At 43.1% G+C, this 144179-nt stretch overlaps 5 protein-coding genes and 1 long non-coding RNA gene across 7 annotated transcripts; 2 read left to right on the forward strand and 4 right to left on the reverse strand.

Annotated features, from left to right (window-relative positions):
* Positions 1-6163: 6163 nt before the first annotated feature.
* Positions 6164-13451, reverse strand: LOC106589440 (peripherin-2). The gene is made up of 3 exons (XM_014179429.3): positions 11990-13451; positions 9106-9352; positions 6164-7746 (listed from the first exon to the last, which is right to left on the reverse strand). Exons 1-3 carry the CDS (start codon positions 12568-12570, stop codon positions 7540-7542), a joined length of 1035 nt encoding a protein of 344 aa, XP_014034904.1. The 5' UTR covers positions 12571-13451; the 3' UTR covers positions 6164-7539.
* A 438-nt stretch (positions 13452-13889) lies between these two features.
* LOC106589439 (tubulin-specific chaperone C) lies at positions 13890-15613 on the reverse strand. Its single transcript, XM_014179428.3, has 2 exons — positions 14995-15613; positions 13890-14863 (listed from the first exon to the last, which is right to left on the reverse strand). Exons 1-2 carry the CDS (start codon positions 15559-15561, stop codon positions 14396-14398), a joined length of 1035 nt encoding a protein of 344 aa, XP_014034903.3. The 5' UTR covers positions 15562-15613; the 3' UTR covers positions 13890-14395.
* A 1386-nt stretch (positions 15614-16999) lies between these two features.
* bicral (BICRA like chromatin remodeling complex associated protein) lies at positions 17000-40658 on the forward strand. 2 transcript variants are annotated; one of them, XM_014179431.3, is made up of 13 exons: positions 17000-17287; positions 19639-19690; positions 20221-20266; positions 20464-20512; positions 20623-20688; positions 20780-21973; positions 22070-22115; positions 22199-22248; positions 24088-24137; positions 24914-25059; positions 36780-36874; positions 36953-37055; positions 37148-40658. In XM_014179431.3, the coding sequence occupies exons 2-13, from the start codon at positions 19663-19665 to the stop codon at positions 37633-37635; spliced, it is 2361 nt and encodes a 786-aa protein (XP_014034906.2). In that variant the 5' UTR covers positions 17000-17287; positions 19639-19662; the 3' UTR covers positions 37636-40658. The 2 variants fall into 2 exon arrangements, with proteins under 2 accessions (XP_014034906.2, XP_014034907.2); XM_014179432.3 differs by lacking the exon at positions 17000-17287 and adding an exon at positions 17352-17541.
* LOC106589444 (uncharacterized) lies at positions 40509-43538 on the reverse strand. Its single transcript, XR_001324846.3, has 3 exons — positions 43447-43538; positions 43249-43369; positions 40509-43142 (listed from the first exon to the last, which is right to left on the reverse strand). It is a non-coding gene; the product is annotated as an uncharacterized LOC106589444 (long non-coding RNA).
* A 4140-nt stretch (positions 43539-47678) lies between these two features.
* LOC106589443 (guanine nucleotide-binding protein subunit alpha-13) lies at positions 47679-60288 on the reverse strand. Its single transcript, XM_014179439.3, has 6 exons — positions 59831-60288; positions 58989-59215; positions 50666-50716; positions 50361-50561; positions 50034-50168; positions 47679-49801 (listed from the first exon to the last, which is right to left on the reverse strand). Exons 1-6 carry the CDS (start codon positions 60111-60113, stop codon positions 49565-49567), a joined length of 1134 nt encoding a protein of 377 aa, XP_014034914.1. The 5' UTR covers positions 60114-60288; the 3' UTR covers positions 47679-49564.
* A 224-nt stretch (positions 60289-60512) lies between these two features.
* On the forward strand, positions 60513-80126 carry LOC106589442 (regulator of G protein signaling 9). Its single transcript, XM_014179434.3, has 17 exons — positions 60513-61316; positions 66289-66385; positions 67798-67848; positions 68069-68175; positions 68268-68319; positions 68444-68502; positions 68591-68667; positions 68760-68841; positions 69999-70061; positions 70556-70585; positions 70712-70773; positions 70967-71080; positions 71194-71309; positions 71625-71712; positions 72586-72724; positions 72956-73038; positions 73874-80126. The coding sequence occupies exons 1-17, from the start codon at positions 61251-61253 to the stop codon at positions 74049-74051; spliced, it is 1464 nt and encodes a 487-aa protein (XP_014034909.1). The 5' UTR covers positions 60513-61250; the 3' UTR covers positions 74052-80126.
* The last annotated feature ends 64053 nt before the right edge of the window (positions 80127-144179 follow it).

Below are 144179 nucleotides of genomic sequence, written 5' to 3' on the forward strand. Positions count from 1 at the left end.
CCGTGACAAGAGGGTCCAGATTGTCTAGCCCAGTAGGTCCTATGATTGAGTGTAGTCTGGCCCAGGAGTGTGAAGGTGAACAGAAAGGTACTGGAGCAACGAACCGCCCTTCATGTCTCTGCCTGGCCGGTTCCCCTCTCTCCACAGGGATTCTCTGCCTCTAACTCTATTACAGGAGCTGAGTCACTGGCTTACTAGTGCTCTTCCATGTCGTCCCTAGGAGGGCTGCGTCACTTGAGTGGGTTGAGTCACTGACGTGGTCTTCCTATCTGGGTTGGCGCCCCCCTTGGGTTGTGCCGTGGTGGAGATCTTTGTGGGCTATACTCGGCCTTGTCTCAGGATGGTAAGTTGGTGGTTGAATATATCTGTCTAGTGGTGTGGGGGCTGTGCTTTGGCAAAGTGGGTGGGGTTATATCCTGTCTGTTTGGCCCTGTCTGGGGGTATCATCGGATGGGGCCACAGTGTCTCCTGACCCCTCCTGTCTCAGCCTCCAGTATTTATGCTGCAGTAGTTTATGTGTCGGGGGGCTAGGGTCAGTCTGTTATATCTATAGTATTTCTCCTGTCTTGTCCTGTGTGAATTTAAATATGCTCTCTCTAATTCTCTCTTTCTCTCTCTCGGAGGACTTAAGCCCAAGGACCATGCCCCAGGACTACCTGGCATGATGACTCCTTGCTGTCCCCAGTCCACCTGGCTGTGCTGATGCTCCAGTTTAAACTGTTCTGCCTGCGGCTATGGAACCCTGGCCTGTTCACCGGACGTGCTACCTGTCCCAGACCTGCTGTTTTCAACTCTCTAGAGACAGCAGGAGCTGTAGAGATACTCTCAATGATCGGCTATGAAAAGCCAACTGACATTTACTCCTGTGATGCTGACCTGTTGCACCCTCGACAACTACTGTGATAATTATTATTTGACCATGCTGGTCATTTATGAACATTTGAACATTTTGGCCATGTTCTGTTATAATCCCCACCCGGCACAGCCAGAAGAGGACTGGCCACCCCTCCTAGCCTGGTTCCTCTCTAAGTTTTGGCCTTTCTAGGGAGTTTTTCCTAGCCACTGTGCTTCTACACCTGCATTGCTTGCTGTTTGGGGTTTTAGGCTGGGTTTCTGTACGGCACTTTGAGATATCAGCTGATGTAAGAAGGGCTATATAAATTTAATTTGATTTGTAGGAATCCAGATTTGTTAGCACTTTCAGAACATCAGCTGTCTGGATGTGGGTGAAGGAGAAGCGGGGGGGGGGGGGGGTTATTATAGGAGTCAAATACTTATTTCCCTCATTAAAATGCAAATCATTTTATAACATTTTTGACATGTGTTTTTCTGGATTTTTTTGTTGTTTTTCTGTCTCTCACTGTTCAAATAAACCTACTATTAAAATTATAGACTGATCATTTCTTTGTAAGTGGGCAAACGTACAAAATCAGCAGGGGATCAATTACTTTTTTCCCCCACTGTATATAACCCTGTCAATTCCAGCATCTCCATGTTGCTTGCCCAGTTATGTCAGAAGCTCCCCACTTCATCCCACCTACTGTAGAGTTCTCCCTATGAAGGTTTAACCCCTTAGAGATAGCTGACTTTTTGTCTTCTTTTTATAATAATAAATAAATAAATGATTAACCCATCCACCACCCTTCTTCGGATGACAAATATCTTTTTAGTTTTTTTTTTACAGCTTTTTGCTACATGTACATACATTTTGCATATACATTTTACATACATGTTAGTTTTATATAAAGCAGTCACGAAAAATAATACATTACCAAACATAAGCTCTTTAATCCCAACTCTCAGCCACTCTCATCCCATCCCACCTATCACCGTATACCACCTTTGGTTGATTTCAATGACCCATATATTTTTCAATTGTGCTGTGATGTTTTACAAAACTTTTTTAACCTTTCTAACAGTGGTGGTTCTAGACCATTTCAACTGGGGGGGGGGGGTTAAGCTGGGGCCAGTTGTACTGTTAGAGGGGCCAGTTACATTAGACGTTATTGTTGTCATATCGTTTTCTTCACTGCATTGCAGGCATTAGCAGGCAGAAGACCATGTTCATAATGCAGATGCATGTGGTACGATACTATTGTGTTCCACCTAAAGCCGTCCCTCTAGAAGATGTGTGGGTTAAATTAGTGTTCCGCGTTGCCACTGTCTAATAACGGATGTAAAAAAAGAACGATAGCAAAAATGAGTTATGTAAAAATTATTTCACACTCCACATGTAGGGGGGCCACAAGGGGGTCCAAAATTGTTGTCACAGGTGCACTGTGTTGAATCAAGTGTTTTTTTTTTGTACCTGTTCATAAACCATGGAATCGAAAATCTCTTCCATTTATTTCGCAACCTGTATGACGCAGCTGTCAACATTTTTGTCCTCAAATGAAACTGGTATATTTTTCTAGTTATGCCAATTCCTTTCAGCCAATTTGTATCTTTAATATATAGCAGGCAAACAAGTTCCCTACCTTCTCACTTTTTTACTTGCCTCCTCCATTTTGGTGGTAATGCTTAATCACTTGGTTGTAAATTTGGCATAAACACAACCAGTCATGTGATTGTCAAACAATTTCTTCAAAGGGCTCATGTAGGCTACCTGTGCAAGTTACTCAGGGATGGCGGAAGGACAAGAGGTGCATGATAATTTTTTTAAATCCTCATTTAGATATTTTTCTGTTTATAATTTCCGATATTTTATAGACAATTTTTTTGTAATCTTGTCTATATTTAGATACATGCAGCTTCTCTTCTGTCATTACTTGATGCTCGCCTAGAATACTAAATAAATGTCATAAATCAATAGGATGATAAATGCATTATCGACAATCTAGTTGACTCTTTCATTTCTGCTTATCTCAGGGAGCAAGACTGTTTAGGGACCAGGGAGATTTCCAAATGACATCAGTTTGACCGGTTTTAAGGAAATGAATAGCTGTGAAAACAATCCAACATGTTTCTGATAGTATTTCAGTTTGTCTTGGAAGCATATTCTATGTGGTTGAAAATGAAGTAACGTCAAGCTTTTATGTCACTGAAAGAATTTGCACGTTTAGGCAACACAACACGTCCATAAGCGTGCATTCGCATTCTCTCAAGATCCATAAATAAATAAATAATATTTCTCCACTCCTGTTCCCGAGATGGAAATTTTTATTTGGTCTATCATTTTATTACGAGGGACACTTAATTCTGCAGAAGTTAATATTATAATTGGCTACATGTGAGGCCTATAGTCAATGTCCATACTTAAGTTACTATTCCAACTACACTGAACAAAAATATAAAAGCAACATGTAAAGTGTTGGTCCCATGTTTCATGAGCTGAAATAAAAGATCCCAGAAATATTCCATACACACAAAAAGCTTATTTCTCTCAAATCTGAACAAATATGTTTACATCCCTGTTAGTGAGCATTTCTCATTTGCCAAGATAATCCATCCACCTGACAGGTGTGGCATATCAATAAACTGATTAAACAGTATGATCATTACACAGGTGCACCTTATGCTGGGGACAATAAAAGGCCACTCTAAAATGTGCACTTTTGTCACACAACACAATGCCACAGATGTCTCAAGTTTTGAGGAAGCATGCAATTGGCATGCTGACTACAGAAATGTCCAACAGAGCTGTTGCCAGAGAATTGAATGTTCATTTCTCTACCATAAGCCGCCTCCAACATCGTTTTACAGAATTTGGCAGTACATCCAACCGGCCTCACAACCACAGACCACATGTAACCATGCCAGCCCTGGACCTCCACATCTGTCTTCTTCACCTGCGGGAGTATTTTTGTCTGTAATAAAGCCCTTTCGTGGGGAAAAACTCATTCTGATTGACTGGGCCTGGCTCCCCAGTGGATGGACCTGGCTCCCAAGTTGGTGGGCCTATGCCCTCCCAGGACTACCCATTGCTGAGCATTTGCCCAGTCATGTGAAATCCATAGATTAGGGCCTAATGAATATATTTAAATTGACTGATTTCCTTCTATAAACTGTAACTTAGTAAAATCTTTGAAATTGTTGCATGTTGCGTTTATATTTTTGTTCCGTATGTTAGGCTACTCCACTCTAAAATAATTCCCGCATCCATACAGTGCCTTTTGATAAATGCAAAGAGACATCACTTACAAAACACCAAAAGTGTCATGAATGACATTCGGTTATTCGGTTATTGTCAGTCATTAGGCCTAGTCAAGTCTTGTAAGCTGAATTGTAAACAATACCTGCCTGCGTTCATCTCGTTCTCGGACACTCATCTCAGTATGCATTGGCAAAAATGTCATTGTCAATGCACATAGCATTTTGGAGAGTATTCAACAAGTTTTCAAGTCTATTCACTAATTTTTCATGTGACTGACATGTGGTAATGATAAATAGTGTAGCAGCCTACAGTTTTATTGGAATCTGTTTTAATTATTGTGAAGAGGCTCATGTTTTACCGGTATGGTGTACCCCCAATATTTATTTTGCCAGTACCGGACAGTTTTGGCTTACTTTTAGCCCTGCCTACTACACACCTTTCACCTACCCTTTCACTAACCATAAACCCACCTGATCCATCTAGCACTAACCCTCTTTCCCACCCTAACCCACTTTACCCACCCTAACCCACTTTACCCACCCTAACCCACCCTAACCCACATTACCCACCCTAACCCACCCTAACCCACTTTACCCACCCTAAGACGCTTTACCCACCATAACCCTGAAACACCTATATAGCCTGCAACTTGATCTCAAAGTTTTACTTCGGAATTTGACGTAATTGAATGAACATACTTTTTTTTTATCCATTAATTACGTGTGGTTACAGGGTTCATTCCACTTGGTTACAGGGTTAAAACAGAAACAACTCAAAGGGTTAAGTTTAGGTGTTAATTCAGAGTGGTTAAGGTTGGAGCTATGGTTTGGGGAAAGCATAAAACTAAAGGATATAAAAAAAGTGCTGTTTCCATTTAGTATCATCAAGTACACTCCCTGCTTGCTAGACAATTGTGAACTGCCGTGGCGCAGTGGTTTAAGCAGCGTGCTCTGGCTCTGAGCATAGTGAGAACCTCTCTCTCTCTACCTCACACTCTCCAGCCTCACCCCATCGCCCTCTCTATCTCCCTCCACACCTCCTCCATCACCCTCCCTCCCTTAGTGATGCATGTCCAGGGCCGTTCAGCTGTTCTCCAGGCTGATGTCTAATAATATTAATCTAAAGCTTCTTTAGGCCTCTTATCTGCTCAGAGCTGCTGATTAACCACAACACCACCTACTGTTGGCCTCTTTACCGGTGCCTGCAACTACCCCACACACCCACTAACTACCTCTCAGGACCCCACTCACTAGCTAACTACTCCATTATACGTGGTACAGCACAATACCAAAATAACAAGTACTGTTGTCCTGCCATCCATATAGCCCTCTACAGGTCTACCCTCTGACTTAACGTGGAATCAGAACCTTGATTGGTGGTACAAATCAAGGTTCTCACTTTGAAACACAATACAATTTGGAAAAAGACATGGGATGTGAATACTTTTGGAAGGCACTGGTATATGCCGATTTATAAATATACAGCAAAGTAAAACAGAATTTGTCCCCATGGCGCTGGTTGGAAACTTACTTGACAAAATATGTGATGATCGCCCATAGGTGAATAAGGTTGTATCTCTGTTGGTCAATGAATGCTTAGAAGAATGACTGGGCTCTGGCGTTGTCGAGTTAGTTTATAGATTTATGAGACTTACTTCTTACAGCGCGACACAGACAATCACATAATGTCATGGACAATTTGAAAATTAGACAATTCAATAAGTCAGATCAAGTCTTACAAAGGTGCTTGAATAATGACATTGGAATTTGTAATGTAGTTAATGGTGGATCCGTTGTTTGCCTAACTAATAGAAACACATAGAAAGTAATAGATCAAATCTAAAATCACAGAACACACAGTCACAGAACACACAGTCACAGAGCACATACACACCTTCGTCCTTCAACCTCCATGTGCAGGGTTGTCCTGTGTCCATGTGATCGCTATAATCTGATGATTACCCTGATCCAATTGGCTAAATCAGGTGCCCCGCTGAGTCCCCAGAAGGCATTGCTGTTTGATCTCTGATCAGTCTTAAGTAGAAACAACAGAACACTCTACTTCACGGGGGCTAACTTCCTTTATTCAAATTTACACAATGGTCTTATCATCTTTCTACACAACATACAGAAAGAAAACCAGATTGATTTCCCATGGCAAAACACATTTTCTTTAAAGTAAATAAAATAATTTATATTAATTACATTGTTTAGAAAAAGTTATGTATCAATACTAGACTATTTACAAAGATAACAGTAGCACGGGCGTTGGCCTATGAGTGAGGTATGTACAGGAACTCAGTGAGCGTGATATATACAGTAACTCTCAACGGTCCAATAAGAGAAATGCTGATTGGACCTGCTGAGTGATGTCACAGAGCAGGGGCTGGGGTCAGAGTTCAGGGGTTGGAGCTCAGGGGTTTAGCTGCCAATCTCAAATGTCCTCCTCAAGTTTTGGGGTCACCCCTGGTTCACCTCTGCCACTTTCACCCGCGCCTCGTCTCCTATAGCCCCTCCAATCCTCCAGCAGTGCACCCCAAACTTCAACACCATCAGGAAATGTTTCCATCTCCCCTACCCCACGAGTTTACAGCCCCCCTCCATCCCTCAAGGTAATGGTAGGAGAGGAAGGACTTTAAAGAGGTGATGTCTGAGGTGTTTCAGTCCATTTCTTTGGAATTTGCTAATAAAAAAAGTGTTCTACAGGTGGGTCAAAATGTTTTAAGATAAAACTCTCTGGTCCTTGGGTGATGAATTAACCTTTCCACTTTAACCTCCTTTCTGGGATGGAGGGTCGCGTAGCAACCACCAGCCCCACACCATCCTTAAAACGCAACATACCTGCTTTCCTGACCTTGCTTTCCTGACCTTATATATATATATATTCTCAATACAATGCAAACATCTGACGTTATGCATTTTCATGACAGTGGATAGTGTTTTGATGTTTTTCCTCTCGTTTTGTAAAAAAAGGGGTACAAATAAAGTTGTAAAATATGAACATGAAATAGAGCAGAATTATACAGAATGTTAGAAAACACACAGAGAGCATCCCATCAAATGGAAACTGCTTCGCAGATTAATAAAGCTGGGGTTGGAAGGAGTGTGTGTTGAAAAATCATGAGGTTTAGAAAAAGTGTATTGTGAGTGTGTGAGTGTGTGTGTGTATTGGGGTGGAGGAGGGCATATTGGAAAGTCAATTTATCAATTGGTTATAATATAACTTACACATACTTTCATGCATTCGTACATTCAAAATATCCTATGTGCTGGCATGTACTCAGGATCTGTCCACTTGTGTCCATTTTAGTTTTCCCTTCAGATGGCCAGAATCGTGTGTGTTGTGCACATATGTGTGTATTTTGTGTAATAAATGCAAAGGAGGTGGTCAATCTCCCTCGCTTCCCTTTGGTGGGAGTGGTCTCAGTTTGTGTGGGCATATCTTGATCAGCTCACCGTGGCAACACCATCCACTCTGCCCTCCTCCACTGCGTTACCCTTGCTCATGGCTTTCATCTTGTCCATGATGTCAGTAAACGTCTCCTTCACCGTCTTCTCCAGGATCCAGCCTTCGCTTTCACTCTCTGGGTCTTCTGGGTTGGCCAGGTTGCACTGGGACGTGTTCACGTACTGGAGGCCGATCATCACAATAACCTACAGAGGGTAAAGAGAGACATATTAGTTACAGCTAGACTGGACTAGGACTACAGCTAGTGTGTGTGAAGAGCTACACCTGGCCTGAAGTAAGAGCTAGCTGTACTGTGCTGAAAAACCACCATAACTAAATCTAACCCTACATTAACCAACCTACAGGGGTAGACCCAGAGAGTGATAGACACTTCAGACTGCACTAACAGCTGTAGTTAATGGATCACACCAATCAGCATTTAACAACTGAATATGTTCCACATAAACACATCAAACCAGTCTGAAGCAAGGAGTTAAAAACAGAGAATCACACTAACAGGGAAAGCAACAACAAGCAAAAGCAATCATAAGTTTGCTAATGTAGTAGCATAGCGTACAGAAGCAAATATATGCATTTTTTTTTACCTCTACACTATCTGTGTTTCTGATTGGTCATTTTATAACCCCCAGTATTTGATCAGGAGTCTGATTTCCATAATTGGTCCCTCCCCCAAATTAAGACATCACTCCACCTCTCCCAAGGCTATCGGTAAGGTAATACCATGGAGACAGTTGCGTAACCATGGCTATTCCAGGTAAGAGATAGCCATGGTTGTTTCTGTCCCTGATAAGCTTCAGCAGATTGAGTCCAGGTTTTCAGTACACATTAAGTACTGTAAGATTTCTAGAACAGAGATTTGCTGTCCTTAGTAATATATGTTTTACAAATACCAAAACAGCTAAAAATGTATAGTAACACTTCTCTCATACTTCATCATATAATTTATTATGAAAAGAGCGAGTTGCACCAAGAGACAAACAGCACTTGTTCAAGGGCAGCCATTTTGCTTTTTTGTCTGCGTAGGCCGATGGGGGTTATAGACTTTTGCGCCAACCAAAATCAGTAACACACCTGATTCAACTAACCAACCAAGAATCTTCTTCAATATGGACATAATTAGTCTTAATTGGTCTGCTTTGGTTGTTGTGAAAGCCTGCATCCACACGGGCCCACAGGATTACCAGTACAGCAGTCTAGTTACCAGCCCTGTGTACTACTGTTGTAAGCCTTACAGGTGAAGCTGCCTCTACGCGTGTGCCTGTGTGTACCGCTGTAAGCCTAGCAGGTGATGCAGCCTCTACAGAAGAGAGCAGCAGGTGTAGCAGCAGACCGCACATGACCTGGAAACATGACTAAGGCAGGAGAGATGGAGGGGTGGAGGAGGTGTGGAAATGTACATTGAGAGTAAAGGAGGACAACATGCAAGGAACTCTGGATCTAGCCAGGCATCTGGGGCAACTTTGTCATCTCTCAGTGATGAACGCCATCACAAAATAATCACCCCACGCCTTTGAAAAGCGAGTAAGAGGGAGTATTTTCCTTACCTCCAGAATAGCAACCAGTAGCACCAGGGCTGCTATGGTGTTCATCATGCCTCCGTAGTAGGATATCAGTGCGTCACTGCAGCCCCGTTTCCAGATGTTCAGGTCCTCAGTGTGGTGGTCGTAGGAGTAGTGGGCCGTGTTGTTGGTCACCTGGTACTGGATGCAGGGCCGAGGGGAGCTGGGGTTACAGCAGCTGAATGGAACAGCATCCATCAGGTACTTCCCATCCACGTTGCTGCCGATACGACTGGGGGGTGAAAAGGCAAAGGACAGAGGTTAGGGTATTATGGGTTAGGGTCAGTGCATTGTGTGTTAGGTTCAAGGTCTTATGGGGTTAGGGGAGTGAAAAGGTAGACATCCATTGGGTACTTCGCATCCACATTACTGCTGAAGCGAATTGGGGTCAGAGGGCAACGGTCAGAGGGCAGAGGTTAGGGTCAGGGTAATATATGAAAGTGCTACCCAATCCATCTATCATCATGTACTGTAAGTGTGAGGAAGTGCTAGTGAACTACCAGCATTTAGAAAGGTAGGTTTAGGCTGAAAGAACATCTACAACAAAGTCACTCATACCTTGACACAACCTAACACTGATTTTTCATTAAGTATACATGATAGAGGGTTTACAGTGCTTGCATTGTTTCTGACTCAGAGCTGAAATCAGTTCACAGTGTACCTGGTAAAGAGAGAATCATGAAGGTCTATCAGTCTCTCACATGCTGTTTGAATGGGATTAACCCCATTAGCTCCTCCCTACTGTGAACACGGTGTCTTCACACTGGCTTTGGGAAGAAACAGTGCAAAGGAAAACTAATACTGTCACTTGCTTTCCAACAAAGGTGCATGAGCCAAGAACTCTGCTCACATTGGGAAGGAACAATAATACTTCCACTATACCTCGCTTTCCAACATAAACAGATATGCACACTGAAGATGAGAAAAACATTCAGCAACTCTTGGAGGACACATCTCCCTTGGAAAGATGCACATACTGTATATCTGCCAAATACTCCGAAATTACAGCAAAATGATATGGAAAATCATGCTGCACACCACTTACGAATGATCTCTCCGAGAGTTACTTTCCTCTCCTACACTGAGAGGGCATTTCACAGGATGTATTGAAATTGTATTCATAAATCGATGATTGATCCATTACTTTGAATGAGGATGAATTGCCTAAATGGAATTAGTCTAGCTAATAGATGGCTGGATATACAGTAGTAGTAAACCTCGTTGTGGCTTGTCAACAGAGTTGTAGTTGACGGGTAATCAATCATGCAGTTTGTAGATCGTCTGAGTAGATGAGGATTATCCTAACAAAGTGAGACTGAATGGACTGACTGTGACAGCAGTAATCTCTGATTCTGTAGGAGGAAGTGTGCATTTGGCCTTTGGGTGGTCTGGGGGTGGGGTTTCAATTGTGATTGACAGGTGTAGGGCAGTTCTAAATTAGCATTATGGAAAGGGTGGTGTGATAGCCCAGCAGGTAGCTAAGTGGTTAGTGTTGGGCCAGTAACTGAAAGGTTGCTAGAACGAATCCCCAAGCTGACAAGGTAAAAATCTGTTGTTCTACCCCTGAACGAGGAAGTTAACCTACTGTTCCTAGATCGTCATTGTAAATAAGAATTTGTTCTTAACTGACTTGCCTAGTTAAATAAAGGTTAAAGAAAAATGTGACAGGGACACAGATCATTCCCAGTCATTCCCAACAATATGGACATGGAATTACATTCTGTTGGGAGTACTGACACTGTAGGTTAACGCTGACACAGATCAGGGGTGGGAAACACTTAGCAGGACCTTGATTTGCCGAATCAGGTGTATTACAGTAGGGCTAGAGCCAAAACGTGCATAGATCTCCAGGAAGAGGGTTTGCAGGCCCTGCTTTAGATAATTTGTTTCCTGAAAGATAAGCAATTTAGGCAGGACTAAGATGTGGTCCTTTAACAGCCCATAGCCCATCATCGTCATCATCAACCCTGAATCAAAAGAGAATGCAGCTAATATCTCATTGAGGTCCTATTGGTTAATCACTGTGTCTAGCTAAGCCCTTATTGGTCAATAATTGTCGTAAGTGAATGGTTGGCCAATCACTGTCTCTACGCAAGGCCTTGTTGGCTAACTCTGTCTCTCTCTCTAGACAGGTCTACTCCCAGACCATCACCAGGCCGCATGCTGATTGGTTAGCACATAAGCCTGAAGGATGAGGAAATGTGGTCCAAGAAGATTGGCCACTAAGAACTCACAGGCTCACACACACATTCGCACACACGGTGAATGCACACCTGAGAACACTTACAATGAAAACTGTCCCTTTTTACAACCACACACTTGATATCACTTACACTGAAAACCAACACTTGAAACACCTGCACCCAAACACACCTTACACCCATACACTGTAAAACAAACCCTTGCATCATTCCCCTTCAACTCTCACAGAAAGCTCACCTCCCTCCCCACCAACCACTTTCGTTATTACTCCACACTAATGACTGAATCCCCCTCACCTCCCGTAAATCGAAAACCAACCCACACGTATGCACTGCCCCATCACCACCTCTAACACTAAAACCTCAAATCCACTGGCCCTGTAATCCCTCCTTTACCTTATAATCGAACGTGACCCTTTTACATTGCTTACGGCCCCCCTCCTTGCTCCTGCAATCCATTTATACTGAACACCCATTAAGAACAGTGAACTCACCATAACCTAACCCTACAATCTCCATTCATGCCATTTGTTGGTGTGGGCCTAATATATAGGCCTCTTACTTAAAAAAAACTTACATCACTACATTATAACCACCTAATAGTTAGGGATAGGGTTGGGATAAGCTTTAGAACTGATCCTAGAGCTGTCGCTAATATCATGACTCACTCTTTTACTTCCTTGGCGCTGAAGTCCAGGTAGCGGTTGCTGACCCACTGGATCTCGAACCAGTCCCTGAAGTTGTTGTTGCCGCAGCAACGGAACTCAATCTGCATCTGGTCCAAAGTCCTCTTCATGTAGCAGCGTCCCGGTGTATCTGTGTCCTTGTAGAACTTCAGGGCATTCTTCAGGCCCTCGGCCAGCGTGAACTGGAGAGGAATCCTCATCAGGATGCAGAGCAGAGCCGTCAGCACCAGGAGACAATTGAAAGCCACACAGGAGAGTAGGAAGGGTTTGAGCATAGGCTTCCACCTGGAGAACTTGATAGGGTCCAAGGAGTCGTAGCAGATCTTGCCACCCATGGCGTTGATCCCACAAGCCAGCAGCCCCACGACAATTAGTAAGTTAGGAACGAAGTGGCTCTCGTTGTTGTCCATCATCTCCGAGCGCTTACGCAGCTCGATCTTAAAGAACAGCCCCATGCTGAAGACGAGCACGCCTGCCATCACTGAGAACCAGTACATCAGCCATAGGAACTGGGCTAGCTTCACCCGCTTCTTCAGGTCAAACTTGACCACCATTAGTGCCATGGTGGCAACCTAGGGATATTCCTTACCTATACACAATGAAAAGACACTACTGAGATGAGATATAGCTCTAAGGTCTGGTCCTTCTTCTGGATGTCCCAGCCAGCGGAGTTTCAGCTGTTCTCGTTAAGCGGTTTGAACCGTTGATTCCCTGTAAGGTGGTTTCAGCCGTTCTCTTCGTCTCTCAGTCTCTCCTGCAGCTCATCCAGCAGTGCAGGACTGTCAGCTCAGGCAAGGATCTGTAATCCATCCCAGAGAGAAGGAGCAGAGGTAAAGAAAGAGGAGTGCGGTTATTCCTTCAGGGCCCTCTCCTCTCCCATAGTGGCCGGACCCTACAAAGAATACTCACCCAGACGGATGACAGAACACAGGGTCACACTTGCCCCCTTGCCTTGGTTCTAAACTTTCCCTCCAAAAACGTTGAAATCAACAGGTGAGGCTAATCGTGATGTTCCTTTCACTGGTTGGAAGAGGATTGAGGAAGATCCTCCAGATTCCAGGCGGAGGGGAGGTGCGTCATGATAATCCCCTGTACGTAGCCTGATCCCATTTACAGAAATCCCTCTCCAGAAGATGAGCCTGGCTGTAAGCTGTTGCCAGGAGACATAATTGGTTTGAATGCTCACATGGTCATTGTCACCCTGATCGAATGCACAGTTAACGGACAGTTAACGGTTGACGGAGAGGAGACGTGGAACTACGCCGTGCTGCACTTTTGGAAGGTGTCCCTGGGTTCAAACGAGGAAGAATGTTTACAGTGTAGTCACCCAAGATGTTTCAGTAAACCACCCAAAAACCATGTAAGCCCCTCAGACTCCCCATGTCCCACTTAACTCCACCTACACTGAGCAGTCAATAACAACAACCTTCCCATCTCTCACCTGTAGTAAGGAAGCAAGCAGATTAAGCCATAGGTGTTTGTGTCTACACTAACAGAACTATGACGCACAACAGGCCAGCAGACTTGATGACACCTTCAGTAGTTGGCAGAACTTGTGACAGAGCAAGAGATCAGAGAAACCAGAAGAGCATACTGGTGTTAGTGTACCTGAGGGCAGAGATCAGCACTGTCACTACAGCAGTATGATATTGACCTCGAATGAGTGAGCTATTTCATGGGAAGAGTGGGGACAGGATGTGGAAAGGGGAAGAAACCATTAGGGGCATGCACAGATTAAGACTAGTTCTGGACTAAACAGCATTTTCAATAGAGATTCCTAGGAATTTGAGGACTAGGCTTAAATCTGTGTACGGGAAACCACCCCTAACTGTTTCAGTAAATTATTTCATGCACAATTAAAGACAAGTGTAAGAAAGACAGATTGGTGTCAGCCAAACCCTTTATTCACATCTCTAGTATTTACTCAAGATCACTTAGTCAGAAGAACAGATACAGTGAGGTATTTAGTGCTCTATAGATGGGAGAATAATGACAGAACAAGTGCTGTTTGTAAACATAAGATGGCATTTAAGGACTAAGATGGTCCTTCCTGACTAAATGAACATGTAATAAGCTGTGTTACAGTACATTACCTGTTAACATTCTGTTTATTGCTCAGAGTATGGTTGTGAGAAAGCAGTAATGCAGCAACTTTTTCCTCCTTGTGAGGAAATATTCAAGATTTCAGGCAGCACACTACTGTGAATATTACCCAATATTTATTTTTAATGGTTAACCCTGTCAGGACATCTATGGAACTACTGAGTACTATGGAACAACTCATCAGCATGAAAAGCAAAGTCACATAAGGCCTTGTCACATCAGGTCTGAATGAAAATAAGAAAACTTCATTTGTTTGATTGACAGGCTCTTTGTATACTAATGTCTCTAGGAGTCCCACTCGGTTCTTCTCTCAGTTTCTGGAATGACAGACCAGTTAGGAGATTGGGTACCTAAGGCCAGCCAGTTAAAATCATCCACCTCGTTCCAGTTGTTCCTCTCCCGGTCCAGACCAGACACCTTGAAGTCCTGGTCCAGACCCAGGTAGGACCAGGCAAAGGGGGCAAAGCGCACCCCTTGGCAATCCTCTATGATGGCGCGGCTGGTGACATGCAGATAGACCTGTGTGTCGGTGGTGTGGTGAGTCCGTAGCTGTTGGCATGGGAAGGAGAGGGTGCTGCCGGTGCAGTGGTCCACGAACACAGAGCTGGACACTGGCCCAGAGAAGATTTCACAGTTCTGGACGTGTTTGATGTGGACGGTGCTGGGGGAGCCCAGGAGTCTGACCTTACAGTTGGTCAGGTGGGTCAGTAGAACATCCTGTTGTTTAATCTCATCCCCTGACTTGGTCAGCACCTGCCAAAAATAAAGTGGTCATCAGACATTTAAGATACATACCTGCAAATAGTAGAATCTAAACCACAATTGACTAGAGACAAACATTCTCAGAAGAAATTATTGAGTCTTGTTATGTTAGGGACTGTTACCTGGGCCTCAAAGTGGGAGAAGCCACACTGCTCTGGGTGGCTTATGGCTCCGTCCACTTTAGTTCGGCCAGAATCCTTGGGTTTTACAGGTGGAGCTGGTGGGTCTACTTTGGGTGCATTTGCTGCGCGCGACCTAAAGGCGAATTTCTTCTTGGGGAGAATCTCGTCTCTCTTCTCGGCCAGAGAGTTCTGTAGTTTCTGGAGCGCCGCCTGGGCCTGTCTCAGCTCGTACTGCGGTAAAAACACCATGCTATCGTTTAGAAACTTCTGGAGGAGCTGTGTTTTAGTAGTCACTTCCTCCAAGGTTTGAGTGGCCAGGGCGCGGTCAGTAGCCCCCGAACAGCCCTCCAGTAACTCCTCGATAGTCGCCCTTTCACTACTGAACGTCGTGGTGAAGAACCCACTCTTCTCCTCCGTGACAGACTGGCTATTTTTCGCTTCTTTCTTTCTCTCCACGCCCTCAAGCCTATCTTGTTCTCGTTTCAGCATCCTGTCCGGGATCTTAATGCCGGACTCACTGGGACCAGAATCCTCGTTTCCCTGACAAATACCACTCTCCACGTCCATGTTTTCACTGATGTTGTTTGTATCAGCAAAGATTCGGATGCGGTTGCTTCGTAACAAACGGTCTTCTTATTGGATAAATCTCTCCTCTCTTGTGACTATACTGTCATTCCATTGGTGGATTAGGGAGCGTTGTTCGCTACGTTATCCCACTCCCACCCAAGTTCATGCATAATTGTTTAAACCCATAACAAATATCCAGTGGTGGAAAAAGTACCCAATGTTCATACTTGAGTAAAAGTAAAGTTACGTTAATAGAAAATGACTAAAGTAAAAGTCACCCAGTAAAATACTACTTGAGTAAAAGTTTAAAAATATTTGGTTTTAAATATACGTAAGTATCAAAAGTAAATCAAAAGTTCATGTTTTTCTAAAATATACTTAAGTATCAAAAGTAAAAGTATCAATTATTTCAATTTTCTTATATTAAGCAAACCAGACAGCATGATTTAAAAAAAATGTTATAATAATTTACGGAGCGCTAGTGTCACACTCCAACACTTAGACATCATTTACTAATGAAGCATTTGTGTTTGGTGAGTCTGCCAGATTAGATGCAGTAGGGATGACCAGGGATTTTCTCTTGATAAGTGTGTGAATTGGACCCGTTTCCTGTCCTGCTAAGCATTCAAAATGTAACAAGTACTTTTGGGTGTGTATGGAGTAAAAAGTCATTACTTTCTTTAGGAATGTAGTGGAGTAAAAGTTGTCCAAAATATAAATAGTAAAGTAGAGATACCCCCCAAAACGACTAAAGTAGTACATTAAAGTATTTTTACTTAGGTACTTTACACCACTGCAAATATCCATATATAATGACGTTCATGTTTTATTGTGCCCCATTGCGAAAGCAAGTGGAAGGATGACAGTGCACATATTAAGCAAAACCTGAGCTTTAATCTAGGAGAATAGAATACAAATTTCAGAATAGTAAAGTAGTATATCAGTAGCCACCTTCACAGTAGGTGTAGAAAAGGTTATTATGCATTTCTCAATGTCACACACACTTCACTTTCACGTACAGTACCTGTTAATTCTTCTGCAGGAAGAAATAACTGCACTCTTCCAGCGTAGACTGCTGATGCAAGTATGCAAGTATAAGTATAAGAAATGGGTCTGTAGTATATGGAACACAACAGGCCTATATGAAATCACAAAATGTACACCAGAATAGACTGAATTACATACAGCGTGTGTAGTTGACCCCCATCTCTGATTGAAACATGGTGTGCATAGCATCACTGTGAATATGATTAATTGTGTTACATTTGCGATGACTTATAAAAGCTGTTTCGCCCCTCCCATATCTCTTTGGAGGGTATGTGAGTGGAATAACGCCCTCGTTTTGCTGATCTCTCTGTAGTCACAAAGTACAATTTCCTCAATTACTTTATCAGCCACATCAAGGTGTGGCATCTGCTAGTGGCCCGCCCCCTACCGTTCATAATGGCCAAGTCTACTGTAAAACAATTTCCTATTCATAGGGGAGAAGAATTATGAAATATCTGTCATGAAAGTAAAAAAAAAAAAAAAAACTTGAATGAATGGTAGAACATAGTTTTTCAGTATTTAGAGTTTAGTGACTATTTGTCCGTTCTATGTTACTTCGATGGAATATTGCATCGCTATCTGTAGAATGCTCTGATGTTACTGCCTTCTGCTGGAGCGGCACTACCCGTGCTGTGATGGCGAGGAAACCCCGTTGACAAGGCACTGCTTTTTCATGACGGTGAGTTTCCCTTTGAGTGTATTATAATTTTGTGATAAAATTTCTAGGAAAAAACACACACAACCTCCTTCCTCCCTTCCTTCGGGGAGGGAAGAGAGTGAGAGTGGAGAGAAATCTATCTGAGACAGAACAGGGACAGTGAGAAAAATATGAGTGGGAGAGGGAGAAGAAGGAGGAGGAGGAGGAGAAGGAGGGGGGAGCAAATTAAAAGTTGCCAAATGGAGATATTGGGTTTCAAGAGGAGTGAGACAGGAGTAAGGGTTTGCCTTCTTTCAGTCGTCTTTATGTTATGCTAATCGAAAAAAACACCTAGGTGTCGACACTGTTTAGCCGTGTCAACGAATTCTATCCGACGATTCTAAATAGGCGACAACGGCTAACCTTGAACAGGCCGATGTTTACAAGTAGAAATCCGCGGTCAAATAGCTAGCCCAGCGAGCTGTTGCCGAAGACTCCGCGCGGTCGTAAATTCCACGATTGAAATATGTCTGTTCAGCCAATCGAGAGAAATCTGACGTTTTGCATTGCATGCTGGCAGATGAACTAAATAGAAGACAAATGGTAACCTCTGAAGTCTACCACAGCAGAGAAAGAGAGCACGTCAGCGACCAGCTAGAGGCTGGGAGGACAGGCTTTTTGTGCTCGAATGCGATTATCATTGTCTGTCGATTCAGTCTATTTTTGGACATAAATCGCAAGCTGTACATCAGCTGGTGGTCTAAACGATGTTTCCAAAGCTTAAACCCGTGGCACGACTGTCGTTGCTAGCTGTTTGTCTGATGGCACACTGATGCTACAATTTGGGAGGGTGTTATTACGATTTCAAAATTCAATTGGAGCTAAATGTGTCTACTATTCTTTGGATAAACTGGTTTATAAATTACTCCGACCCCGGCTAGCCATATCGTCTTGTACGCCTACTCCGACCACTAATTTGGTGACTAAGCTAGGTGTAGGGGAGAGGAAACATATTTTCTGAATATTTTCAATAGCTTGGGCAACTGGCAAGCTAACAACGTTTTAGCTAGCTGCTGCTTGTTTTTCGCATTCTCAAAATTCTGTGAAATTTGGAAAATTGAACTAGCTAAATATTCCAGGCTTTGAGAGTGTATTTTGCCAGTTATTTGACACGTGTAGACATATCCCCCCATTTAGTGGTGCTAGCTAATCCTGCCCCTATGACAAAATAACCCCAATGTTGAAAAGGGACCTCATTAGAGGTTAGCTAGCCGATTAGCCAACGTTAACCTGGAGATGGTGTCGTAGTTGTCAGGAAATATCTTAAAACGGACACACTTAAAGAGATCCTTCAAAGAGCACGTGTATCGGTTTAACTTGTGAAATAAAATATAGTTTTACTGTTGTATTCCTTTTTTGTTGGTGGGAAGCTGAATATAAAGTGGCAGTCTTATCTGCGTATGCTAGCAGCTAGCTAGATATCTGGGCTGCTAGCAAAAAAACAGGCTAGCAGCCTACATTTTGAAAATACAGCTAGTTGTTAATTAAACAATTCCAAAACGACCAGTTTTATTAAGTATCTATCGTGCAATTCCCTACATTGAGCTACTCAATTATAGCTGAGACATTTTATGACGCAATGCTTTTTTTTAGCCTTATTAGGCTTGGTTCTTTCTCAACCAAAGATGGTGGCCGAGTCGCCATTTTGTTTTAACGACTGGTTAAATGTGTTCAAGAGCACAATGTTACATCACTGACTTGACACAATGTATCACATTTGTAATTCGACATGACGTCGAATGAAAGATGCAAAGAAGTAAAAAATTAAAATGTTGCTACAGTTGGACACATCACAGGCCCCCTACAGTGGCATGCCATTTTTCAAACCGCCACCTTGTGTTAACCCAGGCATTGCAGCTCTGAATTAACAAAATACACAGCTTCACCTTGAGAATATTCTAAGGCTACATTTACTGATTTGCTCCTCATTGCTATTCACCACATTAGCTGTTTTATGTCCCCTTTCACCACGATACAAGGCCAGCATCATTGGAGTTAGTTCTGTGGAATGTTGTTGGCTGTAAAACAAAGCAAATGCTTGTAAACCTTCAACTCCCAAACAACATTTTAAAGGGAACAGGGTGGAGTTATTTACACTTTGATGACCATCTTCATTTAATGGGAGGTGACAGGAGAGTAGACCAATGTGCAGGAGAAGAGAGAAGGGTAGGGCGCGGGAGCTTCGCTCTCATTCAATAGGAATATGTAGGTGGAGGGATGGGGGCAATACTGTACTTTTAATACTGTTGTTCTTAACTTCTCTCTTTCTGTGCCTCCCCCATCTCTCTTTTTCTCCCCTCTTGTCTCTCACTCTGCCCACTACTCCATCACAGGAAATAAAAGGTGGTGGTTAATGAATGATTCCATGCTCGCTGTCAGAAAGCTGTGAGTGTTTTATTGCATCGCCTACTGTTACCACACCAGAGATAAGCATGCAGATACAGTCTGACACACATACACACACACACAGGAGGCTGCTGAAGAGAGGACGGCTCATAATAATTGCTGGAATGGAATTATATTAAAAAACCATGTTTTTGATACCATTCCATTTTACTCCATTCCAATCATTACTATGAGCCCGTCCTCCCCAGGTGCCACCGCCGCCTGTGACACACCCACCCACCCAGCACGTCCTCTGTGTTGTCTCACTGCCTATGTCTGCATTACTTTCCGTAACTCTTTTGTGCTCACAAGCATTCATAAGAATTGTTGCAGCAATGTAGTATAGTCAAGAGGGTTTCGAATAAGAACTCTTATATTGCATTTATGAGCTTTTTCGCATAGTTACAGAGTGTATACAGTTAAAATAGGATATCTCCCCCTTCCTCTTATCCTTTCCTCCATTACACCTCTTTCTACTCACTTCACCCCCCCTGTCACTTCATCCCTCTCTCTGCTCTCTCCTCTCCCAGGTGTCATGGATGATGAGGACGATCGCCGTCTTCTGGATATTATAGGGTAAATCTATATAACACATAAATCACAAACACTATCTATAACACATCTACAAACATCTAACACTAAGGCATTAGTAATGGCAAGTTGGAACAGATAAATCTGGTTCCCAGGGGTTACGAATGCTAAATAAATTGCATAAAACAAAAAAAATGTGGATGGTCTCTGACTCAAGCTCTCTCCCCCCTTCTGTCCTCCAGGGATGTGCAGGCGTTGAATGACTACCTCCACGGCTCCACCAACAAGTCTGTTAGTGTCTCCCCCTCTGGACTACTAGTTCATCCATGCCCATTTCAAGTCATAGAATATTAGCACGCTGCTTTTTATATAGGTGAAGTGACGTGTATTTTCTCCCTCAGATTGAGGAGGATGACGTAACGAACGCAGCTTACGGCTCTGCCGGAACCTTCTTTACCAGTAACACTGTGAGTAGAAATACATTTGCACTTACCTGCTGGTAATGGGTTTCTAAACTGATGGAGCCTGCATAGTTATAAAGTGTTCTCTTTCTCTCAGGCTGGCTCTAACTCCGGCCTCAAAGATGAAGAGTTTGAGGATTCAGCGGGGGTGGGCCTCCAGCTTTCCAGTAGCCTATCGTTCATTGAGGATGAGCTGGGGGGAGAAGCTTCTCCAGGAGGAATGGATCTTGGCGGAGGAGAGGACCAGCCCTTTGACATCCTGCAGAAGTCTCTCATGGAGGCAGACATCACTGAACAGACTCTGGAACAGGAGGCCATGCTAGACTCCCAACCACCTCCCCCTCCTCTCCCCTCGGCCCCCTCCCCATTCCCCCCCCAGCTGGTCTCGGGGGGGTACGGCAGCGGGGTCACCACATCGACAGCAGCGTTTCCCAGTGGTCAGTTCCTCCAGGGCGTGTCCCAGCTGCCTAACGGCCAGGCAGGGGGGCACATCCAGGTGTTGGGGTCCTTTGGCGGGGGAGGGGTCCAACAGATCCTCCTCCGGCAGGGTGGTGGGGTAGGGGGGGCGGTGGGGGGAGTAGCAGCAGGGGGGCAGGTGTTTGCTACCCCCTCCCCAGTGGGCCAGGTGAACCAGGTGGGCTTGCCCTTTAAGAACATCCCCCTGCAGAATATCATCATCCAGAGAGGACCTGGGGGCGCCCAGGCCCTGGTCAGACCTATCCAGCCCAAACCCCTTCAAGCTGGGGCTCAGACAGTCTATAGCCTGGGACTCCAGACCACAACCACCACCATGGTTAACACCGCGGCCCAGGGACACTACACAGCTAACGGCTCCATCCTGGTCCACTCTCCCTTGGGGCAGCAGAACCAGGGACAGCAAGGCCAGGCCAACCTGCCCCCAGGGCAGTACCTGGTCCACCACAATGGCCCCTCAGACCCATCCCAATCAACCCTGCTAGCCAATCAGAACACAGTACAGCTCGTCGCCGGGCAGAACTTCACGGCGACGGCGGGAAGTCAGCTAATCCAGGTGGGAGGCAGCCAGGTGGGAGTAGGAGGAGCCATGACCCAAACATGGCAGAGCTTTCCTGGTACTAACCCTGCCCCCGTCCAGGCGGCATCAAACCAGGGGCGTCTGACGCTGGTTGGAACGGCGACTGGGGTACGAGGGCAGGTGTCGGGCAGCCCAGTGCAGCGCCTCGTACTGTCTCAGACTCAGAACAGCAGCTCCCTCTCCCCCCTGTCTCTCTCTGGTACTGGTCCTGCCACACAGGAACAGGACTACACACAGGTATTAACTACAACTCTCTTTCTCACTTAATTATTACCCTCTTTGTATGCGTTTCTATAATATGTTTTTGTATTGTTTTGTTCTCCAATTCCTCAGGAAAAGCAGGCTCAGACACAGCTCGTCAACCTCCTTGGAAACAAAGGTTTGTGTTTGTGATTTTGTGTGTTGTTGTTATAGATGTATATAAACCCCTCTCCTGACTTCTGTTTCTCATTTGTCTCCTAGCTGTGAAAACAATGACCTACATCAGCCAAGACGCCCCGCTAAACACACAGGTATTCTACATGTTATACACTGTGTGTGTGTGGTCATGAAATGCTGTCAGCTGGTGATTGTCATGCAACTAACTGCCGGTCTCACAATAATTGATTGACCGTTAAGTAGCATAAACATGTTTAACATATCCAGCTTCCGTGCTTTGCTTACAAGCCACTAATGCGGACCTTTGGAACATCTGAATTTTAAAAAGTCTAATAAATACATTTAATATAACCTACACCATCACAATAAATCCATTATTTATTTTAGGCAGGTCTAAATAAACATAATGATATGAAGAAAATGTAGCCTATTACAGAAGAACAGAATAGCATATTCTGAGTCGTCCTTATGTTATGCCGTATGGCTGTGGGCTACGCTAGATCATTTAGCAGGCAAGATTTGCTTATAATTTCTGTGGCAGTATTTTATAGTAAGAACAATACAATTGAACATAGCTGAATAAAATAGAAAGGATATTTTTCTCAGGGAGTGCGCACATGCAGCTATTCTGTGTTGAGCGGTTAACAAAGAAACAGGTCCTCCTATATGCTTATTTTAGAGTTATTTATGCAACTTTACTTGTGATACAAACGTTGGGCTATAAGTTTCGATTTCTAATACAGTCTAAGGCTGCATGATGTTACTCTAATGATTTGAAAAAAGTCACATGAAAGGCAAGCGCAGGCTTTCTTGCGCAGGCTGCACACACTTCATCAGTCTCTCATTCACAATTTGACAAGCACTGATAATATTCTCACCCATAAGATTATTCTTAATACATTTTTTTTTAGAATGGCCAGGAAAAAACTAAAACATGTCATCCGTAGCCTGCACTCGAATAGTGAATGGAGGTTACTTGCAGTTACGTTTTTAACATGCCAGGTAGGCTACACTGTTTGTAAAGTGTATTAATGTGCTTAATTTTTAAGAATTTAGCAATAAATATAGCAGCACGAGAAAGCTGGCATCCTCTTTTAAGTAGTGTCCAGTCAAAACTCTGTTTTCACACGTGATTGAACAATGACTGGGCTTATAAGAACACATGTTTCACTAGGCTCTGTAGGCTATGGGCTCTCCAACTGTGTTTCAGGGGTCTTGGGACTATAGGCTACGTTTGAGGTTATTTGGCCACTTTAGTTGTGAAACCAACCTTATAAAAACATATAAGCCTATGGGCTAAGATACGTGATGCATGAGATGATTTGAAAAAGTCGTGCTGTTTCTGGCCTTAGACTGCACACGCTTGGCATCATTCACAAGTGATAATATTCTCATCCATCAGACTATTTTCAATTTAATCTTGTCTTGACATATGTTATTTAGTATATGTGTGAAATTAGATTTAGAATGGGCCATTTTCATTCACGGAACAGGGGCAGGGTCAAAAAATCCATGTCATCTGTATTTAAATGTAACCTTTATTTAACTAGGCAAGCCAGTTAAGAATAAATTCTTATATACAATGACGGCCTACCGGGGATCAGTGGGTTAACTGCCTTGTCCAGTGGCAGAATGACAGATTTTTACCTTGTCAGCTCGGGGATTCGATCCAGCAACCTTTCGGTTACTTGCCTTACGCTCTAACCACTAGGCTACCCGTATGCACTTGAATAGCCCGTGGTTCATTTTCATGCTAGTCAGGTAGGCTGCTCCGATTTATAAAGCGAAGCAATGTGCTTGATATTAGGAAAGTTGAGAAATAAATATAGTAGGCCTAGCCTATAGAAAGCGGATGGGATCCTCTTCTTTTTAATAGTGGCCTATAGAAATGTTACGCAACATGGGTTTACAGCCCAGTGTGTGGTGGTGGTGGTGGTGATGATGATGATGATATTGAAATGTGTCTCTTGTAGGTCAGCGCTCAGAAGAGGCCGGCCTCTCAGCAGCTCACCAGAGGAGGAATGTAAGTAGTGTGTGTGTGTGTATGTATGTGTATAGATGCCGTATGTGTGTGTGTGTATGCAGTGCTCTTGTGAAAGTCTACACACCCTTTGCACAGTTTTCAAATTTTGCTGCCTTACAGGTCCAATGCATCCGTTTTTATCTCAATATCAAATCATTTCTGGGTAACAATTAAGTACCTTACTGTGATTGTTTTCAATTAAAATGGTCAAAAAGAAACAAAATAGCAAGAATGGCTTTCTAAGAGGTGTTGAGTGTTCCTGTATTGTCCAGTCTCCATCCTGACTTAAATCTTCTTAAAATAATCTGAGGCAAGGTTTGAATATTGAATATTGCTGTCCATCAATGATTCCCTAACAAATTTACTGAGCCTGAGCAATTTTGACAAAAACAATGGATCTATGTTGCCGTAAGAGTTGAGCAAGGTTGGTAGAATCTTATTCAAAATGATTCACAGCTGTAATGGCTGTAAAGATGCTTCCACTAAGCATTAACTCTGGGGTGTGACGACATATGCAATCAATACATCCTCATTTTGCGTTTCATAGTCATTTGTAGAATTTTCTATAATTGTTCTTTCACTTTGGATTGGTTTTCATTTAATCCTTTTTAGATAGAATTTTAAGGCAGTAAAATGTGAAGACTGCAAGGGGTCTGTAGACTTTCACTAGCGACTGGATATTCGTGTGTCAGTGGCGTACCACAGTTTTTCTGGGCACCCCCTTGGGGGGCTGCGGGAGTGTGTGTGGGATAAGTGTACTATGTGTGTCTCTCCAGGATGCTACAGCAGTTGAGGATGGATCATTCGGGGGTTCTGTCACCTGACATCGCCCGCTTCACCTCATTGGATGACGCACTTAACAGACTCCTCCCCTACCACGTGTTCCATGGAGCTCCGCCCAACAGGGAAGAGTTTTCCCAAGGTCAGCTGTTTGTTCACCCGCCCGGAGGTGCATATGCGACAGCCCAAAGTCAGACACTAACACGGAACCCAAACCGGCTGTGCGCGTGCGCCATCATGCATACATTTATTTTGTCCCCTTCACACCAAACGCGATCACGACACGCAGGTTAAAATATCAAAACAAACTCTGAACCAATTACATTAATTTGGGGACAGGTCGAAAAGCATTAAACATTTATGGCAATTTAGCTAGCTAGCTTGCATTTGGCTTGCTGTTGCTAGCTAATTTGTCCTGGGATATGAACATTGAGTTGTTATTTTACCTGAAATGCACAAGGTCCTCTACTCCGACAATTAATACACATAAAATGGTCAACCGAATCGTTTCTAGTCATCTCTCCTCCTTCCAGGCTTTTCTTCTTTGAACTTATATGGTGATTGGCATCTAAACTTTCATAGTATTACCACGACGACCTACAACACAGTTCGTCTTTCAATCACCCACGTGGGTATAACCAATGAGGAGATGGCACGTGGGTATCTGCTTCTATAAACCAATGAGGAGATGGGAGAGGCAGGACTTTCACTGCGATCTGCGTCACAAATAGAACTGACATCTATTTTAGCCCTTGGCAACGCAGACCGCGAGCAGTGTGGGTGCAATAATTGAATAATATAGATTTCTAAATTTATTTTGCAACGCTTGCGCACGTGTCGTGAGCGGTGTTGTCAGGGTATAATGTGGTTTTCCAACAGCAAGGCTCAAATCAACATGGCAGTGTTGCCATTTTTTATGAAAAGTTTTTGTTATAATGTTGAAATAATCATCTAACCCCCATATCACACACTCACAAACTGAAATCATAATATAATATTGTGTTTCCACTTTGTATAATCGATTAGTGAGAGAGAGCCTCAAATATCACATTTATTTGAATATATCCGCTGTACACATAAATTCCGGCAAATTGGTTCCTGTTTCAGTCATGTATTTGGTCACGTTTGCGTGGGTAAAACATAAACACCCTAATGATTGGTTGACAATAGAGCCTCCCACAATGCAGGCGATGGCTGCATGGCACAGTTGGGGAAAAGCAACTGAAGAAACGGCATTAACTTTGATCACATGATTTTTGTAAAGTTAATGGAGTTGACATGTAGGTGTGACAGGTGTTACGCTGCTTGCTTAGTGAGTACTACTTCCTCCTGATTCGGCTCACACTGAGGCTTGAACCCTGGACCTGTGACTTGCTAGCACACGTGACCGCTCTCCTGAAGTGTCTTACCAGTCGGCCCCACTCAAATAGCTAGCTATTCGCTGGCGTAAGTAGGGAAACTTCAGGCTGAGGAGTACATTTTATACATCCCATGTGCTACGTAGGCGCCAATCGGACAATTCTTATCCCCAGAATGCAACACTTTGAATGGCGGTGACCAACGATGCTCATCGACTTGACAAAAGGGTTCTGCTCGAGCGCGCCCATTGAGATGGGCATGATGCAATGCTTTGCTCTCACACAGTCATACAGAGTATCTGCGCTTATGCACGGGTGCGCTTCACGCTGCTACAATGTGGTAGTTACAGGACCAAAACAGCTGAGGGTTTAGCCTTGCGCTTCAACGCTCCAGGTTGTTGCGGAAATTGACCCACTACTACTGTTTAGTTCGTGCAGCTACGTCATCTCGCGTCATCTCCCTAAATATACCTTTAAACTTGACCTGACCTTATGTATTACTGCCCCACAGTGGCAAGAAGTGACCTCCCAAAAAACACAAAAACTATACAACACATACAGTTGAAGTTGGAAGTTTACATACACTTAGGTTGGAGTCATTAAAACTCGTTTTTCAACCACTCCACAAATTTCTTGCTAACAAACTATAGTTTTGGCAAGTCGGTTAGGACATCTACTTCGTGCATGACACAAGTAATTTTTCCAACAAATGTTTACAGACAGATTATTTCACTTATCATTTAAGGTATCAATTCCAGTGGGTCAGAAGTTTACATACACTAAATTGGCTGTGCCTTTAAACAGCTTGGAAAATTCCAGAAGATTATGTCATGGCTTTAGAAGCTTCTGATAGGCTAATTGACATCATTTGTGTCAATTGGAGGTGTACCTGTGGATGTATTTCAAGGCCTACCTTCAAACTCAGTGCCTCTTTGCTTGACATCATGGGAAAATCAAAAGAAATCAGCCAAGACCTCAGAAAAGAAATTGTAGACCTCCACAAGTCTGGTTCATCCTTGGGAGCAATTTCCAAACGCCTGAAGCTACCACGTTCATCTGTACAAACAATAGTACGCAAGTATAAACACCAAGGGACCACGCAGCCGTCATACCGCTCAGGAAGGAGACGCGTTCTGTCTCCTAGGGATGAATGTACTTTGGTGAGAAAATTGCAAATCAATCCCAGAACAACAGCAAAGGACCTTGTGAAGATGCTGGAGGAAACAGGTACAAAAGTATCTATATCCACAGTAAAATGAGTCCTTTATCGACATAACCTGAAAGGCCGCTCAGCAAGGAAGAAGCCACTCCTCCAAAACCGCCATAAAAAAGCCAGACTACGGTTTGCAACTGCACATGGGAACAAAGATCGTACTTTTTGGAGAAATGTCCTCTGGTCTGATGAAACAAAAATAGAACTGTTTGGCTATAACGACCATCGTTATGTTTGGAGGAAAAAGGGGGAGGCTTGAAAGCCGAAGAACACCATCCCAACCATGAAGCACGAGGGTGGCAGCATCATGTTGTGGGGGTGCTTTGCTGCATGAAGGACTGGTGCACTTCACAAAATAGATGGCATCATAAGGAAAGAAAATTATGTGGATATATTGAAGCAACATCTCAAGACATCAGTCAGGAAGTTAAAGCTTGGTCGCAAATGGGTCTTCCAAATGGACAATGACCCCAAGCATTCTTCCAAAGTTGTGGCAAAATGGCTTAAGGACAAAAAGTCAAGGTATTGGAATGGCCATCACAAATCCCTGACCTCAATCCTAATGAACATTTGTGGGCAGAACTGAAAAAGTCGGTGCGAGCAAGAAGGCCTACAAACCTGACTCAGTTACTCCAGCTCTGTCATGAGGAATGGGCCAAAATACACCCAACTTATTGTGGGAAGCTTGTGGAAGGCCACCCAAAACGCTTGACTCAAGTTAAACAATTTAAAGGCAATGCTACCAAATACTAATTGAGTGTATGTAAACTTCTGACCCACTGGGAGTGTGATGAAAGAAATAAAAGCTGAAATAAATCATTCTCTCTACTAATAATCTGACATTTCACATTCTTAAAATAAAGTGGTGATCCTAACAGACCTAAGACAGGGAACTTTTACTAGGATTAAATGTCAGGAATTGTGAAACTGAGTTTAAATGTATTTGGCTATGTAAACTTACGACTTCAACCGTGCGTGGCTCCTAGCCTCCCCTGCATACAGTAGATAGGCTACTTAATTTACTAACACTAAAACACAAACTGAAACTAAATAAAATGGAACTGTTTTTATAGAACTTAAGCTAAAGAAAAACTGGTAAAGTGGATCTGAAAAGTAACTGAAACTAAACCGAATTTCAAATAAAAAATGGCAAACTAAAAGAAATAAAAACCAATTTTAAAAACGCAAAACTATAATAACCTTGATTCATAATGTGATGTTTGGATTTGATAATCATAATTTAGGCCAAAAATATAACTCAATCACTGTTTGCAAAAATGCATGAGCGTGTAGTGATGTAGAGTAGGCCTAGCCTATAAATAAAATGTTATTTGTCACATGCTTCAGAAACAACAGGTGTAGACTAACAGTGAAATGCTAACTTATGGGCCCTTTTCCAACAATGCAGAGTTAAAGATTTAAAAAAATCCAATAATGACCAAAAAGTAACATGTCATTAAAAATACAGGGAGTACCAGTACTAGAGGTCGACCAATTAATTAGGGCCGATTTCAAGTTTTCATAACAATCGGTAATTGTATTTTTGGACACTGATTTGCCGTTTAAATATATTTTTTTACACCTTTATTTAACTAGGCAAGTCAGTTAAGAACACATTCTTATTTTCAATGACGGCCTAGGAACGGTGGGTTAACTGCCTTGTTCAGGGGCAGAACGACTGATTTTTACCTTGTCAGCTCGGGGATTCAATCTTGCAACCTTACGGTTAACTAGTCCAACACTCTAACCACCTGCTTTACATTGCACTCCACGAGGAGCCTGCCTGTTACGCAAATGCAGTAAGAAGCCAAGGTAAGTTGCTAGCTAGCATTAAACTTATCTTATAAAAAAACAATCAATCAATCATAATCACTAGTTAACTACACATGGTTGATGATATTACTAGTTTATCTAGCCTGTCCTGCGTTGCATATAATCGATGCGGTGCGCATTCACGAAAAAGGACTGTCATTGAACCAACTTGTACCTAACAATATATATTAATGTCTTTCTTAAAATCAATACACAAGTATATATTTTTAAACCTGCATATTTTGTTAATATTGCCTACTAACATGAATTTATTTTAACTAGGGAAAATGTGTCACCTCTTGCAACAGAGTCAGGGTATATGCAGCAGTTTGGGCCACCTGGCTCGTTGCGAACTGTGTGAAGACTATTTCTTCCTAACAAAGACAGGCAACTTCGCCAAACGGGGGATGATTTAACAAAAGCACATTTGCGAAAAAAGACTGTACCTAACCATAAACATCAATGCCTTTCTTAAAATCAATACACAGAAGTATATATTTTTAAACCTGCATATTTAGCTAAAAGAAATCCAGGTTAGCAGGCAATATTAACCAGGTGAAATTGTGTCACTTCTCTTTCGTTCATTGCACGCAGAGTCAGGGTATATGCAGCAGTTTGGGCTGCCTGGCTGTTGCGAACTAATTTGCCAGAATTTTACGTAATTATGACATAACATTGAAGGTTGTGCAATGTAACAGGAATATTTAGACTTAGGGATGCCACCCCTTAGATAAAATACAGAACGGTTCCGTATTTCACTGAAAGAAAAAAACATTTTGTTTTCGAGATGATAGTTTCCAGATTCGACCATATTAATGACCAAGGCTCGTATTTCTGTGTGTTTATTATACACTGCTCAAAAAAATAAAGGGAACACTTAAACAACACAATGTAACTCCAAGTTAATCACACTTCTGTGAAATCAAACTGTCCACTTAGGAAGCAACACTGATTGACAATAAATTTCACGTTGTTGTGCAAATGGAATAGACAACAGGTGGAAATGATAGGAAATTAGCAAGACACCCCCAATAAAGGAGTGGTTCTGCAGGTGGGGACCACATACCACTTCTCAGTTCCTATGCTTCCTGGCTGATGTTTTGGTCACTTTTGAATGCTGGCGGTGCTTTCACTCTAGTGGTAACATGAGACGGAGTCTACAACCCACACAAGTGGCTCAGGTAGTGCAGCTCATCCAGGATGGCACATCAATGCGATCTGTGGCAAGAAGGTTTGCTGTGTCTGTCAGCGTATTGTCCAGAGCATGGAGGCGCTACCAGGAGACAGGCCAGTACATCAGGAGACGTGGAGGAGGCCGTAGGAGGGCAACAACCCAGCAGCAGGACCGCTACCTCCGCCTTTGTGCAAGGTGGAGCAGGAGAAGCACACCAGAGCCCTGCAAAATGACCTCCAGCAGGACACAAATGTGCATGTGTCTGCTCAAACGGTCAGAAACAGACTCCATGAGGGTGGTATGAGGGCCCGACGTCCACAGGTGGGGGTTGTGCTTACAGCCCAACACCGTGCAGGACGTTTGGCATTTGCCAGAGAACACCAAGATTGGCAAATTCGCTACTGGCGCCCTGTGCTCTTCACAGATGAAAGCAGGTTCACACTGAGCATGTGACAGACGTGACAGAGTCTGGAGACGCCGTGGAGAACGTTCTGCTGCCTGCAACATCCTCCAGCATGACCGGTTTGGTGGTGGGTCAGTCATGGTGTGGGGTGGCATTTCTTTGGGGGGCCGCACAGCCTTCCATGTGCTCGCCAGAGGTAGCCTGACTGCCATTAGGTACCGAGATGAGATCCTCAGACCCCTTGTGAGACCATATGCTGGTGCGATTGGCCCTGGGTTCCTCCTAATGCAAGACAATGCTAGACCTCATGTGGCTGGAGTGTGTCAGCAGTTCCTGCAAGAGGAAGGCATTGATGCTATGGACTGGCCCGCCCGTTCCCCAGACCTGAATCCAATTGAGCACATCTGGGACATCATGTCTCACTCCATCCACCAATGCCACGTTGCACCACAGACTGTCCAGGAGTTGGCGGATGCTTTAGTCCAGGTCTGGGAGGAGATCCCTCAGGAGACCATCCGCCACCTCATCAGGAGCATGCCCAGGCGTTGTAGGGAGGTCATACAGGCACGTGGAGGCCACACACACTACTGAGCCTCATTTTGACTTGTTTTAAGGACATTACATCAAAGTTGGATCAGCCTGTAGTGTGGTTTTCCACTTTAATTTTGAGTGTGACTCCAAGTCCAGACCTCCATGGGTTGATAAATTGGATTTCCATTGATTATTTTTGTGTGATTTTGTTGTCAACACATTCAACTATGTAAAAAAAAAGTCTTTAATAAGATTATTTCTTTCATTCAGATCTAGGATGTGTTGTTTAAGTGTTCCCTTTATTTTTTTGAGCAGTATATTATAATTAAGTCTATGATTTGATAGAGCAGTCTGACTGAGCGGTGGTAGGCACCAGCAGGCTCGTAAGCATTCATTCAAACAGCACTTTTGTGCATTTTGCCAGCAGCTCTTCGCAATGCTTCAAGCATTGTGCTGTTTATGACAAGCCTATCAACTCCCAAGATTAGGCTGGTGTAACCGATGTGAAATGGCTAGCTAGTTAGCGGGGTGCGCGCTAATAGCGTTTCAAACGTCACTCGCTCTGAGACTTGGAGTAGTTGTTCCCCTTGCCCTGCATGGGTAACGCTTCTTCGAGGGTGGCTGTTGTCGATGTGTTCCTGGTTCAAGCCCAGGTAGGAGCGAGGAGAGGGACGGAAGCTATACTGTTACACTGGCAATACTAAAGTGCCTATAAGAACATCCAATAGACAAAGGTATATGATATACAAATCGTATAGAGAGAAATAGTCCTATAATTCCTATAATAACTACAACCTAAAACTTCTTACCTGGGAATATTGAAGACTCATGTTAAAAGGAACCACCAGCTTTCATATGTTCTCATGTTCTGAGCAAGGAACTTAAACGCTAGCTTTCTTACATGCCACATATTGCACTTTTACTTTCTTCTCCAACACTTTGTTTTTGCATTATTTAAACCAAATTGAACATGTTTCATTATTTATTTGAGGCTAAATTGATTTTATTGATGTATTATATTAAGTTAAAATAAGTGTTCATTCAGTATTGTTGTAATTGTCATTATTACAAAAAAAATTAAAAATCGGCCGATTAATTGGTATCGGCTTTTTTTGGTCCTCCAATAATCGGTATCGGCATTTAAAAATCATAGTCGGTCGACCTCTAACCAGTACTGAGTCGATGTGCAGGAGTACGAGGTAATTGAGGTAGCTATGTACATATAGGTAGTGGTAAAATGACTAGGCAAGTAGTAGACAGTAGTAGCAGCATATGTGGTGAGTGTGTGGCGTCAGTATGCATGTGTGCGTGTGTTATGTGTGTGTGGGCGTATGTATGTGTTGGGGTGTCAGTGTAATGTTTATCAATCTAATGATCTAATACACTCGTTGATATTGAACAATAGAATATTTGTTTCTATGTTAAAAATTCAAATTTTGGGTCCATTTGTTGAAATTGAGTAAAAGAAAAATGGTTGAAATTGTTTACATTTCTTATTTTTCTACCTTGTAAAATGTTCTAATTGACCTTTTTTTGACCTGAAAGTTGAAATATTGGTGTGGCTGGAAAATTGGGGTTCATCACTGTGGTTCAAGTGGATGCTACCATTTCAGTGCGGGGGAGATTAGCCTTGTCTACACTGTAAAGTGGTAAATTAATGTGGTCCTTGGAGTCTCTCACACACACAGTGATTATTTATTTATATATAGCCTATGATCATTGATCATCGTTAATCTAATAAGCCTATTTAGATCAATTATTATTTCAATATATTCAAACAGCGCTTAAAATTAGCTCTTTTGCCTCTCCTCCCACAGACACGTTTGCGTGAAATCCCTGCTTCACTCCTCCCACATCTGTTGGATATAATGCAGATATGCTATAGTCTAATTAACTTTCACTTTCCCACTGTAATATACTATTAGCCTACAGGTTAGGATAATGCGGTGCAAAATAGCAGTGTTGTAGTGAATTTGGAGGGCAGCTCAACATGGGACACATACACACGATCCCAATATACAGTAATTTATTTCATTGGGTGTGCTCGTGTAGCCTACTAGCCTCCAGTCGTTAGAAGGATAGTTGCCATAAAGGGGTAATACTACTGTTAAAGCTGTAATATGTAACTTTTTGGGCAACCTGACCAAATTGACATAGAAATGTGAGTTATAGATCTGTCATTTTCATTGAAAGCAAGTTTAAGAAGCAGTAGATTGGTTCTATGTGCGCTATTTCTATGCTTCCAGTTAAGTTTTGCTTTTGTGCATTTGACTTTCGGTTTTGTAGACCAGCTTAAAAAATCTGAAAATACAATATTTTGGGTTATTTGGACATTTCACAGTGGTTTAGATCGTACAATGATTATTTACACTATACATTGCTTAGTTTGCCTAAATTCAGTTTGTGACAAAACATCTTCGCAGTCAGTTTTTTGGTTGTCCGAGAATGCCAAGGGTGTGCAAAGCTGTCATCAAGGTAAAGTGTGGCTATTTGAAGAATCTCAAATATAAAATATATTTTGATTTGTTTAACACTTTTTTTTGGTTATTACATGATTCCATATGTGGTATTTCATAGTTTTGATGTCTTCATTATTATTCTACAATGCAGGAAATAGTAAAAATAAAGAAAAACCCTTGAATGAGTAGGTGTTCTTAAACTTTTGACCGGTAGTATATATATTTGTATTGACTGTAAAAACAAGCAAATTAGCTTCAAGTGATTTTAATTTCAGAAATCTGTTTCAAAGTATTCCCACACATAGTAGAGAGAGAGAAACTCAGTGGACAGTTTTTTTTAAATACACAACCCTGTTCACGAAAATGGATAGCTCCTACAGAGTGAGTCACGTAGGTGTGGCTTGCTATATAGAGCATTCAGTTGCTATTCGATTGAACGTTAGAATGGGCAAAACGAGTGACCTAAGCGTGGTATGATCATTGGTGCCAGGCACGCCGGTTCCAGTATTTCAGAAACTGCCGGCCTCCTGGGCTTTTCACATACGATAGTGTCTAGGGTCTACCGAGAATGGAGCAACAAAAAACATTCAGTCAGCGGCAGTCCTGTGGGCAAAAACAGCTCGTTGATGAGAGGTCGAAGGAGAATGGCAAGAATTGTGCAAGCTAACAGGCGGGCCACAAACGGCGCAGCACAACTGTGGTGTTCAGAACAGCGTCTCAGAACACACAACTCGTCGGTCCTTGTCACGGATGGGCTGTTATAGCAGACGACCACACCGAGTTCCACTCCTATTAACTAAAAACAAGAAGAAGCACGTGATCACCAAAACTGGATAATTGAGGAGTGGAAAAATATCTACTGGTCCGACAAATCCCAGTTCCTGTTGCGTAATGCGGTTGGCAGAGTCAGTATTTGGCGTAAGCAGCATTAGTCCATGGCCCCATCCTGCTGGGTGTCAATGGTACAGGCTGGTGGCGGTGGTGTAATGGTATGGGGAATGTTTTCTTGGCGCATGTTAGGTCCCTTGATACTCGTTGAGCAATGTTTCCATTCCCCGAAGAATTTGGGCCGTTCTGGAAACAAAGGTGGTTCCGACCCGGTACTAGATGGGTTTACCTAATAAACTGGCCACTGAGTGTATGTGATCTTATTCAAATATGTAAGCAAGGTTTTAAATGATTATGTTTTAGTCAAATATTATATCTGTTTGGGCTTCTTGCGGTCAATTTGCACTCTACAAGAAAAAATTATCCCACGGCTGAATCTAGTTGATAATCCCTGAGAAAGGCTATATTGTTCATTAAATTAAGTTGCGAATTTTGATAACTAAAAGACAGATTAGAGTCTTTTCATTGTCTTCTCTTTACAGCAGCGTTTCCGAAACTTGGTCCTGGGAACCCCAAGGGGTGCATGTTTAGTTTTTTGCCCTAGCACTACACAGCTGATTCAAATAATCAAAGCTTGATGATTAGTGGATAATTTGAATCAGCTGTGTAGTGTTAGGGGGGGGGGGTGTACCCATTGGGGTCCCGAGGACCGAGTTTGGGAAACACTGCTTTACAGCAATAGTTTGGAAATAAAATAGCTATGTTTTCCCGTAATTGTATTTTGAAATATTGCAATAGGCCTGGCTGGGCCTCTCTACTTTTCACAGACAGTCGCAACTCAATAATCATTTATTTGGTATTTGCCGTGTGCGCTGCCCAAATTGTGGGCCCTTCCGCTGATGGCAATGTGATTTTAAAACAATCCACAGCTTATTTTTTTTTCAAAGAAGCTAATAATCCTCTGTGGCCAAATCATGCATTCTGGTGTCGTAGCCTATTTTTATGTTTTAATTTATTTATGTAATAGACTCATTAGGCTTTATAATTTTGGCAATTGAATTCAATATACTTTAGGGGAAGCTTAGCCATATGCCTTTGTTGCCCGAGAATACTAAATAAACCCTTGCTCACCAGAATAGTGTCTTTAATGATAGAATGAATGCTTCAATCTAGTTCACATTGTTAAAGTTTTTCATCTCTCATTCTCTCAAGCAACTAAGATGTTTAAGGACCGGGGACAAAATTCTATGTTAAAAAAAAAAAAACTAAATTAACAAATGACATCAGTTTAACCGGTTTTAAGGAAATTAAAAGCTGTGAAAACAACCAAACATGTTTCTGATAAGATTTCAGTTCATCTTGTATGCATATTTTATGTGGTAGAAATACTATCGGCTTTTATGATGCTGATAAAGATGGTACCTTTACAGACGGTCCCTATCGCGCATTCACATTCTCTCAAGAGGCTGAATGAAATAAATCATATTTCTCCACTCCTGTTCCTGAGTCAAAATGTAGATTTTGTAAATTAATTGGTATAGTGTCTCACAATCATTACACATAATGTAGCTGCCACTGCAATCATCCTCTTTTACCACTTCACCAAATCTTCCCCGTACATTAGGCTACCTACTGTTCTGACCCTCCTATTTATTTTCAGCTCTCCGTTCCGCAGCTTTTCTCTTATTGAATTCAACTCAGACTTTTTGCCTCAGTGGATCGACGTTAACTTTTTCTGCCCAAGTTCCCAATACATTTGGCAATTGGTGTGTATTTGGTAAACTTACAGTGAGTCCCTAAGGCTACTCACTAACGCCAGATAAAAATAATGAAATAAAAACCTCAATGTAGCCTATAGATATGAACTGCACAAGAATGATACATTTATGACATTTTAATGTATTATTTTCTCTTTATTCAACCCGCCTGCCCGCCACCCACCTGCCCTTCATCCACGCCATTTTTCATGACCCTAAACCCGCCCGCCCTGCGGACATAACCGCTGGGACTGCAGGTTATGTGTCAACCCATGCACCACTAGTGTGTGTGTGTCTGTGTAACCACTGTGTTCTGTCTCTTAACAGTGGATGATGAGTTTGAGTCAATGGCGACTCAGGTATTGAAGAGGACCCAGGTCATGATCAACAAATACAGACGACTGCTGATGGTGGAGGCTGAGGTGAGTACGCACACACACAATTATTTTGAATCTTTGAAAAGTGTTGTGCTAACAGGAAGTCCCTTCCTCTCCCTGCAGCGCTCTAGTCCCTCCTCAGAGATGGTGATGATTGACAGGACCTTCAACCAAGAGGAGCGCCAGAACCTGACACAAGACAAACGTATGATACTGGTGGACCCAGGTGAGGAGGCGGGATCTGGCAGGGGTGTCGACCATTGAAAAAGTGTGGACCATTATTTTTTCTCATCATCATCTCTCTCTCTCCCTCCATAGATGGCTTCTTGGAAGATTTCTGTTGTGCGGTGAAGCCGTCTCCCCTCTCTCTCCCCTGCCTCCCCTTGGACCCTCTCTCCTCCCCCTCGTCCAGCCACAGCGGTAGACAGACAGGGAGGGGGGCGACCACAGACCCCCCTTACAGGACAGACCCCCAGTCGGGCTATGGAGACCCGGGGGGAGGTGGGGGAGGAGGGAGAGGAGTAATAGACTCTTTTAAGAGTATCATGGACCTGAGGAGGACTCAACATAGCAACTATGGAAACAAAGCTGCCTCTAGCAACAACAGCAACTATCACCACGGCAATGTGGTTACTACTGCCACAGCGGCGATGTCAACAGAGCCGGTACAGACTCAGTACCTGTCTCACCTGTCCTCCTCTCACCCCCAGGCCCCCCTGCCCCTCCCTCCCCACCCTGCCCGACACAGACTCGGTTCTAGAGGCAGCTGTGAACAGCATTCTAGAATGTTAGACAGACAGATTTGACAGATGGACGTGCCACCATTCTATCTCCATCTCTCTCATCCTCCCATCCTTTGCCCCGCCGGGTCATTCTTGGGGCTACACGTTTGTTATTGTTTATTTTCTTATTTTGCTCTCCCATTGTCAGTCCTTTTCAACCAGCTCTGAGTTAGTCATAGAAATATAATCTAGATTATTTTTCTATGGTTACAGTACTATGGTTAATGTAGGACAGCCAGGGGTCATGACCTCTGTTACATCATGTCCTGTTGGGTGTGAGCCGGAAGAAGATATCAACCCCCTGAACCCCAACTTTAGCCACGTGCAATTATGCTGAAAGTTTAGGGAGGAGGCAGATGATGATGATGATGATGATGATGATTCTGTGCCTGAGAAATTCTATGTTGTCCTTCAAATGTTTACATGAAGAAGCCTTGTAAGAAATGTCCTTTAATTTTTGCACCTGACATTACACACCTTCACACACTGAGTATACCAAACATTAGGAACACCCTCCTTTTTCTCATGATAACAGCCTCAATTCGTCGGGGAATGACTCTATAAGGTGTTGAAAGCGTTCCACAGGGATGCTGGCCCATGTTGACTCTAATGCTTCCTTTTCCCACAGTTGTGTCAAGTTGACTGGATGTCCTTTGGGTGGTGGAACATTGTTGATACACACGGGAAACTGTTGAGCGTGAAAAATCCAGTAGCATTGCAGTTGTTGGACAGAAATCGGTGTGCCTGGCACCTACTACCATACCTCATTCAAAGGCACTTACATTTTTGGTCTTGCCCATTTTACTTCTGAATGGCAAACATACACAATTCATGTCTCAATTGTCTCAAGGCTTAAAAATACTTCTCCTCCCCTTCATCTACACTGATTTGAAGTGGATTTAACAAGTAACATAATTAAGGGATCATAGCTTTCACCTGGTCAGTCTTATGTAATGGAAAGAGCAGGTGTTCTTAATGTTTTGTATACTCAGTGTATAATACCATAGTCATTTGATGGATTTGACAACTAGAAGAAATATATTGTTATTTTTCTGTTCTATACTTCAGTTTTCATAGTCAAGCCAGAGAGACTCACTCACACTCTGAGTGTCTAACTACTAAAGCAGCTTTTGGTTTTCTGTCAGTTTTTGAAATGTATCTTATTTGACATTTTTCTTATGTACCTTAAAGGTATGTGATGCCCCTCTGCGCGCACACACACACACACACACACACACACACACGTTTTGTTCTTCTATCCTCGTGGGGACCTAAAATTAATTTCCATTCAAAATCCTATTTTACCTAACCTTAACCCCTAAACACTTGTTGTGTTCGGTTCAGCACTTATGACAAATAAAGTTTGATTTCAACTAATAACCCCTAAACCTAATTCTAACCATAATTGTAACCATAACCCTAAACCTAACCCCTAAGCTTAAAATAGCCTTTGTCCTCATGTACCCACTAGGGAGAATTTTTCCTTTTTTTTTACCATCCTTGTGGGGACTTTTGGGGATTTTAGGTCCCCACAAGGATAGAAAAACCAACCCACACATCAAGCACACACATTTTGTTCTATCTTCATGGGGACCTAAAATTAATTTCCATTCCAAATCTTATTTTTCCTGACCTTAACCTGTAACCCAAACCCTAAAACTAACCCCGTACCCTAACCCTAATTGTAAGCATAACCCTAAACCTAACCTCTAAGCTTAAAATAGCATTTGTTCTCATGGGGATGTGGGAAATGTCCCCACGAGGGAGAATTTTCCTTGTTTTACTATCCTTGTCCCCACAAGTATAGAAGAACCAAGCCACACACACACACACACACACACACACAAGTGTATTGGTGTTGGGGGGAGCTAACTCCTCAGATTGAGGGAGAAATGTTACGACATGTTCATCTTTTTTTATTTAGATTAGATTTAGTTAATTTTTAGAAATGAAACATCACTATTATTTGTGTTGTTAGTGATGTGTGTCCCAGCGACGTCAACACGCAACCATGGCAATGTCTTACTGTCATGTGATACAATGACCCTGGAAGGTCATGGATTGTATATGTATGTCCACTCTCTGTCTACGTGTGCCGGTGTGTTCGTATGTTTGTTGTGTGTGTGCGTGTGTTCACTCACCCCGGATGAATGTTACTCGTTCCCTAGCACACTTAGTCTCCCCTCCTCCACTCTATCCTTCTCTCCCTCCCCACAGCTAAGAGATGAGAGACAAGTGTATGTAAACTATGCTTTTAAACTGACTGAAGGAACAGACTGAAGGCCTTAGAAAGAAGGAGAACACGTCTCTGCTTGTTTGTCAGTTTGTCTTGTGTCTGAGTGAGTAAGGGATTGAATGGTCGTGTTCTCCTGCTCAAACGTTGCATACAACAACCAATGGTTGTGTGCCACGTCATTGACTGTGCCGTGACGTCGGGCACCAGATTGCTAGAACATATGTGGCACGCCTATCCAGGCATTGTAAGGTTTTCATGTGCCAGCAGTGTCTGAGCAGAGGAACACAAACCACTGGGTGTGGCCTTCTCAGCCCTGGTCCTGAGGACCCCTGTGTCTGCTGGTCGACACTCAAATGACACACTATTCCCCATATATTTTTACCCAGAGCCTATGTGACTCAAAAGTAGTGGACTATATGGGAAACGGGAAGTAATTTCACACAGGAGTGTCTTGAGGGGTTGAGATACTAGGCTATGCCCTTTCCGCCAAGGAGAGCAATACATTTCTACTTTCTTGACCCGTTTTCACTGTTGACTTTCTTTTGGTCTGTCTCACTATCTACATGATTTGTATAGGGGTTTTTTGGTATAAAAAATGAAAACGTGAAACACAAAATATTTATAATTTTTTGTAAGGAACACCCCAGAGGAAAAACACGAGAAAAATGAAGTTCTTTTTTATTCTGTTGGCTTTGAAGTGTTACAAGAGAAATTGTTACAAAATACTGTCAGTTGTTCATTTCTAGTTTGTGTGTTTACTACAACAGCAAAAATAGGTCAATAATAAATTCATTTTGAATACAATCATAAACTGGCTCGGCCTGATTAATTTAATACATTCTCCAACAAATGTATTATTGGTGGTAGTTTAGACATTGTTTGTTCTGGGGTCCGGTTTGAAACTCATACTGCTGGTCATTATTTCACATTCAATTCATTCAAAGCACCACAGACTTACAACGTAGCATGTTGCTGGTATAGCAACATCATGAGCCATATACAAAAACAGTCCAAGAGTGACAGACAGCAGGTGGACAGGCTTGGGAGCCCTTCACAGGTTCTGGTTTCACTTCGTTGCTGTTCACACAACAAATAATCTTAACTAGTCCTAGAAATACAAGTGCTGTTAAAGTATCCGTCCCTTTCAACACAACAGAAAAGAAAAGGAAAAAAAAATGCCACACATAAATTCTTCAGATATATACTGATACACAACATGACCAAAAGAATGTGGAAACCTGCTAGTCGAATATCTCATTCCAAAATCAGGGGCGTTATTATGAAGTTGGTCCCCCCCTTTGCTGTTATAACAGCCTCCACTCTTCTGGGAAGGCTTTCCACTCGATGTTGGAACATTGCTGCGGGGACTAGCTTCCATTCAGCCACAACAGCATTAGTGAGGTTGGGCACTGATGTTGAGCGATTAGGCCTGGCTCGCAGTCGTCATTCCAATTCATCCCAAAGGTGTTCGATGGGGTTGAGGTCAGGGCTCTGTGCAGGCCAGTCAAGTTCTTCCACACCGATCTCGAGAAACCCTTTCTGTATGGACCTCGCTTTGTACACGGGCATTGTCATGCTGAACCAGGAAAGGGCCCAAACTGTTGCCACAAAGTTGTAAGCACAGAATTATCTAGAATGTCATTGTATGATGTAGCGTTAAGATTTTCCTTCACTGGAACTAAGGGGCCATGCCGAACCATGAAAACAGCCCCAGACCATTATTCCCCCTCCACCAAACTTTACAGTTGGCACTATGGTAGCACATTGAGGTAGTCTCCTCATACAAGTACTTGGGAGTATGGCTAGACGGTACACTGTCCTCTCAGTACATATCAAAGCTGCAGGCTAAGGTTAAGTCTAGGCCTGGTTTCCTCTATCGTAATCGCTCCTCTTTCACCCTAGCTGCCAAACTAACCCTGATTCAGATGACCATCCTACCCATGCTAGATTACGGAGATGTAATTTATAGATCGGCAGGTAAGGGTGCTCCACCAATGCTCCTTATAGGACACATCACTGCACTCTATACTCCTCTGTAAACTGGTCATCTCTGTATACCTGTTGGAAGACCCACTGGTTGATGCTTATTATAAAACCCTCTTAGGCCTCACTCCCCCTTATCTGAGATATCTACTGCAGCCCTCATCCTCCACATACAACACCCGTTCTGCCACTCACATTCTGTTATAGGTCCCCAAAGCACACACATCCCTGGGTCGCTTGTCTTTTCAGTTTGCTGCAGCTAACGACTGGAACGAGCTGCAACAAACACTCAAACTGGACAGTTTTATCTCAATCTTTTCATTCAAAGACTCAATTACGGACACTCTTACTGACAGTTGTGGCTGCTTTGCATCATGTATTGTTGTCTCTACTTTATTGTCCTTTGTGCTGTTGTCTGTGCCCAATAATGTTTGTACCATGTTTTGTGCTGCTGCCATATTGTGTTGCTAACATGCTGTGTTGTCATGTGTTGCTGCCTTGCTATGTTGTTGTCTTAGGTCCCTCTTTATGTAGTGTTGTGTTGTCTCTCTTGTCGTGATGTGTGTTTTGTCCTATCTTTTTTTATTTTTTATTCCAGCCCCTGACCCGGCAGACGTTTTTTACGCGCTACGCACTTCAGCACTCGGCGGTCCCGTTCTGTGAGCTTGTGTTTCCTACCACTTCGCGGCAGAGCCGTTGTTGCCCCTAGACGTTTCCACTTCACTATAACAGCACTTACAGGGCAGAAATTTGACAAACTGACAAACTGGGAGCATCCTATGATGGTGCCACGTTGACAGTCACTGAGCTCTTCAGTAAGGCCATTCTACTACCAATGTTTATCTATGGAGATTGCATGGCTGTGTGCTCAATTTTATACACCTGTCAGCAACGGGTGTGGCTGAAATAGCCGAATCCATAAATTTGAAGGGGTGTCCACATACTTTTGTATATATAGTGTATATATAAGGTCTAGACTAGAAGACATGAAACTTAAAACTGAAATGAGACTTTTTCGCTCAGCACCTTAGTGTTGCCTCTGTTCACATTCACAGATGATTCTATGTAGAGAACTCGCCATAGCTTTAGCTCTTCTAGCCTTTATTTGGTACTTCCTCCAGCGATCCCTCTATCGAGGGAAAACGCAGTCATTAAAGAAAGATTTTCTTTAAAGAGTTTGAATTGACAAACACATGCACACACTTAATGATTTGTGGGTAGCTGCAGGTGTAGCTGAGGATGCAGTATCCTGCGAGCAGCATGGCCACTCCTCACGTCTATATACAGTACCTCCCGTAGTACCACTGCTATCCTAGAGAGAGATAGAAAATGAGAGTTGGAAGTGAGAGATATCTTGGGATAATCGAAAAGACACTGTGTGAGTGAGTGTGTGTGTGTGTGTGTGCGGGGTGTCCTACCTCTGTGCAGGGCCAGTATTCCCTGTATGAGGTTGACGGGAGCTCGGTTAGCAATCAAGCCAGGCAGTTCCTTCAGCCTCACCTCCCCTAGAGACAGTGCATCTGCAACTCCTCATCTCTTCTACAGGGAGTAGGGGTGTCAAAGGTTAACGGTGTTAGCCAGTCTAAATAAAGTAGGACTAGACAAACACTACTGACCCATTATCCTCTGCACAGTGCCGTACTTCCTGGTGTTGAGTGGCGCTCTCTCCCTCGTCACGCTCTGATTGGCTGTTGCTGTCTTCGCAACGATGAGAGGGAGAGAGAAGGTGAAAGAAAGAAAAGAGGAGGGGCAGAAAGAGTGGGAGGGTGAGAGGGAGGAGGAGGGGAGAATGGGAAACAGGGAGTGAACCAAGTAGATGCATAAAGCATCAGCCCTTCCAGTATTGGGCCAGTAAGAGAGCAGGGTGATGATGTTATCTTGAGTCCTATCCTCTGATAGGGCAGGAGCATCTCAAGCGTTGCGTCCATACCTATTACACCCCACTGGGGGGGTGTAAGGGGTATTGAGTGAGGAGAGAGGGGTAGGATCAGAGTACAGGGATGGAGAGACAGAGGGAGGGAGAGAAATTAAAAGGCTGGGGTGGGGTGACCCCCTATTCAGGCCAAGGTGGGGTAATCCTGAAGAGATGAGGGAAGGGGCAGAGGGAACAGAGGTGATGGCTGAAAGGGAGGGGGTAAGGCTGGGTTGTATGTTGCTGTTGAGATCTCTTATCTTCTCGGTTAGTGTTGGCTTTTGCTTGTGACTAGTCCAGTTAGTGAAGTCTGAGGGTGGGCGACTGGACTGAGTTAGCTTCGGGCGCTAACATGCCAACAGTTTCACGGTTACCACTGAGGGCAGGGTTTGTGGTTGAGGTTTGGACAAGGTCAACCGTGAAAAGTCATCTGGTCTTGTTGTATAGATGGTCTTTGTTATGATCAGTGTTCGTGGTCTGAACATGATCCAGCACTGTTGAAACGTGGTTGACCGTGAGTGGTCCCTGTCGCTTGTCTTGCTGCGTAGACTGTCTTTATTGAGGTCAGAAGTTATGGTTGGGTTATGGTCCAATACGGTTGTCTTGCTGTACTGACGGTCAGGTTAGAGGTCAGCTGTGCTGGTGGTCTGGGCTGACCACTCCTCTCTACTGCTCCCAAACTCCACCTACTGCCAGAAGCGTCTTGCTTCACACTTTGCCCCTGGTAAAAGATCCTTGGATAGTGTGGTAGCAGCTCTGGCTGTCTGAGCGGATAGCTCAATTAGCTCTTTCAGTGAAACCTTCTTCTTAGAAGCAGCTTTGGCTTCAGTGCTGGCTGTGACTGTTGCAGTGGCTGGGGCTGCTTTGAGCTTGGCTGAAGTGGATTTGGGTTTAGTCTTGGTTGTGACTGTGACTGTAGCAGGGTCTGGGGCTGGGTCTGCGTTGAGCTTGGTTGTGGTTGTTGTAGCTTTGAGATTCGTGGGGGTCTGGGCTGGATATTTAACCAAACTCTCCTTGGAGACTATCAAAGTCTCAAGGAGCTTCTGTTTTTTCATACTCTTAGTTGATGTTGTTGACGGTGTGGAAGATGAAGATGGCAGTGTCTACTTACTCTTCTTAGTAGTTTGCGATGATGATGATGTTGTTTTCTTAGTCTTAGTTGTCTTTGCCGATGGTGCTGATGAAGGTGGTGAAAATGATGAAGATGATGTCTTCTTACTCTTACTAGAAATTCTTGAAGGTCTTACCTGTGGCTCAGTTGGTAGAGCATGGTGTGTGCAACGCCAGGATTGTGGGTTTGATTCCCACGGGGGGCCAGTACAAAAAAACAACAACACAAAATTGTATGAAATGTATGCATTCACTACTGTAAGTTGCTCTGGATAAGAGCGTCTGCTAAATGACTAAAATGTAAAGTGGTGATGATGATGTCTTTTTGCTCTTCTTACATGTGATTAGGTTAAGTAGGCAAGGGGGGGGGGGGGGTGTCTTTGTGTTGTCATGGTGACTGGAGCCATCTTGCATTTGGGAAGGTGGCTGTTTAAGTCTCTCGAAGGTTTTCCCACAGAATGGACACGCCTCTACTGAGGAAGACATGACTGCAGGAACACAGAGAGCAGAACAATAAAAATTATGAAAATATACTGAACAAAAATATAAACGCAACATGCAACAATTTCAACGATTCTACTGAGTTATAGTTCATATAAGGAAATCAGTCAATACATGAATTAATTAGGCCCTAATCTATGGAGCCAGGCCCAAAATCAGAATGAGGTTTTCTCCACAAAAGGGCATTATTACAGACAGAAATACTCAGTTTCATCTGCTGTCCAGGTTGCTGGTGTCAGACGATCCCGCGGGTGTAGAAGCTGGATGTGGAGGACTTGGGCTGGCTTGGTCACACGTGGTATGTGGTTGTGAGGCCAGTTGGACATACTGCCAAATTCTCTAAAATGACGTTGGAGGTGGCTTATGGTAGAGAAATGAATATTATATTATCTGGCAGCAGCTCTGGTGGACATTCTTACAGTCAGCATGTCAATTGCATGCTCCCTCAAAACTTTAGACATCTGTGGCATTGTTTTGAGTGACAAAACGGCACATTTTAGAGAGGCCTTTTATTTCCCCCAGCACAAGATCCACCTATGTAACGATCATGCTGTTTAATCAGCTTCTTGATATGATACACCTGTCAGGTGGATGGATTATCTTGGCAGACATGCTCACTAACATGGATGTAACAAATGTGTACACAAAATGAGAGAAATATTTTTTTTGTGCATATTAAAAAAATCTGGGATCTTTTATTTCAGCTCATGAAACATGGGACCAACAATTTACATGTTGCGTTTATATTTTTGTTCAGTATAGATTATATTAATTATGTTTTATTTTTAGATGTTTTATTTTTTACCTCTAATGACAGACTTTGTCAGAATCAAAAACTATACATGATCTATACATTATGTAAAGCAATAAGGCTCCTCGGGGGTTTGTGATACATGGCCAATATACCACGGCTGTATTTATCACAACACAACGCAGGGTGCCTGGACACAGCCATTAGCCGTGGTATATTGGCCATATATCACAAACGCCAGAGGAGCCTTATTGCTATTATAAACTGGTTACCAAATGTCTGACATTACTTCTGCTAAACTTGTATTTCACTCGTTACCAATACAGCAATTTGTTACAGTTGTAAAGATAAAGACAACAGATATGTATCTAGTAGTCAAGGCAGTGATTTTTTTTTAAATAGACCTTTGCTGCCCCCTAGTGGCAACTGCAGCTCCACTACAGTGCCTAGTGAGTCTACACACCCTTTGGCCAGTTATCACATTTAGCGGTGCGTGGGTAAGATCACTGGGGAAGGCACCAGGGAAAATAATGCATTTACACCTGTGTTGTGAAAATGGCATTGTTTGCTCTATAACCTGTTAGTTCATATGCCTTGACACTACAGGAGGTTGGTGGCACCTTAATTGGGGAGGCCGGGCTCGTGGTAACGGCTGGAACGGAGTTAGTGGAATGGTATCAAATACATCAAACATATGGTTTCCATGTGTTTGATGTCATTCCATTAGCTCCGTTCCAGCCATTATTATGAGCCGTCCTCCCCTCAGTAGCCTTGACACTGATATGCAATGCATTCGGAAAGTATTCAGACCCTTTGACTTTTTCTTACGTTACATCCGTATACTAAAACGGATTAAAAAAAAAAACATTTTCCCCATCAATCTACACACCATATCCCATAATGACAAAGCGAAAACAGATTTTTAGAAATTTTTGCAAAAACAGAAACACCGTATTTACATAAATATTCAAACCCTTTGCTATGAGACGGAATTGAGCACAGATGCATCCGGCTTCCATTGATCATCCTTGAGATGTTTGTACAACTTGATTGGAGTCCACCTGTGGTAAAATCAATTAATTGGACATGATTTGGAAAGGCACACACACCTGTCTATATAAGGTCCCACTGTTGACAGTGCATGTCAGAGCAAAACCCAAGCCATGAGGTGGAATGGAATTGTCCATAGATCTCCAACATTTTTTTTTACATTTTTACATTTTAGTCATTTAGCAGACGCTCTTATCCAGAGCGACTTACAGTAGTGAATGCATACATTTCATTTCATGCATTTTTTTTGTACTGGCCCCTCGTGGGAATCAAACCCACAACCCTGGCGTTGCACACACCATGCTGGCGTTGCGAACACCATGCTCTACCAACTGAGCCACAGGGAAGACAGACTTGTTTCGAGGCACAGATCTGGGCAAAGTTACCCAAATACATTCTGCAGCATCGATGATCCCCAAACACACAGTGCTTTGAAGCATCCACACTGCGGAGGCTTCTGGTCCAGAACAAGAGAACCCCTACTTTATAGTCTATGGCGTGAATGAACGACAAGTCACACTTCGTTAAAGAAATAGGTTTTATTTTAACGGTTAGAGTGGCATTATTAAACAAGGAAGAACGCTGATTGTTAGAAAAAGGAAACATGTCCATAGTCTGTTCAATGACAAGGCAAAGTGTGAAACAGCAAATCAGCAAATAATCATCTGCCCATTTTTTAAACAACCATTTACACATGAAAGTAAACCAAGTGTTTTATATTACAACTAAGGCATCAGTATGTACAAGGCCAGAGCCAGAGAGGGACAGTGGAAAGACAGATGCGCCATCTCCGTAGCCGGAGGGAGACTATGGCAGTTGATCCTTATACACTTACGGTGAAGGCACAGTGTGATTTAGCAGAAGAGAAACGTTCAAACGCTGATCTGGAGTTAGTCTCAAGCTGTCATTCAGCACTATAAAGGTGGCAGATTTTACAGTGTCAGCATACCTATACACATTAGGACAGTACACACACTATGGTCATCAACAACACAGGTTACAGTATAGACAGGAAAGAAACAAAAACATTTCAACTAGAATAGAAATTGGAGTCAATCTGTACAACTATAAACATCAAACAGATGACCAGAGCATGATGGTCTAACGCAATGCATGTCCCTTTACAAGGGCACCAATGGGAGGAGTTATAGAACGTTCATATAGGAATTAACATGCATGTATGGATCTACCTGAAGGTTATATAACATTTGCTCCCCAAATGAATGCAGCCCAGGGTCTGAGATACGCCCCTCTGCTCTTCTGGGTTGTATTCATTAAGGCACACCGTAGCAAAATGTTTCAAAACATTGTGCAATGAAAAAAAAAAGAAAACAGGCGTTTCTTATTGGACAAGTACAGATAGTACCTCCCCGTTGTAGCCCGTTTCTTCCAATTCGTGCCTAGTGAATACGTCCAAGAACAGGTTCTCACAGAAGACATTTAACGAAGAATCTAAAGCTTTAACCTGGAGTATCCAATATAGACAAGGGGTATTCAGATATTACCCTACGAGGTATGGAGTACTGCTGGTTCTGTTCTACCTGATAATTAAATTGCACCCACCTGATGTCCCAGGTCTAAACCAGTCCCTGATTAGAGGGGGAAAATTGAAAAAAAGCAATGAAGGTCCAGATTTGAATTTGAGGGGACTAGACAATAGACTACAGACACAATAATGACATTTATACAATGGTCTCCATACAACCCTGAGATAACAATATTAGCTAACCGGCACGCCTGCCTGCTGCAAGTGTGTCCTTACAGCAGAATTACAAGATAACTACCAGGGAATAGGAAGGCAGACATTTAACTGTATACACACACACACACACACACACACACACACACATTGGAATGTAGGTGATCAAGGACATGATTGATTAAATGATAGTTTACGCAAATACCTAAGGCTAAACAGGTATACAAAGATAGCTCAGTACAGATGAACACATGCGCGCACGTGCACACACACAGTGATTAAGGGTTATTAAGATGTTGTATGAAGGCATTATGGTTTCTCCATCAGTTGGTCACACAGATCAGTGGACAGGAGAGGGGCTATGACAGCACGGTAGGCATCAGGGTAGACATCAAACTGACCCAGGGACAGAGCTTATTATCCAGCATTCAATCATGTCCCTAGCCAAACTGACTTCAGAGCAGTCTATAGACCATCCACTCACCACAGGGAAGTAAAAACCAAATAAAAACATCTAAACAGAAGTGGAACGTCAAGGTCCTCCCCAAGGCATGGGTGTCCTCGACCAGGTCCTCTTAAAGGCTGGTTTATTGCAGGTCCTCTTTTAAAGGTGAGAGGTCCTCAATCAGGTCCTCATTTAGGCAGGAGAATAAGTTCTCTCTGGGGTCCTCTCAGGCTAGTTTTGCTCAGGTCCTCTCTGGAGGTCATAGTTCACTGGAGCATCAGCTGTTTGAGGTTGTCATGGAGGATAGTATCCTTGACATCTCGGAACACCAGGCGGATGTTCTCTGTGTTGATGGCTGTGGTGAAGTGGTGGTAGAGGGGCTTCTGTGTCAAGTCTCTTCTCTTCTCCCGGAAACAGTCCACTAGGAACTTCTGGACGTCCGGCAGGCTGTGGTCCGGCCCCGTGTACTCTGGGAAGTATTTACTTAGCGAAACATTCAAGACCTGCCGAGAACAAGGATCAGACGAACATAACATGGAACGTCAGTACAATCAGAAGGTTGGTTTGGCCTCAAATTACAATACTTGACATCAATATATTTCTATCTGAAAAGCTAAGAGCCCATTTTCTTCAGTGAGGACTCATGCGAGCAGGGTCCAATCTACTCAAGGCATCTCTAAGCACACTGTCTTAGGTAAACGTGTTTGTGATTACGGGGAATGTGACTGTACGGACCTTCTCCTCCAGCAGGTCAGTCTTGTTGAGGAAGAGGATGATGGAGACTGAGAGGAAGACTCGGTTGTTGACAATCGTCTCAAAGATGTTCAACGACTCTCTCAGACGGTTGGTCTGCCTGTCCTCCATCAAGACCTAGAACACACAGGGGATACATTTTTTTAATAAATTAGGTAGTGTGTGTGTGTGTGTGTGTGTGTGTGTGAGAGAGAGAGAGAAACAGAGGGCGTGTGTGGTGAGCGTGTTCAGTGTGCGTGAGTGTCCACTGTGTGTGTGTGTGTGTGTGTGTGTGTGTGTGTGTGTGTGTGTGTGTGTGTGTGTGTGTACCTGGTCATACTCTGAAGAAGACACTAGGAACAGTATGGAGGTGACAGAGTCAAAACACTCAAACCACCGCCGTCTTTCCGAGCGCTGTCCTCCCACGTCCACCATCTTGAAGGGAATACTCTTGATCTCAAAGTCATACTCATGAATGCCCTTAGTGGGCTTACGGGCTAGCAGGACGTCATGCTGGGAAGGGATGTAGCTCTGGAGGAGAGAGAGGGATGAGTAGAAGACAGGAGAAGAGGACAGGGGTGTTAAGGAGGCAGAGTGATTTATGGAGGGAAAGAGGGTGAGGGAGAGAAACTTACCGGCTCCCCCAGCTTCTCCACATTGTCCAAGAAATACTTAACCGACTCACCCTGAGAGAGAGGAGAGAAATGTGTTTTAGCTTCATTGCCAATCCTACTAATACTCAGATTATGTACACACATCAGCCTAAAACTGCTGCATGTGGGTGAGTGAGTGTACTACAGTGGTAGGGCAACTAGATTCAGCCGCGGGCCGATTTGTGTCGGGGGTCGGAACTCAATCACAATAATAGGAAAAACCACATTGACCACAACTAAGCCTAAATATTGATTATGTTTGAAAATAACAATAACGTCATACTTTGATTTCATTGAGCACGTTTACATGCATACTAATAATTCGATAATCTGATTATGGCAGTAGGCAGATTATGCAATAGTCATATAAAACACCTTACTCTGCTTATCTTGAATTGGCAAAAAGGTCAAAAATCGAAGTAAACCTACGCCAATTAAAATATGGTTTTCTGAGCAATCTTTCAAATTATTAGGGCATGTAAACACCTTAAAACGGCACTCCAGAAGTATATTTGATCTGCGCGTGCGCTAGCGCCAGCAGAGTAATCCTCCCTTTTCAGCTCAAGTGTGTTCGGAACAACTGAATGTATGGGTCTTAGAAGTAGTTTTCACATACAAACTTTATACAGTGCATTGGGAAAGTATTCAGACCCTTTCACTTTTTCCACATTTTGTTACGTTACAGCATTAATCTAAAATGGATTAAATAGTTCCCCCCCCCCCCCCCCCCCCCCCCCATCAATCTACACACAGTACCCCATAACGACAAAGCAAAAACAGGTCAAGAAATTTTAGAAAATGTATAAACATTAAAACTGAAATCTCACATTTACATAAGTATTCAGACCCTTTATGCAGTACTTTGTTGAAGCACCTTTGGCAGCGATTACAGCCTCGAGTCTTCTTGGGAATGACGCTACAAGCGTGGCACACCTGTATTTAGGGAGTTTCTCCCATTCTTCTCTGCAGATTTTCTCAAACTCTGTCAGGTTGGATGGGGAGCGTCGCTGCACATAAAATGTTCAGGTCTCTCCAGAGATGTTCGATCAGGTTCAAGTCCAGACTCTGGCTGGGACAATCAGGGACTTGTCCCGAAGCCACTCCTGCATTGTCTTGGATGTGTGCTTAGGGTCATTGTCCTGTTGGAAGGTGAACCTTCGCCCCCAGTCTGAGGTCCTGAGCGCTCTGGAGTAGGTTGTCATCAGGGATCTCTGTATTTTGATCTGTTCATCTTTCCCCTGATCCTGACTAGTCTCCCAGTCCCTGCCGCTGAAAACATCCCCACAGTATGATGCTGCCAGCACCATGCTTCACTGTAAGGATGGTGCAAGGTTTCCTCCAGATGTGACACTTGGCATTCAGGCCAAAGAGTTCAATCTTGGTTTCATCAGACCAGAGAATCTTGTTTCTCATGGTCTGAGAGTCTTTAGGTGCCTTTTGGCAAACTCCAAGCGGGCTGTCATGTGCCTTTTACTGAAGAGTGGCTTCCATCTGGCCACTCTACCATAAAGGCCTGATTGGTGGAGTGCTGCAGAGATGGTTGTCCTTCTGGAAGGTTCTCCCATCTCCACAGAGGAACTCTAGAGCTTTGTCAGAGTGACATCGGATTCTTGGTCACCTCCCTGACCAAGGCCCTTCACCCCCGATTGCGCCGTTCGGCCAGACGGCCAGCTCTAGGAAGTCTGCATGGTTCCATACTTCTTTCATTTAAGAATGATGTTGGCCACTGTCTCCTTGAGGACCTTCTGTGCTGCAGACATTTTTTGGTGCCCAGATCTGTGCCTCGACACAATCCTGTCTTGGAGCTCTACGGACAATTCCTTCAACCTCATGGCTTGGTTTTTGCTCTGACATGCACTGTCAACTGTGGGACCTTAGAAAGGCACAGAACTGTCTATATAAGTATAATCAAGTTGTAGAAACATCAAGAATGATGTAAACAGGACACAACTTAGCTCATTTTCAAGTCTCATAGCAAAGGATCTGAATACTTATGTAAATAAGGTATTGGGTTTTATGTTTCATACATTTGCACAAACTTCCAAAAACCTGTTTTCGCTATGTAATTATAGGGTAGTGTGTGTAGATTGATGAGAATAAATAAACATTTAATTTATTTTAGAATAAGGCTACAAAATGTGGTAAAGGTCAAGGGGTCTGAATTCTTTCCGAATGTACTGTATGTACAAACTCAATCAAATATGCTCACATAGGTCTATTTTTATTTGTGGGAAAACTTGGGAATAGATTTCCTCAATTAAACAAATTTGTAGCTGAATTCTTGGTAATTCCCCTTGTAGTGGAATGGCCGCAAGTTGCCAACCCCTGTAGTGCATCCATGTGAAGTCAGCATTCGTGTGCCTGTATGTGTGTGTGATGTGTAACGGAGTGTGGGTGCGTTTTCCACCCTGTCCTCCTGGTCTGGTGTTGTTTCTCAGTAAGTGGGGCGTGCCCAAACACAAGCCTGCACAGCCAAGACTGGCTCACATTCCAGTCTGAGAGTGTGTGTTAGAGCATGTACTCACACTACCCCTGAAAGCTACAGAAGTGTAAATAAAAAATAAAAAACGATCTATTCTTGTGTCTTTGTGATGATTAGATCACAACCATGTGTGTGTGTGTTTTTTACTGTACACATTCGATAATAACACTAAAATGCCTTTTATCTTTACAACTCACCTGGCCTGAAAAACCTGTCTGTCTCTGTCTGTGTGCGGTTGGCTAAGATTACAGACTATGTAGAGTTGATCAAAGAAGAGCTCAAGTGTCTGTCCATACAGGCAGAATACTTTTTAAATGTAACTAGGCAAGTCAGTTGGGAACAAATTCTTATTTACAATGACGGCCTACACTATACACACTGATAAACATACACACACTGATAAACATACACACACTGATAAACACACACACACACACACACACACACACACACACACACACACACACACACACACACACACACACACACACACACACACACACACACACACACACACACACACACACACACACACACACAGGCCCTGTGCTACTGGAACCAGGATATCATTTGACAGATGGCCTGAGCTACAACCCAAAAGTGAAACCTAGGCATACGATTTGTTTCTGTAACAGATCCTGCCTCCCTTCTTACTGTAAACACACACACACACACACCAGGATTCCCGTTAGGAAAATGTGGCGCCGAACATTTGATCGGCAGCATTTTAATTTAATGGACATTTGATCAATTTAACGGACCCATATGCATTGGGTGCGTAACTTGATTTGGGCGTCCACCCACGGTTCTCAGAATGACAGAAATCACGTTTAGATTATAGCTAGGCCTATTCATCTTAACAGAACATGCAAGTCGAGGATGCAATGGCGTGTGTCCTTACCGATTTCTGATGCGCACTTTGAAGATGTTAGAATAACTACCACATTTACTTTTCCTGTGCCAAGAAGACAACAAACAGCAAAATCACTAGCCACTATGTCAATCTATTATTGCCCATAGCAGAAAGGTTGACCTATTCTATTGGTCAGCTTGTCGTACTGTGCGAGAAAGAAATATCCAGATCCAAGTAGACTCTGGGACAGTTGTTTGACGATAGGTTGTATGAATTATGGATCTTTTTTTGTTGTTGCAATGAATCTGATGCAACAGACCAGAATGTTTTGCTTAAAATGTTGATAAACTATTATTTCTTCACATTATAAAGCGCGGCAACGCACCCTAGGCAACGCACCCTAGGCAACGCACCCTAGGCAACGCACCCTAGGCAACGCGCAAATGTTGGTTCCATAATGCAATTAGCAGGAAAACACATGTCAAAAGCGCATTATACATGTCAGCTGTTTCATGTGACAGTGATGAAAATCAGTTAGAAATGTAGAAAGAGGGGAGATCTAAAGATGCAGAAATAAGCATGGGTTGCTAATATGACTAGGATTGTGGCTTCGGCTACTGGACAATGAAAGAAAGTTTATTTGAAAACAAATAGGACATGAGAGAAATAGGCTACTGGTTTCAGTGGCATATGGAAGTCTTTATAAAATAATTGCCTCCACGTTTCTATGTTCGGGATTTACTTTGAAGCAAGGTAAGACATGCCTCATAATATGACGTAAAACATTCAGGCTTCAAACAATTAAGTATACTGTATGTTTCCAAAATGCATACTGCCTCCAGCTCATTGCAAAGTGGTGTGATGCACTGAAGCCTGCCTACATCCACTTGAATGGTGAATGGGAAGCACGCTTTTATTACCAGTTGAAAAAAAAAGAGAGAAGGTTTTTAGCGCTTTTAAAATCGTGGCTATCAAAAACTTAATACACAATTGCATTTAGAATTGTTACACAATGATTGGGCTTATAAAATCCCGTTTCATTCCAGCAGCCAACGAATGAGCTGTTTGAGAAACTGTAGCAGCAGGAGCTCTCACGCTGTCCTGACAGATTTCCGCTCATAGCCTCTATACGCAGTGCACTACAAAAATTAACCTATAGACCGATAAGCATGACCAGTCAAATGCATTTCCATCGACTGGTATTTCAATCAATGAATAGGTTAAAACACATTATTTAGCAATGGGATTTTTTTTCTTTCCCGGACAATTGGCTGGCAGCAGTTTTATTTATCAGATTTTCATTTATTTAAAAAAGATTGGCCAAAAGCCGGCTATTACCGGCTGACGTAAACCCTGACACACACCCACACACAGAGTTATAAACACAAATTGTTACATCTCAGACTGACTTCCCGGCTGTCGATGCCCCCTTGTGTGATCGTAATGCCCCATTAAAAAAAAAAATAGCCCTATTTGGTAAAAGACCAAGTCCATATTATGGCAAGAACAGCTCAAATAAGCAAAGAGAAACGACAGTCCATCATTACTTTAAGGCATGAAGGTCAGTCAATGCGGAAAATTTCAAGAACTTTTAAAGTTTCTTCAAATGCAGTCGCAAAAACCATCAAGCGCAATGATGAAACTGGCTCTCATGAGGACCGCCACAGGAAAGGAAGACCCAGAGTTAGGGCGGCAGGTAGCCTAGTGGTTAGAGCATTGGGCCAGTAACCGAAAGGTTGCTAGATCGAAACCCCGAGCTGACAAGGTAAACATCCGTCGTTCTGCCCCTGAACAAGGCAGTTAACCCACTGTTCCCCGGTAGGTCGTCATTGTAAATAAAGGTGAGTGATGGGGTGCTCCTGGAAGTGGGTTATGAGAGCCTCTGCTGCAGAGGATTAGTTATTTAGAGTTAACCTGTTGGGGCTAGGGGGCAGTATTTTCACGGCTGGATAAAAAAACGTACCCGATTTAATCTGGTTACTAATCCTACCCAGTAACTAGAATATGCATATACTTATTATATATGGATAGAAAACACCCTAAAGTTTCTAAAACTGTTTGAATGGTGTCTGTGAGTATAACAGAACTCATTTGGCAGGCAAAACCCTGAGACATTTTCTGACAGGAAGTGGATACCTGATGTGTTGAATTACCTTTAAGCCTATGCCATTGAAACACACAGGGGTTGATTAATGTTTTGGCACTTCCTATTGCTTCCACTAGATGTCACCAGCCTTTACAAAGTGTTTTGAGTCTTTTACTGTGAGATCTGACCGAACAAGAGCCATGGAACGGTGATGGCCGATTAGACTCTGGCGCGCGAGTTCATGTTGGGTACCCTCGTTCCAATACGTTATAAAAGAGAATGCATTCGTCCACCTTGAATATTATTCATGTTCTGGTTAAAAAAGGCACTAATGATTTATGCTATACAACGTTTGACATGTTTGAACGAACGTAAATATATTTTTTCCCCTCGTTCATGACGAGAAGTCCGGCTGGCTTAGATCATGTGCTAACAACACGGATCGTTTTGGATATAAATGATGAGCTTTTTTGAACAAAACTACATTCGTTATGGACCTGGGATCCCGGGAAGTGACATCTGATGAAGAGAATCAAAGGTAATGGATTATTTACATAGTATTTTCGATTTTAGATCTCTCCAACATGGCCGTTTGTCTGTATAGCAAAGCATATTTTTCTGGGCGCAGTGCTCAGATTATTGCAAAGTGTGATTTCCCAGTAAGGTTATTTTTAAATCTGGCAAGTTTATTGCGTTCAAGAGATGTAAATCTATAATTCTTTAAATGACAATATAATATTTTACCAATGTTTTCTAATTTTAATTATTTAATTTGTGGTGCTGACTTGACTGCCGGTTATTGGAGGGAAACGATTTCCTCAACATCAATGCCATAGTAAAACGCTGTTTTTGGATATAAATATGAACTTGATAGAACTAAAAATGCATGCATTGTCTAACATAATGTCCTAGGAGTGTCATCTGATGGAGATTGTAAAAGGTTAGTGCATCATTTTAGCTGGTTTTATGGTTTTGGTGACCCTGTCTTTGAATTGACAAAACATTACACACAGCTATTGTCAATGTACTCTCCTAACATAATCTAACTTTATGCTTTCGCTGTAAAACCTTTTTGAAATCGGACAACGTGGTTAGATTAAGGAGATGTTTATCTTTTAAAGGGTGTAAGATAGTTGTATGTTTGAAAAATTTGAATTTTGACATTTATTTGGTTTCAAATTTGCCGCTCTTGAAATGCACCTGCTGTTGATAGGGTGCACCACGGGTGGCACGCTAGCGTCCCACATAGCCCCAAGAAGTTAACTGCACCTCAGAAGCTGCCCAAATAAAAGCTTCAGAGTTCAAGAAACAGACACCAACAACTGTTCAGAGGAGACTGCGTGAATCAGGCCTTCATGGTCAAATTGCTGCAAAGAAACCACTACTAATGGACACCAATAATAAGAAAAAACTTGTCTGGGCCAAGAAACACGAGCAATGGAAACAGACAGTCCAAATATGAGATTTTTGGTTCCAACCGCAGTGTCTTTGTGAGAGCAGAGTAGGTGAACGGATGATCTCCGCATGTGTGCTTCCCAGCGTGAAGCATGGAGGAGGTGGTGTGATGGTACTTTGCTGGTAACACTATCAGTGATTTATTTAGAATTCAAGGCACACTTAACCAGCATGGCTACCACAGCATTCTGCAGCAATATGCCATCCCATCTGGTTTACGCTTAGTGGGACTATCATTTGTTTTTCAACAGGACAATGACCCAAAACACACCTCCAGGCTGTGTAAGGGCTATTTGACCAAGGAGAGTGTTGGAGTGCTGCATCAGATTACCTGGCCTCCACAATCACCTGACCTTAACCTAATTGAGATGGTTTGGGATGAGTTGGACGGCAGAGTGAATAGAAAGCTGCCAACAAGTGCTCAGTAATGTGGGGATGGCCTTGCCCCTAAAATCAAGAAATTTCAGGCCTGACACTGACTTATATAGCCCCTTGGCATCATGTAAACCTGGTTGTCACTGCTGTATTGCTGCTATGTCACTTTTATGTCAGTGTTAGTGTTGAATGCAGCCGGTACAGGGCTATGAGTGAGTGTGTGTTCTGCCTGTAAGCAGACCAGCATTCCATCACAAATCATACTCTCTCTCACCAACAAACATCTCACCAATACTCAAGTATTTTTCCATCTATAGCTTGTTCTCCATTTTATGGTGAACCAACCTGTGCTATTTGGGTTGCTAATTTCATTCGTTCCGACATTTCTTAATTTCTTTCTTTTTACTTTTTGGATTATGTGTACATTGCTTGTATTGCTAGTTATTACTGCACTGTTGGAGCGAGAAACACAAGCATTTCACCGCACCTGTGATAACATCTGCAAATCTGTGTACGCAAACTTTGACTGAATGTTATCAGCATTTATTTCCATGACTCCAACTCATTTTCTCATGGCTCTTCCTTGCTCCTCTGCAGCAGACAGAGTGAGCATTACATCGAACACAATAAAAAAATAATAATAAACAAACAAATAAATAAATAATAAATAAAAAAATTCGCTGTATCGATTCGCAATACACAGAATCATGATAAAACCTCAATACATATCGCAGCAGTACCTAAGTATCTTGATAATATTGTATCGTGAGGTCCCTAGCAATTCCCAGCCCTAGTGTGTGTGTGTTAGGAAAGACCAGGTGTCAAGAGAGGAGAGCTGAGGTCTGCACAGCTAACAGACTGATGCACGTGCAGCTTGAGCATCCGACACACACACCAACCTCACAAACATGCAGAGAGAGACATTGAGAGACAAGGGAGGAAGCAGCAGCAAGTCTCTGGTCTCTGTGAAAGTTTCACTTTCACTTCACCTCAGCCAGTCTGCAGAGGCCTGATGAATCTGTGTGTGTATCTGTGCATGCGTGTGTGTACTGACCAGCTGGAACTCCCTGCGTCTGTCGTAGGCGTGTTGTATGGCAACGTCAGCCCACAGGGCCTGGATGGAGGGCAGATACTTGAGGAACACGCTCGTCTCCACCTGGCCGTGCACCATCATCGAAGATCGTGTGTCAAATGACATCACATTGTCTCCGTGCACCTGGTTGTCAGAGGAGCCCCAGGGGATCTGAAGCTTCTCCCGTGCATCCACCAACACACGCACACCTGAAGGGGAGAGATGGGGTTTAGAGTTAAACACACACACACGGGGGTCTGTGGCCCACAACCCTATCTGACAAGTATCAGAAGGCAACAAGGCTGATTTAAAAGAAGTCTGAATGTTCGAGGATATAAACCACAATTAGATAGTTTGGTCACTCTGGAGGCAAGTTACACCACTGTTCAAAACGAAACTGAAAAAAACCCTCAAAGAATAACGTTAGAGTTGAATTTTAGAGCTGGCAGCAGGAAGTCATATTTTCTAAAGAGGCGTCCTAATGCCCTTCTTGCGTCATTATTTGTGTATATCTGATTTAGTTAGCTAGTTATAACATAACATGGCAATTTTACATTAGAAACGGCGATACTCCCACACTAGTCGATAGTCATCAACACGGGCGTTCCTCCACTAAACGGGGAATTTGTATTTCTGCAGCTAAACCCTTACAGTAGCTAGCTAATCTGCTGCTAACTTCGGATAGCAGCTCCACTTATAAACATAATGGAAACCTTGCCAAAAAGTTTTCACCACTCAAGTTACAGTCGGGCCCGAAAGACGAACGTTAAGAATGTTAATGTAGCTTTTTTAGATATAGTCCCGTAGACTTTCTCCCTAGTTACCTTTGATAACATTGCTGTAAATGATTGCCCGGAACTCTTCTCGAGCTTGCTGGTCGAAGTCCTGCCCGTGGATAATCCTCATCTGTTTGAGGAAAGTGGACTTGCCGCTCTCGCCCGCGCCCAGTAGAAGTATCTTCACTAGTCGTTTCACGTAGGTTTTGTCCCGGGAAATACTTTTGTCAATCGCCTTAGATTTCCTCAGCTGTTCCACCTCGGTGTTGGTAAGCAGGCAAGCGGGGAAGCAGTGGTTTAGCACGGATCGGGTCGGCAGGAAGTCCGCCATGTTTCAACCAGCTTCATCGATACACTGGAGAGAGTTTGCGCGTTCATGTGAGGAGCGCGGAAACGCTACTGCCTACTCTACGCCATAGAAATATAATGATTTCTATGTAAATACACGCTGGCTGCGTTTACACAGGCAGCCCAATTCTGATCTTTTACCCAATTATTGTAGAAAGAGCTGATCTGATTGAACAAAATACCAATACGTGGAAAAATATCAGGGGTGTATTCATTACGCAGATTCTGTTGCAAAACGTTTAGTAACGGAAGCAAACGGAACAAAACGGGGAGGGACCTACTTGAAATTATTGCAAATGTTTGGATTAATGATTACACCGCTAAATTGGGCTGCCTGTGTTAATGTTCACACACACACACACACACACACACACACACACACACACACACACACACACACACACACACACACACACACACACACACACACACACACACACACACACACAGGACCAAGCCTTTGGGCAAGCCCCTATCTCGTATATAACCAGAAAGTGTGCTTTGAATGACAGTACAGTCTACAAATCTAGCACATAATGCCTTTCTTGCAAAGCAAAATTAATACATTAATCTCATCACTTAACCATGTGATTTTTCTTTTCATTTTGCCCTGATAAAACTTTTTTACATTCTCATTTAGACACCATTTTTGACCAAAGGTGACCAAATTAAACAAAATAGCTCTTCCTAAAATTATAACATTGAAATACCTTATTATTCACATCACGTCAAAGCCCTAATTTAACATTTAACAGAACAATTTAACACTGCCAAATTACAATCATGACTTGATCGCGAATCATTTAGGCTCTGAGATGTATGATCCAATGTCCCCACCTAGTGGTCACACTACACAGTTGCATAAATACAGAGCACATCGGTTACCTTACTTCATATAGCAGGCTATGGCAGACAGACAGGTGGTTAACTATAGAACCGTGCCCTGATTGGCTAAGACGATCTCCCTCTCCATCCCTATCGATGCATGCTGGTCATTGTATTGATAACCTGCTCGCTTATTCCTTCTAGCGTCTTCCCTTTGCCTGGAGAAATATTAGGCTACATTCATTAAGAGTGTAGCCGTTATCATAGTGAATAATAGGGTAGGAAGGCAGACAACATGACCATCAGAAACGTACGGGATCATGGACAGAGGTTCCGACCTAGGATGGCATGTCTCAAAAAGGTAGGTAGCTTAGCCCTATCAGAGATCGTTATGCTACAGGGCAGATGCAGACATCTAGGCTACAGTGTGTTGCTATATTTAGTTATCAAAATATATATCGACTATTCGTTCATCACACGCTGGGCAGTGGAGTGTGATGTGTTGTATTATTATCCGGTTTGTCGACCAAATATGATAATAATACATCATGATTAAAAAAAAAAATCATAGCATGCCATTTTCTCCTACAGTAGCCATTTTTAAAACTCAACTGTTATGGATTTGTTGCCACATATCATAAAACATCATTCCCAGGAAAGCCTGTCAATATTTACAGTTAACCAGCTAGTCATGTTTAGTTGTTTCACAGGTGTTAATAAGAGTGTGAGAGAGCTAGCCTATGCAGTAAAATGAGACCACCTCTTCTCAATGTGCAAAGTGTAAATCCATTACTTTCGTGAACAGCATTTCACAAACTTGTGCTGTAGCTTTGGCTTTGATTGACACTGTGTTCTCGCTACCATTGTATTGCTACTCAGTGATGAGGTCATTGAGTGTGTGATCAGTATTATCTGATCTATTATTGTGTGATTAGTATTAGCACCTCCAGCAGCCAGCAGATAATCCAACCCATTTGTACTAACTGTACTGGACAGGACAAACTCTTGTTGCATTCCCAGCTGGGACCATGCTTGTTGTGCCAGCTTCTGTTACCAACAGGGTACTAAAACTGGGTTCTCTGTGTAACATAAAGGGGAACTGCACCTGCTGATTTGGCCTCGTTCTTTGGCTTGCTTCTCAGGAAATGCTGGCGGCCATGACATAAATCAAACATGAGGTTACTTGGGGATGTGGTATGATGTGAGTGTTTCTTGGGTGTGTCCTTGCAACCAGCAAATCAAATAAAATTGTATTAGACGCATACACATATTTAGTAGATGTTATTGCGGGTTTAGCGAAATGCTTGTGTTCCTAGCAGTGGAGTAATATCTAACAATACACAACAATACACAGAAATCTAAAAGTAAAAGAATGGAATTAAGAAATATAGATACAGTTCAAGTCGGAAGTTTACATACACTTAGGTTGGAGTCATTAAAACTCTGGTTCATCCTTGGGAGCAATTTCCAAATGCCTGAAGGTACCACGTTCATCTGTACAAAAAATAGTACGCAAGTATAAACACCATGGGACTATTAGGGACTATTCAACACCATGGGACTATTATTCTGACATTTCACATTATTAAAATAAAGTGGTGATCCTAACTGACCTAAGACAGGGAACTAAATGTAAGGAATTGTGAAAAACTGAGTTTAAATGTATTTGGCTAAGGTGTACAGTGGGGTAAAAAGTATTTGATCCCCTGCTGATTTTGTACGTTTGCCCACTTACAAAGAAATGATCAGTCTATAATTTTAATGGTAGGTTTATTTGAACAGTGAGAGACAGAATAACAACAAAAAAATCCAGAAAAATGCATGTCAAAAATGTTATAAAATTATTTGTATTTTAATGAGGGAAATAAGTATTTGACCCCTCTGCAAAACATGACTTAGTACTTGGTGTCAAAACCCTTGTTGGCAATCACAGAGGTCAGACGTTTCTTGTAGTTGGCCATCAGGTTTGCACACATCTCAGGATGGATTTTGTCCCACTCCTCTTTGCAGATCTTCTCCAAGTCATTAAGGTTTCGAGGCTGACGTTTGGCAACTCGAACCTTCAGCTCCCTCCACAGATTTTCAATGGGATTAAGGTCTGGAGACTGGCTAGGCCACTCCAGGACCTTAATGTGCTTCTTCTTGAGCCACTCTTTTGTTGCCTTGGCCGTGTGTTTTGGGTCATTGTCATGCTGGAATACCCATCCACGACCCATTTTCAATGCCCTGGCTGAGGGAAGGATGTTCTCACCCAAGATTTGACGGTACATGGCCCCGTCCATCGTCCCTTTGATGCGGTGAAGTTGTCCTGTCCCCTTACCAGAAAAACACCCCCAAAGCATAATGTTTTCTCCTCCATGTTTGACGGTGGAGATGGTGTTCTTGGGGTCATAGGCAGCATTCCTCCTCCTCCAAACACGGCGAGTTGAGTTGATGCCAAAGAGCTCCATTTTGGTCTCATCTGATCACAACACTTTCACCAGTTGTCCTCTGAATCATTCAGATGTTCATTGGCAAACTTCAGACGGGCATTTATATGTATTCTTGAGCAGGGGGACCTTGCGGGCGCTGCAGGATTTCAGTCCTTCATGGCGTAGTGTGTTACCAATTGTTTTCTTGGTGACTATGGTCCCAGCTGCCTTGAGATCATTGACAAGATCCTCCCGTGTAGTTCTGGGCTGATTCCTCACCGTTCTCATGATCATTGCAACCCCACGAGGTGAGATCTTGCATGGAGCCCCAGGTCGAGGGATATTGACAGTTCTTTTGTGTTTCTTCCATTTGCGAATAATCGCACCAAATGTTGTCACCTTCTCACCAAGCTGCTTGGCGATGGTCTTGTAGCCCATTCCAGCCTTTTGTAAGTCTACAATCTTGTCCCTGACATCCTTGGAGAGCTCTTTGGTCTTGGCCATGGTGGAGAGTTTGGAATCTGATTGATTGATTGCTTCTGTGGACAGGTGTCTTTTTTACAGGTAACAAGCTGCGGTTAGGAGAACTCCCTTTAAGAGTGTGCTCCTAATCTCAGCTCGTTACCTGTATAAAAGACACCTGGGAGCCAGAAATCTTTCTGATTGAGAGGGGGTCAAATACTTATTTCCTTCATTAAAATGCAAATCAATTTATAACATTTTTGACATGCGTTTTTCTGGATATTTTTGTTGTTATTCTGTCTCTCACTGTTCAAATAAACCTACCATTAAAATTATAGACTGATCCTTTCTTTATCAGCTAGTGACAGTGACTAAGTTCAGGGCAGGGTACTGGGGGGAGGCTGGCTAGTGATGGCTATTTAATAGTCTGATGGCCTTGTGATAGAAGCTGTTTTTCTGTCTTGGTCCCAGCTTTGATGCACCTGTACTGACCTGGCCTTCTGGATGATAGTGGGGTGAACAGGCCGTGGCTCGGGTGGCTGAGGTCCTTAATGATCTTCTTGGCCTTCCTGTGACACCAGGTGCTGTAGATGTTCTGGAGGGCAGGCAGTGTGCCCCAGGTGATGTGTTGGCCAGACCGTACCACCCAATGGAGAGCCCTGCGGTGCAGTTGCCGTACCAGGTCGGTGATACAGCCCGACAGGATGCTCCAAATGGTGCATCTGTAAAAGTTTGTAAGGGTCTTTATTTCTTCACCCTCCTGAGGTTGAAGAGGCACTGTTGTCTTCTTCACCACTTGTTCTGTGTTGGTGTAGGATTTCAGATTGTCAGTGATGTGGACGCAGAAACTTGAAGCTTTTCACCTTCTCCACTGTGGCCCTGTCGATGTGGATGGGGGCGTGCTCCCTCTGCTGTCTACTGAAGTCCATGATCAGCTCCTTCGTTTTGTTGACGTTGAGGTAGAGGTTATTTTCCTGGCACCACTCCACCAGGGCCCTCACCTCTGTCTTGTCGTTCTTGGTAATCCGGCCTACCACTGTTGTATTGTCTGCAAACCTGATGATTGAGTTGGAGGTATGTGTGGCCACACGGTCATGGGTGAACAGGGAGTACAGGAGGGGGCTGAGCATGCACCCTTGTGGGGTCCCTGTGTTGAGGATTAGCGTAGTGGAGGTATTGTTGCCTACCTTGACCACCTGGGGGCGACCCGTCAGGAAGTCCAGGATCTAGTTGCACAGGGCGGGGTTCAGACCCAGGGCCCCAAGCTTAATGATGATTTTGGAGGGTACTACGGTGTTGAAGGCTGAGCTGTAGTCAATGAACAGCATTCTTACATAGGTATTCCTCTTGTCCAGATGGGATAGGGCAGTGTACAATGCAATGGCGATTGCATCATCTGTGGATCTATTGTGGCGGTATGCAAACTCCACTTTGTCTCTGTACTGACATTTTGCCTGCCTTATCGAGTGCATAACTGGACTGTTTGTATTCGACCATATTCCAAGTCACCTTGCCGTGGTTAAATGCAGTGGTTCACTCTTCCAGTTTTGCGCAAATCCTGCCATCTATCCACGGTTTTTGGTTTGGATAGGTTTTAATCATCACAGTGGGAAACACATCCCCTATACACTTCCTGATGAACTCAGTCACCGTGTCAGTGTAAGTCAATGTTATTCTCAGAGGCAACCCGGAACATATCCCAGTCTGCGTGATCAAAACAATCTTGACGCATGGATTCCGATTGGTCAGACCAGCGTTGAATAGACCTTAGCATGGGTACATCCTGGTTGAGTTTCTGCCTATGGGAAGGGAGGAGCAGAATGGAGTCGTGATCTGATTTGCCAAAGGGAGGGTGGGGGAGGGCCTTGTAGCCAGGATATGCGGTTTCCAGTGTGTACAAAGTCCAGTGTAGTTCCTTTTAAGAGACACACCCATCTGTCAGAACCTTTCCCGCAACTGTTTCCCTACTCAATCACTACAAACGAACCTCCTGATTAATACAATTAGTGGGGTGGTTAAACTGTGTAGTGTTCTGTATTTTGATGTAAGTGGTACAGAGTCTGATTCCACCTACATGTGCTCCCTCCATCAATATACCAGAAGCCGTCATAAGGTGTATCATCCAGTGCGTGAAGCCCTGACCTGCTTTGCTTTTGGGCAATTATGTGTGAAACACATCTCACTGTCCTAGAAATGTCTCAGACATGATGAAAATGAGACCGGATTCCCCCAGGGTGAAATGTCCCTTTAATAGTAATAGTTCTATTTAAAGTAATAGGATTCTATAGATGTAATTCTATGCATATGGATCTGACCTGTCTCATTATCATAGTATCCTGTTGACTTCCTGTCCTATTGTCATGGTAACCTGTTGTCTTGACAACCCGTTGTCTCAGTGACCCGCCTCTGTAGTGGTGAATGTCTGTTGTCTTTATGACTTGTTTTCCTGCTGTCTGCGAGGTGGAGTCTGTGATGCTGGAGATGCAGGATCCAAAGACTGGAGTCAAGTCACAACCCCAGAGACTGGTTATCACTACTATACCTCACGCTATCACAGGTAAACACACACAAAGAAGCAAACAGAAAAAGACTCTCAGATAGTGGCTGCCATAGGTTAGGTAACTCCTACAGACCCCGGGACCTTTTTCCCCAAGTCTTGAGCTCAAGATTATATCGCCTTGACAACCTCTGGTCGAGACAGAGAGAGAGGGGGGGACATAGGGAGACAGGGAGGGAGTGAGAGTAGGAGGAAGAGCAGTAAGGAGAGAAAGATGAGAGAGAGAATGAAGGAGAGAGAGTGTCACGACTTCCGCTGAAGTTGGTGCCTCTCCTTGTTCGTTCGGCGGTCATCGTCACCGGCATTCTAGCTGCCACCGATCCACGTTTCTTTGTCCATTTGTTATGTCTTGATTGTTCACACCTGGTTCCCATTTCGTTATGATTATTTCCCTATTTAAACCCTCTGGTTATCATGATGATTTGTGCGTTATTATTTTACTGTTAGTTGTGTTTGTCATTATTGTTTTATCCCTGTGTGGATTTTGACTGATGAGCTTTTTCTAGAGTAAATACGTATATTTTACTCAGTTCGGTGTCCTACGATTGACTCTATTTCTCATCTCCACTACACTGACACTGACAGAGAGATGGCTAAAGAAACTACTGTATACTCTTGAGTTTTAATGATACAAATTCAGCTTTGTCCGTTTCTGATAAAATCATCCATGATTACAGACACTGTAACAGCATGTAGTCTGGGATTTGGAAAAAAATAAAATAGCGTAGCATAGCATATATTATACAACGGGTGGGCCGGGACTATCTCTTGGAAGAATGAAAATAATGTTTTTAATGAAAATGCTGTATGTCAGTCATTATTTGAATATGTTGTTAACCTGTTGTATAAAAGTGATAATGGTCTCGCAGCCGGTGTTTGGAGGATATATTGGCACGGTTTGCCAGTGCTCGACTTTGTCTTGGGCCTAACACCCATGCCAATATATCCTCCAAAAAGCGGCTTCGAGGGCATTCTCACTTTGATAAATAGCTTACTGGAATAACTTCCAGTATCCCTATAGAGAAATTTAGTTGGAAAAAGAAAAGCTGTCTCCTCCTCTCCTCTCATATTGACTGTCTCAGCAGTTGTTTCTCTGAGGCAGGTGTCTGGCATTTATATATCACCTCTCTCTCTTCTCCACTGCCTCTTTTGATTTCAGAGTTACTGCAACGATGTGCACTGAGAGTCGGGAAGCAAGTTCAGGGAGTGAATACATTTAATAAATGAAACAAACACGTAACACCGACAGCGCACTGACATGAAACAAATACAGATACAATGACAACTGGGGAAGCAGACTGGTGACCTAGAGGCCCGGAGAGGGAGCACACGTGACAGTTACATCAATGAGTCTGATGTCATACATGTGATGTCATATCTCTATAATAGCTGTTTGTTGTAACCTTCTCCAGGTGAGGACATTGTGGCATGGCTAACCAACTGCTACAGTATAGAGGCAGAAGGTAAAAGAGCTTTCTTCTCACACACACGCACGCACGCACGCACGCACGCACGCACGCACGCACGCACGCACGCACACACACACACACACACACACACACACACACACACACACACACACACACACACAGAGCTGTCTAGTATTATGGTTCCTGAACACCCACTCCTTTTCTCTTTTTCTCTCCCTTTCTCTTCTTCTTCCCACCCTCTCTGTCTGTGTAGAGGCGTGGGCTCTGGGCACCATGTTGGTGGCGTTTGGGTACATCTACCCCCTCCAGGATCATAAGCGACTAGTCATCAAACCAGACGCGTCTCTCTACCGCTTTCAGGTAACAATGACAACACCTCATGAATCTTAAGCTTAACCAACCCCTTACGCCGAACTCCTTGCCAAACCTCTGTGCTTTTTGTCTTTTCTCAGACACCATACTTCTGGCCAGCCCAGCAGTGGCCTGTAGAGGACACAGACTATGGTGAGATGCACACAAAACAAGACAAACAGAGTTAAAGTTTTCTTTATTGTTAGGTCATCTACATTGTGGACAAATAAGTTGAAGTAAAAAAAAAAATCTAATGAAAGTCATGTTTATTTCTCAGCAATATACCTGGCTAAGAGAAACATCCGCAAGAAAGGAACACTGGAGCTGTATGAACAGGTGAGAGACATTCACACGTGCATGCAGGCACACACATCTGTCTAATGTGGAAGTAGTAACACACGTCTGTCTGTCTGTTGTCTTTCAGGTGCAGTATAACAGCCTTCACAAGTGGATGAACCATAAGTGGGACTTCATTGTGATGCAGGCTAAAGAACAGTACAGGTTAGTCTGGCAGAAATAGACTACACTGTCATATATTATCCACAGACAGTGTACTTGGAAAATTTGACTGTTTTGTGTGTGTCTGTGCACAGGGCGGGGAAGGAGAGGAAAAAGCCGGATCGCGTGGTGTTTGACTGCCAAGAGAGAGCCTACTGGGTGGTACACAGACCTCCGGTGAGACACACACACTAGTGATGTGTGGGTTGACTCATAACCCAATGTCTCCGCATTTATATCTGCGGGTTTAGGGTCGTGAAATATTGTGTGGATTAAGTGCGGGAGGGTGGCGGGCAGGTTGAATAAAGAGAAAACAATGCTTTAAAATGCCATAAATATATCATTATTTTGCGATTCATATCTATAGGCTACATTGAGGTTTTTCTTTAATGATTTTTTATCTGACCTCAGTGTGTAAGCCTAAGCTTTAGGTCCTAACTGTAGTGCACCAAATACACGCCAATTACCAAATGCTTTTGGGAACTTGGGCAGAATAAGTTAACGTTGATCCACTGAGGCAAAAAGGACAATATCGGAGTTTAATTCAATAAGAAAAAAGCTTTGAAATGGAGAGCTGAAAATAAAGAGAAGGGAAGGCCAGTACAGTAGCCTAATGTTTACGAAAGATGTTATGGGTGATGATTGTGAGGTGCTATACAAATTCGACAGTCACAAGACGGGGCCCGTCAAGGGAAATGTGGTGTTCAGATGGGTTAAATGGAATAGTAACTGAAATCTGGACACTGACTGTAGTTCTATAACCTCTCTCGTAGCCTAATGTAATATTAACTACTTCAGAATTAAGCACTTCTTGCAGTAAAATTATACACCAAATGTACATTTGGACTCGGGAACAGGAGTGGAGAAATATGATTTATGCTTTCAGCATCTTGAGAGACTGAATGCGCGATAGGGACCGTCTGTAAAGGTGCTATCTTTATCAGCGTCATAAAAGCTGATAGTATTTCAACCACATAAAATATGCATCCAAGCCGAAGTCACTATGGGGTGATAACTTGAACCTGCGTTACACATAGGCAGATATATTATCAGAAACACTTTTCCTGTACTGTGACTGCTGACAGGTGAATATATCTCCACGTGAGATGATGTGTGTCTCTGCAGGGAGGAGCTCTGGCCTTTCACGACTGGACAGACAGGCTACTAACGAAACATCATGGGTAGAGAGTGATGCATCCTGGGCAGTCTCATGGGGGGGCAGTGGGGTTGGGGGCCTAGCTTATTCCTCTGTCTGATATCAATCACAAACCAAAACATGAAAATATCGAATCGTACCGTGCACATTACTTAATGTTTTGTCTGTCTGTCTGTAGCCAGGGACCGTCAGTGCAATGGACTACGGACTTGAACGCATGGTAGACCCCAACACAGAGGAGGTAACAGGTTAGTCCCACTGTTTGTGTGTGTGTGTGTGTGTGTGTATGGATTAGCCTGCTCATGTGGGGGTATATTGTAGCCACAGTATCATTGTCTGTGTAACCTAGCAAGGGCAAGGCTGTATTCAATCTGCTTATATTTGATAAGAGGATTTCTACCTTGGTAATCTGATACTAAATACAGGTACATACCCCTCTTCCTGCCCCCCCCCCCTCCCCCATTACCGTAGTCTCTGTTAACCAATCACATCAGACCTGTTCCCTCTGTTAGCCAATCACATCACAGATTTAGTTTTATTTCTGTTTGAATTCATCAATATTATTTTCCCCCCCTCTCTTTTTCTGTCTGCAGGTTTTCTTCAATGCCTCTCTTACAGTCGTAACTTTGAAGAATACTTCTATACACACAGACAGACGCGCACAATAAATACAAAGTTTACTGCAGCTGTCCATTCTGCTGTTATATATTACCAAATCATTGTTTTATTTCCCAGAAACAAACTTCAGACTTCTTCAGAAGAATTGTGAGAAACAACTTTTAATATCCTAAAATAATTAGCTTATAAAATGTATCTAAATGTACATATGAACAGTTCCTCCTTCCCTTTTGTCTGTGTTGATGAATATTCCTTTTTCCCTGTTTCCTGTAGATGATTTTTACGCAGCAGTCCATCATGAGGCCGAGGGTCAAGTCGTCTGTGTCTATCGGAGCGTATGTCACTATAGTTTAGATTTCACCACGTTTGACAATCCATCACACCTAGTGTTAAAAGCTGAAATCATATACTATCACCATATGATTAATGGTGAAAACATTTCTATCACTAAGGGGCTAATAAGCATCATTCTCCATTCTCTCCAACATAGTAGTTGTTGTTTTCGTGTTTGTTTTCTCTTTTCTCCAGTCTTGTGAAGTACTCTGTCACCTATAATAAGCACGACCCTTTCCTAGCCCCCTGTCTCCCTAGCAACCCCTGGGTAACTGATGATGTCACCTACTGGTTGCTCAACATGGCGAAGTGAGTCTGATCCCTAACTGTTCAGCTTACTAGTCCTGTCCTACCTGTTGTTGTAGAATGTATTATTTGAACTGATATCAAAACGTGGACATTCATATGTGTGTGTGTGTCAGTGTGGAAATTCCTACTAAGATGCGTGTGGAGAGGTGGACCTTCAGTTTTGGGGAGCTGCTCTCTGACCCTCGAGGCAGAGATGACTTCAGACTCTTCCTCAAGAAGGAGTTCAGCGGTACGTTGCTACAGCGTTACGACAACATTGGGAAAACATTGCAACAATGGTGTTATGATATTATGTCTTCGTCCATATCTTGAAAAATGTATTCTTATCTCAACGAGACTAACATGGTTAAATAAAAAAATATATAAAAAATGTTTTACATGATTATAGGCAGGCATGTACCAGTCCCATTTTACACCCAACAGTCTGGGTCTTTTCAAGGTGCCTCTGCTTGTTCTTTTAGGGATTGACATTATAAAACTAAAGTTTGACTGGCTGACTGGCTGGTTGATTGATTAGTTAATGGATTGATTGATTGATTGACAGGTGAGAACCTGGCGTTCTGGGAGGCATGTGAGGATCTGAAGTGGGGAACAGCCGCTACCATGAATGACAAGGCCCAGCAGGTCTACAAGTAAGACAACCACAACCCCACACACACTTGGGACTGAACTGTTACCACCTCTGTGTTTGGGTCTACCATATGTAGTCCAATGCACTGACGGTCCCTGGCTACGGACAGACAAAACATTAAGTAATGTGCATGGTATGAGTCGATATGATTTGAGGTCATGTTGTTTTGGTTTGTGATTGGTATCAGAGGAATAAGCTAGGCGCCCAACCTCACTGCCCCCCATGAGACTACCCGGGATGCATCACAATCTACCCAGGATGCTTCGTTAGTAGCCTGTCTGTCCAGTCGGAGTGAAAGGCCAGAGCTCCTCCCTGCAGAGACACACATCATCTCACCCAGAGATATATTCACCTGTCAGCAGTCACAGTACAGGAGTAGTGTTTTTGATAATATATCTGTCTATGTGTAACGCAAGTTCAAGTACAAGTTTTTTCGCCCCATAGGTTTAGTTTGCAGACAGGATGAACATACAACACAGTAGTGTTGTAGTACTCGAGACTGTTCTTGAGTCAGGTCTCGAGACCACATATCGAGTGTCTCGGTCTTGTCTCCGTGTCGGATACATTTGGACTCGGTCTTGACTCGGTCTCGGACAGTGAGGACTCGTAATTTCTTCACGAGACCAGCGGAGTAAAAAAACTTATCAGCTTCCATTCAGTCAGCGCATAAAACCACTTCGCCAGTCCAAATATACAGCATATACTCCTTTTTAGAGACATTAATACAGTATCTTAACAGTCTTTATATCTATTATAGACATGTTTGCTCAGTGGTGAACCTATAGGCCTTCAGTGTGTGACAGGTTCGTGATTCTGAAAGGACAGCAACCGTAATACCAGCACACACACACACATTAACCATGTCTCTGGTTAGGACTTTCTTGACGCGTGGCGCCCCCCGGTGGATCAACATTGATGGGAAGACCATGGAGGTGACAGTTAAAGGGTTGAAACACCCTCACAGATACGTACTGGATGCAGCTCAGACACACATCTTCATGCTGATGAAGAAGGTCAGTTTCACCACACTAATAATACAGGCCCTCTGTCTGCTGTAACTGGAAAATCATACACAAAATGGCTGCCATGATGTAACATTCCTGACTAACTTATTTTGGAGTAAAACCTTCAATACTCGTACAGGAGGTAAGGTGTGTGTGTGTGTGTGTGTGTGTGTGTGTGTGTGTGTGTGTGTGTGTGTGTGTGTGTGTGTGTGTGTGTGTGTGTGTGTGTGTGTGTTATAGGACTCTTTCGGGCGGTACCTGAAGTCTCCAGTGTTTAAGGACACTCAGAAGAGGGCCATCTGTCCTGACCAACACATGTTCAGGTCAGTGGTGTGTGTGTGTGAGAGAGTGTGGTCAGTACAGTGGAACATGTGGTCTGCACTGGTGTGACTACTGTAAAACTTCAATTAAACGCTGAGTCTCAAATGGCCGCCTGTCCTTTTTAATAGCCGGGCAACGGCACACATTTACGTCATTTCAGCAAATAAACGCCTGTTTCAAATGAATTGTTTGAATGAATTTCCATGAATTACCATGAATTGTTTATGAGGCTTAATGTTTCATTTGTTACATTAAATAATTCAGTAATGACAATTATGTAAACATCTGTTTTTATTGCCAGTAAAAAACTGCTACCCATTGGCTGCTAACAGCTGAGATCTGCTAGCTAACTGGAAAGCACAAAAACAGTCAACAAGTTTGGGATTCCTTACCCAAGAAATTGGCCGATCACCCTCTAGTGGCGAAAAGTAATAACTGTCGAAAATGCACAGTCAAAGATGAGAATAATTATTCTGTCAAGGGAAAGTTCTTATTTTTTATTTGAGGCATACTAAGACAAAATAAATGTGACACTGTGTAAATGATAACACAGTGCAGGAAATGAAGAAATTGATTAAAATGCTAGAATTAAACAATTACATTTGCAAATGATCAAAAACTGTGTGCATTAAGGAAATAGATGCCTGGCTCAAATAAAAGACTGCTTCTAGGCACCTGTTGCAAATAAACTCACAGGCTATTAATTAAAGTTTTACGGTATCTCCCTCAACACCTCTTTCCCCTCTCTCTCAAAGATATAATTAGTGTGTAATTGCAAGGACATGTATAACTCTCTCTCCCCCTCCTCAACTCTTTTCCCCCCCATCCCTTTTCCAGTGTGTCCCAGTTGGAGGCCAATGCGAGGAAGCGTCGACCCAGCATCAGTCCCATCATCGTCCGCCAGCTGGAGCAGGAGGAGAAAGCCAGGATGGCCACCAGTGGCCCTGTGGACATCACACAGGTCATGAGCAAACTCAGCAACAAGGGCAAGGAGGTGGCCCCGTCCAAGAAATAGACCATAGACACACTCACATGCATAGACATGAATACACACACTTCTATAAGTACAAACACAAGCACACACACACACAGGATACACACCAGCTGAAAGCTAAGCAATGTAGTTGCTACCTTTACATATAGTTTGGAGTACAGCATAGTTGACCAATAGTGAGCATTTGAAATTATATGTACTATTTTTAATTTCTATTAACTGTGTGCTGCCATGGCCAGTGTAACATACATACATCAGACAAAACAGCTAGAAGAGCAGTTATGTCTATCAGTCTAACTGTCATTAGAAAGCAATACTACCACAGATACAAGGGTTTAAAACGATTAAATGTTTAAGTTATTAAGTGGTTTAGTCTTGATGGTATGCTTCACTCACTGAACAGTATCACCTGTCTCACCTGTATCTAATTTTCTCTCAGTCATCAACATGTTCTACCTATAGGGACATATCTGTGTCGTTCCACCAATAGAGTGCCTTTTATGTCCCTGATACATAATGTGTGTACATTTTGATAAAAATATCCAACTGTTAAATTGAATGTTTTATGCGCCACGTGCCTCAGCACTCGGCAGTCCCGTTCTATGAGCTTGTGTGGCCTACCACTTCGCGGCTTAGCCGTTGTTGCTCCTAGATGTTTCCACATCACAATAACAGCACTTACAGTTGTCCCGGGGCAGCTCTTAGCAGGGCAGAAATTTGACAAACTGACTTGTTAGAAAGGTGGCATCCTATGACGGTGCTTCTTTGAAATTCACTGAGCTCTTCAGTAAGGCCATTCCACTGCCAATGTTTGTCTATGGAGATTGCATGGCGGTGTGCTCGGTTTTGTACACCTGTCACCAACGGGTGTGGCTGAAATTGCCGAATCCACTAATTTGAAGGGCTGTCCACATACTTTAGTAAATATATCAGTGTTGTGTTCGACACCACTTAAAGCGAGAACTATTCAAGACCAAGACTAGATGGGCGGCGAGTCCGAGTCAAGACCGAGACCAGAAAAATGCGAGTCCAATTCAAGGCAGTGATTGTAATTTTGTCAAATCACCACCATAATAAGAGTGATTTGATAATGAGTTAAAATGGCTGCATAGGACCTTTAAGCTTGCATTTAATTGCTCCTTGTCACGACTTCCGCCGAAGTCGGGTCCTCTCCTTGTTTGGGCGGCGCTTGGCGGTCGGCGTTGCCGGTCTTCTAGCCATCGTCGATCCACTTTTCATTTTCCATTTGTTTTGTCTTGTGTTTCCACACACCTGGTTTCAAGTCCCTCATTTACTTGTTGTGTATTTAACCCTCTGTTCCCCCCATATCTTTGAGTGGGATTGTTTATTGTAGTGCTTGTGTACGTTCCCCGTGAACGTACACTACGGGTTATTTTGTGCCCATTTATCTTGTTGTTCTGGATGCCTTTGGTTTTGCTTAATAAATCTCCGGTTATTACCCAGTTCTGCTCTCCTGCGCCTGACTTCTCTACCGCCAATTACGCACCCCGCTACAGAATCCCACACCGCAACATATGGAGTCAGCAGGAGCAGGTGCCCCGGGAATAGGGGTGGAGGAGCGCGTCCGGGAGCACGCATCTTGGCGCTGCCATGGACCGTGTTGTCCAAACCATGGACCGCTGGGAGAGACAGGGAGTTCCTCCAGTGCCTCCACCAGCACAACCGGGATCTCCACTACTCGCCCCCCCTTCACCCGGTCCCAGTGGGATTCGTCTCGCCCTTCCCCGGGAGTACGACGGGACGGCTGCACGCTGCCAGGGTTTCCTGTTGCAGCTCGACCTCTACCTGGCAACCGTCCATCCTGCTCCTTCAGGCCGCGACAAGGTGTCCGCCCTCATCTCGTGCCTCTCTTGGAAAGCCTTGGAGTTGGCCAACGCCGTGTGGGGAGAAGGAGATGCGGCGCTGGACCATTTCGAGGATTTCACCCGCCGCTTCCGGGCAGTCTTCGACCACCCACTCGAGGGTAGAGCGGTGGGTGAACATCTCTTCCATCTGAGGCAGGGGACGAGGAGCGCCCAGGAGTTCGCCATGGATTTTCGGACCCTGGCTGCCGGCGTGGGATGGAACGATAGGGCCCTGATCGACCACTATTGCTGCAGTTTGCGCGAGGACGTCCGTCGGGAGTTGGCCTGCAGGGACACCACCCTCACCTTCGACCAGCTGGTGGACCTGTCCATTCGGCTGGATAACCTGCTGGCTACCCGCGGACGTCCAGATCGGGTTCTGTCGGTTCCATACCCCAGCACCGCCGCTCCGGTGCTCATGGAGCTGGGAGGTGCGTGCGTAAGGAGACTGGAGGAGGTTCCGTCTCGTGCACCATCTGTGGCCGCAGAGGTCACACTGCCGGTTGGTGCCGGGTTGGTTCCTCTGGGGATCGAGGCAGCAGGCAGGGCAATTCTGGCATCATCCCAGGTGAGCCCACACCATTCTCACCCACAGCCCTCTGTTGCACACATGTTTTTGTATGTTACTTTTCCTGAGTTTTCCCCGCATTCCCAGCATAAGGCGCTCGTCGATTCAGGTGTGGCTGGGAATTTTATAGACAGATCGTTCACCCTTAGTTTAGGGATCCCCATTGTTCCCGTGGCTGTGCCCTTCCCCGTTCACGCCTTAGACAGTCGACCATTAGGGTCAGGGTTGATTAGGGAGGCCACCGTTCCTCTGGGTATGGTAACGCAGGGGGGTCACAAGGAGAGAATCAGTCTCTTCCTCATTGACTCTCCTGTCTTTCCAGTGGTGCTAGGCCTACCCTGGTTAGCTGGTCATGACCCCACTGTTTCTTGGCAGCGAAGGGCTCTAACGGGGTGGTCGCGAGAGTGCTCGGGGAGGTGTTTAGGGGTTTCCGTTGGTGCTACTACGGTGGAAAGTCCAGACCAGGTCTCTACCGTGCGCATTCCCCCTGAATATGCCAATTTGGCTCTCGCCTTCTCCAAAAAGGAGGCGACTCAATTACCACCCCATCGACGGGGCGATTGTGCGATAAATCTCCTGGTAGACGCTGCACTTCCCAGGAGTCACGTGTATCCCCTGTCACAGGCGGAGACGGCGGCTATGGAAACATATGTCTCCGAATCCCTGCGTCAGGGGTACATTCGGTCCTCCACTTCACCCGCCTCCTCGAGTTTCTTTTTTGTGAAGAAGAAGGAGGGAGGTCTGCGCCCGTGTATTGACTATCGATGTCTAAACCAGATCACGGTGATGTACAGTTACCCGCTACCGCTCATTGCCACAGCGTTTTAGTCAATGCACGGAGTGCGCTTCTTCACCAAATTAGATCTCAGGAGCGCTTACAACCTGGTGCGTATCCGGGAGGGAGACGAGTGGAAGACGGCGTTCAGTACGACCTCAGGGAATTATGAGTACCTCGTCATGCCGTAAGGGTTGATGAATGCTCCATCAGTCTTCCAAGCCTTTGTAGATGAGATTTTCAGGGACCTGCATGGGCAGGGTGTAGTGGTGTATATTGATGACATTCTGATGTACTCCGCAGGGTGCTTGGTCGACTGTTGGAGCATGACCTGTACGTCAAGGCTGAGAAATGCCGTCTCATTCCTAGGGTACCGCATTTCCACCTCGGGGGTGGAGATGGAGAGTGACCGCATTTCAGCCGTGCGTAATTGGCCGACTCCCACCACGGTAAAAGAAGTGCAGCGGTTTCTAGGGTTTGCCAATTACTACCGGAGGTTTATCCGGGGTTTTGGTCAGGTAGCGGCTCCCATTACCTTACTGCTGAAGGGGGGCCTGGTACGTTTGCAGTGGTCGGCTGAGGCGGACAGGGCTTTTGGTCACCTGAGGGCTCTGTTTACCACGGTTCTCGTGCCAGCCCATCCGGATCCCTCTTTGGCGTTCATAGTGGAGGTGGACGCGTCCGAGGCTGGGATAGGAGCCGTGCTCTCTCAGCGCTCGGGTACGCCACCGAAGCTCCGCCCCTGTGCCTTCTTCTCGAAGAAGCTCAGCCCGGCGGAGCGAAACTATGACGTGGGGGACCGGGAGCTGTTGACTTTCGTCAAGGCTCTGAAGGCGCGGAGATATTGGCTTGAGGGGGCTAAACACCCTTTTCTCATCTGGACTGACCACCGCAATCTGGAGTATATCCGGGCAGTGAGGAGACTGAACCCTCGCCAGGCAAGGTGGGCCATGTTTTTCACCCGTTTTTTTTTTTTTTCCCTTTCCTACAGACCAGGTTCCCAGAACGTGAAGACAGACGCCCTGTCCCGGCTGTATGACACAGAGGAGCGGCCCATGGATCCCACTCCCATACTCCCGGCCTCCTGGCTGGTGGTGCCGATAGTGTGGGAGCTGGACGCGGACATTGAGCAGGCGTTACGTGCAGAAACCGCTCCCCTCCAGTGTCCCGCTGGGCGTCTCCCCCCCTCACAGGGAAACACCACGATCCTGATCGTTGTGGATCGGTTCTCTAAGTCCTGCCATCTCCTCCCTCTGCCCGGTCTCCCTACGGCCCTACAGACTGCAGAGGCCTTGTTTACGCACGTCTTCCGGCACTAAGGGGTGCCTGAGGATATAGTGTATGATCGAGGTCCCCAGTTCACTTCGAGGGTCTGGAAGGCGTTCAGGGAACGTCTGGGGGTCTCGATCAGCCTTACCTTGGGGTTTCATTCCGAGAGTAATGGGCAGGTGGAGAGAGTGAACCAGGATGTGGGCAGGTTTCTGCGGTTGTATTGCCAGGATCGGCCGGGGGAGTGGGCAGCGTTCGTGCCCTGGGCCGAGATGGCTCAGAACTCGCTCCGCCACTCCTCCACTAACCTTTCCCCCTTCCCCTGCGTACTGAGGTACCAGCCGGTTCTGGCGCCTTGGCATCAGAGTCAGACCGAGGCTCCTGCGGTGGACGACTGGTTCAGGCGTGCGGAGGAGACATGGGACGCCGCCCATGTTCACCTCCAGCGGGCCGGGCTGCGCCAGAAAGCCAACGCAGACTGTCACCACAGTGAGGCCCCGGTGTTCGCACCGGGGGACCGGTCTGGCTCTCGACCCGAAACCTGCCCCGCCGCCTGCCCTGCCGGAAGCTGGGCCCGTGGTTTGTGGGGCCATTTAAAGTCCTGAGGAGAGTGAACGAGGTTTATTATAGGTTATAGCTTCCCCCCGATTACCGTATTAACCCCTCGTTCCATGTGTCTCTCTTCATACCGGTGGTGGTTGGCTCGCTCCAGGAGTCTGAGGTACGGGAGGTTCCTCCGCCCCCCTCTGGACATCGAGGGGTCCGGGCGTACCTCGTTCGCTCTATACTGGATTCGAGGTGTCGGGCGAGGGGCCTTCAGTACCTCGTGGAGTGGGAGGGGTACGGTTCGGAGGAGAGGTGCTGGGTTCCGGTGGAGGACGTGTTGGACCCTTCAATGCTGCGGGAGTTCCACCGTCTCCGTCCGGATCGCCCTGCGCCTCGCCCTCCGGGTCGACCCGGAGGCTGGCGTCGCGCGTCAAGGGGGGGTACTGTCATGACTTCCGCCGAATTCAGGTCCTCTCCTTGTTCGGGCGGCGCTCGGCGGTCGGCGTCACCGGTCTTCTAGCCATCGTCGATCCACTTTTCATTTTCCATTTCTTTTGTCTTGTGTTTCCACACACCTGGTTTCAAGTCCCTCATTTACTTGTTGTGTATTTAACCCTCTGTTCCCCCCATGTCTTTGTGTGGGATTGTTTATTGTAGTGTTTGTGCACGTTCCCCGTGAGCGCACGATGGGTTATTTTATGCCCATTTATCTTGTTCTTCTGGATGCCATTGGTTTTGCTTAATAAATCTCCGGTTATTACCCAGTTCTGCTCTCCTGCGCCTGACTTCTCTGCCGCCAATTACGCACCCCGCTACACTCCTCCCCACAACAAACTTCTGATTACTTTCAGTTACACACTGTCACAAGGGGAGTTATGGATGAACCCTGTCACGGTCAACATTGTCAATTTTCACTCTTATAGTCATTTTTCTTAATTTGACCTCTTGAGATGGGGAAGCAATTACACTACCCTAAAGGTGCCCTATTTGTGGAATGACACATACTGTATGTTGTATGTCATTATTGTAACTTACATTTCTGCACCATCCATCCAATAAAGAGTCTATATCCAGCACGTCTGTCTGTCATCTCATCTTCACCGTGTCATCCAGTCACTGTGCCCATCTCTGTCCATTAGTCTATAATGCCATAACAGATAACTCACTGTAATTTATGTCAGAGGGCCAGACCAGTCCCTTCTGCCTTCATTTATATCAGTGTTCAGTGTTTACCCATAATTTTTACCACTCCATCCCTGTGTGTGGTGTATTAGTATGACCTCTCAGTGATCTTTCCCCCTTGACCCTATGTCTGACCTCTGACCTTTAACCCCTACAGCTGTGTCACTTTACGGCCCCCATACCCCACCTGGCGGTCTACTCTGGCCCCCCTTCTTCCTCCACCTCACCCCCTTTCCCTCTCTGTCTCCCCAACACCCCCGCCTGCTCTTCACCCATCAGCGTAACCATAGATCGCACCCCCGCCTCAGAACGTAGGTTGGAGGGAAGGGGAGGAGTTGGGGTGGAGGGGGGAGAAGCCGACATTGAGAGCCAGGGGACTGCTGTCTCTTCTCGTTCACGTATGGCTCTCTCATTGGGCCGTCTGTTGAGAGGGGGCTGTACTCCCTCCGCAGTATTCGCCAGCCTTACGCCAAAATGTCCTGCCCCTGCCAGGACCAGCAGCCGCATTCAGCCTATTAACATGGAGCAGCCCAGCCAAGCACCGCCCAGGCGCAATGCCAAGTGAGTCACAGGACAGTAAGCTCACACATACCTTTATAGATCCTCATCCCTTCAGTCCCTCATCCCTCTTTTCTCTCCACTTTCCTTCAGTTTTTTCCAGATCAAGGTAGACATCCCTCCAGAGTGTCGTATCTACCCCGTTGACTCCGAGGAGGAGGAGGAGAGTGAGGGCGCATTGAGAGGAGGAGGGGGGAGAGGGCAGGTGAAGGAGATCATCTGTCCCTGGGAAAGTCTAACACCTTATGAGGGGGCCGGGTAACACACACATTAACGCGCACACACACACACACACTTGCATTAATGGTGACATTTCCAAAGTATAATCCGTTACAGTTACTAGTTACCTGTCCAAAATCAGTAACGTAAGATTTGGATTACTCAAACTCAGTCATGCAATCTGATTACATAGTTACTTTGGGATTACTTTCCACTTCAGAAACGTTAGAAGACGTGTGTCATCATAGTGGTCTCTGACTTGTCAGACTCGCTCAGATGGAACAATCTGAAAGTAGAACATTTGTTCAATGCTGAATAGAATGTCATTGAGAAAACAGAAAGGTGTCAGAATGCCTTTTTATTTTAAAAGTAATCCAACAAGTAAATCATCTTGTTTTTCAAAAGTATCTGTAATCTGATTACAATATTTTAGCTGTAAACATAATCGATTTTGTAAACCGATTACATGCAACTGATTACATGTAATCGGTTACTCCCCAACCCTGTTAATGCACACAGATACAGACACACACTCTCTCATACACACACACATACATACATACATCCACCTACACACGGAGACACACGGACACACCTGAATCCTTACCGATAATCCTTACTTTAACCAAACTGATCACTCTCTCGCACCTATCAGATGAGTCATTCAATTCATACATCAAGAGTGGCTCAGTTCTGGACGTTCATAAAGTGCCTTCAGAAAGTATTCATACCCCTTGATTTATTCCACATTTGGCTGTTACAGCCTGAATTCAATATGGATTAAATATAAAAAAAATTCTCATCCATCAACACACAATAACCTATAATGACAAAGTGAAAACATGTTTTTAAAAATGTTTGCAAATGTATTGAAAGAAATATCAAATTTACATAAGTATTCCACACCCCTGAGTCAATACTTTGTAGAAGCATCTTTGGCAGTGATTACAGCTGTGAGTCTTTGTGAGTACCGTAATTTCCGGACTATTAAGCGCACCTGAATATAAGCCGCACCCACTGAATTAAAAAAATATATATTATTTTGAACATAAATAAGCCGCACATGTCTATAAGCCGCAGGTGCCTACCGGTACATTGAAACAAATTAACTTTACACAGGCTTTAACGAAACACGGCGTGTAACAAAAAAATAATAATTAGCAGTAAGCTTTAGTTGTCTTTTTGCACTGAGTCAGTTCCTCACGTTGCTGTTTCCAACGTCTTATCATTGACTCATTAAGACCAAGCTTCTGTACAGCAGCTCTATTTCCTTTTCCAACAGCCAGATCAATCGCCTTCAACTTGAAAGCTGCATCATATGCATTTCTCCGTGTCTTTGCCATGATGAGGGTGACAAAATGACTACCGTAATCAGAATGTTTGAGAGTGCTCGATTTAATCTAAACAGTAAACAAAAAAGTTGTTTGACCTTAACCCATTCGGCAATTTCATTGGTCTAATGAAAGCTTCATGCCGCCAAAAAACTGAGCACGTCACAAAATGTGTTTTTTTGGGAGAAAAAAATTGAAAGCGGGAAAAATCCATATATTAGCCACGTCATTGTTTAAGCCGCGAGGTTCAAAGCCTGGGAAAAAAGTTGCGGTTTATAGTCCGGAATTTACGGTAAGTTTCTAAGTGCTTTCCACACCTGGATTGTGGAACACTTGCCCATTATTATTTTAAAATATCTTCAATCTCTGTCAAATTGGTTGTTGATCATTGCTAGACAATAATTTTCAGGTCTCATGTAGGAAAAAAAATGAACTCGGCCACTCAGGAAAATTCACTGTATTCTTGGTAAGCAAATTCAGTGTAGATTAGCAGTGCTTCATTTGAGCTAGATCCTGCCGGAACATGATCCTGCACCTCTCCATTTTGGACTGTTTTGTTCCAGAACCTATTTGGCCGGTGTTGTGCCGAAAATCTCCCCCTGCCAGGATTCTCTGCCCCCCCAGGATTCTCTGCCCCGCCCCCCCCCCCCCCTTCTAATTTCCTTAATTTTGTGGCTGGAGTCAAATACTTTCTGTGGCACACATCAGAGTCAAATACTTTCTATAGAACAAACTTCACATCAGGATAGGCAACCGAAATAAATAATTAATGTATGTGTGTTATATTAAACAGAGGAGGGAGTAAAATCTTGGCAAGCAATACATATTTCAGAACAACTATGGCTGAATTATTATCCTTACACTTTCAAAAATACTAGTCGAATAAGACATGGGAGGGATGACGAATTCTGGCAAAGAGATTTATTTATAGACTAATACAAAATTCAGTAGCGGATTTAGGTACGGGCGACATGGGCAGCCGCCGGGGCGGGCACGGCAATGAAGAACGCGTAGGGGGGGGAGAATTCTGTCAAGGGGGAGATTTTAGGCATAACACCGGATTCAGTACCTCTGGTGGCATGAAAAGCTTTTTGCAATGTACACATTTTTACAAAAGCGATCAAAGTTCATTCGTTGCCTCTTCGTTCATTCTCCTTCCCACACAAAAAAAACTATGTGAAAAAGTCGATTTTCAGCCTTGGCCTAATAATCTAAGAGTTGTTTTGGGCTGGGCCGGCCATCACGTGGCCGTGGCTGTGGGAGAAGCGCCAGTAGCTATCTCTCACATAACTAGAATGAGATTCAGTTTCTATGATCTCTCTCCCGCTCTGCTCTGATAGACATGACCCTGCAACTCTCACGGGCCTATTTATATAATAAATATGAATTCGGAGGGCAGTGGTTCGGTGTGGTGCATACATTGGATTTATCGAACGTATGTGTCAAACTGTATGCCTAGACAGCTTGACAAAAATGGTAGCAATAAGTGAATGTTGAACTTTTGTTGCATACGTATCCAGATGATGCTGCGTACTATTTTGCGCAATAACGTTGTCAGTGTGTTCCAAGCGTTAGTGAAAAAACAGCATGCAGACAAATCAGGGCTTTCGCAATATTTAAAATGCAAATTGAGGGAAAACACAGTCTACCAAAATATTTGATCAACTTCCAAATATTGTTTTAAAAAGTAAAAAAAGAGAGACATAGGCTTTTGGCACGAGCGCATCGGCCATCACCAGTGAGTGAGCTGCTCATCATTGGGTGAGTCAGTGAAACTGGAAAGCATTTTTAGGACTATCATTTCCCCCTCATATTGTAGCCTACGATACGTCTCCACCAGTGGCAATTTTAGCATGTAATCTTGGTGGGGATTTTTTTATAAAGTGGGATGCATGCCAGCAAAGCCACTACAGAACACTAAACAATAGATTAATTGCACTATAACGGTGACAAACGGTGACCACAAACGGCCTACATAAAGCTGTCCCAACAGCAGTCCAAACATCTTACCACTGCTACACCTGGCTATCAGCGGAGCCTTGTCTGGCAGAAAAACAGTTCATTCAGCCTCATTTACTGCCTTTAAGGATGGATGTAGTCAATATATCTATTTGTTTAGCACTTTTGAAATGTACAGTGACAGAATGCAGAACATGGGCCGTTCTTACAGTGTTCTCCCTGTACACCAAGTCAGAACCGGTAGGATAAATAAAGGGGGCATATAAGCAGACAATGAAAGCTCTTACAATATTCGATGATTACTTTTATCTAAACCAGGTTATAGGCTACATGTGCACCACCAAGTCAGAACAGTAGGCAGAATTAAGAGGGGTAAATATACCAAATTATTAGGGTGAGGCACATGGGCTAGTAACATCTTACTACACAACATACATTTAGCATTACTTTCTTAGCTACAGTATACATATCTCCCTGGCAATTTACATTAATTTATGCAGCAGCATGCAATACATTTTTGGACTTACCTTGTTGTGCTGTGCTCACTTGAACAGGAAGATGGCGCTGCGGTCCTTAGTGGGCACATTTTGTCAACAATGTCTGGCATTCTCTGGATTTATGGTGCTTTCAAAACAACTGGGAACTCAGAAAAAACAAGGTTGAATCATGATGACGTCATTGATCTTCAGGTCGTAGCTCTAGAAAGATGCCGGATTTACAATTCCGAGTTGGATGACGGTTCAAAATGTATTTTCCCAGTCAGAGCTCGTTTATTCCCAATTTCCCAGTTGTCTTGAACTCGCTGAAGTCAAGTTTTTTGCATTTCCACGTTAACAGTTGTTTTGAGCGCGGCACAATTCATGCTTCATTGACAGCATGGCCAATGTTGAATGTTTATCATTTTAAATGATTGCTTTGCAATGCTTTCAGTTAGCCACTCTCACTGATTCCTTCCAAACCACTCATTGTTGAATTTGCGATTTCCAACTTGTTGTGTAATGTTTATGTCCAATGGCCGATGAGCACCGATACGTTTTATCTATAATTTCTCTTCATTATTTCTCTTCATATGACAAGGGTTAAAAAGGATTTGCCAGTAGATTGTCGACTCGATTAATGATGATGACTGTTAGCTAAGATTTTGAAAGTATGATGTTGACATGATCAGTCCAATCAAAGCTACTGTACATATAACGTGATTTGACGTCGTTTTATCTGTGGCCAATGACCTTGAGCCTCCTTGGATGGGCACTTCTAATGTAACTCTATGGCAGCACCCAAGGGGCTAGAATTTTCCAGCTCTCCCCTTAGACTTGGTGGTGACGTAGTGTCCCCATGAGTGACAGAACACTGAGACAATCACGGCACAATGTTACGTAATTTCTGCTGGCTTATTAACTCAATTATATATAAAAAATGTTATACATTGTTTGCAAAATCTTATGTGACACGTATTAATGGCAAAACAACATGCAAAACATTTCATTTTAGCTAAAAATATGGGGCTCAAAACTGCCCTGAATGACGGGCCGCCACTGGTCTCCACACACTTAGGCGTAGGCTATTGATGGATTCAAGACAAGGTCGTTTTTTATTGACCTCAGATTCTCAGTTTGTCAGTGTCAAAGTAGCATTTCGATAATTTGTGCTGTATTAAAAAAGATTCTGCCAAAGTCTCCAGTCATGTAAAATGACGTAGAATGTCATGAAATACATTTATAAAAGGCCACATTTTTCCCAGATCCTAGGCATGTGTGCAACTTCTGTAAGTGACTCTACTGTGGTGCTCTATGCCATTACGCAAATGTGATGATATGCGTGCAATGCTTTATTATAAAGGTGATTTGTTTTTCTCTCATTTACCTCAGAACTCCCCAGGTCACCCCCCTCTCTATTTTTGTTCCGGCACCTCCCGATTTACAAATTAAGCACTGGATTTGGCCTTGTGTTTTAGGTTATTTTCCTGCTGAAAGGTGAATTCATCTCTCAGGAAAGCAGAATTTACTAGGCTTTCTTCTAGAATTTTGCCTGTGCTTGGCTCTATTCCATTTCTTTTTTATCCTGAAAAACTCCCCAGTCCTTAACGATTACAAGCATACACAAGCATGATGCAGCCACCACTATGCTTGAAAATATGGAGAGTGGTACTCAGTAATGTGTTGTATTGGATTTGCCCCAAACATAACACTTTGTATTCAGGACAAAAAGTTAGTTGGTTTGCCACATTTTTTGCAGTATTACTTTAGTGCCTTGTTGCAAACAGGATGCATGTTTTGGAATATTTGTATTCTCTACAGGGTTCCTTCTGTTCGCTCTGTTAATTAGATTAATATTGTGGAGTAACTACAATGTTGTTGATCCATCCTTAGTTTTTTCCTGTTATAGCCATTAAAGTCTAACTGTTTTCTGAACGGATTCCTTCCTCTCCGGCAACTGAGTTAGTTAGGACGCCTGTATCTTTGTGGTGGCTGGGTGTATTGATACACCATCCAAAGTGCAATTAATAACTTCACCATGCTCAAAGGAATATTCAGTGTCTGCTTTTTATTTTATTTTTACCCATCTACCAATAGGCATAGCCACAGGAAGTAGGGGTGCTGAGGGTGCTGCCGCAACCCTCTCACAAAAGTAGTGCACTGATAAATGTACTATATTACGTATTGGATCAATAAAAAATAACTTTTACATTACCGTGTAGTTTACCAATAAAATGGTCTGACGGTGAAGTGGACATACTCTGTATTAATATCCCTAAAGAAAGAAATGATCTCACTACAATAAATGTTTGCAAAAACAGATAAGATGTCTATTGGTGGAAAAATCTACCTGATTAGCTCTTTAGTCATATCCCAGTTTACCTATTTGCTTATGGCCTTGCCTACACCTAGCGACTTGTTTTTTTATTATTTGAGAAAAAAATATTCAATTTTATTTGGAACGATAATCCAGACAAAATTAAACGGGCCTATTTATATAATAAATATGAATTCGGAGGGCAGAAATTATTAAATATTAAAGCATTAAACCTCTCACTAAATGCTTCAATCATACAAAATGTATACTTAAATCCAAACTGGTATTCCAGCAGATTAGTAAGTATGTCTCACCCCATGTTCAAGAATGGCCTTTTTCACTTTATTCAGATTACAACCTCTCACTTTCGGATATTTGAAAACAGCAGATTAGTAAGTATGTCTTACCCCATGTTCAAGAATGGCCTTTTTCACTTTATTCAGATTACATACTCTCACTTTCGGTTATTTGAAAATTAAATAATCACCTAAATTTCTCTATTTTTAAAACAAGCCATAGAATGTTGGTTGCAATTTCTGTTTAATCCACCAGAAAAGGCAGAACAAATATTACAACATATTATGGTTAAACTCAAATATACTAATTGATAAACAAACACTATTTGGGGCAACAACAAAAAACGTATAAGCTTTGTAAATTATATCATAAATAGGACTGGAATATATAAGGAAATATCTGCAACCCAAAATTACAACCAACTAATTTCAGCATTACAGCAAAAATGGAAGAGGCAATTGTGTTGGGTAGAAAGTAAGGAACTTGTCTGTTGGCCCTGCATTAAACACCAAAAGAAAATTGTGATAAATAAGAAAGTATACCAGTTTAATTTAAGGACCAAAAAAATGACAGCTGTGTCATATTGATTGCAAAATAGTTGGGAAGAGATTTTCGATGGTTTAAGTCTTTTCATTTAAATTATTATACAGAATTCTTGCAACCAATAGAATGCTATATATAAATAAACTCAGCAAAAAAAGAAACGTCCTCTCACTGTCAACTGCGTTTATTTTCAGCAAACTTAACATGCGTAAATATTTCTATGAACATAAGATTCAACAACTGAAACATAAACTGAACAAGTTCCACAGACATGTGACTAACAGAAATGGAATAATGTGTCCCTGAACAAAGGGGGGTCAAAATCAAAAGTAATAGTCAGTATCTGGTGTGGCCACCAGCTGCATTAAGTACTGCAGTGCATCTCCTCCTCATGGACATTCCTGTCTTGCAGTAAATCACGCACAGAATGGACATTCCTGTCTTGCAGTAAATCACGCACAGAATGAGCAGTATGGCTGGTGGCATTGTCATGCTGGAGGGTCATGTCAGGATGAGCCTGCAGGAAGGGTACCACATGAAGGAGGAGGATGTCTTCCCTGTAACGCACAGCGTTGAGATTGCCTGCAATGACAACAAGCTCAGTCCAATGATGCTGTGACACACCACCCCAGACCATGATGGACCCTCCACTTCCAAATCGATCCAGCTCCAGAGTACAGGCCTCGGTGTAACGCTCATTCCTTCGACGACAAACGCAAATCCGACCATCACCCCTGGTGAGACAAAACCGTGACTCGTCAGTGAAGAGCACTTTTTTCCAGTCCTGTCTGGTTCAGCGACGGTGGGTTTGTGCCCATAGGTGACGTTGTTGCCGGTGATGTCTGGTGAGGACCTGCCTTACAACAGGCCTACAAGCCCTCAGTCCAGCCTCTCTCAGCCCATTGCGGACAGTCTGAGCACTGATGGAGGGATTGTGCGTCCCTGGTGTAACTCGGGCAGTTGTTGTTGCTATCCTGTACCTGTCCCGCAGGTGTGATGTTTGGATGTACCAATCCTGTGCAGGTGTTGTTACACATGGTCTGCCACTGCGAGGACGATCAGCTGTCCATCCTGTTTCCCTGTAGCGCTGTCTTAGGCGTCTCACAGTACGGACATTGCAATTTATTGTCCTGGCCACATTTGCATTCCTCATGCCTAAGGCACGTTCACGCAGATGAGCAGGGACTCTGGGCATCTTTCTTTTGGTGTTTTTCAGAGTCAGTAGAAAGGCCTCTTTTTAGTGTCCTAAGTTTTCATAACTGTGACCTTAATTGACTACCATCTGTAAGCTGTTAGTGTCTTAACAACCGTTCCACAGGTGCCTGTTAATTTAATTGTTTATGGTTCATTGAACAAGCATGGAAAACAGTGTTTAAACCCTTTAAAATGAAGATCTGTGATATTATTTGGATTTTTATGAGTTATCTTTGAAAGACAGGGTCCTGAAAAAGGGACGTTTCTTTTTTTGCTTTGTTTATATGAGGGATACAACCATCCCAGCTCTGCAAATTTTGCTGCAAAGAGCCAGAATCAATAGATCATTTGTTTTGGTACTGTCCATAAATAGCTTGTTTTTGGTCACAGGTTCAGGAATGGCTGAAGAATTGACTGATGATTGATCATCTGACTGATGATTTACCTAACTCTGAAATTAGCACTGCTGGGTGATTTGAAAAGTCATAGTCAATCGATCAATAATATAATAATAGTCTTAGCAAAAATGTTATCTTTAATGTATAATCTTTAGAAACTATGAGAATAGAAAGGTCCAGAACTTTTGTGAAACATCACAGCACAGTTGAAACAGAAATCAAAACTGGATGATGTTCAGAGATAGATGGGAGGGGTTGTTTGCAGCTGAAGGATGGGACTAAAAATAACCAGATAACTAACGTAAAATATACTGTGTCCGTAAAATGTATATAGGTTCAGAATGTTTGTGAAACAGCACAGTTGAAAAATATATGGCAAATAGAAATCAAATCTGGATGCTCTTCAGAGATAGATGGGAGGGGTTGAGGGTAGCTGAAGGATGGGACTAAAAACAAACAAAAGATAACAATTGTAAAACGTACTGTGTCTGTAAAATGTATATAGTATGTATAAGATGGAAGTAGAAGCCTAAGTGTTGTTGTCCATTAGTTCCATTAGTTCCTCCAATTAGGGGAGGGGTGGTAGAGTTATGGCGAAAATAATAATGGAAAAAATATACAGTTGAAGTCAGAAGTTTACACACACCTTAGCAAAATACATTTAAACTCTTCTTCCTTGCTGAGCGGCCTTTCAGGTTATGTCGATATAGGACTTGTTTTACTGTGGATATAGATACTTTTGTACCTGTTTCCTCCAGCATCTTCACAAGGTCTTTTGCTGTTGTTCTGGGATTGATTTGCACTTTTCGCACCAAGGTACGTTCATCTCTAGGAGACAGAACGTGTCTCCTTCCTGGGCGGTATGACGGCTGCGTGGTCCCATGGTGTTTACACTTGCGTTCTATTGTTTGTACAGATGAACGTGGTACCTTCAGGCATTTGGAAATTGCTCCCAAGGATGAACCAGACTTGTGGAGGTTTACAATGTCTTTTCTGAGGTCTTGGCTGATTTCTATTGATTTTCACATGATGACAAGCAAAGAGACACTGAGTTTGAAGGTAGGCCTTGAAATACATCCACAGGTACACCTCCAATTGACTCAAATGATGTCAATTAGCCTATCTGAAGCTTCTAAAGCCATGACATAATTTTCTGAAATGTTTCAAGCTGTTTAAAGGCACAGTCAACTTAGTGTATGAAAACTTCTGACCCACTGGAATTGGAATACAGTGAATTATAAGTGAAATAATCTGTCTGTAAACAATTGTTGGAAAAATGTTTGGTGTCATGCACAATGTAGATGTCCTAACTGACTTGCCAAAACGATAGTTTTTTAACAAGAAATTTGTGGAGTGGTTGAAAAACAAGTTTTAATGTCTAAAGTGTATGTAAACTTCCGACTTCAACTGTATATATAGTCAGGTTCATAAATATTTGGACATTGACCAAATTATTATTATTTTAGCTGTCTACCACAGCATATTGGAGTTCAAATTAAATTATCAATTAATTTTAGGGTATTTACATCCAAATCGGGTGAACGTTGTAGGAATTACAGCACTTTTTGTATGTGGTCCCCCCCTTTTTAAGGGACCAAAAGTAATTGGACGATTGGCTGCTCAGCTGTTGCATGGCCAGGTGTGTGTTATTCCCTCATTAGCTCATTTACAAGTAAGCAGATAAAAGGTCGAGAGTTGATTTCAAATGTGGCATTTGCATTTGGAATCTTTTTCTGTTAACACTCAATATGAAGTCCAAAGAGCTGTCGCTGCTAGTGAAGCAAGCTATAATTAGGCTGAAAAATCTAAACAAACCCATCAGAGAGAGAGCAAAAATATTAGGTGTGGCCAAATGAACTATTTGGTACATTCTTAAACAGAAATAACGCACTGGTGAGCTCAGGAACACCAAAACGCCCGGAACACCATGGAAAACAACTGTGGTGGATGGTAGAAGAGTTCCTTCCCTGGTGAAAAAAAACCACTTCACAGTTGGCCAGATCAAGAACACCTTCCAGGAGGTAGCTGTCACGGTTGTCTGAAGAATGGGACCAAAGCGCAGCGTGTGTATCGTTCCACATTTTATTTAATACTGTGAAACTATGCAAGACATACAAATAAACTCATAAACAAAACAACAAACCGTGACGAAGAGGTGCAACATACACTTACTCAAAATAATCTCCCACAACTCCTAGTGGGAGAAACAACAACTTAAATATGATCCCCAATTAGAGACAACGATGACTAGCTGCCTCTAATTGGAGATCCCAAAAAACCCAACTTAGAAATACAACAACTAGAACCCCATATAGAAATACATAAACTAGACAAAAACCCCAACATAGAAAAAAGAAACTAGAACCAACATAGGCATAAATAAACTAGACAAAACCCTGTCACGCCCTGACCTACTCTACCATAGAAAAATAAAAGCTTTCGATGGTCAGGACGTGACAGTACCACCCCCCCCCCCCCCCCCCCCCCCCCCCACCAAGGGTGCGGACTCCGGATGCACAACCCCAAACAACAAAACAAAACAGGGAGGGTTAGGGTGGGTGTCTAATGTCGGTGGCGGCTCTGGTGCAGGACGAAGAACCTTCACATCCCGCGGATCCCCCTGCATCGGAGGCGGTTCTGGTGTGGGACGAAGAACCCTCACATCCTGCTTATCCGCCAGCATAGGAGGCGGCTCCAGTTCGGGGCGTTGCCCCCGCTCCGCCAGCTGATCCCTCCGCTTTCGTGTCACCGGACCGAGGATCATTGCCGGAGGCTCCGGACTGCGGACCCGCCGCCGGAGCCTCCGGGACTGTGGGCCGTCTCAGGAGGCTCCGGACTGCGGGCCGTCTCAGGAGGTTCCGGACTGGGAACTGTCGCTGGAAGCTCCGGACTGGGAACTGTCGCCGGAAGCTCCGGACTGGGAACTGTCCCCGGAAGCTCCGGACTGGGAACTGTCGCCGGAAGCTCTGGACTGGGAACTGTCGCCGGAAGCTCTCGACTGGGAATGCACACTGGAGGCCTGATGCGTGGGGCTGGCACAGGTGGCGCCAGACTGGTAACGTGCACCTCAGGGCGAGTGCGGGGAGCAGGAACAGGACACACCGGACTGGGCAGGCGCACTGGAGGCCTGATGCGTGGGCCTGGAACAGGTGGCGCCAGACTGGTAACACGCTCCCTAGGGTGAGTGCGGAGAGCAGGAACAGGACACACCGGATTGGGCAGGCGCACTGAAGGCCTGATGCGTGGGGCTGGCACAGGTGGAGCCAGACTGGTGACATGCACTTCAGGGCGAGTGCGAGGAGGAGGCACGGGACTTACTGGGCTGTGAAGGCGCACTGGAGACCTGGTGTGTATAGCCGGCCTCAATGGTACCGGAACTTAAACACACTTCTCAGGACGAGTACGGGAAGCTGACACAGGTGGCATTGGGCGACTAACACGCTCCTCAGGGCGAATGCCGTGCATACTACGCCAATCCAACAGCTCTCTCTCTTCACTCTCCTCCAATTTATCCAACAATTCCTCAAACGTCTCTAAATCTCCCCTCCGTTCACTCTCCTCCGATTTATCTTCAACGGACTCTGACTCACCCCAATATTCCTCTTTGCACTCCGACTCGTCCCTCGGCCTCGCCGACCAACCCATGTGCCCTCCCCCCCAAAAATATTTTGAGGTTGCTTCTTGGGCTTGCGTTGTTGTGGTGCTAGTTCCTTGTAGCATCGCCGTTCTTCTTTCGCTGTCTCCGCCTGCTTGCCTTGATGGTATTACGCCTCGTAATATCGCCGTTCTGCTCTCGCTGCTTCAATCTCCTCTTTTGGACGGCGATACTCGCCTTGTCCAGGGTCCTGCCCCATACAGGATTTCCTCCCAGGTCCAGTCCTCCTGACCACGCGGCTTGGTCCGTTGGTGGTGGGAGATTCTGTCATGGTTGTCTGAAGAATGGGACCAAAGCGCAGCATGTGTATTGTTCCACATTTTATTTAATACTGTGAAACTATGCAAGACATACAAATAAGCTCATAAACAGAACAACAAACCGTGACGAAGAGGTGCAACATACACTTATTCAAAATTATCTCCCACAACTCCTAGTGGGAAAAACAACAACTTAAATATGATCTCCAATTAGAGACAACGATGACCAGCTGCCTCTAATTGGAGATCATCCCAAAAAAACAACAACATAGAAATACAACAACTAGAACCCTACATAGAAATACATAAACTAGACAAAACCCAACATAGAAAAAAGAAACTAGAACCAACATAGACATAAATAAACTAGACAAGACCCTCTGTCATGCCCTGACCTACTCTACCATAGAAAAATAAACGCTTTCTATGGTCAGGATGTGACAGTAGGCATATCTGTGTCAAAGTTAACAATCAAGAGAAGACTTCACCAGAGTAAATACAGAGGGTTTACCACAAGATGTAAACCATTGGTAAGCCTCAAAAACAGGAAGACCAGATTAGAATTTTCCAAAAAACATCTAAAAAAGCCTGTAAAGTTCTGGAACAACTTCCTATGGACAGATGAGACAAAGATCAACTTGTACCAGAATGATGGGAAAAGAAGAGTATGGAGAAGGGAAGGAACTGCTCATGATCCAAAGCATACCACCTCATCTGTGAAGCATGGTGGACGTAGTGTTATGCTGTGGGCATTTATGGCTGCCAATGGAGCTGGTTCCCTTGTATTTATTAATGATGTGACTGCTGACAAAAGCAGCAAGATGAATTCTGAAGTGTTTAGGGCTATATTATATGCTCAGATTCAGCCAAATGCTTAAAAACTAATTGGACGGCACTTCACAGTGCAGATGGTCAATGACCCGAAGCATACTGCGCTAGCAACCCAATACTTTTTTAAGGCAAAGAAGTGGAATGTTCTGCAATGACCAAGTAAATCACTTGACCTGAATCCAACTTAGCATGTATTTCACTTGTTGAAGGCAAAACTGTAGGCAAAGCACCCCAAGAACAAGCATGAACTGAATACATCTGCAGTGAAGGTATGGCAAAGCATCACCAGGGAAGAAACCCAGCATCTGGTGATGTCTATGGGTTCCAGACTTCAGGCAGTCATTGACTGCAAAGGATTTGCAACCAAGTTTTAAAACTCAACATTTAATTATGTGTAACGATGTACGCTGAAAGTCGGGAAGCAAGTTCAGGGAGTGAATACATTTAACAAATAAAAGAACAAAACAAGAAACATGAACAGCGCACAAACATAGAACAGGAACAATGACGACTGGGGAAGATACCAAAGGGAGTGACATATGAAGGGCAGGTAATCAAGGAGGTGATGGAGTCCAGGTGAATGTCATTATGCGCCTTACGCTGATTGACAGGTGTGCGCCCTAACGAGCAGCCTGGTGACCTAGAGGCCGGAGAGGGAGCACACGTGACAGTACCCCCTCCCCGACACGTGGCTCCAACCGCAGGACGCCGTCCAAGATGACGATCCCGGGGGATCAGGAGCAGACTGGTCACCTCTGCTAAGGCACGGGAACCTGTCGATCTGGCTGAGGTGTGGGAGCATGACAACCTAGAGCGCCGGAGAGAGAGCATACGTGACAGTACCCCCTCCCCGGCGCGTTCGGCTCCAGCCGCAGGACGCCAACCACAGGGACGATCCCGGGGAACCGGAGCGGACCGGTCGCCTCTGCTGAGGCGTAGAAACCTGACGAACTGGCTGAGGAGAGAACCTGATGAGCCGGCTGAGACCTCCCCGGTTGCCTCGGTTGAAGCGTGGGAACCTGTTCTCCCAGCTTCGGCATGGGAGCCTATCGAACCCGCTGAGGCATGGGAGCCTACAAACCGGCTGAGGCCTCCCAGGTAGCTCCGGCTCCAACACCCAGACCCGACATCACCCCCAACACAAAAACAAAACTAAAAAACACTCCCTGATGCTTCCCTTTGGTGAGTCGTCATTCTGTAATGATGTACGCTGTCTTCACTTGATTGTTTTCTTTTAAATCCATTGTGATGGCGTACAGATCCAAAATGATGCAAATTGTATCACTGTCCAAAAACTTATGGATCTGACTGAATAGACAGTTCCAGTCAGAAGTTTGGACACACCTACTCATTCAAGGTTGTTTTTTTTGTGTGCTATTTTCTACATTGTAGAATAATAGTAAAGGCATCAAAACTATGAAATAACACATATGGAATCATTTAGCAATGAAAAAAGTGTTAACCAAATGAAAATATATTTTATATTGGAGAGTCTTCAAAGTACCCACCCTTTGCCTTGATGACAGCTTTGCACACTCTTGGCATTATCTCAGCCAGCTTCACCTGGAATGCTTTTCCAACAATCTTGAAAGAGTTCCCACATATGCTGAGCACTTGTTGGCTGCTTTTCCTTCATTCTGCGGTCCATCTCATCCCAAACCATCTCAATTGGGACATCTGATGTATTGTGTTTAGGCCAGTGACAAAATATCGCAATTTTATCCATTTGAAATTCAGGCTGTTTCACAACAAAATGTGGAAAAAGTAAAGGGGTGTGAATACTTTCTGAAATCACTGTATATAGCAGAAGCTAAGCGTTGCCCATTGACATCAACAAAGCTCTTTATTATATATCCCACATCTTTATTTTCTGTGAGTTTACACATCTCTTAACAATAAACAGTACACACATATATATACAGTGGGGGGAAAAAGTATTTGATCCCCTGCTGATTTTGTACGTTTGCCCACTGATAAAGAAAGGATCAGTCTATAATTTTAATGGTAGGTTTATTTGAACAGTGAGAGACAGAATAACAACTAAAATATCCAGAAAAACGCATGTCAAAAATGTTATAAATTGATTTGCATTTTAATGAGGGAAATAAGTATTTGACCCCCTCTCAATCAGAAAGATTTCTGGCTCCCATGTGTCTTTTATACAGGTAACGAGCTGAGATTAGGAGCACACTCTTAAAGGGAGTGCTCCTAACCACAGCTTGTTACCTGTAAAAAAGACACCTGTCCACAGAAGCAATCAATCAATCAGATTCCAAACTCTCCACCATGGCCAAGACCAAAGAGCTCTCCAAGTATGTCAGGGACAAGATTGTAGACCTACACAAGGCTGGAATGGGCTACAAGACCATCGCCAAGCAGCTTGGTGAGAAAGTGACAACATTTGGTACGATTATTCGCAAATGGAAGAAACACAAAAGAACTGTCAATATCCCTCAGCCTGGGGCTCCATGCAAGATGTCACCTCGTGCGGTTGCAATGATCATGAGAACGGTGAGGAATCAGCCCAGAACTACACGGGAGGATCTTGTCAATGATCTCAAGGCAGCTGGGACCATAGTCACAAAGAAAACAATTGGTAACACACTACGCCATGAAGGACTGAAATCCTGCAGCGCCCGCAAGGTCCCCCTGCTCAAGAATACATATACATGCCCGCCTGAAGTTTGCCAATGAACATCTGAATGATTCAGAGGACAATTGGTGAAAGTGTTGTGGTCAAATGAGACCAAAATGGAGCTCTTTGGCATCAACTCAACTCGCCGTGTTTGGAGGAGGAGGAATGCTCCCTATGACCCCAAGAACACCATCTCCACCGTCAAACATGGAGGTGGAAACATTATGCTTTGGGGGTGTTTTTCTGCTAAGGGGACAGGACAACTTCACCACATCATTTAATGGGGCCATGTACCGTCAAATCTTGGGTGAGAACATCCTTCCCTCAGCCAGGGCATTGAAAATGGGTCGTGGATGGGTATTCCAGCATGACAATGACCCAAAACACATGGCCAAGGCAACAAAGGAGTGGCTCAAGAAGAAGCACATTAAGGTCCTGGAGTGGCCTAGCCAGTCTCCAGACCTTAATCCCATAGAAAATCTGTGGAGGGAGCTGAAGGTTCGAGTTGTCAAACGTCAGCCTCGAAACCTTAATGACTTGGAGAAGATCTGCAAAGAGGAGTGGGACAAAATCCCTTCTGAGATGTGTGCAAACCTGGTGACCAACTACAAGAAACGTCTGACCTCTGTGATTGCCAACAAGGGTTTTGCCACCAAGTACTAAGTCATGTTTTGCAGAGGGGTCAAATACTTATTTCCCTCATTAAAATGCAAATCATTTTATAACATTTTTGACATGCGTTTTTCTGGATTTTTTTGTTGTTATTCTGTCTCTCACTGTTCAAATAAACCTACCATTAAAATTATAGACTGATCATTTCTTTGTAAGTGGGCAAACGCACAAAATCAGCAGGGGATCAAATACTTTTCCCCCCCCACTGTATACTGTGTCGTGTCTTTGGCATCATTAAAACTGAAGACATGTTTATCAAATAACTCTCTGTAATTATTATTTCGCGATTAAACTGATTAATCGTGTAACTGCAATTAACTAGTAGGTCGGGGCACCAAGGAAAGTATTCAGATTACAAAGTTATAATTTTCCTAATATAACTTTCAGATATTATAATATCTGATCTATTAGTCTTCTGATTAATGATGTATCCGTTTACCTCGTCAGTCTCATTACAAATGTCGTAAATCGTTGGTTATCTGCACGAACCCAGTCTTCACTATGAGTCATCCATACATCAATTGTCTTAAAATCATTTATTTACTAACTAAGTAATTCACAGAAATGCATAGCAAACAGATATGGTTACAAGGAAATGATAGGAGAATGTGCCCTAGTGGGCTAAACCGGCATGGCGGCTTGTTAGACAAAAGGGGAGTGGGGTCAGCGGAGAAGACACTACAGAGTTGATAAATATTAACAATTGAAATGCTAATCCTTTGCACATGAACGCTCACTCATTCGGGAACAATTGCAATCAATATATATATTTACGCTCAGTGTGTCGTCGGGATCTTTGTTGAAAAGTTTCTGTTGGAGAGTTTTGTCCTCGCGTTCTCTCTCTCTCTCTCTCTCTCTCTCTCTGTTTCTCTTTGTTAGAATGGATATTTCAAAGTGACATTCATTAATGTCGTTATAGGACAGATGTTTCGTCGGTCTTCGCGTTCAATGATACCGAATTCCTAGCTGCAGACTAGTAATTAATATCAAAGACTTGTTATTATACTGTCGGTGTCAATAGTCTAAGAGTTTAACCACGTGGTATGGTTAAAGTTCAGAACGAGGAATGCATGGTCAAACCTTGGCCCTCTCTTTGTTGAGGTAAGCTGGTCTCCAACCTTTAGCCACTCATAATGGAGGTAAGCTCGGTCTCTCATGAGTTTCACAAAATTGTACCAAATGGACCAGTTCGTAGCTGGATTCTTCACAGATCTTTTATACCTTCTCCAGAACATAAATGTCGTTCGGTTCTCCAGTCCTGTGAGGTAGAAGAATTCCTGGGTTCTTTCTATGAAACCCACTCTGTCTCAAAACTGTGGCCATGAGGCAGGACATTCTTTTAGGAATTTACGACCACTCTCACAGAGCCTGGGTAGGGGGAGGTAGTGGGATGGTGCATAGAAAACCCAAAGAGGGCAACGTCATGACAACTGTATACTGTATACACTGTATACACCTGCTCTTTCCATGACAGACTGACCAGGCAAATCCAGGTGAAAGCTATGATCCCTTCTTGATGTCACTTGTTAAATCCACTTCAATCAGTGTAGATGAAGGGGAGGAGACAGGTTAAAGAGGGATATTTATGCCTTGAGACAATTGAGACATGGATTGTGTATGTGTGCCATTCAGAGGGGGAGTGGGCAATACAAAAGATTTAAGTGCCTTTGAACATGGTATGGTAGTAGGTGCCAGGCTCACCAGTTTGTGTCAAGAACTGCAACGCTGCTGGGTTTTTCATGCTCAACAGTTTCCTGTGTGTATCAAGAATGGTCCACCATCCAAAGGACATCCAGCCACCTTGAAGCATTTGAGTCATTATGGGTCAGCATCCCTGTAGAACGCTTTCGACACATAGAATCCATGCCCCAACGAATTGAGGCTGTTCTGAGGGCAAAAGGGGTTGTTCCTAATGCTTGGTATACTCATTGTATAGTCTAGTGAGTTAAACTCTGTTTAGTTTTCTGACATTAGAAGGTCTACAGTGTGTCTCCGCCATGCTGCTGCTCTGTAGAGTGTGGCATTTGACTTCTCTGCTGTTTTATACAGTGTTGTAGTACTCAAGTCCAGGACTTGGACTCAAGTCACTATTTTCATGACCCTTGACTTGTCTCGGACTCGACTAGTAGTGACTTGTTGTGACTTTGTTGTCAGAAAATCTTTCTGCATAATTCAACATACTAGCTAGAACAGAACATGTTAGTATCTATTTAGCCTTACAAATGTACAACACTATAATAATGAAATGTAGCTTAAAAATGGTTGGACAGCTACTTTTAGCACTATCAAGAGATTCGTGCCTAGAGGATAAAGGACTCAAACTTGGACACACTTGGACACTAGGGATTTGTGACTCGACTCGGACCCGAGGTTTAGTGACCTGTCTACATCACTGGTTCATACAGAATCCTGTTGGGTAGCCTTTGTCTTCATCTTTAGGGTTAAGTTATGTTTTACGGCTGTGTCATTCCTAAGGGATGGTGCAATGAGATAAATGTCAGAATGTATTTTACCCTGTACCTTTTTCTATGTTTACAGATACCAGAATGTGAAACATTTGAACTGTAATGTAAGATTTATACATGCCATGGCTTGTGTAAGTGCCTCAATAAATGACTAAACATGACCATAACAGGGTGAAGAATGAATTTATCTCTGCGTGTAACTAGACTGACCGACAGTAGTTTTCCATCCAATTGGCGACAGATATTCTAAAATCGTAGTGCACATAAAACAACTTTAGCGATTTTATTCCCATGTACCGAATAAAAAATACAAGTTAAATGAGTTTCCATTGAATTTTAAACTACTGATGGTTTTCTCACTAAAACTGTTGCATTATGTAGAAAATGTGCCCACTCTGGTCTTGGCATGTGTGCTCTAGCCAACAGCTTGCAGATACAGATGTAGGATCTTAATTTGATCACTCGTTTGTTGCTGAGAATTTTCCTGCTTAGCAGGAAATGCAAATTTGTATTGTATTCAAGTTTTAAAAAGGATCTTAAAGTTTGCAATTCCCACTTTAACATTTCAGACTTGATTTGCCCTAACAAAAAATGTATCAACCCCTACAAAAAATGTGCATTAATTATAATCCACATAATAATTCACATTTCCTGTTGCTGCATGATTATTTTACTGCTGTAGCAAACTGGCTCAAATTAAGATTCTAAATCTGTACAGTGCTGGTAAATTTACTACATAATGAGATTATTATGGATAAGAGCGAGACTTTTTATTTGTCAAATGACAGCCAAGCATCAATCATCATGTCACCAGAATAAGACCCTCAATATTTATTGGGAAGGAGCATCAATCTCATCACCGTGCCCTTTCACCACCCTGTGAAGTCCACTTTAATTGATTTAATCTGTAGCCTAATAAACTGCATAATTTCACGAGTCGTAGTGGGAGGACCACACAACATATCGGTGACTCCAATTTTACTTCGATATGATTTGTTATTGTATCAATATTTGCGCATGAAGGCGTTTCCAACTCCATTTCTCACATCATTTATTTTACAGACAAAAAAAAGATCCCACCATGTCTAACAAACACATTGTCTAGTGGACATTTATAAAATTGTACTGCCATTTCCTGTTTTCATCAGTGCGGTCTTGACTTTTTTCATCGTTCAGGTAATTAATCCGCATGAAATGGAAACCTGGTTAATGTATGGCATTCTACTGTATCTGTCTTCTGGGCAGTGATTATGCACCACCACTGGGTGGAGTTCTCCGCACCTTTCATGGCTGAAGACAAGCTAACCTACAGGTACCTTTTAATGGCTATGCTTTTTCGTGGGCATATTTTCACTAATGTATTTCACACTAGTGGCAGGCCATGTCTAAACCCCCACTGGTGACTTGATGAGAAGAATGGTGAAGGTGATCAACCAAGCAAATAGCACAGTGGACAGTGCAGTCAGGCAGCGCAGCAGAAAAACTAAACACGGAGTTGGACACCTTGAGAGGAACCAGTCTCACACCTTCCCCTGTAACAAACGCTACTCCACAGAAGAACCTGTATTCAAACACCCACAGAAAAAAGAGGGACCTACACTCACACACACTCAAAGACTTTATACACACACAAGCTACTCCACAAAAGGAGCTACAACCACCGATCATCCAGTCATTAACTTAGTCAACATGACTTGTTTAGGCTAGATGAGACGTTTGTATCTCGTCAGATGATGCATACTGCATATTATAATGCATGACATTAGCGTGGAGGAGTATTTGATGAAGTCTTTTGGTTTTCTGTCTGCTGTGAAACTAGGGTTTATGGTTTACGGTTTATATAAAGAAAAAACAGGTTTTTAGATTTTTTGCAAATGTATTCAAAACTGAAATATCATATTTACATAAGTATTCAGACACTTTACTCAGTACTTTCAATTACAGCCTCGAGTCTTCTTAGGTACAACGCTACAAGCTTGGCACACCTGTATTTGGGGAGTTTCTCCCATTCTTATCTGCAGATCCTCTCAAGCTGTGTCAGGTTGGATGGGGAGCGTCGCTGCACAGCTATTTTCACTGCACAGCTATTTTCAGGTCTCTACAGAGATGTTCGATCAGGTTCAAGTCCAGGCTCTGGCTGGGCCACTCAAGGACATCAGAGACTTGTCCCGAAGGCACTCCTGCATTGTCTTGGCTTTGTGCTTAGGGTCGTTGTCCTGTTGGAAGGTGAACCTTCACCCAGTCTGAGGTCCTGAGCGCTCTGGAGCAGATTTTCATCAAGGATCTCTCCATTCATCTTTCCCCCGATCCTAACTAGTCTCCCAGTCTCTGCCGCTGAAAAAGATCCCCACAGCATGATGCGGCCACCACCATGCTTCGCCTTAGGGATGGAGCCAGGTTTCCTCCAGATGTGACACTGGAGCTCTAGGAAGAGTCTTGGTGGTTCCAGACTTCTTCCATTTAAGAATGATGAAGGCCACTGTATTCTTGGGGACCTTCAATGCTGCAGACATTTTTTAGTACCTTCCCCAGCTCTGTGCCTCGACACAATCCTGTCTTGGAGCTCTACGGGCAATTCCTTTGACCTCATGGCTTGATTTTTGCTCTGACATGCACTGTGAACTGTGGAGCCTTATATAGACAGGTGTGTGCCTTCTCAAATCATGTCCAACCAATTGAATTTACCACAGGTGGACTCCAAGTTATAGAAACGTCTCAAGGATTATCAATGTAAATAGGATGCACCTGAGCTCAATTTCAAATTTCATAGCAAAGGGTCTGAATACTTAAGTAAATAAGCAATTTTTGTTTTTATTTTTAATATATTTGCAAACATTTCGAAAACCAGTTGGTGGTGTATTGTGTGTAGATTGATGAGAATTAGAATAGAATAAGTCTGTAACGTAACAAAATGTGGAGAAAGTAAAGGTGTCTGAATACTTTCCGAATGCACTGTAGATGTATGTGCGTGTGCAAGTGCATGTGTGTATGCAGGTGTGCGTGTCAAGATTCTAATCCCAGTCACCGGTCACCTGGAATCATGGTGAGTCTCTAAGGGCGACAGGGACATATAATCATTGATTTACAAGATGAAACAGAGGGAAGAGGAGAGAGCTAGAGAACACAGGAGTACATGCCTGTTATTCCGCCATAGTAACAGAGACTATGACCTTGACATGGGGTGGCAGGTAGCCTAGTGGTTAGAGCAGGGGCGGAAATCCCGGGGGGGACGGGGGGGACACGACCCCCCCATCCTGGGAAAAATATGATTTGTCCCCCCCAATATATCACTGAAACATAACTATGTAATTTAAATAATATTAATAATACGCATTGAAAGCAATTGTGCTGATTATAGACACTTAATAGCGCGTTTTTAAGTTTCAAAAGATTGCGACCCCCCCCGCCCTTTGCCTCACAATGGTTTGATCCCCTGCCAGTTCCTTAGCTTGCTACGTAACTGCCGTGAGGTTCATCCAGTCAGAGCTAGCGCGCAAATATGAACTATTAAGCTAGCTAGTACCTATTCCATTTATGTGGCGTCGTCAAAGATGGAATCAGCATGCAGATGATGTAAGTTAGTGCTTCAAAGTCCCTGTGATAAGGTTAGCGATAAACTGAAGTCCAAACTGAACAGAACTACACTCTCATCTACCATTGTCTTAAATATATTTAATGGTCTCGTTGCAAAAGCTAAATTGTTGCAAGGGAACTTTTATTTATTTATTTTATTTCACCTTTATTTAACCCGGGTAGCAAAGATTATAGCAAACACCACTGAAACTGAATTGGTGCTCGCTAGCTTTGCAAATTCAGCTATTGTTGGAAGCCAGCCAATATGAAACAAACTATTAAAATTACAAAAGGTTGCAGCATATGTTGTGTAAATGGTGAACTCATACAGCTGTCAACTCTTGTCATTTTAATCCGTTTCACATTTGCTAGCTACCTTTTAGATCGAAGCCCATATAGAATGATTGAAGATGATAGAAGCCCATCTCCTACTGTAAATAACCTACACACTGTGTGTGTAGCCAGCCACGTAGAAAAATGGCAGAAAAATAAAAGACGGACATCAGAGTATTTTTCAATACACCAAAACGCATAGCAAGAACCCTAGTAGCCTAATATCTCAAAGACTAGTTGATAAAATGTTCATAAGAAAGAAATGAAATTCTAATGGAAATGTTTCACAATGATGTCATTAGGCAGAGCAGGCAACAGATGGCACACAGACAGCAGAGTTGGAGACAGATATGCAGGGACAGACTGGCAGAGACAGGGAGTCTCAGGTAAGTTTGTTGAGTCTTTGTTTGGCAACATTATGAAAGGTTCTCAATTTTTTTGACTTGTAAAATAGGAACATAATTGGAAAATGCCATGGATACCCCCACTCTCAACTTAAACTGGTGACTGAACTAAGATTTGTTAAAGGCAATGGTATTGCTGTTGTGATTAGTTGTGTAGTTTTGGGTACCGGTAGTTAGGAGTACGGCAAACACCTTATTTCTTTGGTTCCTCAATATACATTTACCATATTACAATGCAGGCTATGTGTTACAGCACTACTTTTGGTGTCCCCCTCAGGAATTGCTCTTGAGAAAATGTAATGTAATTGTCCCCTCCAAAGTGGATATCAGATTTTCGCCCCTGGGTTAGAGCATTGGGCCAGTAACCGAAAGGTTGATAGATTGAATCCCCAAGCTGACAAGGTAAAAATCTGTCGTTCTGCCCCTGAACAAGGCAGTTAACCCACTGTTCCCCGGTAGGTCGTCATTATAAATAAGAATTTGTTCTTAACTGACTTGCCTAGTAAAATAGAAATAAAAAATGAACAGGAACAGTTCCTTTCGGGTAATCTTCCTCTCTTCCTCCTCTGGATAGTTGACCTCTTCTTCCCTTTTTCTATTCGAAGATCTCACGGTCCCCTCCCCCCCGTGTCAAACACTTGGATTCAGGAGGCAGGCAAACCAAGGATTTACTTCCGGCTTTATTCAAAGTTACATAAAGCCGGACATTTAATAAACCGTTATTACATGTGCGCCTATTCCTTTCTTTGGCTCAGTGGTGGAAAAAGAACCCAATTGTCATACAGTCTTCGATAAAAGGGTTCCAAAAGAGTTATTCGGCTGTCCCCCTAGGAGAACCCTTTTTGGTTCCAGGCAGAACCCTTTGTAGAAAGGGCTCTACATAGAGGAGCCAAAAAGGGTTCTAACCTGGAACCAAAAAGGGTTTTTCAAATGGTTCTCCTATTGGGACAGCCGAAGAACCCTTTTAGGTTCTAGATAGCACGTTTTATTTCTAAGAGTGTACTTGAGTAAAAGTAAAGATACCTCAATAGAAAATGAGTCTAGTGAAAGTCACCCAGTAAAATCCTATATGAGAAAAAGTCTAAAAGTATCTGGTTTTAAATATACTTAATAATCAAAAGTAAAAGTATAAACCATTTCAAATTCCTTATATTAAGCAAACCAGACGGCACCATTTTCTTGTTTTTATTTAATTTATGGATAGCCAGGGGCACACTTCAACACTCAGACAAAATTTACAAATGAAGCATGTGGGTTTAGTGAGTTCGCCAGAGGCAGTAGGGATGACCGGGGATGTTCTCTTGATAGGCGCAGGAATTTAACTATTTTCCTGTCCTGCTAAGCATTGAAAATGTAAGGAGTACTTTTGGGTGTCACAGAAAATATATGGAGTTAAAAGTACATTATTTTCTTAAGGAATGTAGTGAAAAAGTAAAAGTTGTCAAAATATAAATATTAAAGAACAGTTACCCCATAAAACGACATAAGTAGTACTTTAAATATTTTTTATTTAAGTACTTTACACAACTGCTTTGGCTTTGTTCACAAACCATAAGCAGAACGTACAACCAAAGACAATCTTTCATCTGTGGCATGACTGTTAGCAAACAAGCTAAGCCGGAAAAAGCACATTGTGTTGTGACTGGATGCCATAGTGTAAATTTAACATCACACTACTTTCCAAAGAATGAAGACATCCGACAGCAGTGGCTGCTTTTCATCTTTTCGGGTGGACAGGCTGCACTGAAAATTACTATTATGTAATGCGTGTGCAGTGCATGTTTAGAGCGAAGTTGCTTTATCAATTGGGGAGAACATTCGATTGGTCTTGCCAGGAACCTAATCCTGAAAACGTGGATCAGTGGATCTTGCAAGTGCTGACCATAATGTAAGTATCAGAGTTTGATGAGTCTGGTAGACCATATTTTGGGGGAATCGGTGGGCTAACGTTAGATAATGCAACCGTGGCTGTGGCTTCTTTGACTTGTGAATCATATATTTTATGTATAATGTGTTTTCTTCCATCCCTTAGCCCCCTACATTGAGTCTGAGAAATGCCAGCATACAGCACGAAGGAATGTTTTCCACAAAAAGAGTTGAATATTTGGGGCATACAATCATCGCAGATCTGCAGATTTTGTTGTGAGGATACAGAATCAATAGACCATTTGTTTTGGTATTGCCCTCAGGTAGTTTGTTTCTGGTCTCATGTTCAGGAATGGCTGAAAAAGCATAACATTAATCTAAAATTGACCCTAGAAATAGCATTGTTGGGAGATCTGGAGAGCCTTGGTCAGTCAATTACTAATATACTAATACTGTAAGCAAAAGTATGTATCTTCAACTCGCAATCTGTGGATTCTATTCAATTAAATAGATAAAAATTGTTAAATATCACAGCATAGTTAAAAGATATATGTTGTGTAGCAATCCGAAAAAGGTGGCCAGCAGAGATAGGTGGGATCAGCTGAAGGAAGCTGTCACGTCCTGTCCCTAGTAAGATGTCATTTTCTATAGTAGAGTAGGGCAGTGCGTGACAGGAAGTGTTTTTGGTTTATCTATGTTTTCTATTTCTATGTTTAGGTTCTAGTTTGTCTATTTCTATGTTGGGATTGTTTGGGGTTGATCTCTAATTGGAGGCCTCTGATTAGAGATCATATTTAAGGAGGGGTTTTTCTCATTGTGGTTTGTGGGTTATTGTCTTTTGAGTAGTGTGTTGTCCTCTCTGCATCACGGTTTGTTGTTGTCCTATTTTCAAGTTATTAGTGTATTGCATTCAGTTTCACTTTTAATAAATATGTGGAACTACGAAAACGCTGCATCTTGGTCCACTCCTTCAAACAGCCGTGACAGAAGCTGAGTGTTGGGATGTGGAATTGGAGACAAGTGGGAGTAGAGTTGATGGGCGGGGGATAGAATGACGGTCAAAGATAAAAGTAAAAAAATTAAGTCAAAACGACACTGAGGGGCACATTGTTATATCTAATGCCTGTTTGTCTGAGGCTGATGCTGTGCAGGTGTTTGTAGGAGAAACAACATTTGTGGGAGTGAGAAAGTGAATTATTTTAAGTTCGTTTTCCGGATTGACTGACCTTCATGTATTAAAGTAAAGATGGGCTGTCATTTCTCTTTGCTTATTTGAGATGTTCTTGCCATAATATGGACTTGGTATTTTACCAAATAGGGCTATCTTCTGTATACCACCCCTACCTTGTCATAACACAACGGTTTGGCTTAAATGCATTGAGAAGGAAAGAAATTCCACAAATTAACTTTTAACAAGGCACACCTGTTAATTGAAATGCATTCCAGGTGAGAATGGGAACTCCTTCAAGACTGTTGGAAAGCATTCCAGGTGAAGCTGGTTGAGAGAATGCCAAGAGTGTGCAAAGCTGTCATCAAAGGAAAGGGTGGCTACTTTGAAGAATCTCAAATATAAAATATATTTTGATTTGGTTAACACTTTTTTGGTTACTACATGATTCCATATGTGTTATTTCATAGTTGTGATGTATTCACTATTACTCTACAATGTAGAAAATAGTAAAAATAAAGAAAACTCTGGAATGAGTAGGTGTGTCCAAACTTTTGACTGGTACTATATGTGGACACCCCTTGAAATTAGTAGATTTGGTTATTTCAGCCACACCCAGTGCTGACAGGTGTATAAAATCGAGCACACAGCCATGCAATCTCCATAGACAAACATTGGCAATAGAATAGCCTTACTGAAGAGCTCAGTGACTTTCAACGTGGCACCATCATAGGATGCCACCTTTCCAGCAAGTCAGTTTGTTAAATTTCTGCCCTGCTGGAGCTGCCCCGGTCAACTATAAGTGCTGTTACTGTGAAGTGGAAATGTCTAGGAGCAACAACGGCTCAGCCGTGAAGTGGTAGATCACAAAAGCTCACAAAACGGGACCACCGAGTGCTAAAGTGCAAAGCTTTAGCACTCAGAGGTTAGTGGCACCATAATTGGGGAGGACGAGCTCGTGGTAATAGCTGGAGCAGATTAGGTGGAATGGTATCAAACACATGGTTTCTATGTGTTCCAGCTATTATTATGAGCCGTCCTCCGCTCAGCAGCCTCCACTGAATCATCTGGCGTCGTTTGCAACACTCCAAACTGCCTCTGGAAGCAACGTCAGCACAAGATCTGTTCTTCGGTAGCTTTATGAAATGGGTTTCCATGGCCGAGCAGCCGAACACAAGCATAAGATCACCATGCGCAATGCCAAGCGTCAACTGGAGTGGTGTAAAGCTCGCCGACATTGGACTCTGGAGCAGTGGAAACATGTTCTCTGGAGTGATTAACCTGTTGGGGGTAGGGGGCAGTATTTACACGGCCGGATAAAAAACGTACCCGATTTAATCTGGTTATTACTACTGCCCAGAAACTAGAATATGCATATAATTATTGGCTTTGGATAGAAAACACCCTAAAGTTTCTAAAACTGTTTGAATGGTGTCTGTGAGTATAACAGAACTCATATGGCAGGCAAAAACCTGAGAAGATTCCTTACAGGAAGTGCCCTCTCTGACCATTCCTTGAGCTTCTTGTCTCTGTTTATTGAAGACTGAGGATCTTTGCTGTAACGTGACACTTCCTACGGCTCCCATAGGCTCTCAGAGCCCGGGAAAAAGCTGAATGATATCGAGGCAGCCCCTGACTGAAAAACATTATCGCCTTTGGCAAGTGGCCGATCAGAGGACAATGGGCTTAGGGGCGTGCACGAGTCGACCCCATGCTTTATTTTCTTTCGTCTTTTTACCTAAACGCAGATTCCCGGTCAGAATATTATCGCTTTTTTATGAGAAAAATGGCATAAAAATTGATTTTAAACAGCGGTTAACATGCTTCGAAGTACGGTAATGGAATATTTAGAATTATTTTGTCACGAAATGCGTCGTGCTCGTCACCCTTCTTTACCATTCGGATAGTGTCTTGAACGCACGAACAAAACGCCGCTATTTGGATATAACTATGGATTATTTGGAACCAAACCAACATTTGTTATTGAAGTAGAAGTCCTGGGAGTGCATTCTGACGAAGAACACCAAAGGTAATAACATTTTTCTTATAGTAAATCGGACTTTGGTGAGTGCTAAACTTGCTGGGTGTCTAAATAGCTAGCCCTGTGATGCCGGGCTATCTACTGAGAATATTGCAAAATGTGCTTTCACCGAAAAGCTATTTTAAAATCGGACATATCGAGTGCATAGAGGAGTTCTGTATCTATAATTCTTAAAATAATTGTTATGCTTTTTGTGAACGTTTATCGTGAGTAATTTAGTACATTTTTAGTAAATTCACCGGAAGTTTGCGGGGGGTATGCTAGTTCTGAACGTCACATGCTAATGTAAAAAGCTGGTTTTTGATATAAATATGAACTTGATTGAACAAAACATGCATGTATTGTATAACATAATGTCCTAGGGTTGTCATCTGATGAAGATCATCAAAGGTTAGTGCTGCATTTAGCTGTCTTCTGGGTTTATGTGACATTATATGCTAGCTTGAAAAATGGGTGTCTGATTATTTCTGGCTGGGTACTCTGCTGACATAATCTAATGTTTTGCTTTCGTTGTAAAGCCTTTTTGAAATCGGACAGTGTGGTTAGATTAACGAGAGTCTTGTCTTTAAAATGGTGTAAAATAGTCATATGTTTGAGAAATTGAAGTAATAGCATTTCTAAGGTATTTGAATAACGCGCCACAGGATTCCACTGGCTGTTACGTAGGTGGGACGATTTCGTCCCGCCGACCCTAGAGAGGTTAACCACGCCTCACCATCTGGCAGTCTGCCTGACGAATCTGGGTTTGGCAGATGCCAGGAGAACACTACCTGCCCGAATGCAAAGTGCTAACTGTACATTTTGGTGGAGGAGGAATAATGGTCTGAGGTTGTTTTTCATGGTTGGGGCTAGGCCCCTTAGTTCCAGTGAATGTAAATCTTAACGCTACAGCATACAATGACATTCTAGACAATTCTACGCTTCAAACTTTGTGGCAACAGTTTGGGAAGGGCCTTTCTGTGTTTTAGCATGACAATGCCCCCGTGCACAAAGGGAGGTCCATACAGAAATGGTTTGTCGAGATCGGTGTGGAAGAACTTGACTGGCCTGCACAGAGTCCTGACTTCAACCCTATCGAACATCTTGGGATGAATTGGAACGCCGACTGCAGTCGCCCAATATCAGTGCCCGCCCTCACTAATGCTCTTGTGGCTGAAAGGAAGCAAGTCCCCGCAGCAATGTTAAAACATCTAGTGGAAAGCCTTCCCAGAAGAGTGGAGGCAATCATAACAGCAAAGGGGGGACCAACTCCATATTAATGCCCATGATTTTAGTGAGATGAGATGTTCGACGAGCAGGTGTCCACATACTTTTGGTCATGTTGTGTAACTGGTTTTAAATGTACAGTGGTGCAAAAATTATTCAATTTTCATACTTGAGTAAAATTCAAAGTAAAAATAAATGCTATACATCAAATTCATTATATTAAGCAAACCAGACAGCACAATTTTAATATATTTTTTATTTATTTTACGGGCAGCCAGGGGCACACTCCAACATAACTTACAAACACAGTATTTGTGTTTAGTAAGTCTTCCTGTAACGTGGGTCATCTAAAGGGGACCAAGGCGCAGCGTGTAGAGTGCTCATATTTACTTTATTAATGAAACACTTAACAACAAAACGACCACCAACAGTTCCGTCAGGTAACACATACAAAACGGAAAACAACTACCCACACCCACACATGAAAAACAGGCTGCCTAAGTATGGCCTCCAATCAGAGACAACGATAGACAGCTGCCTCTGATTGGAAACCATACCTGGCCAAACATAGAAAACTAAAACATAGAATTAGAAATCTAGAAAACCCACATAGAAACAAAACCAAAACCACCCAAAACACCCCCCTTTCATGCCCTGACCACTCTACTATGGAAAATGACCTCTTACAAGGGTCAGGACGTGACAGTACCCCCCTCCAAAGGTGCAGACTCCGACTGCACCCAAACAAAACCCAGCAAAAACAACCCCAAACACAAAGGGAGGACAGGGAGGGTGACAAAAGTCTATGGCGGCTCATGTGCTACACCCAGAACCTTCCTCTCCCTCCGATCCTCCAGCAACGGAGGTGGCTCCGGCTCAGGGCGTAACCCCCGTTCCGCCCGCAGATCACTCCGCTTCTGTAACACTGCCCTGTGGATCATTATCGGAGGAATCGGACTGTAGATCATTACCGGAAGCTCTGTGCGGTAGACCACCACTGGAGGTTCTGACCTACAGGCCGCCGCTGGAGGTTCTGACCTACAGGCCGCCGCTGGAGGTTCTGACCTACAGGCCGCCGCTGGAGGTTCTGACCTACAGGCCGCCGCTGGAGGTTCTGACCTACAGGCCGCCGCTGGAGGTTCTGACCTACAGGCCGCCGCTGGAGGCTCCGGGCTGCAGACCGCCGCTGGAGGCTCCGGGCTGCAGACCGTCGCTGGAGGCTCCGGGCTGAAGAGCGTCGCTGGAGGCTCTGGACTGAAGAGCGTCGCTGGAGGCTCCGGACTGAAGAGCGTCGCTGGAGGCTCCGGACTGAAGAGCGTCGCTGGAGGCTCCGGACGGAAAAGCGTCGCCGGAGGCTCCGGACTGGGAGGCGTCATAATAGGTTCCGGACTAATGACCGTTGCTGCTGGTTCCATGCCATGGATCATCTCTACAGGTTCCGCGCCAAGGATCATCACTGGAGGCTTCTTACCATGGATTATCTCTACAGGTGCCGGGCCATGGATTATTCCTACAGGCTTCGTGCCATGGTTTATCCCTACAGGCTCCGGACCATTTATAATCCCTCCAGGTTTTTTGCCAAAGATTATTTCTTCAGGTTCTGGGCCATGGATTACCTCTTCAGGCTTCGTGCCATGGAATATACCTACAGGCATCGGACCATCGATTATCACTGGAGGCTTTGTACGTGGAGCAGGAACCAGTCTCACCGGACTGGGGAGACGCACTGAGGACCAAGTGCTCAAAGCAGGCACCGGCCGTACTGGGTTATGGATGTGCACTGGAGGGACAGTGCGAAGAACAGGCACAGGACGTACTGGATTCTGGAGGCGCGCTGGAGGGAGAGCGCGAGGAGCAGGCACAGGACGTACTGTGCTATGGAGGCGCATTGGAGAGAGAGTGCGAGAGGCAGGCACATGCTTACCACAAAAAGCACAGGTAGTTGACTCAGGCCTCACCCCTGGCCCAACCAAACTACCCATGTGCCCCCCCAAAACAATTTTTTGGGGCTGCCTCTCGTTCTTCCCAGGTAGGCTCCGGTATTACCTGGCCCCAGGTCCAATTTCTCCTCTCCGTCCACTCACTATGTGACCAGGTGTCCATTTCAGCCCGGGCACGCCGCTTGATCCAATCATGTTGGGTAGTTCTGTAACACAGGTCGTCTAAAGGGGACCAAGGCGCAGCGTGTAGAGTGCTCATATTTACTTTATTAATGAAACACTTAACAAAAAAATGACCACCAACAGTTCCGTCAGGTAACACATACAAAACGGAAACAACTACCCACACCCACACATGAAAAACAGGCTGCCTAAGTATGGCCTCCAATCAGAGACAACGATAGACAGCTGCCTCTGATTGGAAACCATACCTGGCCAAACATAGAAAACTAAAACATAGAATTAGAAATCTAGAAAACCAACATAGAAACAGAAAACCAAAACCACCTAAAACACCCCCGTCACGCCCTCACCACTCTACTATGGAAAATGACCTCTTCCAAGGGTCAGGACTTGACACTTCCAGATCAGAGGCAGTAGGGATGACAACGCGTTATATTGATAGGTGTGAGAATTGGACCATATTGCCGTCCTACCTAAGCATTCGAAATGTAACAAGTACTTTTGGGTGTCAGGGAATATGCATGGGAGTAAAAAGTACATATTTTCTATTGGAATGTGGTGAAGTAAAAGTAAAAGTTGTCAAAAATAAAATACAGATACCCAAGAAAACTACTTAAGTAGTACTTCAAAATATTATTATTTCACTTTCCATCATTTTTGTTTTCCCACTATCATCAAGGTGTAATGACAGATATTTTAGAAAATTCAACATCTACTCTGTCTGCACAGCTTCCCAGAAGACCACCACAGAAGGAATTCTGTGATACAAAATCAACTTATCAAAATTACAAAAACAAACATTGAAAAGTTTCACAAAAAAGTGCACGACCAAATATTGCATATTTCAAAAACACCAGAAAACACATTGTAGAATGAGTAGATCACTACATCAACGAATTTATAGCATCATAACTATCAATAAATAAACAGCAAATAAAAGGAAATTCAATTCAGTACCCTTTTTAACTTTCCAAAACATTACAGGCTCCTGGATTTCCTCTTCAATGAGGTCACCCTTGATCCAACGCTGTATGTGGGAAAGGTGTGAGAGCTGTCCATCCCGGAACCCCTTTTTCCCAGTGTGAGAGGCCTGACAAGGAGGAGGCCATAGCTGGATTTGTCTCCCACTTCAATCTTGGGGGTGACTGAAGCCAAGTGGGTGACTGAAGCCTGCTTGATTGAAGGAATGCTTGATTGAAGGAGGGTACATGGGTCCCCCTCCTCTCCCACTCCCCCCCCCCCCCCCCCCATCAATCACTGTAGTTGGTTGCATTTCCTAAAGCCTAAGTAATTCACTTTTGCATGATATGATATCACATTTTGTTACTTTGTATAGTTTTTTTTCTTCAAGAATTCGTAAGGGAGGTGTGTGTTCCAAATTGTACGAATCAATGGGGTTCTGCCCACTGCATTAGGCTTATGGCTCTAATATATTGTAACGGCTGTCGGGAGAGAGAGTAGACCAAGGCGCAGCGGAGTTAGTGTTCATCATGATTTTAATTAACGTAAGAACACTATACAAAACTGAACAAAAACACGACAGCAAAACAGTCCTGTTAGGAAATAATCTAACAGAAACAATTACCCACAAAACCCCAACGGAAAAACAGGCACTTATGTGTGACTCCCAATCAGCAACAACCAACAACAGCTGTGCCTGATTAGAAGCCACACGGCCAAAATCAATGAAACAGACAACATAGAAAATGAGCATAGAACGCCCACCCAATGTAACACCCTGGCCTAACCAAAATAAAGAACAAAAAACCCCTCTCTATGGCCAGGGCGTTACATATATATATTTTTTATGTCTAATGATGTCTCACCATTATTTTTTAACACCTTTATTTCTCATGAGTGTTCATGTTGATCAATATTTTGGCTATGCTGGCCTAATCAAAATCAAAATCAATACATACAATTCTGAACATATTGGAATTTATAATGCTAAGGCAGAGGCACCAATAAATTGTCCAGTACACTGATTGTATGCTGTTTTCATGCCTAAGCTTCTAAGGTGACTATGACTTTAGTCATTATTTTGAAGAAGTGTATCAGTGAACTGTATTCTGTAACTAGTTACAAAATAACATAAATGCTATTGTGTATTGCTGCTGTTTGTCTGATATCCAACAATCCATGAGTTAAAAGCACTTACATGGAACGTTATTCCCTTTTTATGCCCTTTTCTCTCTGTGCGTATTCTGACCTTGAATTTAAACATGAGAATTAGCATGCTATTCTTCCGCCATTCGTTCGGAGTGGAAATCTAAGAAATGAAGGTGTGGCGGAGGTGTCTACAGATACGCTATATTCTGACTTTGATTTAATTCCCTAATAATTCCACCACCTTTACGCGCAAGGAAACCATGAATAAGGGTTGAGCAAACCTGCGGGTTCAAAGTGGAAAAAGCATCTACTTTATTTTCTCCGATAGAAAAACAGCATTCTCCATGCACTGTAATTTATAAATGGATAAGAGCTATTGATAAGAGCTAGGACAATTAGTAATTCGCTTGGACAAGGGGATTGTAAATACACATAGCAATTGTTTTAGATTATTTTTTGTTATGCTCCCTTGAGACTAATGTGAAACCAGTCACATAGAAGCAAACTGTAAATCATATCAACATGACATGTATTGCGGCCCCTTTTCCAAAGTGAAAAAGGCTCTAAATAGCTGTGCCGTTATTCCGAATTTTTATTGTGCGCCCTCATAATTTGCGAGGATGAAATTTGGACACCCAAGCTACAGGCTTCTGTAGGGCTGAACCTGCCGAGTTGATGTTTGCGCTTTAGAATGTTTTACTTATAGCCTATGCCTGAGATTTTCTACGTTTATTTAACAATTTGTATCATGTTAAATATTAATAGCCACCATTAATAGCCACCCTCAGCAATACCCACATACATTTATAACTGTCACTTTAGTGTTAGTTTCCTTCAATATGTAGCTTTCGTTTTGCACCATTCCATTCCATTCGTTTGACCTTTCTTTCCTCTGTCACGTCCGGGTAAGTTGTTCCCGAGGGTCGCTTGCATTAGGCGATCATATTAGGCTAACGTTGTGCAATAATTTGGGACATGTAGCCTATTTGTATCATTATGGAATTCAGGCCACTCGTAGCAAGTTAAACCTGGAGCCTGGCGCACGGTTCACGATGACTGGACCGTTGTCATACAGTTCCATGATTAGTGAGAATTACGGTAGATTAATAGGACTATTGTTCAACCCCTACTGTAAACTCTTTTCCACCTTCCAATATTTCATAGATTTCACTTGAATATGAAAATGTTCAAGATGAATCAAACCACTGTATTTTTTATTCCTCAATATATTTACTGCGTAAATGCTCTCCAAAACTTTTTTTTATGATTCATACATACTTTCCTAACCCTAAAATCTTCCTAAATAATCTACAAGATGAGAGTATTTTTTTTATCTACCAGTTGGTGCTGAAACGGAGAATCTTTCATTGATCCCTATTTTCTGAAACCGTTCTCTCAATGTAGTCTAGTCTGTTGACAAAATTAAAGGTACACCGTATGAAAACTCCGGAGAAAATCTGTTAGCCAGGAAGTAGGAGGTTTTCAGCGGTTTAATTATATTTATTCAGTGCGTGCAGGGGAACCACACCAGCAAAGCCCGTTATGCAACTTTATAAGGTAAGTCTGAATATCAACTACTGAGACGTGCGTAGGAAAGGAGTGCGTAAAAAAGCTTCATTTTTGGAATGGGCCCTAAGAAAGACATAAAAAGTCAGAATTGGGGCTGTGAGAGAATTTTGCTGAGAAAATTGGTTGATGCATACTATTTAGGCTCGGAATGACATCTGGCTCATTGTTTACCTTGTTACATAGCAACAACCCCAATGGCGTTTCAAAGTGCTGTCGGTCAAGGTGAACTCATGAATGAATATAAGCTCCTCGCCCACTCAGCCTGTTCTTTTAGGCTTCCTGATAGTTTGAGATGAGAGAAAAGATACCATTTCTTCAATTCTGAGCATTTTAATAGTGTAGAAATATTATGGGTGATGTTTTGGTCATTCAATGTCTATTTTTACTTGGGAAATAGGATGAATGTGCAGGACCTTTAAGGTAAGGGTTAAGGTTTGGGATAGGGTTACAACAGAAACAACTCAACGGTTAAGTTTAAACATTCGTTCTTAAAGGTTAAGGTAAAGATTAAGGCCTGGGATATGGTTAAAATGAAATAAAACAAGTGCCTAGCACTGGGATTGAACACGTAACCCTCGGAGCTGGATCTCGCCGCTTACACTCATCCACCATCCCTGTCCACAATGCCCTAAGCCTACTTGATGGTAATAGCGCTCACCGTTGCCCCTAGTGGCCGATTTTGAAGGCATCCCACGACGACCTGAGGACCTGGACGAATGTTGAATAACACATTGGAATTCGAGTGACCTGGCTGAGGTGGGACGCTGTCGAAGAAAATATTCAAAGAACTCTGTCAGCTGAGTTAAGCCACAGGGGTCAGTTACGCACACACACACACACACACACACACACACACACACACACACACACACACACACACACACACACACACACACACACACACCAGAGAATATTTAGAACCGGTGGGTTCTGAGATGTCAACCTCTTCCAAGCAATTTTTACCCTCAAAGTCTGTCAAAGGAATGAAAAGACAGACTGGCGGACAGTCAAGCTTGGCCAGACAGGCAGACGGTCAAACAGACAGACAGACAGACAGGCGGACAGTCAGTCAGACAGTCAACTATTTGCAGTTGGCGTAGTGAGCAGAGTGGTCCGAGTTACGTTATGCCTGCTAGTATGTTACATTATGGCAAAATACCTGACAGTTTGACTGTCAACCAGCCCTGAGGATCTTAACCCCTACGCAACAGTGTTGCTACCTCCTCCTCCCTGCCTGAAACCCGAATACTTATTATATTTCCCCACAGCTACCATCTATTCTAGGCTTTAGCTCTGTGGGATAATTCTGCCACTGTGTCTCTGCCCCATGGCTCTCCCTTTGTCTTCAATCACGTTTAGTACAGGGTTGTCAACAGTCTCATTCTCTCTCTCTCTTTCTCTCTCTCTCTCTCTCTCTCTCTCTCCTTCCCCACCATCATACACTCCACAACTGTTTACTCACCAAACAGCAGCCCTTTGACACCTGTGTACACAAACCAATAAACTAGCCACCACACACACACACACACACACACACACGCACGCACGCACGCACGCACGCACGCACCACGCTAATGTTTTGCTAAGGCTCTTTCTGCCTCAATCAGGGTCACTGACATGTTTTGGGGAGATTGACCACCTGGCATGGGGACATGGGGTTCATTTAGCTCATCTGGCTAACACTGTCTCTGAATGTGGGTTGGCAGTTCATGGAGTAACACTGTAAGAGCTTCAACTCTATTACCATCAGCTGTTTCCTGTATCTATTACCATCAGCTGTTTCCTGTATCTATTACCATCAGCTGTTTCCTGTATCTATTACCATCAGCTGTTTCCTGTATCTATTACCATCAGCTGTTTCCTGTATCCATTACCATCAGCTGATTCCTGTATCTATTACCATCAGCTGTTTCCTGTATCTATTACCATCAGCTGATTCCTGTATCTATTACCATCAGCTGTTTCCTGTATCTATTACCATCAGCTGTTTCCTGTATCTATTACCATCAGCTGTTTCCTGTATCTATTACCATCAGCTGTTTCCAGTATATATTACCATCAGCTGATTCCTGTATCTATTACCATCAGCTGTTTCCTGTATCTATTACCATCAGCTGTATACTGTATCTAGTAAAGGTGTCTCACACACACCTCTCTTTCAGGTCTATTTTATCACCCACACACACACACACACACACACACACACACACACACACACACACACACACACACACACACACACACACACACACACACACACACACACACACACACACCTGCACACGCACACACACACTGATCTATTTTAGAGTAGCGTTGTTGTATTTTTAGTGTTAAAAGGACCCTGACAAAGCAACTGAGAGGGAAACAGACATATTTTAGTACAGACAGTAACCTGGGAAGACATGAAAGTTTAAAGTTGTGAAACGCCTGCCGGAATGAGTGAAAGATGTAGAGAGAGGAGAAAGAGAGACGGGGAGGGTGTTTGGGTGTTGTTTTAGAGAGATGATATAAACGTTGGTAGTAGAAGTGACAAAGGAGAGGTAATCTGAGGATATTGTACACATACCCACACGTACACACACACACAATAATAATAATAACTATATTTATTGTCACGCCCTGACCATAGAGAGCCCTGTGAATTCTCTATGGTGTTTCAGGTCAGGGTGTGACTGGGGGGTTATCTAGCTGTTCTATTTCTTTGTTGGTGCTAATATGGTTCCCAATTAGAGGCAGCTGTTTACTGTTGCCTCTGATTGGGGATCATATTTAGGTAGCCTTTTTCCCACCTGTGTTTTGTGGGATATTGCTTTTGTTTAGTTGCCTGTGTGTGTGTGTGTGTGTGTGTGTGTGTGTGTGTGTGTGTGTGTGTGTGTGTGTGTGTGTGTGTGTGTGTGTGTGTGTGTGTGTGTGTGTGTGTGTGTGTGTGTGCGTGCGTGCGTGCGCGCACGCGCGCTTCACTACTTCACGTTTCGTTGTTTCTTTATTTATTTTGTTTCTTTCACGTTAAATAAATATGTGGAACTCAACTCACGCTGCGCCTTGGTCCACTCTGTACGACGATCGTGACATTTGTATAGCTCTTTTCAATACAAGTAACAAAGTGCTTCACATCATAAAACAATGAAATAAAATAAAAGTACGTACAAATAAACAAAAACATGAGGAAGGAGAAATAAACATAGCTTATTAAAATCACACGTTGAAATCATTCATTAAAAGCATCTCTATGTTTGTCTTCAGCAGAGATATAAAAAAAGGCACTGATTCTGCAAGCCTTGTGTATTTTTAAACAAGCGAGTTGACTCGTCTGAATGTTTATGTTTGTGTGTGTAATAATAATAATATAGCAACACACACACACACATTGAGACGAGTCAACTCGTTTGTTTAAAAATACACATCAGTCACTTCGGTGCCAATCGCAGAGGTGTAACAGAGTCTATGTGCTTTAAAAGACACCCACAAACACACTTGTAATCACTGTTAAATATAGCTGTTAGTTACTGTAGGTTGATGTTAGCCAAATTATTCAGTACTTTATCTGCTTCAGTCACAATGTTTCCCTGTCAATACCCATGGACTGATCTCTACGTCTTCGCTGTGAATACAGATGTAGGATCTTCATTTAATCATTCTGTTGCAGGTGATTTTAACTTAAGGCTTTTGAGGTTTGTAATTTCCACTTTGAAATGTCAGACTTGATTTTTCCTTACGAAAAATGTATCAACCCCTACAAAAATGTCCATTAATTGTAGTCCATATTAATTCACATTTTCTGTTGCTGCAGGATTATTTTCCAGCTGTAGCAAACTGTCTCAAATTAAGATCCTACATCTTTATGCTGTCAAGGAAATAGGGGTGGGGTGTAATGGTGAGAAACAGAGAGGTGGGGTTGAGAGGGAGGGAGAGAGAGAGGGGGGTATGAGAGTGAGGGAGCGACAGGTAGAGAGGAGGGTGAGAGAGTGAGAGCTAGGAGTAAGAGAGAGAATGAGACAGAGAAAGAAAGAGATGGGGAACTGAAACAAATTCAATGGAGAGAGGGGGGAGGGGTTATAGGATCCTTCACACCATAAATAGGACCATCTGGACCGGTTGATGTTGTTAGGGAATTAACCCCAACCTGAGAGAAGACAGACAGACAGACAGACAGACAGACAGACAGACAGACAGACAGACAGACAGACAGACAGACAGACAGACAGACAGACAGACAGACAGACAGACAGACAGACAGACAGACAGACAGACAGACAGACAGACAGACAGACAGACAGACAGACAGACAGACAGACAGACAGACAGACAGACATAATGAGAGAGAATAGGAGAAATAGAGAGGAAATGGATTGGAGGTTCACTGGGTATAGAGAGAAAGAGAGAGGGGGGGATTGGAGGTTCACTGGGTATAGAGAGAAAGAGAGAGGGGGGGATTGGAGGTTCACTGGGTATAGAGAGAAAGAGAGAGGGGGGGATTGGAGGTTCACTGGGTATAGAGAGAAAGAGAGAGGGGGGGATTGGAGGTTCACTGGGTATAGAGAGAAAGAGAGAGGGGGGGATTGGAGGTTCACCGTGTATAGAGAGAAAGAGAGAGGGGGGATTGGAGGTTCACCGTGTATAGAGAGAAAGAGAGAGGGGGGATTGAAATGAATTGAGGTAAAAGGAAAGAGTGTGAATCTTACAGAGAGCGAGTGAAAGGGGAGAGGGGAGAAGAGAGAGAGACAGAGAGAGTGGGGGGGGGGGGGGGGGGGGTGATGAGGACTCCCAGCCCGTCCTGTGACGGGGAGAAGGTGAAAAAAAGAGAGAGATACAGCGAAAGAGAGAGAGAGAGAGAAAGAGAGAGAGAGAGAGAGAGAGAGAGAGAGGGAGGGAGATGTAGCGCGGGATAGAGAGAGGAAAGCAGGATTATACTCCGATAGTGTCGGCAGATGAGTGGAGCCAGACAGAAAACTCTATGACTTGTGTGAGTCAGAGCAACAGGAGTTACAGATCCGACACGCCAAACCACCATCTGTCCGTCTGTCCATTTGTCCATCTTCCGGTCCCAGAGACATCTGGAGCTCTTCCATATGGGAGCTTCCTCTGGACTCTACTGAACACATCAGACCTGAGGAACACAGACCGGAATACCAAGACACACATCGGAATCCTCAGCACGCTCCACAAAGAAACCACAAGGAATATTAAGATCAGGGAGATTTACACTTACTCCACACACTAGAACACACTACAAACACCGGAGACACAAACACATCGGAATACTAACCACACTTTACAGAGAGGGGACAACAAGGAGAACACACTGGAATACTGACAACACTCCCCAGGGACTCGGGAACACAATAACAAACCAGGAGTGGAGGAATACTTCAGGAGGAAAAAGGACAGAAACTTTTCTGTTTTATCTGATGAACTGAATAACAATCTATCCGCATGGGGAGGACCTGTACATTATTCCTGGAGAGAGAGAGGCAGAGAAGGAGGAGGTAGAAAAAGAGAGAGAGAGAAATAGAGAGGTCTTATGACCAAGGTGGGGGGTTCAGAACAATTTTTTCACTTTTTAAAACCTTTTCACACTGCTTTCTCTCCTCCGCTGAGCGGACTTCTCATCGCTCTGATCTCTCCTCACCAGACCAGCAGGGAGCGAGGGAGACAGGCAGACTGACAGAGAGCTAAAAAGCAGGTTCCCACACGCACACACGCACCACACACGCACTCATGCACTGAAGCACGCACACACACACACACACACACACACACACACACACACACACACACACACACACACACACACACACACACACACACACACACACACACACACACACACACACACACACACACACACACACACACACACACACTGGCTGCCTCTGTATTCTCTCACACCTCTCCCCAGTGTATCGCTCCGGTCAGGAGGAGGAGTGTATGGACAGCTTCACTCCTCTCTCTGTCATCCCTATCTTGCTTTCTCTCCACCCCCCTCTAATTTTCACTGTCCTCACCTCAGTCCCACTCATTAACACCAGCTACCGTCAGCCTTCACACATTAACACACACACAGTAGCACACACACACACACACTCACACTGTCAATATGCTGGCACTTTCCCGTTGAGATGTGCTCTCTCCTTCAAGAGAGCATGCCACCACCTCACGCACACTTTCATACACACACTCTCTCACACACATACACACACAGTTTGAACACACACTCCTACTTGCTGAAAGAGGATAGAGGGAAGTGAGAGACAAGCGAAAGGAGAGAGAAGACAAAGCAGGAAAAGAAGAAAAAGGGAGAGTGCACCTAGAGAAAGATGAAACAGCACAGGTAATACGCAACCTAGGTGTGTGTGAGAGAGATGGGTCTGTGAATGTAGTGTTTCTGTCAAAAAGCTGGGTCCTATGAGGGAGAACGGAAGAGGGAAGAAAGAGAAGAGAGTAAGAGAGTTGGAGAGATAAAAGGAGGTAGAGAGAGAAGAGACAGACAGACATTCCCTGAGTGCAAGACGTGTCGTTGTAGAAGTGGCAGCTTATTAATATCATTTGACATTTTTCCAGAGGTGTTGGTGGATCTTAAAAGGTTGGGATTCTGAGTTTTTTTCTTCTCTCTCTCTCTCTCTCTCTCTCTCTCTCTCTCTCTATGTGTGTGTGTGTGTGTGTGTGTGTGTCTGTGTGTGTGCGTGTTTTTGTGTGTGTGTTTCTGATGCCATTTTCTTGCATTTTTAGTAGTGCCAGTCACTGTCCCATTACAGCCGTGTACAGAAGGTCTAATGTGTGTGTCTGTGTGTGGTTATGATTGGGTAGCACAGGTCTATAACACATCTCTGTTAGCGTATCCCACAGTTACTAAGTGATGAATGGCCATGACAAGTCTAATATACATGTCAGGCTGTATAACTGTTTATTACAGTCACAATTACATTCTATCTGACAGGACACAACACTGTCTTTGTGTGTGTGTCTGTGTCTTCTGAAGTGTGTGTGTGTGTCTGTGTGGTTTTATATGTGTGTGTGTGTGTGTGTGTGTTTGTGTGTGTGTCTTCTGAAGTGTATGTGCATGTCTGTGTGGTTTTGTATGTGTGTGTGTGTGTGTGTGTGTGTGTGTGTGTGTGTGTGTGTGTGTGTGTGTGTGTGTGTGTGTGTGTGTGTGTGTGTGTGTGTGTGTGTGTGAGTGTGTGTGTATCAATCAAATTTCAATCAATCAAATGTATTTATAAAGCCCTTCTTACATCAGCTGATGTCACAAAGTGCTGTACAGAAACCCAGCCTAAAACCCCAAACAGCAAGCAATGCAAGTGTAGAAGCACGATGGCTAGGAAAAACTCTCTAGAAAAGCTATTACTAACCAGGTATGGCCTGGACATTATTTTTTTTATAAAAAAAAAAACTGAATTAATGTAAACATAACAGTTTTGAAAACACAGCTTTTCCCCAAAAAGTGGTCTCTTGGCACAACTTACCCTGGGTATGGGGTAAGTTGAGCATAGGGACATGCTTAGTTGAGCTGCCTTGGGGTAAGTGGGTGAGGGTGTCCTGTGACAGTGGGTGATGATGTCCTGTGACAGTGGGTGATGGTGCCCTGTGACAGTGGGTGATGGGGCTGGTAGATAAAAGTGTAATTCATGGAATGGGGTATATTGTATATCTTGAATGTATGCCTACATGTTCAATATCACTTACTCTTCCATTTCATGAAGAGCAATTTGTAGGCTAGTTCTCTTCAATTGAGGTTACTAAGCCCATGAAACTGGTCGACAAGAATCTTGATGTTTAGCAAGATCAGGCTCTATGTCATCTTGCTCTGGAGAACTCAAGGTGGCATTCTGCCTTATCCCTAGGGTTCTCAGCCATAAGTGTCGCCCACAGCTGGGACCATGTGAACTACACTCCCAATGCTCAGTTTTAACATTTACAAAAGTCAATAATTGTCTTTTGCGATACGGTTTTGGAAACATAAAGCCCTTTACTTTAACATCAAAGTAATTTCACAAATGCAAAATATACACTTACTCTACGCTGTTTTAAAACTTTTTTTTTTATACAGCCGACAGTATTTTTCAGTTGCAACACTTTTCTGGCGTCCGTCTTCTGTTACACACAGGTGTTAAGAGAATGCTATATAGCACAGGTGGTCGCCTCTGTCTTCCGTAAACAAGCGCTGTAACATGGAAATATGGCTATGAGGGAACCTTAACACTAGAGTCCCAAAACACAATGATTGTGTAATGAAACCATGAAAAGTAATGCACCTAAGCTGAGATCTGGTGTTTGGAGGGTGTTTGAATGTAAACCCTATGTAAGTGTTTTAACCTCTCTGGGCTAGGCGGGACGAACGTCCCACCTACGCAACAGCCAGTGTAATCCAGTGGCGCGATTTTCAAATACCTTAAAAATCCTATTACTTCAATTCCTCAAACATATGACTATTTTACAGCTATTTAAAGACAAGACTCTCGTTAATCTAACCACACTGTCCGATTTCAAAAAGGCTTTACAACGAAAGCAAAACATTAGATTATGTCAGCAGAGTACCCAGCCAGAAATAATCAGACACCCATTTTTCAAGCTAGCATATAATGTCACAAAAACCCAGAAGACAGCTAAATGCAGCACTAACCTTTGATGATCTTTAGCTATTTAGACACCCGGCAAGTTTAGCCTTCACCAAAATCAGATTTACTATAACTTGTTGTCTTCGTCAGAATGCACTCCCAGGACTTCTACTTCAATAACAAATGTTGGTTTGGTTCAAAATAATCCATCGTTATATCCAAACAGCGGCGTTTTGTTCGTGCGTTCAAGACACTAGCATGGCGCAATTCGTGACAAAAAAATTCTAAATATTCCATTACCGTACTTCGAAGCATGTCAACCGCTGTTTAAAATCAATTTTTATGCCATTTTTCTCATAAAAAAGCGATAATATTCCGACCGGGAATCTGCGTTTAGGTAAACAGACAAAAGAAAAGAAAGCATTCGGTCGACTCGGGCGCGCGCCTAAGCCCATAGTACTCTGAGCGGCCACTTGCCAAAAGCGATAAAGTGTTTCAGCCAGAGCCTGCCTCGATATCGTTCAACTTTTTCCCGGGCTCTGAGAGCCTATGGGAGCCGTAGGAAGTGTCACGTTATTGCAAAGATCCTCAGTCTTCAATAAAAATAGCCAAGATGAAACACTACTTCTCAGACAGGCCACTTCCTGCATGAAATCTTCTCAGGTTTTGGCCTGCCATATGAGTTCTGTTATACTCACAGACACCATTTAAACAGTTTTAGAAACTTTAGGGTGTTTTCTATCCAAAGCCAATAATTATATGCATATTCTAGTTACTGGCCAGGAGTAGTAACCAGATTAAATCGGGTACGTTTTTTATCGGCTGTGTCAATACTGCCCCCTAGCCCTAACAGGTTAAAAAATAAATATAGTACTCTGAAACAAGTGATACTTCAACCTGAATATTGATGTATTTAAGACAGCGTTGTGAAAACAGGCAGCATCAAAATACCAAAACTGCAAATGGTTTATAGCCTAACTAACCCAAAGCGATATAAAAAAATGTATGCAACTTGTTTCAATGATTTGTTAATTTAATTTGACTAAACTAATGTAAATCCAATTTAACATGTTTCTCAAAATGTAAGTATTCTCATGAAAGAGGATAACCAAAGAGAGAGACAATACAGTGATTGAACCATTGGAAGTCTTTGGTTTTAATCTCCTTGCATTTCCTATCTTGACACGCAACTCTGTTTTTAGAGGATTGTGGGTCATTCAAAATAGTTTCTTTATGATTAATTCGTGCAATGTTGTATACATGTTTGAAGAAAGAAAAGTATATTTCTATATTAGTACTAAGCTTGTCGTGCCATGAGGTATAATGGATCATGATGAACGTATATCAAAATCATTAGGCAAATTGACTTTCAGCGAGGACACCCATTCCCACACTCTTGGTTGTCAATGGAAGAGGCAAGCGTAGAATCCTCAGTTCAACTGCCAGTTTGAACACTGTGCTTGACATTGCCTGCCAAAATGGTCTATAATGGTAAATTATCAAATGCATAGAACAATGTTAAACATTAAGACACTTCAGAAAAAGGGGTTTCATTCTGCACAAGACGTGATTCAAAAGATCATAATGGTGTTTAGAAGATTTAAAGAGAGGAAAGAACACCAAAAGTGAAGGTATCTAATTTTGCAGTAAACTGGACTTGAAACACCAAAATAGTGTTTTATACCTTTTCTGTTAGTGCTCCCAGTCCCTATCAAGGTGTTACTTGATTGAGTGTTGTTACAACACACCATGTAAAGTTTCAAAACATCTCAGGATTATGTGTTTCAATACTTAAGCAAAGTTAAGGTTTCATCTCCTTCAACTTGGGGGCAGCTTAGTTGCCACTAGTTTAGGTGTTACAAAGCACTTGATTTCAACAGTGTAGTAAACCAACCTTTAAAAAATATATATATATTCTTTCTAGCTGATAAGAGATAAGGTCCTTATGTTTCAGAAACTGTACCGTTCAGACAGAGCGTTGGCGCTCTTAATGGAAGGTACCTTCGAGAATAGACGCTAGAGTTAGATAGTGCTACAATATAATAGCCTCTCTTTTGCATAGGTACATGTTCGTTTTCTTTTTTGTCAATGTACCTCTTCAGTGTCATTCAGCCTTTTTTTTTTACATCCGTTGCTGCTGCTCAAATGGACTTATTCCCTTCTCTAATTTCCTTGGCTGCTCTCTCAACAACCTCAAGGGGGGCTAAACCCGGCTTGTTTTACATTTGTAAACATTTTTTTTTATTTTTTATTTTATTTAACCAGGTAGGCTAGTTGAGAACAAGTTCTCATTTGCAACTGCGACCTGGCCAAGATAAAGCATAGCAATTTGACACATACAACAACACAGAGTTACACATGGAATAAACAAAACATACAGTCAATAATACAGTAGAACAAAATAAAACAAAAAGTATATATACAGTGAGTGCAAATGAGGTAAGTTAAGGCAATAAATAGGCCATGGTGGTGAAGTAATTACAATATAGCAATTAAACACTGGAATGGTAGATGTGCAGAAGATGAATGTGCAAGTAGAGATACTGGGGTGCAAAGGAGCAAGATAAATAAATAAATACAGTATGGGGATGAGGTAGGTAGATAGATGGGCTGTTTACAGATGGGCTATATACAGGTGCAGTGATCTGTGAGCTGCTCTGACAGTTGGTGCTTAAAGCTAGTGAGGGAGATATGAGTCTCCAGCTTCAGAGATTTTTGCAGTTCGTTCCAGTCATTGGCAGCAGAGAACTGGAAACGCTAGCCAGCAATAGTCACCCGGGATTGCGGTTAGCTAGTTGCGAAGATCCAGTTGAAAATGTTCAGAGTTTGTGGTAGGAATCCAGGGATATGGGGAAAAAAATAAAAAATAATAATAGGTCCGTTATGCTCTGGTTTGAGTCACGTTGTTCGAACTGGCGAGAGCTTTCCGAGCTAAAGGTTAGCTGATGACAGCTACCAATGGTTTGCTGACTGATAGCTGGTAGGTAGTTAGCTGGCAAGCTTCAGTTGAGGGATTCCAGATCTGAAGTAAATAGAAATACTTTAGGAAAAAAAACAGATCCACGCCACATTGGGTGAGGCGGGTTGCAGGAGACTATTTAGAAGTTGAGGTTTAGGAAAATATTTTAAAAAGATATGCGAAGAAAAATATGTAAAAAGATATATACAAGGGACACGACAGGACAAAGACGTCTGACTGCTATTCCATCTTGGGACATGAGGCATGATGATGTCTGCTTTGTAACAATAGAAATGCACCATCTTGCATGACACCTTGCAAAAATACGAGGAATATTATGCATAAAACTGACAAAATGTAATCATTATTTGTATGGGGTGTGGGGGCCATTGGCTCAACTTACCCTAAGGCAAACATTTTGACTATATTAGCCCACACAGCTATAAGGATGCACTGCTAGGTTTAAGATGTCATATTGTAGCTTGAGTCCCCAACTGATGTACAAAACAATCTTAAAACGATCTACTTTGGCTTAGATACAAGCATCATGAAACCTATAATATATATGGTAAAAGATGGTGCTGCAGTGGCTAGCAGCTGTTTTATGGGCCCCTAACCAATTCTGCTATTTTGTGTGTTCTGTTACACCGATCTTAACTTTTTGTGTATATAATGTCTCAAACCATAGTTTCCTGTGACCCAAAAGAGCTTCTGGACATCAAAACAGCAATCACTAACCTCGATTTGGAGCGTGACACTAACCCGGATGTTTATAAGAAATCCCGCAACAACCTCTGACGAGCCATCAAACAGGCCAAGTGTCAATATAGGACGAAGATCGAATCCTACTATTCTGGCTCTGATGTTCGTCGGATGTGGCAGGGCTTGGAAACTATCATGGATTACAAAGGGAAACCCTGCTGCTCAGTGACGCGAGCCTACTAGACAAGCTAAATGCCTATACTCGCTTTGAGGCAAGCAACACTGAACCATGCATGAGAGTACCAGCTGTTTCGGATGAAAGTGTGATCTCGATCTCCGTAGCCGATGTGAGTAAGACCTTTAAACAGGTTAATATTCACAAGGCCGCGGGGCCAGATGGATTACCAGGATGCGTACTCAGAGCATGCGCTGACCAGCTGGCAAGTGTCTTCACTGACATTTTCAACCTCTCCCTGACCCAGTCTGTAATACCTACATGTTTCAAGCAGACCGGCATAGTCCCTGTGCCCAAGAACGCCAAGGTAACCTGTCTAAATGAGTATCGCCCTGTAGCCATGAAATGCTTTGAAAGGATGGTCATGGCTCACATCAACAAAAAATAAACCCAGACACCCTGAACCCACTCCAATTCATATACCGCCCCAACAGATCCACAGATGACACAATCTATAATGCACTCCACACTGCCCTCTCCCACCTGGACTTGAGGAACACCTGTGAGAATGTCTACAGCTCAGTGTTCAACACCACATTTCCTTCCAAGCTCATCCCTAAGCTCAGGACCCTGGGACTGAACAACTCCCTCTGCAACTCCACATCAGTCACCGACTCCAACACCATCATAAAGTTTACTGATGTCCTGGCAATGTGGTGCCAGGACAACAACCTCTCCCTCAACGTCAGCTAGACAAAGGAACTGATCGGGGTCTACAGGAAATGGAGGGATGAGCACGCCCCCATCCACAATGATGGGGCTGTAGTGGAGCGGGTTGAGAGCTTCAAGTTCTTGGTGTCCACATCACTAAGGAATTTACATGGTCCATACACCCCAACACAGTCGTGAAGAAGACAAGACAACACCTCTTCCCCCTCATGAGGCTGAAAAGATATTGCATGGGCCCTCAGATCCTAGTTCTATAGCTGCACCATTGAGAGCATCTTGACTTGCTGCATCACCACCTTGTATAGCAACTGCTTGGCATCCAACCGCAAGGTGCTACAGAGAGTTGTGCGTACGGCTCAGTACATCACTGGGGCCGGGCTCCCGGGGATCCAGGACCTCTATACCAGGCGGTGGCAAAAAAAATTCTACGACTCCAGCCACCCATGTCTTAGACTGTTCTCTCTACTACCACACAGCAAGCGGTACCGATGCACCAAGTCTGGAAACAACAGGACTCTGAACAGATACTACCCCAAGCCATAATACTGCTAAATAGTTAACTGTTGGGGATAGGGGGCAGTATTTGCACGGCCGGATAAAAAACGTACCCGATTTAATCTGGTTACTACTCCTGCCCAGTAACTAGAATATGCATATAATTGTTTGATTTGGATAGAAAACACCCTAAAGTTTCTAAAACTGTTTGAATGGTGTCTGTGAGTATAACAGAACTCATTTGGCAGGCCAAAACCTGAGAAGATTCCAAACAGGAAGCGCTCTCTCTGACTATTTCTTGGCCTTCTTGATCATCTCTAACCAAAACAGGGGATCTCTGGCATAACGTGACATTTTCTAATGCTCCCATAGGCTCTCAGAAGGCACCAGAACAATGAATGGTGACTTTGCAGGCCATGGCTGAAAAACAGTAGCGCATTTGGATAGTGGTCGATCTGAGGACAATGAGACTGGAGGCGCGTGCACGAGCCGACACCATGTTTACTTTCTCTCTCTTTGAACGAAAACAACGACTCCCGGTCGGAATATTATCGCTTTTTTACGAGAAAAATCGCATAAAAATTGATTTTAAACAGCGTTTGACATGCTTCGAAGTACAGTAATGGAATATTTTTAATTTTTTTGTCACGAAACGCGTTGGGCGCGTCACCCTTCTTTACCCTTCGGATAGTGTCTTGAACGCACAAACAAAACGCCGCTATTTGGATATAACTATGGATTATTTGGAACCAAACCAACATTTGTTATTGAAGTAGAAGTCCTGGGAGTGCATTCTGACGAAGAACAGCAAAGTAATCAAACTTTTCTAATAGTAAATCGGAGTTTGGTGAGTACCACACTTGGTGGGTGTCAAAATAGCTAGCCTGTGATGGCCGGGCTATCTACTCAGAATATTGCAAAATGTGCTTTCACCGAAAAGCTATTTTAAAATCGGACATAGCGAGTGCATAAAGGAGTTCTGTATCTATAATTCTTAAAATAATTGTTATGTTTTTTGTGAACGTTTATCGTGAGTAATTTAGTAAATTCACCGGAAGTGTTCGGTGGGAATGCTAGTCACATGCTAGTCAGATGCTAATGTAAAAAGCTGTTTTTTGATATAAATATGAACTTGATTGAACAAAACATGCATGTATTGTATAACATAATGTCTTAGGATTGTCATCTGATGAAGATCATCAAAGGTTAGTGCTGCATTTAGCTGTGGTTTGGGTTTATGTGACATTATATGCTAGCTTGAAAAATGGGTGTCTGATTATTTCTGGCTGGGTACTCTGCTGACATAATCTAATGTTTTGCTTTCGTTGTAAAGCCTTTTTGAAATCGGACAGTGTGGTTAGATTAACGAGAGTCTTGTCTTTAAAATGGTGTAAAATAGTCATATATTTGAGAAATTGAAGTAATAGCATTTCTAAGGTATTTGAATATCGCTCCACGGGATTACACTGGCTGTTGAGTAGGTGGGACGCAAGCGTCCCACCTAGCCCATAGAGGTTAACAAATAGCTACCTGGACTATATGTATTGACCCTTTTTGCATTATCTCTTTTGACTCATCACATTAGCTGCTGTTACTGTTTATTATCTATCCTGTTGCCTAGTCACTTCACCCCAACCTATATGTACATATCTACCTTAATTACCTCGTACCCCTGCATATCGACTCGACTTTGTTCTTACCTCATGTATATAGCCAAGTTATCGTTACTCATTATGTATTTATTCCTAGTGTTATTATTTTTCTATTATTTGAAATGTTTCTCTCTGCATTGTTGGGAAGAGCCTGTACTTAAGCATTTCACAGTCTGCTCCTGTTCTTTACAAAGCATGTGACAAATAACATTTGATTTGATTTGACAATAAATTCATTTGACTTTTTGAAAATCAGTTTTTTGGAACTTGCTTACCATATGATGACCACTCCCAAAATATTTGGTCATGTGATTAATTTTGTGTAGGGTTTTCTAGAAACAAGGGGTGGCTCAACTTAACCTTTAAATCGACTTAACCCACTTTTCCCTATAGTGATCAGAGTTTTACACTGAAAAGGGAAACGACTAGCATAGCTTTGATTGGTTCCATACTGCTGTATCATAACCCCCCCCCCCCCCCACACACACACACACACTTCTCTCTCTCTTTCTCGCCATCTACATATAGGCAGTAACATTTAACTGCAAGAGCCATCAAACCTTTATGCCTCAGAAAAACATGGTCCCATAGAGACTGCTGTAGAATATATGACTAGCTGTGCAATGTTGGCTATGCTAGAGACAAAGTTATAATGAATGATAAAAACACTAAAATGAAGAACAACGTAATATGATTTACAAACATGTAATGCGGTGTATTGTTTATTCAGATTGTGTGTGTGTGTGTGTGTGTGTGTGTGTGTGTGTGTGTGTGTGTGTGTGTGTGTGTGTGTGTGTGTGTGTGTGTGTGTGTGCATCATATCAATCACACTGTCTCTGTCTAGGAATCCTTGACTGAGGGAAGGGTAGGGAAGGTGAGAGAGAGAGAGAGAGAGAGAGAGAGAGAGAGAGAGAGAGAGAGAGAGAGAGAGAGAGAGAGAGAGAGAGAGAGAGAGAAAGAGAGAGAGAGAGAGAGTGAAAGTAATGTATCCAGTCCTCTCTCTCTGCTTCCCTACAGAATAATATATCCTGTAACAGTGGTCACCGACCTTTTTGAGTCAATTTTTTTTTTACGGAGTCAACAGCCAAAAGCCAAGCCAAAATGTACAGGTAATTTTTTTTTTTAACATGACTTGCGTTTTGTAAACCAATACAACATTAACCTATTAATAACAGTACTGTAGTAATGAGGTTTGTGCAGTAGACTATTGGCCTAAAACGTTATCACCGCATTTGGGCTTTGCCTGAATATTCCTGCCAATGCAATGTTGTTCTTCTCAGATCATTAAAAAAAATTACATTTCAACATTTGAGGTAGGCTGCATGATCACACCAATAATAGACCAGTTGTTGTATTACTTGTGAGGCACAACTGAGTGAGCATACATTTAAGTGATTAGCTTTTTTTTATTTTACTGGGCTGATGGAGCCTGCATCTGATGGTCAGAATCAAGTCATGGTTTTAAAAGTTTAGAAATCTCACAGTATCGATTTTGCTGTAGCTTTCATTTGCACCTGCTATGTTACTGCAGACATGGTCATCTGAGACACCAATTGGCCAGTGGTAGGCCTACAGCACACTTGATTTGCTCCCCCAGAGTTTGTACTTTCAGACATATGAAATGGTACAAAATGCGAACATGTTGCCTACCTGGCACAAGGCAGCTGAAATGGGTGCACCTAGTGCCAACAGTGCGAGACAAATTTACAAATAGGAACGCAAGGCCTGTCATTTGGTTTTCTACAGAAATGCTTGGCGATCTATTAAGAATGCCTTGAAGATCGACCAGTCAATTGCAGTCAACCGGTTGGTGACCACTGTCCTATAGCATACTGATGTGACGTGTGAAACCCGAATATATTGCTATGCCATATGTAGTGGATGGAATTATTGTGGGGTCTGCTGTCATTGAGTGTGTTGTGTACCTCCATTCTTGTTGGTGTCATATGGGCTTAGATATGGTGGTAGGGAGTAGGGCTGTGTCAGTCACGAAATTTCGTCAGCAGGTGATTGTCAAGCAAATAACTGCCAGTCTCACGGTAATTGACAGTTAATTAACATGAACACATTTAGCAGCTCCTGGCTTCCACACACTACAAGCCACTGATGCAGACCTTTGGAACATCTACATGTTAATAAGTCTAATAAATCAATTTAATATAGCCTACACCTTCACAATAAATCCATGATTTATTTTAGACAGGTCTAAAGAAATATGATATGAAGAAAATGTAGTCTATTTCAGAAGAACATTATAGAATACTCTGAGTTGTCCTTATATTAGGTCCTCATCTGGCTATGCCATATGGCTGTGGGCTACACTAGTTAATCAGCAGGCAAGATTTGCTCAGAATTCAATAGCATTATTTATATAATTTTACAGTATGAAAAATACAATTGAACAAAGCTAAATAAAATAGAAAGGATATTTGAGGGAGTGTGCAAATTCTGTGTTGAGTTGTTAACAAAAACATTGTTACTCCTATATGCTTAACTTAGAGTTATTCATGTAACTTTAGTTGTTCAACAAATGTTGGGCTATACATGTTTAGATTTTTTATACATTATAAGGCTGCATGATGCGACTCTAATGATGATTTGACAAAAGTTGCATGAAAGGCCTAAGCTCTGCTTTGTTTTTTTGCACAGGCTGTACAAACTTCATCAGTCTCTCTTCCACAATTTGACAAGCACTTGATAATGACTCGAAGTTCCTGGTGGCATCCCCTTTGTGTGGCCGAAATGCCCATTAAAAAATCCATGCCTTTTGCGGCCTTAGGCTGAATATAACAATTATAATTCCCTTCTCCCGGAGTGCTGCTTGCTCCCAAGCACATCTCATTCACATGGCTCTTCATCACGGGATCGGGTCTTTCTCACAGGCTACAAGTGAAGACAGACACATCGGGGACATAACTGTGCGCATCGTTATCCTATCCCGAGGAGCATATTGAAGATATTGGAAGAACTGTCCACATTTACTTTTCGTCAGCCAACAAGATGAGTAGGCCTAACGAACAGCAAAAGCACTAGCTTATGTCGATCTACTATCTCCCATTGTACAAAAGTTAACCTATTTTATTCTGTGCGAAAAATAAATATTCCAAACATACTCTGACTGGGACAGTTGTGCGATGCGATAGATTCCAAATGAATACAACCACTAGCATCAAAAAATCTGTTTTACACAATGAGGCTGATGCAGCAGACCAGAGCATTTAGCTTAACATGTTGATAAACAATTAGGCTATTTCTTCACAATATAAGTGCAGCAATGACCACACGGCAGTAGGCTATAAGCGTGCATGTTCCATTAGCGGGAAAACACCATTATCAAAAATCACTGCAAATGTGATTATGCAGGTAATGCTTTTATTATAAAGCTGCATTTCTATTGTGAAAATTATCTTCCACAAACTTGAAACTCACATGCTGCTTATGTATGCCGGTTGGCTCTACACCCCTTGTAAAGCGGATTAATGTCCTTAATTTGAAGAAGTTATTTGGCCACTTTAGTTGTGATATGAACCTTATCAAAACATATAGGCCTATGGGCTAGGCTACATGAGGTATGAGACTATGATTAGAAAAACTAGCCCAAAAAAGGCATTGTTTCTTGCATTATGCTGGGCATCATTCACAAGTGATAATATATAATTCACAAGTGACAGGCTGATATTGCCACCCATCAGACTATTCTTGATTTAATCTTGTCTTTACATATACTAATATATGTGTGAAATTTGTTTCGATTTAGAATGGCCATTTTCATGCAACTGTCTCGAAACAGAGGCAGTGGAAATAATAACGAATGGAGGACCCTTTTCCTGTGGTTCGTTTTTTAATGCCAGCCAGGTAGGCTATACTTCTGTTATAAAGATAAGCAATGTACTTAATATTAGGAAAGTTGAGATATATTTATAGTAGGCCTAGCCTATAGAAAGCTGATGGGATCCTCCTTTTTTTAATAGAGGCCACCACTCTGTTTACTCATGCAACTGCATAGCCTATAGAAATGTTGCACAACATGAGCTCATGGACTATCATGAAGTGTTTGATTCGATTTTCGATCGCATTTGCATTGATGTCAGAGTGATTCGAGGGACAATAGAGTGCTGAGTACCAGGCAGCAAGTTTGGTAATCTACTAATGACCATCAGCAGCATCAGAGCTTGGAGAAGACTAATTGCCGTGCCTAAACGGTCACGTGGAATTTGACAGCCTTCATGACTCGTGACCGCCGGTAATATGGTCACCATAACAGCACTAGTAGGGAGATTTTAATTTATGGCATTGGTTGAAGCTCAATGTTTAACTAAAATCTCCCTACCATAGGACAGATATAAGAAAGCTCAGGAAATATTTTTGAATTTTTTGGACACATACAGTATTTAACCCCTTATTTTTGTTGGCAAATAACTACCTCCATACTTCCATTTGTTTGTATACCTTCAGACGAGTCCTGTGACACCATCGTGTTCATGAAAGTCTCCCCTTTCCATATTAGTTTGTAGCTCAAACTGTTTGGACGCTACAGATAGAAGTTGTCACTTCAGCGTTACCGACTTCAGACGAGTCCTGTGACACTTGTGGAGGTCGTTGAGCAAAACGGTGAACATCATCATGTTCGGATTCTACAGACCTTTTCGGGAGAATACTGATTTTCCTGATGTCTCATGGTCTGACAAATATTGCTGTAGCTCGGCCACCTTCCACCGTAGATGTTGAAGGCAGACGTAGGCGGATGCGGTGGATTGAGACGCTGAACATGCAAAATAAACATTTTTATTATTATGTTATTTAGATTGATGCACAGGTGCGTCAATAGACTCTTAAGGATTATATAAATATATAGGATGTATAAGTCTGCAAAGCTTTAGGCTACAAACAAGCTGAAAAAGGCACAAGAAAGACGTGGCTCTATTGTACAGTGGCTTGCGAAAGTATTCACCCCTTTGGCATTTTTCCTATTTTGTTGCCTTACAACCTGGAATTAAAATTGATTTTTGCGGGGTTTGTATCATTTGATTTCCACAACATGCCTACCACTTTGAACAAGAAATAATACAAAAATGCAGAAAACTTGAGCGTGCATAACAATTCACCCCCCAAAGTCAATAATTTGTAGAGCCACCTTTTGCAGCAATTACAGCTGCAAGTCTCTTGGGGTATGTCTCTATAAGCTTAGCACATCTAGCCACTGGGAGTTTTGCCCATTCTTGAAGGCAAAACTGCTCCAGCTTCTTCAAGTTGGATGGGTTCCGCTGGTGTACAGCAATCTTTAAGTCCTACCACAGATTCTCAATTGAATTGATGTCTGGGCTTTGACTAGGCCATTCCAAGACATTTCAATGTTTTCCCTTAAACCACGCGAGTGTTGCTTTAGCAGTATGCTTAGGGTCATTGTCCTGCTGGAAGGTGAACCTTTGTCCCAGTCTCAAATCTCTGGAAGACTGAAACAGGTTTCCCACAAGAATTTCCCTGTATTGAACACGATCCATCATTCCCTCAATTCTGACCAGTTTCCCAGTCCCTGCCGATGCTTAACATCCCCACAGCATGATGCTGCCACCACCATGCTTCACTGTGGGGATGGTGTTCTAGTGGTGAGATGAGAGGTGTTGGGTTTGCGCCAGACATAGTGTTTTCCTTGATGGCCAAAAAGCTCAATATTAGTCTCATCTGACCAAAGAACTTTCTTCCATATTTTGTGTTTGCTTATTTTTTTTCTTTAAACAATGACATTTTTTCTGGCCACTCTTCCGTAAAGCCCAGCTCTGTGGAGTGTACGGCTTAAAGTGGTCCTATGGACAGATACTCCAATCTCCGCTGTGGAGCTTTGCAGCTCCTTCAGGGTTATCTTTGGTCTCTTTGTTGCCTCTCTGATTAATGCCCTCCTTGCCTGGTCTGTGAGTTTTGGTGGACGGCCCTCTCTTGGCAGGTTTGTTGTGGTGCCATATTCTTAATTTTTTTAAATCATGGATTTAATGGTGCTCTGTGGGATGTTCAAAGTTTCGGATATTTTTTTATAACCCAATCCTGATCTGTACTTTTCCACAACTTTGTCCCTGACCTGTTTGGAGAGCTCCTTGTTCTTCATAGTGCTGCTTGCTTGGTGGTGCCCCTTGCTTAGTGGTGTTGCAGACTCTGGGGCCTTTCAGAACAGGTATATATATATATATATATATATATATATATATATATATATATATATATATATATATATATATATATATATATACACTGCTCAAAAAAATAAAGGGAACACTTAAACAAAACAATGTAACTCCAAGTCAATCACACTTCTGTGAAATCAAACTGTCCACTTAGGAAGCAACACTGATTGACAATACATTTCACATGCTGTTGTGCAAATGGAATAGACAACAGGTGGAAATTATAGGCAATTAGCAAGACACCCCCAATAAAGGAGTGGTTCTGCAGGTGGGGACCACAGACCACTTCTCAGTTCCTATGCTTCCTGGCTGATGTTTTGGTCACTTTTCAATGCTGGCGGTGCTTTCACTCTAGTGGTAGCATGAGACGGAGTCTACAACCCACACAAGTGGCTCAGGTAGTGCAGCTCATCCAGGATGGCACATCAATGCGAGCTGTGGCAAGAAGGTTTGCTGTGTCTGTCAGTGTAGTGTCCAGAGCATGGAGGCGCTACCAGGAGACAGGCCAGTACATCAGGAGACGTGGAGGAGGCCGTAGGAGGGCAACAACCCAGCAGCAGGACCGATACCTCCGTCTTTGTGCAAGGAGGAGCAGGAGAAGCACTGCCAGAGCCCTGCAAAATGACCTCCAGCAGGCCACAAATGTGCATGTGTCTGCTCAAACGGTCAGAAACAGACTCCATGAGGGTGGTATGAGGGCCAACGTCCACAGGTGGGGGTTGTGCTTACAGCCCAACACCGTGCAGGACGTTTGGCATTTTCCAGAGAACACCAAGATTGGAAAATTCGCCACTGGCGCCCTGTGTTCTTCACAGATGACAGCAGGTTCACACTGAGCACGTGACAGACGTGACAGAGTCTGGAGACGCCGTGGAGAACGTTCTGCTGCCTGCAACATCCTCCAGCATGACCGGTTTGGCGGTGGGTCAGTCATGGTGTGGGGTGGCATTTCTTTGGGGGGCCGCACAGCCCTCCATGTGCTCGCCAGAGATAGCCTGACTGCCATTAGGTACCGAGATGAGATCCTCAGACCCCTTGTGAGACCATATGCTGGTGCGGTTGGCCCTGGGTTCCTCCTAATGCAAGACAATGCTAGACCTCATGTGGCTGGAGTGTGTCAGCAGTTCCTGCAAGAGGAAGGCATTGATGCTATGGACTGGCCCGCCCGTTCCCCAGACCTGAATCCAATTGAGCACATCTGGGACATCATGTCTCGCTCCATCCACCAACGCCACGTTGCACCACAGACTGTCCAGGAGTTGGCGGATGCTTTAGTCCAGGTCTGGGAGGAGATCTCTCAGGAGACCATCCGCCACCTCATCAGGAGCATGCCCAGGCATTGTAGGGAGGGCATACAGGCACATGGAGACCACACACACTACTGAGCCTCATTTTGACTTGTTTTAAGGACATTACATCAAAGTTGGATCAGCCTGTAGTGTGGTTTTCCACTTTAATTTTGAGTGTGACTCCAAATCCAGACCTCCATGGGTTGATAAATTGGATTTCCATTGATTATTTTTGTGTGATTTTTTTGTCAGCACATTCAACTATGTAAAGAAAAAAGTATTTAATAAGATTATTTCATTCATTCAGATCTAGGATGTGTTATTTTAGTGTTCCCTTAATTTTTTTGAGCAGTGTATATATATATATACTGCTCACAAAAATAGCATTCAAAAGTGACCAAAACATCAACCAGGAAGCATAGGAACTGAGAAGTGGTCTGTGGTCACCACCTGCAGAACCACTCCTTTATTGGGGGTGTCTTGCAATTTCCTATAATTTCCACCTGTTGTCTATTCCATTTGCACAACAGCATGTGAAATGTATTGTCAATCAGTGTTGCTTCCTAAGTGGACAGTTTGATTTCACAGAAGTGTGATTGACTTGGAGTTACATTGTGTTGTTTAACCTGTTTGGGATAGGGGGCAGTATTTTCACGGCCGGATAAAAAACGTACCCGATTTAATCTGGTTACTACTCCTGCCCAGAAAGTAGAATATGCATATAATTAGTAGATTTCGATAGAAAACACTCTAAAGTTTCTAAAACTGTTTGAATGGTGTCTGTGAGTATAACAGAACTCATATGGCAGGCCAAAACCTGAGAAGATTCCATACAGGAAGTGCCCAGTCAGACAATTTGTTCTCCTTCTAGGGCATCTCTATCAAAAATACAGAATCTCTGCTGTAACGTGACATTTTCTAAGACTTCCATTGGCTCTCAGAAGGCGCCAGAAAGCGGAATGACGTCTCTGCAGTCTCTGGGTGAAAAAAAGCAGGAGGTTTTGTGAGTGGTCAGGCAGGGAACAATGACACTGGAGTGCGCATGCACGAGACTACTCCATGTTTTTCTTTCAGTCTATGAATGAATATAACGTCGCGGTGTTGGAATATTATTGCTATTTTACGATTTATGATTTTAAACAGCGTTTGACATGCTTCGATGTACGGTAATGGAATATTTCGAAATTATTTGTCACGAAATGCGCCCGCGCGTCACCCTTCGGATACTGACATGAACGCACGAACAAAACAGAGCTATTTGGATATAACTATGGATTATTTCGAAACAAAACAACATTTGTTGTGGAAGTAGAACTCCTTGGAGTACATTCTGACGAAGAGCAGCAAAGGTAATCCAATTTTTCTTATAGTAAATCTGAGTTTGGTGAGCACCAAACTTGGTGGGTGTCAAATTAGCCAGCCTGTGATGGCCGAGCTATCTACTCAGAATATTGCTAAATGTGCTTTCGCCGAAAAGCTATTTTAAAATCTGACACCGCGATTGCATAAAGGAGTTCTGTATCTATAATTCTTAAAATAATTGTTATGTATTTTGTAAACGTTTATCGTGAGTAATTTAGTAAATTCACCGGAAGTTTGCGGTGGGTATGCTAGTTCTGAACATCAGATGCTAATGTAAAAAGCAGTTTTTTTATATAAATATGAACTTGATTGAACAAAACATGCATGTATTGTATAACATAATGTCCTACGAGTGTCATCTGATGAAGATCATCAAAGGTTAGTGCTGCATTTAGCTGTGGTTTTGGTTTTTGTGACATATATCTTGCTTTGAAAATGGCTGTGTGATTTATTTTTGGCAGGGTACTCTCCTGACATAATCTAATGTTAGATTAACAAGAGTCTTGTCTTTAAAATGGAGTAAAATAGTCATATGTTTGAGAAATTGAAGTTACAGCATTTTTAAGGTATTTGTATTTCGCGCCATGCTCTACCATTGGATATTGGTGAGGCGTTCTGCTAGCGGAACGTCTGTCCCTAACTTAAGTGTTCCCTTTATTTTTTTGAGCAGTGTATATACTGAGATCATGTGACAGATCATGTGACACTTAGATTGCACACAGGTGTACTTTATTTAACTAATTATGTGACTTCTGAAGGTAATTGGTTGCACCAGATCTTATTTAGGGGCTTCTTAGCAAATGGGATGACTACATATGCACACACCACTTTTCCGTTTGTAATTTCTTTGAATTTTTTGAAACAAGTAATTTTTTTAATTTCACTTCACCAATTTGGACTATTTTGTGTATGTCCATTACATGAAATCCAAATAAAAATACATTTAAATTACAGGTTGTAATGCAACAGAATTGGAAAAATGCAAGGCACTGTACATGGGGATATCTTTGTTTTGTCTCTATGTTTGAGTTATATGACCTTCAAATGACTTAAAACTGTTTTCTTTCAATGGGATTGAGTCATATTTTACAATGTAAACCAATCAATTGAGCTATTTACCTTCTGAGAACTGCAGACAATTACTTTTGACTATTCATGGTAAAATCTACACATACTTTAATATATATATACACTTTGTTGAAGCACCTTTGGCAGCGATTACTCCATCGAGTCTTCTTGGGTATGACACTACAAGCTTGGCACACCTATATTTGGGGAGTTTCTCCCATTCTTCTCTGCAGATCCTCTCATGCTCTGTCAGGTTGCATGGGGAGCGTTGCTGCACAGCTATTTTCAGGTCTCTCCAGAGTTGTTCGATCTGCATCAAGTCCGGGCTCTGGCTGGGCCACTCAAGGACATTCAGAGACTTGTCCCGAAGCTACTTCTGCATTGTCTTGGCTGTGTGCTTAGGGTCGTTGTTTTGTTGGAAGGTGAACGTTCGCCCCAGTCTGAGGTCCTGAGTGCTCTGGAACAGATTTTCATCAAGGATCTCTCTGTACTTTACTCCGTTCATATTTTCCTCGATCCTGACTAGTCCCCGCCGCTGCTTCCTTTTTACTCAGTGGTGGCTTATGTCTGGTCACTCACCATAAAGGCCTGATTGGTGGAGTGCTGCTGAGATGGTTGTCCTTCTGGAAGTTTCTCTCATCTTCACAGAGAAACTCTAGAGCTTTGTCAGAGTGATCACCGGGTTCTTGGTCACCTCCCTGACCAAGGCCCTTCTCCCCCGATTGCTCAGTTTGGCCGGGCGACCAGCTCTAGGAAGATTCTTGGTGGTTCTAAACTTTTTCCATTTAAGAATGATGGAAGCCACTATGTTCATTAGGAACCTTAATGCTGCCAAACATTTTTGGTACCCTTCCCCAGATCTGTGCCTCGACACAATCTTGTCTCGGAGCTCTACGGACAATTCCTTCGACCTCATGATTTGGTTTTTGCTCTGTCATGCACTGTCAACTGTGGGACCTTATATAGACAGGTGTGTGCCTTTCCAAATCATGTCCAATCAATTGCATTTAACAGATGTGGATTCCAATCAAGTAGAAACATCTAAAGGAAGATCAATGGAAACAGGATGCATCTGAGCTCAATTTCGAGTCTCATAGCAAGGTTTCTGAATGCTTATGTAAATAAGGTATTTCTGTTTTTTATTTTTAATACATTCGCAAACATTTCTAAAAACATGTTTTCACTTCGTCATTATAGGGTATTGTGTGTAGATTGCTGAAGATTTCAAAAAATGTAATCCATTAGAATAACTGTCATTTGTGTCTTGTGAAGAGTTTGCTGCCCAAAACTACAACACGAAACAATGGACACTGGGACAATATATTTCAACATCCGAATGTTGGGAATGATGAGAGATGGAATATGGAAAATGTATGTATATTTTTTGATGTCATTAAAATTGTTATAAAGACATTATAACGGAAACATTGTAACTTGAAGAGCTTTTACATGGTGTATATCAGATTTACATACTTTACGTTGTGTAGAAAATATCCAGGATAAAGAGAATGTTTTTGTGACGATAAGATAATGATTTTAGTTCTCTAACGAGATCACAGTAAATTGTGTACCTTGCCTTTTAACCTCTTACATCTAGACGTTCCACTAGCGGAACACCTGCTCCAATATCCAATGATAGGCGTGGCGCGAATTACAAATTCCTCAAAAATACAAAAACTTCAATTTTTCAAACATATGACTATTTCACAGCATTTTAAAGACAAGACTCTCCTTTATCTAACCACACTGTCCGATTTCAAAAAGGCTTTACAGCGAAAGCAAAACATTAGATTATGTCAGCAGAGTACCCAGCCAGAAATAATCAGACACCCATTTTTCAAGCTAGCATATAATGTCACAAAAACCCAGAAGACAGCTAAATGCAGCACTAACCTTTGATGATCTTCATCAGATGACACACCTAGGACATTATGTTATACAATACATGCATGTTTTGTTCAATCAAGTTCATATTTATATCAAAAAACAGCTTTTTACATTAGCATGTGACGTTCAGAACTAGCATACCCCCCGCAAACTTCCGGAGGAATTTGCTAACAATTTACTAAATTACTCACGATAAACGTTCACAAAAAGCATAACAATTATTTTAAGAATTATAGATACAGAACTCCTCTATGCACTCGATATGTCCGATTTTAAAATAGCTTTTTGGTGAAAGCACCTTTTGCAATATTCTAAGTACATAGCCCAGGCATCACGGGCTAGCTATTTAGACACCCGGCAAGTTTAGCACTCACCAATATCAGATTTACTATTATAAAAGTTTGATTACCTTTTGTTGTCTTCTTCAGAATGCACTCCCAGGACTGCCACTTCAATAACAAATGTTGGGTTGGTCCAAAATAATCCATCGTTATATCCAAATAGCGACGTTTTGTTCGTGCGTCCCAGACACTATCCGAATGGTAAAGAAGGGTCGTGCGCATGGCGCAATTCGTGACAAAAAAATTCTAAATATTCCATTACCGTACTTCGAAGCATGTCAACCGCTGTTTAAAATCAATTTTTATGCCATTTTTCTCGTAGAAAAGCGATAATATTCAGACCGGGAAT

Source organism: Salmo salar, chromosome 28 (genome assembly GCF_965601325.2).
Source record: "Salmo salar chromosome 28, fSalSal1, whole genome shotgun sequence".
NCBI lineage: Eukaryota > Metazoa > Chordata > Actinopteri > Salmoniformes > Salmonidae > Salmo > Salmo salar.

Bases quoted from the DNA above. Each gene is read 5' to 3' on its own strand.
- bicral (XM_014179431.3), top strand. From the start codon at position 19,663: ATGATTCCATGCTCGCTGTCAGAAAGCT. The intron at 19,691-20,220 runs GTGAGTGTTTTA...CTCCTCTCCCAG, and splicing joins ATGCTCGCTGTCAGAAAGCT to GTGTCATGGATGATGAGGAC. The intron at 20,267-20,463 runs GTAAATCTATAT...TCTGTCCTCCAG, and splicing joins CGTCTTCTGGATATTATAGG to GGATGTGCAGGCGTTGAATG.
- LOC106589442 (XM_014179434.3), top strand. From the start codon at position 61,251: ATGACCATCAGAAACGTACGGGATCATGGACAGAGGTTCCGACCTAGG. The intron at 68,176-68,267 runs GTAACAATGACA...GTCTTTTCTCAG, and splicing joins CGTCTCTCTACCGCTTTCAG to ACACCATACTTCTGGCCAGC. The intron at 70,062-70,555 runs GTAACAGGTTAG...TTTATTTCCCAG, and splicing joins TAGACCCCAACACAGAGGAG to AAACAAACTTCAGACTTCTT.
- LOC106589440 (XM_014179429.3), bottom strand. From the start codon at position 12,570: ATGGCACTAATGGTGGTCAAGTTTGACCTGAAGAAGCGGGTGAAGCTA. The intron at 9,353-11,989 runs GTGAGTCATGAT...TTCACCCCCCAG, and splicing joins AGCGCCAAGGAAGTAAAAGA to TCGTATCGGCAGCAACGTGG. The intron at 7,747-9,105 runs GTAAGGAAAATA...TACCCTCTGTAG, and splicing joins TACTGGTTGCTATTCTGGAG to GTTATTGTGATGATCGGCCT.
- LOC106589443 (XM_014179439.3), bottom strand. From the start codon at position 60,113: ATGGCGGACTTCCTGCCGACCCGATCCGTGCTAAACCACTGCTTCCCC. The intron at 59,216-59,830 runs GTAACTAGGGAG...TCTCCCCTTCAG, and splicing joins TTACAGCAATGTTATCAAAG to GTGTGCGTGTGTTGGTGGAT. The intron at 49,802-50,033 runs GTCCGTACAGTC...TGTTCTCGGCAG, and splicing joins CTGACCTGCTGGAGGAGAAG to GTCTTGAATGTTTCGCTAAG.
- LOC106589439 (XM_014179428.3), bottom strand. From the start codon at position 15,561: ATGGACGTGGAGAGTGGTATTTGTCAGGGAAACGAGGATTCTGGTCCC. The intron at 14,864-14,994 runs GTAACAGTCCCT...TATTTTTGGCAG, and splicing joins TCTCCCACTTTGAGGCCCAG to GTGCTGACCAAGTCAGGGGA.